This window comes from Diceros bicornis, chromosome 25 (genome assembly GCF_020826845.1).
Source record: "Diceros bicornis minor isolate mBicDic1 chromosome 25, mDicBic1.mat.cur, whole genome shotgun sequence".
NCBI classification, from domain to species: domain Eukaryota; kingdom Metazoa; phylum Chordata; class Mammalia; order Perissodactyla; family Rhinocerotidae; genus Diceros; species Diceros bicornis.
In genome coordinates this window covers 11521257-11643152 of record NC_080764.1, presented here as the reverse complement: position 1 = coordinate 11643152, position 121896 = coordinate 11521257, and the positions used below count along the sequence as shown (strand labels likewise).

Here is a 121896-nt window from a genome sequence, read left to right as displayed (position 1 = left end):
AGTACTGACCGAGGTAGACAAGGGTCTACCCTCATGAAACTTACATTCTGGGTGGGGAAGACAGACACTAAATAGTAAGCAAATACATAAACATGATAATACCCTATGGAGATATTAAGGTAATATAAAAACAAATGTCAGAGGTGGGGGCTCCTTTAGCCACGGGGTCAGGAAAGGCCTCCCTGAGGCAGTGACATCTGAGCTGACCTGACAGATGAGAAAAAGCCAGGCAATGAACAGAAGAGGACACAGCCAGTGCAAAGGACCTGCGGCAGGAAGGAGCTTGGTGTGTTTGTGGAACCATAAGAGGGTCAGCGTCACTGAAGAGGAGTAGGTGACAGGTGAAGAGTGGTAGGAGGTGAGGCTGGAGGGTTGGATAGAAGCCAGATGGCTTAGGGCCCTGTAGGCCAAAGGGCAGATTATAGTTTATATTCTACATGTGAAGGGAAGCCAGAGAGGGTGCTAAGCCAGAGAGAGGGTGGGAGTGTGTGAAACAACCCGGTGTTTGCTTTGAGAACCCTGGTGTGTGAAGAAAGCCTTTAGAGGCAAAGTGGGGAGGCGATCAGGGGGCTGCTGCCGTTGTCCGGGTAAGTTGATGGCGCCTGCACCAGGCGGTAGGACTGGGGGTCGGGGGAAGTGGTCCAGTGCAGCATGGTGTTGGAGGTAGAGCCAGCGTGACTCATGGTGAGGGGAGGAAGGCAGAAGGAGCGACGGCGCGAGGCTCCTAGATTTGGGCTTGAACAACTGAGACAGAGGAGACTGGGCACGGGAGCTGAGTTAGGGTGAACGATCAGGAGCTGGATTTTGGCCGTGGAGTGTGTGCAGTCCCCCCCTCGCACCTACGGGGAGGCGCGGAGCGGATACTCGGATGGAGTCTGGAAGTGAGAGAAGCTGTTCGCTCTGGAAATACAGATTTGGGGCTCATGGGCATATAGATGGCATTTAAAACCACGGGACTGGATGAGATCATCAAGGCAGAGGGTGTAGGACGAAGGAGAAGAGGCCCGGGACTGTCGTCTGTAAAATGAGCCAAACGACATCTCCACCCACGCGGCTCTCGCGAGGTGTCACGTGAACGCACCCAGCGGGCGCTCGAAAAGGGGCTGAGAACCTCCGCGGCGCCGTCTGTGGGCGGGGCCTACCGGGGGCGGGGCTGCGGATCCGGGAGGCCGCTCCGGGCCGGTGGGCGGCCGGAACGGTGACGTCACCGCATGACTGGGTTTTTATGAATGAAAGGAATCCTGTGAGTGAGTAATTCCGGGAAGCTCGCCTTACAACTCGGCGCGGCCCCCCGCGCCGCCCGCCCCACAACAAAACTTGCCGCGCTCCCGGGAGCCCGGCTCCGAGAGACCTGCGGTCGGGACCGGAGGGGAGACGGGCCGGAGCGCGGGCCGGGACAGCAGCCGGACGGCGGCGGGACCCGCGCGTGCCAGGGGCGCGAGGCGAGGCGGGCCGAGAGGCGGGTGAGGGTCGCGGGGCCGGGACGGGGACGGGCGCGGGGCCCCGACGCTCAGGGTCTGCGCGCCCCGGGAGGCCCTGGGGCGGGGCGCGGGGGCCGCTCCGTCGGTGCTCCCGTGTGTCCATCGCCTGGACGGCTGGTGGGGGGTGTTGGGGGCAGAGGTCCGGCGACCGAGACGGGGCCGAGGCAGGCGTGGCGGGGTGCGGGGGTGATGCGGGCGCGGGCCGCGGGGCAGCGGAGCCGGGCAGAAGGGGCAGCGCAGGCGGGCGAGCGGCAGTCCGCCCAGGAGGGCGGGGGGCGGTGTGCACGTACGTGACTCGGTGAGAACAGTCCCTGGCCCGGAGCCCGCGGGCCGTGCGTGCGCGGTTTGTTTACGTCGGAGGGCGGGCGGGCGTGTGTGTGCCCTGGCGGGCGTCCGGGTGTCCTGCCCGGTGCGTGCGTGCGGGGTCTCTTGGAGAGAGAGCGAGAGAGCGAGCGAGAGAGAGAGAGAGAGAGAGAGAGAGAGAGAGAGAGAGTGTGTGTGTGTGTGTGTGTGTGTGTCCACCCGCGCGCTCTCAGGCCTGTGAAGATCCTGGAGTGTGTGTGTCCGCGTGTCTGTGTGTGTCCACCCACGCGCACCCAGGCTGGTGAAGACCCTGGAGTGTGTGTGTGTGTCTATGTGTGCGTGCTTTGGGCATCTCAGAGTGTGTGTGTGTGTCCACCCGCGCACTCCCAGGCCTGTGAAGACCCTGGAGTGTGTGTGTCCGTTTGTGTGTCCACCCACACGCTCCCAGGCTGGTGAAGACCCTGGAGGGTGTGTGTGTGTGTCTGCGTGTCTGTGTGTGTCCGTGTGTTTGTCCGTGTGTGCGTGCTCTGGGCATCTCAGAGAGTGTGTGTGTGTGTGTGTGTGTGTGTGTGTCTGCCCGCGCGCTCCCAGGCCAGTGGAGCCCCTGGGGTCTGCGTACTAGCGGTGCGTACCTCGGAGGCCGTGTTCCCACGAGTAAAGGCGGAATAAGGACCCAAGTGAGGGAAGCAACCCGGTCGGTGGTCACACGGGGTCCGGGAATTCTCGCCTGGGCTGTCCCCTTCTCACCAGCCAGCTGCGGCCAGTCCCCCGCTCTCCCTGGAGTTTCCCAGGGCCGTGGCCATGTGACTGTGGTGTTTGTCCCTGCGCCCAGAGCCGGCGCCTGCAGCACAGGGTGGGGCGAAGCATCAAAGACCCAGCTGGGCTGGGGGGTGAGGTGAGGGGGCCACCCCTCACCCCAGCACCCTGGTGGGTCTGGCAACAAAGTGAGCTGGCGCCCAGGTCCTTGTCCCTAGGTTTGAAGGCCGCCTGGGGGAGGCGGACCCTGGGCACTCTTCTTCATCCTCAGGGTTGCCCATCCCCTCAGTCTCAGGAGGAACAGGAAGGGCCAGAAAACCCACAGCAAAGGTGGGAGGTAGGAAGCGATCCCAGGCTTCCTCTCCTTGGTGGCTGCTCTGGCTGGCCTGGGTTCTGGAGGTTGTACCTGTTGGGTCTGGGAGGGTGAGACCAGGAGGATGGGGTGGAGCTGGTTTCTGCCCTCCTGGTGGTTTCAGTTCACGGGTGTGACTAGTCAGACAGACCTATCGATCGCCAGACCTGAGGAGCTAGTTGAGGGCCTGGCCAGCCAGAGGACCCAGGGTCCTCACCCTGGGCCAGGCGTGGTCCACAGGCAGTGGGCACGTGGCCTTGGTGTATGAAGGGTTAATGGGTGAGGGGTGGGGCCCTGACCTAGCCCCCCTTCACTTCAGTTCTGCGGGAAGCTTCCATTTAGCCCAGTAGCCTGAGGGGTGGGCTGGGGCCAGGGATTCTGTGTCCTGTTCTGCCCTCCCCCTCCTCCCACCCAGGAGGGAGGGAGCTGAGCTTGCTGGGGTGAGGAACTGGAAATCTCTTAACTGTAAACTTCTGAGCCCTGGTGAGCCCTGCTGCCACAGCTGGGAACCTCAGTGTCCCCATGTGCAGCAGGAACTAGGTGACATGGGAGGGCAGGATGGGGGTGAAATGGAGGAGGTATGGCAGCCTCCACACACAGCCTATTTTCCAAGGGAACTGTAGGAGAGAAAGCAGAGCCAACAGCCCCAGGCTGAGGCCAGGGATGTCCAGGAATATGTGGGGTTCGAGTAAGGGAGGTGGCCACAGGAGCATGGGACACAGGCAGACCCAGCCTCAAAGCTGGGCAGGAAACATCCCTGAGTTGGGCCAGGGGTCAGGGGACGAGGGGAAGTGGCTGGTTGACTCAGGCACAGATGGAAAGCTGGCACTGACAATTTTAACCTCCCATTGAATCACCCCTGGGCCTTCACTGTGGCCTGGGACCCAATGTGGGCTCCCTTGGCCCCTGTGCCTCCCTCAGTCCTGATGCTTTTAGCCTGCATTGCCATGGAGCCCATCATGGGCCAGATGCCAGGGATGAGATGGGGAACAAACCAGATCCAGAGCCTGCCCTCTGGGAGCTTACAGTTGCAGAGGGGAGACAAAATTGAAGGAAGAACCACCAAACTCAGTGCAAAACCACAGCTGAGATGGGTGGTATGAGGGGGAGGTCACTGTGGTTTGCAAGTATAGAACAGGGCTCTGACTTAGCCAGGGCAATCAAGGAAGGCTTCCCAGAAGAGGTGACCACTGAGCCAGGTTGTCAGATGGATTGATGATCGTCTGCGAAGCCCTTGAAGGCAGGGGCTGTGATTCATCTTTGGGTCATCGGGGCCCAGCCTTGAGCCTGGCACAAAGTAGGTACTTCTTGGATGTTTACTGATTGAATGAATGAATGAGCACTGGGTCCATGTCCTGGAAGAGCTTCACAATACATGGAGACAAAGGCCTGGGAACCCAGGGAAGCAAGAAGCCTGGGCATGGGCTGTAGGATTTTGAAGCAGTCTCCCAAACTCGAGCAGATCCTACAGGACCCAGGTGACATACTCCCTCACACACACACAAACACAAACCCCGTTTGTCCCTTTGGGAAATATGCAGGGACAGTAAACTCTACAGTTTACTATCTGTTATTATTTGTTGTTAGCATGAGGATCCTGGGAGAGAGAGGGGAGAGAACATGGTGGAGGCCTGAAGGCTCCACAGTGTGGGCTGGAGGGGAGGGTGACATCGCAGGGTTTTGAAATGGGCCAAACATGGTCAGGTTTGTAGGCTTGTGTCAGTATTGATCCCTCTGACAGCTCCTAGGGGAGGGTACATGGTGGGGTCAGAGGTGGAAGCAGGCAAGAGTGGAGGCCAGTGAGGAGGCGGCTGTGGTGATGGTTCAGCTGAAAGAGACGTCCCTGCCTGTGCAGGTAAAGCAGGGGGATGGTCAAGGCTGATGGTCTCAGAGTTTGTGTTATCATGCCTCTGCCTCCAGGAAGCCTTCACTGATTTCCTTTCCCGTCCTCCAGGGCCTCTGCTCTGCTGGTGGTCTTGAAGCACCATTCCAGGCCAGAATCTGACACTCTAAACCCCAAAATTGTCTGTGATAGAAGATACCTTAGGCTTGGTGGAGGTTTAGGAAACAGGCCCAGACAGAGGGAGGACATATCTGAAGTCACACAGCATGGATGAGTGGGTGGCAGGACGGGAGCTGGAACCCCAGGCTCCTGCTTCCCTGTGGTGCTGGGTTCTCCCAGCTTTGCCCCCCTTCCAGAGGGAGGAGGCTGCACCAGTGCCGACTGCCAAGGCCCAGGAAAACACATTTTTTCCCTCTGTCCTCACAGAGGAAGTAAATGGCTGAGCAGCCAGAGAGGAGCCCATGCTGGCGGGTGGGCCGTCTAAGGATGTCTCTGGAGTGGACTGGGAGGGCAGGGAGCGGGATGTAGGAGGGCCTGTGGCTGCTGGCTGGGCGAGGCAGCTGTTCCTCCCCCAAGAGTCAGCTCATTCTCCAGGCCTCCAAAAGAACGTAGGGACCTGCAGACCCTGGAGGCCCACTGGCCTCGGTGGCAAGAAGGGAAGAAGCAGGGCTGGGGGGCTGGGGGCAGTGTGGTGGCCAGCCCTGCAGAAAGAGCCCTGAGCTGGGGGTCCGGACTCCTGGGTTCCCGGCCGCCACTGCCGCCAAACAGCTGCTTGGTTGCCTCGGTTATCGAGCAAGGAGGTTGGACCAGCTGCTGTCTCGGGCCCAAGGTCCACCAGCCTGGCCGAGGCAGCCCGGAGGAGGACCCCGGCCCCTTGGCTTACAGCCCAGCAGCCCCCGGCCTGGGGCTGGAGCCTGGAAACCTGAAATTTTCAGAAAGTTCTCCCTCTTGTGGATTTCCCTCTGTGACTGCCTGACTTTGCTGAGCGAGGACATTCCTGGGCGAACGTGGGTGCCTCCGCTGACGTCCAGGCTGCGGCTGAGGGGCCGAGGCTGGAGGAAGAGGAGAAAGAGGAAGGAGGGACAAGCAGGTCCAAAGCCACCCGAGGGCCTAAAAGTACTTTGAGTCCAACCAGCTGAGGGGGTGGGACCTTCAGCCACTAGATAGGATATGGGATGGCTGACAGTTTCCATCTCTTGCGCCTACTCTGGAGGGCCGTGTTGAGAAGGATTCTGAGGTTGTAAAAAGCTCAGTGGAAAACCGTGCTGTATTGAGAAGGATTCCAAGGCTGTGTCCAACCGCAGTGGGAAAAGTGCTGTGACTGATGAGCCATGTCTGTGTTGAGAGTGGCAGGAGGGATGATGTGAGGCAGGCCGACCATCTGCCACTTCTGATCTTGTCTAAGCCTCTGGTAATTTACACACTAACTCTATGATGATCATCCCCACTTGACAAGTGAGGAAACCGAGTCCCAGAGAGGAAAAAGGACTCGTCCAAGGGGCCAGGCCACGCCTCCAAGGTTCTGTGTCAGCCACAGCACCCAGTGCTCAGCACCCAGCGGCCAGCAGGTCTCGGTTAACCTATGTCGAGAGGGGCTTCCCCTCTCCCGTCAGGTCTCTCTGTGTAGCCCAGACTGCCTGGGCATCACCTAACACCGCAGCTCCCTGAACAGTTGGCAGGGGGCCCTGGACAGCTGTATGTCATTTGCATAGCCCTAGGAGACCCGGCACGAATGCTGGCACAGCAGAGCTATGGAGACTGGAAATTCCAGCCTCCTCTTCACAGGGGTGGGCAAATGGGGCCCAGAGAGGGTGCCCTGTGAGGGCCACATTGGGAGGGGGCACGTGACTCAGTATGGCCTCGGTCCTGGGCTCCACCCCCTGTTAGTTGCGTGACCCTGCCCTACTTTATTGACCTCTCTGAGCATTACCTCGAAGAGTTACCAGGAGGACCAGGGTGATGACCGTGTGAAAGGGATCAGGATTCAGTCCTGGGCCTTTATAGGTGTTTAGAATTCCTTCCAATTTGGGAGGAGGCAGCCACTCCCCTGCTGTGTGACTTCAGGCAAGAGAGAACCCTCTCTGAGCCTCCACCTCCCCTTGGGTAAAATGAGGAGGTGGGGCCAGATGGTCTCTAAGGGCCTTTCCCCTGTGACCCCGGCCAGCTGGGAGATGCTGAGTCAAGGCGAGGTCCCGGTGACTGCTGTAGGCCTGGCCCCTCCTGGACAGCCTCAGCAGTTCTGATAACCTCCCAGGTGCTCACTGACCTCTATAGCTTATACCACTTGGTTCCCCCAAAACCCTGCGAGGCTGGCATTGTTCCGATCCTACACATGGGAAAGTGGAGACCCAGAGAGGTCGAGTGGCTTGCCTAAGGTCACACAGCCTGGAGAAAACAGAGATGGGACCCAGACCCAGGCTTGACTCTTAATCCAGTGCTCCTCTCGTTTTCCATACCCCACCTGGGAGCCAAGCATCGTGAGGACAGAATCCCTCCTGCACCCTTCCCACCCTCCTGGCGTCTGTGTGCCACCTGTGTGCAGGTGGACAGGAGGAAGATCTGGAGACATGGCCAGGGGTTATTCTCTCGACAGTTATTCTCTCAATGGGCTTGGCACTTGGTTCAGACACTGACAAGCTGGGTGACAGACAGGGTCAGAGATTCCACCCACCTACCCCTCATCGGTGCCTGCTCCCTGCCAGGCCCTGTGCTGGCACCTCAGCACCCAGAGCTGCTCCGCCTGGTTCCTGCCGGTGGAGCTCCCTGTCTGGTGGGGAGACAAGGAAACAGCACGTTACAACACAGGGGTTGAAGGGCTGGAGTGGGCGGTGCCAACAAGTTCTGGGGTCAGGGAGGGCTTCCTGGAGGAGGAGCGTCTGCACCCAGGGCAGAAGGATGAGTAGGAGTCTGCCAAATAAAGTGGGGGGAGAAGCGTCACAGGGCGTGGGGTGGCCCAGAAGCAAGAAAGCGTGGGGTGAGAGGAAGTGAAAGAAATTCCATGTGGTTGGTGTGCGGAGTGGAGGTGGGCAGTGGTGGGAAATGAGCCTGGGTGCCACTCGGGTCGGCTTGGACTCTGTCCCCAGGAGAGTAGGGAGCCATGGAAGGTTTGCATCTGAGTGGTGACATGGTCAGAATCACCCAGTGGAGAGATCCTCGGGTTGCTGTGCAGAGGATGAGCAGGCTGGGACCTCCCCAGGGGTGTGTGTTGGGGGCAGGTGGCCATTTTGGAGGCCTGTAGTGAAGGGTAGGATTGGTGGGGGTGCTGTATGAGGGTCCCCAGGTGGTGTCTGTGAAAGATGAGGGTCCTGACTTGGGACTTTCTGGGCCTCAGTTTCCCCCAGCTATACCACAAGAAGCCTGGGTGGCTCTGAAGACCCTCCCAGCCCAAGGGGCGGGGCAGCTGCCACTGTCAGGGGATCTCTTGAAGTGCCAGCTTCCCTGTCCTGTCCCAGTCCTCGCTTCCCTCTGGGGTGTCAGACCCCTGGCTGTGTGGGCTGGGAGGAGCTGGGGCTTCCTGAGAAGCCTGGACTGTCCCCACCTCGGCCTGAGTCACACTGAAAACTCAAATGCCTTTACTTAAGCAACCAGCATGTGCTGGGCACCACTCTAAGCACTGGGGACACAGCAGGGGACAAGACAGGCTCTCTGCTGTGACGAGCTGGCATTCTAATGGGAGACAGACACCGAACAAATACATAAAATATGTGTGGATAATAATAATTATATATAGTGAGAGGTGCTACAGAGGAACATGAGGTCGGGAAGGGAGACAGGGTGTGTGTGCGTGTGTGTGTGTGTGTATGTGTGTACGTGTGTGTGTATCAAGGGTTGGGAATTCTAAATCAAGTAAGAACATGAGACTTGAAGAGAGACCTGAAGGAAGTGAGGATGGAAACATTGCGGCTATCTAGGGGAAGAGAATGCCCGGCAGGGGGAACAGCCAGTGCAAAGGCCCTGGGGAGGAGTGCACTGGGTGTTTGAGGAACAGCAGGGAGGTGCGTGTGGCTGGAGCCCAGTGAGTTGGGGGCTGGGGGGGAGCTAAGCAGGAGGTAGTGGAGAGGCGTGTGCTAGGGCCATATCATGCAGCGCCTTGTGGGCCATTGTGATGACTTTGCCTTTATATATAGTAAGATGCCTTTATATATAGTGCCTTTAATCCGAGTGAGATGGGAGCCATGGGAGGGTCCTAAGAGAAGAGGAACATGATCTGACTTAACACACAGCCACCTTGTGTCACCCATGGCGAAACTGAGGCACAGAGAGGTTAACTGATCTGCCAGAATCCCACAGCTAGTCAGTGGGACAACCTCTGAAAGGTCCCAGTGTGTCTGATGCCAGAGTCCGTGCACTTTCCCTTTCTCCACAGTGTCTCTGAGAGACACCTGGGGCCTGCCAGAAGGTGCCAGAGGGTGAGCGGAGGCTGTGAGGCTGGCCCCACACACAGCTGCGGGAACCAGGGTCTGGACCGGTTTACCCCCGCTGCTGTCTATCAGTTAGGGGGTTGCTAATGAGAATCAATCGGATGCCACGTCTCAGGCCACAGGGCATCTTCCTGCCCTGCTCCACTTGCTCCTCGCCACCACCCCTCCCCACGGGGATCACCAGCCGGGAACTCAGCCCAACGGTGAACAGGCAGAATCAGATCCACTGGGGCAGGGGACTGCTGCTTTCGAGGGGGCTTTGGGAGACAGGCCCCTTCAGCCCACAGCAATGACCACTGGCCCCTAGCGTGTGCCCTCTACGTCTCCCCAGTGTCAAGCACATGTCTGGCAAATAGTAGATGCTCAATACATATTTGTGGAATGAACCTGGGGCTTTCAGGCCCATGGGGGAGGCACTGATGGCTGGTGGGCCCCCATCAATCTAGGTGTGGCTGTCCTGTCTGCCCAGGGCAGTCCCCAGGTACGGGAAGCTTTCCCAAAGGTGTGGATGAGGGAGGCTTGGGCAGGGGAGGGGAGGGACTGGTTACGCTGTATTTTGATGGGGTGCTGGCGGGACTCCGTGAAAACTCATTGACCTAGTACACATACTTTTTGTGCACTTTTCTGTAGATTATACCTTAATGAAAAGTTAAAAAAAAAAGTCAAATACACATGTCTGGGCCCCCATGTGGAAGAATGGCTGAGGAGAGGGGACCTCTTCATTTGGTGCGCATTTATTGAGCACCTTCTGTGTGCCAGGGACTGACTTAGGTATACTGATGGAATGGAAGGACAGACAAGGCCTCGGTCCTCACGGGCTGACATTTCGGTGGAGCAGGGGTGGCAGGGAGAGACAGACCATACACAAGTAACCACCCATAAATAACTGCAGAAGTGGTGACTGTTGTGAGGGTTAGTAAATGGGGTTATGTGATATGGCACAAGGACTTCTTTGAAGAGGTGGCATTGGGCAAAGACCTAAATGATGAAGAGTTGCTATGGGAAGAGAAAAGGGAAGAGACCAGTAAAGAGAACAGCAAGTGCAAAGGCCTTGAGGCTGGAATGAGCCATTCAAGGAGGGCACTGTGGCTGGACCACTGGGACAGAGGAAAGTGATATGAATGAATTCCAAGACAGCAAGGGCCCTGAACGCCAAGCTAGTGAGTTTGGATTTCATTCTAAGTGGAAAAAAAAAGTGACCTTGGCCTCTTCTCTCCCCTAGGTCTCAGTCCAGAGGGCACCTTCTGCAAATATGTCTGTGGATCCCTTATCCAGCAAAGCCCTGAAGGTGAGGTGGCAGCCCCTGTGGTCCCCAGTCCTCCCCCTCCCTCCCTGCCCTGGCCAAGCTCCCCATCCCAAATTCCCCTTCACTTCCTGGAATCCCCAAGGGTGGTTCAGCAGGCACCAGGCGTTCATGAGACCACAGGAAGGGCCCTGGGCTGGGAACCAGGAGGCCAGGGCTCTGATCGTAGGCTGTGTGCCCCTGGGCAGGTCACTCCCCTCCCTGGACCTGCTTCCCCATGGGGACAATGCCCACTGGGCCGCAGGACTTCAGAGGTGCTCTCCTGGGTTTCTCTGGCTGAGTCCAGGCCAAGCGCTGGGTTAGAATTCGGGCTGGGCCCTGGGGTGGCTCCTTTTGTGTTCAGATCCAGATTTGGCTCGATTTTCCCTTTCCGGATTCCTGCCCCTCTTTGGGGTCTTGGAGCAAGTCCAGCCCCCACCTCAGTGCCTATGGCGGTGAAGGGGGAGCACTAGGGGTGGAGGGGGAGCCGTCCCCAGCGCCTGCTGCGCACCAGGCCCAGGGCTCAGGGTCCACACGCAAGAGTGCAACCCTGGGCCTCAGTTTCCCCATGCGCCCCACGTGCCGCCGCAGATCAAGCGCGAGCTGAGCGAGAACACGCCGCACCTGTCGGACGAGGCGCTGATGGGGCTCTCGGTGCGCGAGCTGAACCGGCACCTGCGCGGGCTCTCGGCCGAGGAGGTGACGCGGCTCAAGCAGCGGCGCCGCACGCTCAAGAACCGCGGGTACGCGGCCAGCTGCCGCGTGAAGCGCGTGTGCCAGAAGGAGGAGCTGCAGAAGCAGAAGTCGGAGCTGGAGCGCGAGGTGGACAAGCTGGCGCGCGAGAACGCCGCCATGCGCCTGGAGCTCGACGCGCTGCGCGGCAAGTGCGAGGCGCTGCAAGGCTTCGCGCGCTCGGTGGCCGCCGCCCGCGGGCCCTCCGCGCTCGTGGCGCCCGCCAGCGTCATCACCATCGTCAAGTCGGCCCCGCCCCCGGCTCCGGGCCCCGCCCCCGGGCCCGCCCCCGCCGCCTGCTCCTAGTGCCCGCCGCCCCCCGCCCCGACCACGCCCCATTCCCAAGCCACGCCCCTCCCACCCCGCTGCCTCCCCCAAGTGCCTAAGCGCCGTCTCCGTCCCCAGCTGCCATTTCTCTCCAGCCATCGTTCATCTCCAGCCATTTCTCTCCACCCTGTGGTGGACACACGTTCCCTCCCCAGAGCCAGTCTTCCTCGTGCAGCCCCTGAAACCAGGACCTAATGGCCCTGGGGAGGGGCAACCTTGGTGAGAGAGCAGGTAGGGTGGGGGTGGGGTCTGGGGTCTCCAGAGGCTTAAAGTTCAGCCTTCTTAGATTGGGAGGGTGGGATAAGAGCGGATTAGAGAAGGGCTGTTGGAGAGAAGAGGGCCACCCCTCGTTGTGCAAACTGCTCGGATTGTGCCGACGGCCCCTCCGCATCCTCCCAGGATTCAGGACTGGGTCTGGCCTTGTGTGCGCTTGTGGGGCTGTCTCGCTGGGAAGCTGATGCTCCACCTCTGCTTTGGGCCTTGAGGTGCCTGCCTTCCCCAGCTGGGAGAGTCGTTAGAAACTGCCTAGTGACGCCCAGTTACCAGATGGGGAAACTGGAGGCCTCCAGCGGACTGACAGCGCCCAAAGCCACATATGCTTAGCGGTTGAACTGGAACTAAAAGGCAGGTCTCGCCACTGCTGCCTGGAGATTCTAGCCATGGTTGTCAGGGGGACAGTGGACAGGGACTGAGACAGTGGTGGGAGGGCCTCCCTGGCTGGGAGACAGCTCTCTGTGAGTCAGGAGAAGAGAAGTGGAGGGAGAGAGAAGGTGATGCAGATGGAAGTGAGGGAAGGAGCTGGCCTGGCTCAACCCTGGCCTCTCGCTGCAGCCAGGGAGCTGGCCAACCAACGAGAAAAGGGACCAAGGAGGTGACTACTGTGGCAGGTGGGGAGATGAGAAGACAGATCTTGTGGTCTTGCAGCCTGGGGGTGGGGTCCTTAAGAGGGAAGGGTCCCACCTTTCCCCCTGTGAGTGTCCACTGTGGCATGGGGCTGACCACTGCCATTGATTGCCTTTCTCCTGGGAAGCTCAGCCCCAACCCCTCCCCCCACACTGTATACAGCCGCCCCTCCCCGCTGTTTATTTATTGCACGAATCTAAATTATTCTCCCCAGCCAGAGCCCTAGCACCCACTCCCTGGAAAAGTGGTGTGTGGCCCTGAGCTGGACTTTATATTTTATATCTGCAAATAAATCGCATTTTATCTTATATTTAGGGAAAGCCGGATGGCAACAACCACCAAAAAATGTTAAAAAAAAAAAAATTGCCCGGCCCCCAGAATTTATTTATTTTCTGACTTACAGTAAGCGAGTTATCCGCCTTCTGTATTTTGTAGACTTTCTGAATAAAGTCAAGTTCTCTTTTTCCACAGTGAAGAAATGTGTGACCTGGGCTATGGTTTTTTTTGGTGGGGATGTTCCAAATGAGGGGCCTAAGATGTGGTTCTGCTTTCAATCTGGGTCAGGACCCTCTGCTGATGAAGAATTTGCAGATGGAGAACTATGCGCCCTCACTAGCTCGTGTACGTGGACTTGGGGGTGGAGTGGAGGCCAGAACATCTGTCCTTCCATCTGGTTGCCTGGAGCCAAAAAGCCTCCCTGAGGAAGGCAAAGCCAGGAGGACAATGAAATGCAGGGTTAAACTCCCTGGGCGTCCCTTCAGTGAATAAACAGTCCCACCCAGAGAGGAAAATTCCCAGATTTAAGGGTAATCTCTCTAGCACTTTCACATCGAGCTCTGACTTTATAGCCAAGTAGAAAATATTTTCCCCATGTCCCGGAAGGCACAGGGAGGCGGGGAGAGAAGCGGCTTCCTCAGCCCCAGCCTGAAGGCCTAAAACACGGCCCTGTGTCTCACCCTAGGCCCCAAACTCACTGCAATCTCTACCCGGTCTGTCAGCCCTTCTGGGGCACCCTGAGCAGGAGTGGGGGGGCCTGTGGTCTGCAGGGCAGGAAAATCGGGGTTTGAATCCAGGTGTGTCTTTTCCTAGCTGTGTGACCTTTGATGACTTATTTAGCTTCTTGTGGCCTCAGTTTACCCATCTGTAAGTGAAGGAACTCAAGGGCATAGGTGTGACAAGCATTGGGAACCCCAGGGGCCGCAAGCTTTAACACTCAGAGGAAACGTTTACACAGCAAACATGTCACACGACTGTGAGGAGGATTTCTGTGTGGCTGGGTATGGAGGGATGGGGCTGCGAGACGGATGCATCTGTGGAAGGTGAAGGATCTGAAAGCTGGGGAAGGGCCAGCCCACATGGTTGGCTTGGTCCACAGACCCTTCTCTCCCATCTCAGGCTGAGGCCCACAATTCTGATCCTGAGATGCTGAGCTCAGGCTGCAGAAAGGGCAGCAGGAAGCCTCGGGGGGGTTAGCAGCCGGCCAGGAAGCTCCCCCGCCCACGCCGCATTCCTGAGCGCCACGTCAGCGCAGGCCAGGCCCGGGGAAGGCATGCAGAGGGCACAAAGGTGCCCTGCGCCGCCAGACACCTGGCCTGGGGGCAGGCGCAGTGCCCACCGCCCAGCGGGCCCTGCTCCAGACCTCCGTGCCTCTAGGGGGAGGCACCTTGGGTCCTAGGGTGGAGGGTGGGCTCAGGGAGGCAGGAAGCTAGCCTGGAAAGAGTGAGGATCCCAGCAAATTTCTGCAACCCCTGGGAGACACCTGCAGGAATGGGGCTGCCAGTGTGCGGGCCCATGGCTGACAGACGGTAACGAGGCATCCACCCACTGTGCACAGCAGCCCTGTGGGGTGCGGAGGGCGGGCCCCTGTGACCAAGGCTGCCACTGTGTCCCGCTGGCTGGGGGAGGGGGAGACACTGTCCAATGGGGGCTTAGACCCCAATTTTAGTCTCTGGCAATACGAATCCCCCGTCACCTACACATTACACACCGCAAGTTGGAGAGTTTCTTGACACCCCTGCTGACGACCACGAAACCCACCCTCAGATATAACAGGGCGGGGAAGAGGAAAGAAAACACTTCACCCACAGGCAGAGATTTCAATACAATCTATATTATCTCATATATATATCTTTCTCACTTTATTTGCTCACTTCTGTCACGCATTTAAAATGTCACAGAGACCAAAATAGAGCGGCTTTCTGGTGGAACTCATGGCAGTCATACACGAGATACAAAACTAGGGGACTCTGTCTTTTCATACATCATACAATTAATTTTTCAAGTATTTTTTATGTACAAAGAGCTACTCTATCAGGGGAAAAAATTAAAAAAAAAAAAAAAAAAAAGGTAGGTTACACATCCTAGGAAGGAGGGGTGGATTGGGCAGCACGCGCTCCCAGCCCCCATCTCCCCAGGGGCCGATAGCTCCCTGCCACTGAGCCCCACCCCCCACCCCCCACGCTAGCAGGCCAGTGCCAGGGCGGGCGAAGACTGGGGGCAGGGAGGCAGCAGCACACTTTGGCCTGGAAAGAGAATCAGAGAAACTGATTCATGAAAGCAAATGGCAGGCGTGGGGGCAGAGGTCCTCTGATAGCCCGCATCGACCTGCTGCCTTCTTGGGCAGCTTGGTACCAGCTGGCCAGGGGCCCAAGAGCTGTCCTTGAGTATCCCACATGCAGGCTGCTGTGTCCCCGGGGGGCTGGCTTTGTCAAGGGAAGGCCCAGGAAGACTACTGGGATGGAACCCCCCACCCCGACCTTGGTACAGTCCCGAGAGATGGAGCCTGTTCATTCCAGGAGTGACCAAAAGGAAAGAGATTCCAGGTGAAGTTTCGACACAGCAGGCCAGGGCCCTACCCGCTCCCCTAGGCTGGTGCAGCCCAAACCCGAGTGTTCTCTGGGTTTCAAGCGACGGGACGCTCTGCCTGCATGAACGTGCGTCATGTCCTATCGCAAGGCTCTGCCTAAGACAGTGGCCAGTGGGGCTCCAGCCGTGGGAGGCTCCAGAAACCTGGGTATGGAGGTGGGCGAGGGGAGGGACTGGTGGTCCTGGCCACCCCTGAGCCCTGTCCAAGGGTGCTTGGCCCAGCACTGCAGGGTCCTCTGAGTGCCAGCAGCTTAACAGGGAGCCCCCAGGAGTGTCTGGGACAGACTGAGGGCCTAGGGAGGAGGAGCTTTCATATGTGACTAAGGCACAGAAGAGACGGGCCAGGGGGCCAGATGAGGCAGGACACCAGGCCCTGTGTGGATATGGGGCCAGGGAGAGGAGTCTGGGACCACTCCTCCCATCTCCCAGTGCCCCGCTGCACGCCCTATCCCTCCGTCTTCCCTCCCGCAGGCTTGCATTCCTCGTTCCTCCGGAAGCAGGTCTTAAATGTGGAGACTCAGACCCTTCCCTGAAATGGGAGGGGGTAGCTCCAGGGAGAGAGCAGGACCTGATGGCTCAGCCTGGGATGGAGGGGTGGAAGCCCCTGACCCTCTGAGCAGCCAGGAAGCCAGGGCTCTGCCCAAGACACTGTCAAGAAGAAAGACCCCAGGTGAGAGGGCAGCGTGGGCTGCTGGCTGCCCTTCCCAGGCTGAAGGGGCACGAGGTGGCAGCAGGTGCGGCCACAGAGAGGACACCCAGGGGCCCAGAATCCCCTGCTTGGAGAGGCCGCGTCAACAGAAGCGGGGCCCAGAGGCACCTGAGCACCCTTCCCAGGTAGGACCCGTGGCTCCCGGTGTCTGACCCTGATCCTTGCAGCACGCCAGGCGGGCCTGGGTCAGGAGGGGTCCACAGAGAGCGTCTGCATGCACTCCTCCCTCCTCCTGCCCGCGGTGAGGCTAATCTAGCATCGGACAAGGGTGGACAGGGTGAGAGCAGGCAGGAAAGAGCCCAGATCCGAGTATTGCACGGAGTTTGGGGGTGGGGCTGTGAGTCTCATGGGGGAGGGGCAGTGACCTGGAGCCGGGGGGGCTGAGAAGGCTGCGGGGCCGCTGGTCCACAACACAAGCCTCTGGGCCTGGGCGTGGCTGGTCCCGACATGCCGCCACCACAGGACGAGCGGCAGGGGCGTGGGAGCTGCTCCCAGTGTGCTCTGCCTGTCGCCCCGGCAGCGCAGGCTTGGCCAAGTATAAATATTCCTGAAGGCTCATGGGTGAGCCTGGGCTGTCCCCTGGGCAAACAGCATCTGGCTGTTCCTCTGGAAGCGATATGTGAGTGTTTCTGATCCAATAAATTAAAGGGCAATGCCAAAGCTGTGCCAGCCTGCCTCCTGGCCTGAACCTGAGGCTGGAGGGGGGGCACACCCTGCCCTGGGCCGAGGCACCAATCCTTCCCCACCAGCAGCCGCCCCTAGAACTCGTCATCAGAGCTGAGCAAGAGAGTCTTCTCGTTGTCACGGGTGCCACTGAGGCTGTGGGAGCGCGAAAGGCCGTGGGCACCGCCGCGCCAGGTGGGCCCGGGCTCCAGGGTGGACTGCTGTGTGTACTGCTGGTAGGCAGGTGAGAAGTTGTGGATGGCGTCCTGCACGATGTCGTGCGGGTTCATGGTCTCCTTGAGGCTGCTAGAGATGCTCTTCATGGGGGCACAGCGGCCTGCAGGGCAGGAGGCAGGAGGCAGGGGTGAGGGGGCTGGGGCAGCGGGAGGCCCCTAATCCTGGGACCAGTCCCCCACCCCAAGGCTGTGCCATCCAATCACCCCCTCCTGGGACAGAGAACAGGGTCCTGGACATGAGAAAGGACAAAGAAATGGCTCCTTTGGCTAGGGTGCAGAGCAGAGAGCACCCCTAAAGGGAGCAGACATAAGCAGCCACTGGGGGCCCAGTTCAGCAGGTGGGAAGGGGTGAGGCTGGCAATCTGCAGGCAATGAGCCCAGAACGCCCCAAGGGGGCTAGCCCAGCCCCCCTCACCTGGGGGAGAGCTCCCCTTCACTCTGGGGAGGGGATCAGGGACCCACTGCATCAGGACATGCTGCCAGGGGCCTGGACCCACAGTGGAGCAGATGTCTTCCCCGACTCCCCTCTGAGAGGGCGGAGCTGTCTGCCCTGCTGTGCTTCCTAATTCCCTCTCTAACGATTGATCAATTGTCCCCATGCGCTCCGTAGAGAAATGGCCCAGGCCACAAACTGAAGGGAGGAGCCCATCTGCACCCAGGTCTTCACACGCTTTCCGCCTTCCCGTTCTCTGCCACGGAGCATAACTAATGCTCCTCATTTCCTATTAACTGTGCCCCCAGACTGAGCAGGGCATATTCTAGAACAATGAGAGACCAGGACAGAAGCAGGCAAGCTCTACGGAGGGTGGTCCCCGGCAGGCAGGTGCTCTGGGCTCAGCCACCCAGGGGTGACTGTTGGGGAGGAGATGGGGACACAGAGAAGGACCTAGGGAGAGGCATGCCGGTGACGGTGACCAGGACTCACGTGCAGGACAGACGTGCAGACTAAGAGCAGAACCTACCGTAAGGGCCATATGTTGGCACTGCCCGGGGCAAAAGCAGGGCGGGGGGAGGGGAGAGAAGCCGGAGAAATAGAGAAGACAAGAGACAGCTGAGTGAACGCCACCTTCCCACTGCTGAGGCCGGCGCGCCACACCAGAACCCTGCCCGCTCACCCCCCAGGCCTGCCCAGCACTCAGGCAGCTCCTGCTGCCCCTTTGGGGCCTGGAGGGCATGTCCACCTGGGGATGACTCCTCCTGTGGTGCTCATGCTTTTTTTGGGGGGGTGGGGAGAACACACAGTTGACACCTAGAATGGTGCTTGGAGTTCAACCTCTGCATCTAAGTCAGGACCCCCCACCCCCACTTCTCTTCAGGCTGGGCTGGAGTTGCTAAGCCTGTGCCTCGTGCTTTACAAACCTCACAACACTTCCCAGACGAGGAAATCAGGAGCAGGGGGCGGGGGGTGGGGATACTTGTACAGATCACACAGTAGAGCCGGCTTTGCACCCAAGCCTGACTTGAGGGCTGACAAGGGCTGGGTACCGCGGTTAGTGGGTGTGCAACTGGCCCAGGACCAGCCCGGGGGTGGGGTCCTGCCTTTCCCTGGCTGGGCTGCTAAAGCTGTATTTCTGGCCACACTATTTCTTGCTAGCGGTGGATGTGTGTGGGGGCAGTGGGTGGGAGGACAGCCGGGCATCCACAGCGAGCCTCTGCAGAGCCACCACGTGCAGAAATGCTTCCTTAAGCCATTTGATTTTTTTGTGAGGAAGATCAGCCCTGAGCTAACATCCATGCCAATCCTCCTCTTTTTGCTGAGGAAGACTGGCCCTGGGCTAACATCTGTGCCTATCTTCCTCTACTTTATATGGGACGCCGCCACAGCATGGCCTGACAAGTGGTGCCTCGATGCGCACCTGGGATCCGAACCCGGGCCACCAGCAGCGGAGCGCGCACCCTTAACCGCTACGCCACAGGCCCGGCCCCTCCTTAAGCCATTTTAAACCTGAACTGTGCATAAAGGGTTCTCTGCCATGGTCCCAAGCTCCAGGCACAAGGGTGACCTTCCCAAGGGCACAGGCTCTGTCAGGATCAGGTCCAAGAGACATCATCCTCAACACTGGGTGGGTATTCACCGGATCCTTCCAATGGGGCCCTGGTGGGCAGCAGGTGGGACCCTAGCTGGCAGCGGTGAGCCATGGCCAGCACAGCGCCTGGCACTGAGTAGGTGTGCAATTAAATATGGAAAAAGTGCCTACAGCCCCCAGGCAGCAAGTGTGTTGGGAGAAAACAAGTCGAGGGCACGCCAGTCGAGAGGCCTGGAGTACAATTCAGTCCACACGCCTCCAGCAGCCACACAGGCATGTGAAGCCCTCTTCCCAACCAGTGAAAGAACATGGTAAGTAAGAAGGGAGCGTCAGGGAGCCCTGCGCCAGGCCAGTCTGGTGCCTTTACACTGCTTAGCACACTGCTCCCCAGGGCCTGTGGTGGGCATTGCTGGGGGGCCTGGGGAAGTGAGTTTCTCACCTCCAGCCACACGAGAAGGGAGCTGGCAGCAGCCCAACCGCTGGGTAGATGTGTTAGACCAGGAGCGTCCCCTCCACAGGCCCTTGGCCACCCCACTGGTTAAGTCATTTCAGGCCTCCCCAGCCTCCTCTTCCTGCCCCTTTGAACGTCCCCTCTCTGTCCAGCAGCACCAGAGGCAGCACCCCTGGGCCCCGGGGAGCTCTGCAAGCACACGCTGCTGGGCGCAAGCCCAGGCCCGTTACCGCAGAGCCTCTGAGGCGGGGCTGGGACGGCGGGACTGTGAAGACTCTGCAGGGCATTCTAATGTACAACTGGGGCTGCCACCTCTGTTCTCCAAAGACGGAGATAAGCAGGTGTAAAAAGAAAGCTGTTAAAAGCTATTACCCTCTGAGTCTGTTTCTTAGAAGTAATCAGGTCTAAAAAAGAGGACTTGAGAGACAAGGGGACTATAGGAGAAAATGGATAAGGGTGTTCGACATCAGGAGCTGGTAGGAACCTATCTATTCTAGGGTCTCTGTCCTGATCTTCCGGTGCGGGTCCTGTGGTATTCCATCGTGGGGTCTCCACACCCAGACCTGCCACAAGAAACAGGTGGGCCTAGCTTCCAGGACCGCCCCCTGCCTTGTGACGGGGAAGGGGGAGCCTCACCCTCTGTGGCCCCTTTGCCACATGTAAGACTGGGGCTCCCTGAGCCATCAACACCTGTGGGACACTGGGAGGCAGGAGGGGCCCTGACGCGGGGCTGGGAGCGTTCCCCTGCTGGGGGCCGTCTCCCCGACCCTGGCTCATACCTTGTGCGTCCAGCCTCTTGTCCGCATAGACCTTGTAGGTGAAGGCGTGCCGCAGCGCCAGAGCCGCGAAGAACATCTCCACGCAGATGATGAAGTCCTGGTAGCCGGCAGCCACGGTGCCCTCGCCCACCGACACGCGGGCCGAGTGGATCTTGGGGATGGCCCCGCATTTCTCCAGGATGGCCAGGAGCATGCCTGGAAGGGGAGGCGTGCATGTCTGGCCCCAGAATGGACCCCCTTCCTCCATGCAGCCCCCTCCAATGCCACACCTCCAGGGAGGAAGGAAGCAGGGCCACAGTTGCTCCTGTCAGGCAGGGACGCTGGCACAAAGCTGAGGCTTCCAGAAACCCCGCTCCCCCAGCTCCTTGCTGGCCACCAACACCGAGACGTCACCAATCATACAGGGTCCCCTGGATCGCCCACCCATGAAGTGGCCCCACCAAAGCTCCCCCGTGGCTCCTGTGAAAGGCTCCTGAGGGCCCAGACTTCACACCCACCAAGTGCCCAGCGGACGGAGGCCCCTCTGAGCTCCAGGCCAGGATCACCCAGGGACAGCCTCATGGCCTGGGTCCCAAGGGCACAGGGGACTGTGAGCAGGAGGAAGGGGACACAGCTCAGGGGACAGGGCGGCACAGGCCACCCTCACAGGGCCTGAGAGGAGGCTTACCCTGCCAGAAGGAAAGAAAGATGACGGACTTGACCATGAAGAACTTGAGGACGGGGCTGTAGGGGCTGAGCAGCTCCCGGGTGGCGAAGTAGAAGAGGAAGAGGGCGTAGAGGGCCAGGCTGACGGAGATGTTGTAGATGATGGTCACGTAGAGGTAGCCGCTGGTGACGCTGTGGGGACGGGGGAGAATTCTCTGGCTTGGACAGACCCTTCTGAGGGACAAGGGGCCTCCTTCCCTCCTCTGCCCTGCCGGTATGCCAACCCCCAGGGTTCTCAGCAGTTCATTGAAGAGAGGTGATCAAAGGGGTCCACACATCTCCGAGGGTGCAAGGGTGTGCGCCACAGTCCAGGCCAGCCCTCCTGCCTTTGCTTCACTCACAGATGTGTCTGAGCCGCCTGCCTGCAGCCCTGGTGCCCACGCTTCTGGTGGAGGACACAGGCGGGGAGGCCAGTATGGCCTGGGGTTGGGGGCTCAGCCTGATGCTCAGACAACAGGTGTCAGAGCAACACGAAGCTCGGCTTTGGTCTTTTCACTTGAGCCAAGTTCCATCTCCCATGAGCCTCAGTTTGCTCACCTGCCCTGGCAGGGCCATCATGTGGAGCACAGGGAGTGCAGGGGAAGCATCTGCAAGCACACGGCCTGGACACCTGGTCACTTTTATTAACTCCCAAAATGAAATGTGTGTGGACAATTTACACAGGAGAGGCTTTCTACCCAGGGACTCAAGACGGGCCTCTCAGGGCTCTTGACTCTCTTGCTCCCTGCCTTGGGAGTGGTCACTGTCTCTCCCTGGCCCATCCCCAGGGCACCACCCTGCAGCCTGTACATGAAGATGATGAAAGCTGAGGGCTCACTCCTGTGCTGAATGCCGGACCAAGTGTGAAGACGGCCACTGCCAGGCTCAGGCCTTGCAACTCAGGGGTGCAGAGGCAGGAGGAAGGCCAGGGCCACGTTCGGCCTCCACTCCGAGTAAGGTCAGGGTTTGCAGCCTGTCTGCAGCCCCTCCCTTCCCTAAGGCAGGGCATCAGCCTCTGGGCAGGGCCCCCCACCCCTGCCCCGACAGTCCCTCACAAGCCCCTCAGGGGGACCTGCTGCTTACTCAAAGTCACCATCCCGGTACTTGCCGAAGGCCTGGAGGACCACGGTGCTGACAGCCATGAGCGGCTTCACCACGCAGAACTGCAGGGTGGCCTGTTGCGGAGAAGAAGGCCAGGAGTCAAGGATGAGCACAGAAACCGTGTACCAAACACCTCCTCTGGCCAGCTGGGCCTGTGCTGGATGCCAGGGACAGAGGAGGAGGGCCAATGTCCTGTCCCCGAGGGGACCACTGTCTGGAGGGGAAGGCAGATAATGTGAGACAAGGACAGTGCAACGCAGCTGTGTGAGAAGACAGAAGGAGGGAAGGATGACCGATGGAGGGATGGAGGAGCAGGAGACAGAAGATACCACCAGAGATGGCTTCTCGGAGAAGGGGTCAGAATGTGCCAGAGAGACAAAGGGGACAGGCTTCCGTTCCAGCCAGAGGGAGCAGCTCACACCAAGGCCCAGAGGCAGAGTGGACAAGTGCAGGGCAAGTGCTGGTGAGGGCAGCAGCGGGGAGGTGGCTGGGGGGACGGGCAAGGCCAGGGCCCCGCTTGGGGGACTGGCTACTCGGGGAGCAGGGGTGGGCGAGGGCCTCCTGTCATCTTCCCTGTCCACTCCCCAGTCTGGCTCCTTGCCCCATGCTCTGGGCCTGCGTCCAGGGTTTGTGCTGAGCTGCGGGGTCTTGCTGGGGATGGAGATGACCTACAGGAGCATGAAGTAGGAAGTAGCCCAAAGCACAGGGCCTAGAGTCCCGACATTTGAGTTTGAATTCTGGCCTCCCCAACTACCAGCTGTGGAAGCTCGAATGAGGGGTCACTTAGCCTCTGAGAGGCCGCCTCACTGGTAAATGGACGTGACCAGCCCCACGTCACTGGGTCGCTGTGTGGGGACTGCAGAACAAGACAGCCCAATGTCTTCTTGGAGGTCTCCCACCTCTGTGCTTTCAATCAAGGCCTCTGCTGGCCTGCTCAGCCACTGAAAGCATTCCTAGCCCGGGTTTCATAGCTCCCTTCAGAGGCCCCAGTAAACTCAAGAGATGCCGACGGTGCCCATGGAATCACTAGAATCCCATTCTCTTGAAATCAAGTTAACCTAAGCCATAAGGCTCCTTTTGTGGAGGTGGGAGGATTAAAAGGCTAAGCTAGTGTGGCTCCGAATACGGCAAGGACCTTGGAGCAGAGAAAGGAGGCTGCTGAACCCCACGTTTCTGCCCTGACTGGGGACTGGAGTGAGGTTTACAAGGGTGGCCCAGCAGCCTGAGCTGTGGGGCTGCCACAAGGAGAAGGTCATGTGACAGGGCTAGAGGTGCGACGCTCTCCTCGGCAAACCCCACAAATCTTCCCTGGCCCCACACCCCACCTAGAGGAAGTGGGACCAGCACCGTTTGGGGAAAAGGGAGGACCAGTTTGCACTGAGGGAGCCTTAAGAGCCTCCAACAGGCTGGTTCTGTCCTGGGCCAGCTCACTTGGTGCTCAGAACAGCCTCAAGACGTAAGTACTGTCGTCATCCACGTTACAGATGAGGCAACTGAGGCATGGAGGAGTTGAAGTGGCAGAAGAGGCATGGGAGCCCAAGTCGGAAGGCCCCAGAGCCTTCACCCTACCATAGCCCTGGATCGGGTCTGAACTCGGTCAGTGGTTCCCAAGCCAGGCTGGACCTCAGAACCACCTGTGGAGCTTTACATACCTTCCCAGACCTTCTCCATCAGGCGAGGGTCAGGGTGCTGACTTGAGAAGCTCTACTTCTAACAAGGTCTCCAGGAGGTTCAGACACGGCACTGGCCCTGGATTTCTCAGGCCTGTGTCTGTGCCTCCGGGAGAAGCTGCAGGGCTCTCTCTCACCTGGAAAGGGCTGCAGAGGTTTCTTTTGCTCCCCTTCCTTTCACTGCTTCTCCTGCCACCGCCAGGAACAACAGCAGAACACCCGAGCCCACAGAGCTGGGGAACCATTTATAACAAGGCAAGCACACAAGCCAGTGATCGTGGGATCCAAACTTTGTACACATATAATCATCAAAGGAGGCCGTGAGTCACAGCTGGGCCCTGGGCGCGGAGCTGGTAAACAATGGCTCTGAAAGGCCCCAGCCACCCTGAACCAGGACAGTTTTAACTCTCTTCCTGCAGGCCCAGTGGGGAGATTCTGAATTTAGGAAGACCCAAGGGAAGGAAGATCTGGAAGCAGAACTGGAGACCTGGTCTGCCCAGGCAGGTGCTTTGTGGGTGTGCCTGCACCGTGGGCAGTGGCCCTGCATAGAAGGGAACAGAAAGGCCGCCCTCCAGCGGGCCGTGATGATTGCCTATGGGTTTCACTTCCCCTCGTGACTATCTTGGCGATGCTGGAGAGGCTGACAGAGGCTTTGTGGAGCCCGAGAGGAGACTAAGGCGAGGTCATGCAGGCTGGGTGTGGCACAACTCTTCCTCCCTCAAGAAACGGTGGGCTCCAGGCCCAGCTGTGTTAAATGCTTTACATCCATTACCTCATCTGTTCCTTAAACCATCCCTTGAGACAAGCATCATTACGCCCATTTTACAGAAGAGGAAACTCAGACTCAGAGACGTTACGTAACTTAGCCAAGCTCACATAGTCAGAGGAGAAGCTGGAAATCAAACTCAGATGGTCAGGCACCAGGCCCATGCATTTAACCACACCACCACCCTGCCTCCACCCAGGACACTCTGGACCACAGGGAGGGCAGCCAAGGAAACCGGAAGCTGCTCGACTGCCAACTGGGGAAAGGGGGACGAGACCCGAGACTACACAGGGCTGTTTGCTCATGTGTCTGTAATGCAGAAACCCTTCTGGCCTCTAGCCACAGCTGATGAGAAGTTTTCAAACTGGGGTTCTACAATCCCCATGCACTTCCTCTGATTCTCACATACACCAAGATGTGGTCAAAGTGAGCAAGAGTCTGGGACCAGTTCCTGCCCAGGGCTGCATCAGACACTCCACGGACGCCTGTCGCTGCCCCTCTGAGCACACCGTAACACATGTGCATCCCAACAGCTTGGGGAGTGGCTGCTGGGGTTTGGGGTGCCTCTCAGGAAAGGAGAACTCCACAGGTGGGGCCCAGGGCAGCCTCCAGCAGGGTCACCCCTGCCCTACACCCGCCTTTGGCACTCTGTCAACTAGGGCAGTGCAGCCCCTGCAGCTGCTGCTCCAGGGCACTGTCCCAGGTTCCTGGGCCTTGGCCTGCAACTCTTGACCGGGGCAGCTGCTGGGGGCACACACCTGCTTGCAGAACCGTAGGAATCCAATGGAGTAAGTCTTTCCCCAGAGGCAGCAAGTGCCATACATACAGCTGGACCTGGAGGAGACAAGCGGAGATGGGGTTGGTGAGCAGAGCCAGGACTCAAGAAAGGTGAGGTTGGGGAAGGCTGCCCTCCCTTACATGCAGGCAAGCCGGGGTACAGCAGGGTGGGGTGGAGGTGGCAGAGACCCTGGGCAGCCTATGAGCCCGAGGCCAAGCACATGGAGAGACACAGGAGATCACGTGCAACTGCAGTAGGGTGTGAGGGAGCAGGGCTGCACTGGCCTAGGGATAACAAACCAGCCTGAAAAGCACTGAACGTGAAAACCGCCAGAGGGAGAAACAGGTGAGCGGGAAGGGACAGGAAGGGAGCAGAAGAAAGCGCCAGGGAGGCCCTCCCAAGAGTCCCCAGGAACAGCCTCACGCAGGAAGCGCAGGAGAGGCACGGCAGGTCAAGGTCACGGGCAGAAACAGTCTGTGTGTCCAGGTGATGCCAGGACAGCTAAAAGAACGTCAGCCCCAGGAAACAGGGTGGTACGGGGGCCTCCAGGGAGACTTCATACTCACTCGATGGGCTTCCCTCTGATCTCTGACATGATGGAACTTTCTCCCCCGAGGTATTCATAGCATAGGCTCAGGAAATTATAGATGACCAAGGCTGTAAAAAGAGTGTCCAGAGAAAACCACCCAAATCAACAGGATGGGTAAACAGACGGCGGAATTCTAAACCACAAAGAAAGTGAAAGAACCACAGTCACAGGCAGCAATGGGGGCACCTCAGGAACGTAAGAATGCACAGAGGGGATATTCCGTCTGTAATCAAAATCAGGCAAAGCTAGATCACGTCGTAGGGGATTGTCCGTACGAGGGATGTGTGCATAACCCAGCTGGTCACACTGTAAAGGACAGCCAAGTGATTATGGGGGGGCGGGTCAGGACGGGCACGCTGGCGGAGCTGGCAGTGTGCACCTTCTGGGGTTCAGCAGCAATGGCTTTATAAATTCTTTACTAGTTTTAAGCCCTTTTCTGTTTGTGTGTTATGGATCACAGTTTTACAACAAAACAACAATAAAACATTCTCCAGAGGGATCTCAGGAGAAATTCTAAGCGAGAATGAGAGAGCAGAACCTTCACCCATTCGACAACCTGTCGTGGCATCTCGGCATGCACACAGCACTGTAAATCGTAACAAAACGTGAGAGGGACAGAAAATGTAGCACAAATGTCTTGGGAAGCTGGGCCAGCTCACTGTGAATCAGGACACAGCTTGACATCACCACAAAGACACACAATTTCCAACAGTGACCGGTGGCATAGTAGAAGTATGTTGTAAATGCTATAAATACAGCAATATGTTGTAATCAGTCTCCTGGTCAGAGGATTTCTGCTGGGTCAGCAAAATGAAGCCTGCAGGTGCTAGAGGCTTACGGATGTGCCTGGAGTGAGGAAGGAGAGAGAGTGTGGGGAGGAGTAAGAGAGCGCAGCAGGGGACACCACAAAGGAGAGGGTGCAGGACGAAGAGCAGGGGCCAAGAGCGTGGGAACCAGAGAGGCATCCAGAGAAGGAGTGAGGCCAAAGGGAGGGTCAGCACGGTGTCAGGGGATAGGAGTGTCAAGGAGGCACCAGTGGCCCTGCAGCCAGAGGGCTCCTTCTCATCTGATCCTGCCATCCCCCTGCGGCATCGAGGCTCCCCAGCACAGCCCCTCGGCTTGGCATTCCAGGTCTTTCCATAGGAAACTTGGTCCCTGCCCACCCCTCGTACCTCCTTCCCGGCAGGTTACTCCCTCCATGCTTTTGCACTGGCTGACCCCACCGCCTGGGGAACTCTTCCCTCCACATTCCTGGTACCCACCAAAGCACCAGACACCACCCACCCTGAGAAGTCTCTGGCGCCACCACGGAGGCCAGTGCATTCTCACCCACACTGATGCTGTGCGGTACGTCCCGCCCTGTAGTGTGATCACCGACTGGTCTCACAAGACCGCGGCCTCAGTGCTCGGCACATAGCAGGCACATACCACAAACATGTGACTGCTTTGAGCAGGAGCACATAAAATCCTGGCGATATGGTTATAGGCAAAAGCTGGCCTTCGGCAATTTGGAAAGGAATGTATTTGGGGTGCTCTAAGCCACTCACAGTCGCTCTAACCTATTAAGGACTCAGGTCTCCGGCTGGGGTTGGGGGCTGCAGGTAGCAGCACCCTGCATGAACAGGACCCACAGCACCTACCACATGGTGCTGTGATGGTCCCTCTACAGACACAGAGGGTTTGCAACGTGGGTCTGGCACCGGTTAGCCGTGAGCCTCTCTGTGCCTCAGTTTCCTCCTCTGTTAAATGTGGATAACAGAAGCAACTATCTTGACAGGTGGTTGTGCAGTTCAAGTGAGTATGCAAAGAAGAGTGGCCGGTGCCTGGTGGCACTCTGAGTGTTGGCTGTCACAGACATTACTGTTTACCTGCCTGCCTTCTTCAAGGGCCTGCGTCCCTTCACAGGGCTGAGGAACCCGTGTGCTGCCTGCCTGGCACAGAGGCAGCTCAGGATGTTCTGTGACCACAGGAATCTCCGATGAACCCCAGATTACTCTTCACTGACAAGAACTTTGGGGCATCTGGGGGTAGGGGGGCATCAAGCCAAATCTGACGTCAGCCTGCTTAATAACCTTTGTCCAAAACCACACAGGCTAAGTAGAATAAATGAGTCCATTCCGAGCTGGGTCTAGCTATATTGTGGTCAATGGTATTTTCCAAAGATGGCTACATCCTGTGATGCAGACACTCCTCCACTGAGAGATGGGGTCTCGCTCCCTCACTTTGCATCTGGGTGGACCAGGGTGACTACAGCAGAAGTGATGCTTCATGACATCTGATGTTGGGGTTGGAAAACGCCTCGTTCCTCTGGCTCTTTCTCTCGAGATGCCTGCCCTTGGACCCAGCCACCACACTGCGAGGAAGCCCAAGCAGCGCACGTTGAGCGTCCACATGGAGAGGCTCATGTGGGAGGAACTGAGCCCCCAGCTGACACCAGCATCAACAGTCAGACATCTCAGTGAACAAGACTTCAAATGACTCCTCCCCCCGCCTTCGGGTTCCCCGGCTGAGACCCAGACATCACAGAGCAGGGACACACTGTCCCTACCATGCCCTGTCCAAACTCCTGACCTGCACTATCTGTGGACAAGATAAATGGCTGCTTTACCCGTCTCTTCTGCGGTAGTTATTTACGCAGCCACAGGAAGTGGAATGTATCTAAAACCACTCCTGGAGTTCCCAGGACGTGCCATGACCTCTCATGTCTCCCCACAGTAGGACATTCTGGTCCCTCTGCTAACTCCCAGAGGCAGATGCAGCTGAGATGCCACCTCCTCCTTGGTGGCCTCTTCTATCCTATCACCATGCTCACTTCACACACCACGATCCCTCTGCTGATTCGTCTGATCCTTCCAGTACAAAGGGCAGCATAAAGTAGCAGGAAAGCTATGGACCCCGAAGCCAGATGGCCGGGGTGTGGATTGTGGCTCCACCACTTAGGAGCTGTGTGGCCTCAGGCAAGCTTCTTAAGCGCTCTGTGCCTCGGTTTCTCCTATGTAAGTGGGGATAGCAACAGCTGCTTCTTTGGGGGGCTGCTGTGAGGATGGGGTGTGACGCCTTAGATAAGGCTGAGCTCAGAGTGAGCAGTCCACAGTGTGTTACCTATTGAATTTTCAAGACTGTAAACTCCTTGCAGGTAGGAACTGAGGCCATCTCCAACAGCTACCAGAGGGCCTGGCACTAACATACACCCAGTCAACACAGGAGGAATGAATGGACAGACGTGGGCCATAACTCCCGGTAAGGCTCAGAGAGGTGGAGCAGGCAGGTACAGCCTACACTCAGTCCCACGATCACCAAGGTGATCACACTTTCGGTCGCCAAAGACAAAACCCCCCAGAAAAGCCACAGGGGCCTGAGGTTCATCAGCCTCCTCCTTCCAGAACTGTCCTCCCAAGCTAGGCAGTCGTGTAACCCACTCCTGGGAAGAGCTTGGTGCCTGAGCTCACATCCTTTCTTGTGTTGCAACATACGTCAGCATCTTCTTGAATGATGTGGTCCAGCTGTTTATCCACATCCAGTTCTGCATTCAACTGGTCAGAATCCTCAAATTTCATCCACCTCTCTCAGTTCAAGATTCTTGACCTTTTAACGGAACTCTGGGGCCAGGCAGTCTAAAATGCCAATTTGCTGATGGTTTCCCTTCAAGATTCATTAGTGAGTCAATAACGCATTTTCAGAGAAGGGAGACAAGACAGAATCTCCTCAGGATGACTCAACCAGCCCACAGCAGGACCCACTGACCATCTGGACAAATCAGTTCCCTCCTAGGAAATTACAGATCCTCGCAAACCACCACCCAACCCCCCAGCAATGGTGTTTAAAACGGACAACTCAACACACACCCCAGGAACAAACACAACAACACGTTGTGACACGGAAGAACAAAAACGCTCGGATGGAGATCAGGAGTGGGCTTCTCAGCCAGCAGCCTCGTTGCCTGACCACCTTCTGACCATAGATCCAGTTCTGGTCCCCTGGCGAGGCCTCAGAGACACAAAATGACATTATGACCCTAAATATTCACTACAGCCTGTGTGCCAGGCTCTTTGCGAGGCCCTAGGGACATGTAAGTGACCAAGGGACCCAAGACCAGTCCCCCCAGTCTACAGGGAGGCATCCAGCATGAGGGAAGGGATGGTTCTCTCTCCCCCCCGCCCTGGACAATTAGGTACCTGGAACTTTCTGCTCCATTCTAGATACCAAATCTTAAATGAACTAGAGACAAATGCACACAATCAGGAGAGAAGGACCAGGATGGAGATGAACTAAGGATCATACTGCAGCCTCGAGGCCTGGACAGAAGACATTAGGGGTCACTCTCTTCATATAAGTGACAGCCACCTCATCCAGAGAGTCAGACAGGACCCACTCGTCCCGGGGAAGATCCTAGGACTTCAGTTTCATCTAAGAAACAATTTCTAACAGGCAGTCTTCAGAGATGGACAGTAGTGAGCTCTCTGCCAGTGGAAGCAATCAGAGGCTGGCAGCCTCTTAGAGACATTATAGAGAGGTTCCGAGCAGCTGTGACTTTAGAGTCCCTTCCGACCCTGAGACTCGAGGCTTTCTTTTCTCACTGGCAGCTTCTCTAACCCGGAGTGGCCTGGGCAGGAAGCTGCAGTACAAGAGACTGCTCTCCACCCAACCTCCAGCACAGGCCCGAGGGCCCCCTACTCCGGCGTCTCCGCCAGAACTCCCTGCTTCAGGAGTCCTCACGGGCTCCCCGCTACAGGCGAGGCAGGCATGCCTGTCTGTTCGTCCAATAAGGACTCACTGGACAGTAGGTGTGCCAAGTGCTGTGTGCAGAACCTCAATGACCCCTGGGCACACAATGACCATTCCAAGCTCACCTTGTCTGCACACCTTCAGCACCTCTACCTGGCCCCACGGCCTAGCCTTCTTTCCACACAAACACTTCGGGTATCTGGAAAGACTTGGGGCACTCCATATTCCACATAACTTGTGAATGATCCTGGAAAACTTAATTTTCACCATTTTGGACAGAAATCTTCTCTGCTCAGTAAATAAGGGCCTCAGAACATTCCTTCCCCCTTTTACAGTGAACAGTGATCATCACAGAAAATAGTGGATACAATGTGCTGCAACCAAGGCGGGCAGAGACCCGCTCCTCTGCAAGGACCCCAGACCCCTCGCTGCTCCAAAGGCAGTTCCCTCCTCTTGGGGATTTTCCACCCTCTGCTGAGCCTGTTTGTTGCCACTTCTTGTCACTCGGAATGCTGTTTCTGATCTCTCTCTTCTATTGGTTTCTTCTGAATCTTTCTTTATTCTGATCAATCCAACTCTTGTAATTCCTGGCTCTGTCAGAGCTGTGGCCATCAAGGCCACACTTAGCCGGTGAGTTCTTTGAGTAGCACACCGGCCTTTGGGTCATTGGTGGCCCTGTGTCTGTGGCCCTCAGCTGGGTTCATTTTGGCTGTACTCTCTCTACCTAGGAAGATGTTTCACTTTGGGTCAGATTCCAGGAAGTTAAGTTTGTCCAAAATCTGAAACTGGGTGTATAAAGCATCATTCTTTGATTGTTCCTTTCCATGCGTGTAAATCTCTTCCCCTAACAAGAGTTTATACTTTTCCAGGGGAGAATTTGTCCTGTACTCTTTTACCAAGCCTGGCACAGAGCAATTCCCAGGACTCAGACCTAGGGCTGAGTCTGGCCTCTGGCAATTACTCTCTGGGTAATCTTGGGTAAGTTTCTTAGCCTGCTCAAGTTTTTTTCCTTCACATTTGTAAAATGAGGATGATAATATATACTCCACCAGATAACTGGGAGATGAGATGAGCTAACAGTGATGAAAAATATGTAGCAAAACTGTGAAGTACCACATAAACATTATTAACAAAACAGTGCCTGCATAAAGCAATGGTCGAAGCTGCACCTCCTCTGAAGTCTGGGCCCCCTGTACCCCTCTGACCACAGAGCTCCCCAGGGCTGTCTCAGAGCCATCTTCAGGGTCTCCCTCCCACCCCGACCACAATCAAATACTAAATGCACGTAAGGGGGCTGGTTTCCACCTCCCCTCTGTACCCCTGGTGGCACGTCCCAGTACTGTGTGAATTACGGCCTTACAGAGGGTAGATACACCAGCAGTGGGACCGTGGGCAAGCCACTTACTTCTCTGAGACTCAGCCCTCTCCTTGGAAAATGATACCAAAATACCACCACCAATTTACAGGGTTTATCTCTACTCTCTCCCTCCCCTCCCTCCTGAAATGCCACGAAAATGGGCGGAAAAGTACAAACCTTCAAGGACAAGGAGATGGCATCAGAGGCAGCTGACAAGAGATGTTGACAAAAGCTCTGGAAGATGCAGCATGGTCACTGACCCGGAGAGGGGACGGAGCTGGCGAGAACCCCAGAAACCCTTACAACTGGACCTACCAGGCAGTTCTGATGGCTGTGGGTGAGGATGCAAACAGAAAAGTCTCCATGTGCAGCTATTGGGTTTTTACTTTCAAGATGGGTTGAGACAGCTCTGCCCTCAGAGAACTTGGCCCAGCTGAGGGCAGCAATGAGGAGACTTGTGGAAAGCAGAGATGAAGTCTGAATACGAAGGGCGAGATGTCCAGGTCCCTTCCCTCATCTGCAGCCGTAACTCAGCCCGCTCAGCTTTTATCTCCCAGGCTGGAGATGAGAAAATTATTCTCTGTGGAAACAGGCCCAGAATCAAAAAGTCTTCATTTGGGGCCTTCCCCGCCCCCCCGTCCCCGCATTAAAATGGCAGAGGAAATGCCCCGTGGCCCATCAACCAATGGGGAGGCCCACTAGGCCCCCCCGCACAATGACTATCCCACCTCTTGTGAGATTTCAGAACACTGGGGATAAAGGCAAGATCTTCTAGAAGCAAGAAAAAAAAAAGCAGGTCACATCCTGGCATTAAGGATTGAATCTGGCAGACTTTCCAAAAATGACGCTGGAAGCTAAAACACAGTGAAAAACATGCCTTCATAATTCAGAGGGAGAATGATTTCCAACTTAGAAGTGCATTCCCATTGAACACCAAACAAATACAACAATATAACAAAGATAACTGCAGACAATTTTCAGATTTCAAAAAACACAACTCCCATGCACCCTTTTTCTCAGAAACCTCCTGGAAGATGTGCTCTAACCAAAATGAGAGAGCAAAACACGAACATGAAAAAACTGGCACCCAGGGAACAGGCGATTCAGCACAGGAGAGGCGAACAGGATTCCCGGGATGATGTGAAGGCAAGACCCGGCACACAGCTGAGCAGTACGAGGCCTGAAAGCAACCAGTCCAGAGCAGAGCAAGGAGGGCAGGGCTCCGGGGAAAATGCCACCCAGGGAAACCCAGAGCTAATGGATTATTAACAGATGTGTCTGACTGCACTGAGAGGAGGGTTTCTCTTTTTTATTCAGTTGAAGCATTTGAGAATAAATTAATGATAGACACATAGAAAACAGAGCAAACCAAAAGGCAAGGCAAGTAGTAACCAGAGGAAAAACAAAAAGTTGTACAAGGAAACGTAGTCTTAGGACACTAAGGCTCAGCTTCGAGCGATATTTACAGACACATAATAATGCAAACACTGAATGCAGACTTAGAAAACATTGTGATATAGTCACATTGAAAAGACAAAGGAAAGAAAACTCCGTGGGGGGGTTTGGGGGTGGGATACCTAAATCAAGGCCTTGTACAGTAGGAGGTCACCATGGAACACTACCTAAACCTGAAAATCAAGAAACAACAGTATAAAAGCAAATTTTTAGGTTATTCTAGGAAAAAACAGTTTAAAGCATTGAAAGTGCAGTGACCTTGGGAGTGAGGAGGAGTCAGGGCAGTTTTGTGTTTCAACCATCCACACCTATTATGGATGGTCTCTGACTTACAATGGTTCGTAAGATCTTTTGACTTTACAATGGTGCAAAAGCGATATGCATTCAGTAGAAGCCGTACTCCAAATGTCGAGTTTTGATCCTTTCCCAGGCTAGCAGTATGCAGTACTATACTCTCCTGTGATGCTGGGCAGCGGCAGCGAGCGCAGCTCCCAGTAGGCCCCGTGATCACGAGGGTGAACAACCAATACACTTACAACCATTCTGTTGCCACAACCATTCTGTTGTTCACTTTCAGTACAGTGTTCAATACATTACATGTAAGAGATATTCAACACTTTACTATAAAATAGGCTTTGTCTTAGAAGCTTTTGCCCAACTGTAGGCTAATGTAAGTGTTCTGTGCCCGTGTAAGGTAGGCTACGCTAAGAGTGACGTTCAATAGGTTAGGTGTATTAAACGCATTTTTGACTTATGATATTTTCACCTTACAATGGGTTTATCAGCATGTAACTCCATCGTAAGTCGAGGAAGATCTGTACTTCAATAAAAGTAAAATTTTGGTTAATTTTGTTAAAAAGAAAAGCAAATGTCTGCACAATGCCCAGTGGAGAGCCCGGCTCTGAGCTGGCTTTGGTCTGGGCTGGCTAGCTCTGAAATAAGAGTTCTCCAGCCCAGTCTACTCCTGCCCCCTTCCAGGGTCTTGCAACACTGAGGAGGAAGGGGGGAGGGGTGATGAATGCGGGGGCTCTTGTTTAATTTTAAGGGATACACCCCATCACCAACTCCGCAGTGGCAGGGCTTGTGGGCAGCTGTAGCATTTGCAGATAAAAGAACAATGGCAGAGGGTCCAAGACACAGTGCAGAGGTGCGGGAAAGGGCAAGGCGAGGGCCACGCCCACAAGTCAGACACCATGGCTGGAGAACTCTGGAGAACTCGGGGGCAGCCTGAACTTCACAGCAGCTGCTCGGCTGTTTGTAAACTCCCTCTGAGAGGCAGAGGGGAATAGCGTTGCTAGGAGATGTGCTTGGCAGGGCAGCAGACTTGTTGCGACGACCTTTACACAGGGAGCGAGCAAGGTTGGGACAGGCAGGGCCTGAACAAAGAGGCTTCTGGAGTGGGGGGAGCCCGCCAACCATCTGCTGCCGTCTCCACGGCACAGAGTGAGGTTCGTGCCCAGGCTCCCTGGCTGAGCCCCGCCCCTTCTGCCAGGTGCCCCAGTCTTCAGGGCCTGGCAGAGAAGGGGGCCTACACTGGCCCCCCGAGCACAGAGGAGGGGCCCCCCTTGGCAGGGAACAGCTTTTTGCCGCTGAAGGAACCAGTGGGCAGATGCAGCTCCTGGGCACCCATGCGAGGCTGGCAGCTGGATAGATAAAGGATTCTCAGCCCCACCTTCCCAACCCCAGCCTTTATGGCTCCCCAGGTACCCAGAGGTTTCCCTGGGGACTCTGCTGCTTCCAGGAACATGAGGCACTAGAGCCCCAGTCACACCCTGAGCAGGTCCCCCCACGCCTCAGTATTCTCAGCTGGCAGGGCCGGGTGGGACACCAGCCCAGGAATTCAATGAGGCCCCACGTGGGCGAACACAAGGCATGTAGCAGGTGTTTGATAAAGTCCCTTATTCATTCAAAAAATACGGAGCGAGGGAGCACCTCTCAGGTGCCTGGCTCCGTCGGCCCAGCCCTCCACCCGCTCCTGCTCTCGCAGAGCTGACAGTCTATTCAGGGAGACAGAGCAAACCAGGCCCACGCTGCGTGCACTGAACTGCAAACCGCAGTAAGGCCACCAAGGTGCGGACAGGGTGCTGGGAGTGGGGGCAACAGGGAGAGCCTTTCTGAGGAGACCTGGAGTCAAGATGAAGGAGGAGGAGCTGGCCAAGGAAGAGCTCTGCAGGCACCGGAGAAATTCGGAAAGGACCGGAAAGGAGCGGCTGGGCTGCCGCGAGGGCGAGGTGGCTGGAGGGGCGGGCGGGGCCGTGTGCTCCCGTTAGGCGCCTGCACTTCCTTGCCAAGTCCAAAGGCATTTCCTGTGCCCTAGGAGCCCTCAAGGATACACGGGTTCAAAGTAGGACAGGAAGAGAGACTCTGGCTTCTTAGGGGTCAAGCATGCTGCACCCCAATATCCATGGAGCCCAGGGCCAGGGGCAAAGCCCTCCCGGGTCAGGAAAACAAACAACCGGGCGTGGTCAGAGCTGCCCGGCCTCCGTATAAGAAAAACCATATGTGGTCACTACCCAAAACCGGCAGTGAAGGTACGGGGAGGAAACTGGAAAATGCACAACCATGAGAGGGTGGGCGTCACAATGGGGATCTGGAATCCAAGGACCCCTCCTCCTCATCCTTGCTGGCCTGTTCGAGTGCAGGCCTGGGCATCCTGACCTGTGACCTGTCTTGGGGCCTGTGCCCTCTCCCTCCTTCACCCACCCTCCACATGGAGATTTTTCTAACCTGTTGTTTCCAGTCATGTTATATTTTTATGCATCAACAGTAAAAAAGAAAATCTCAATTTCTCTGTTTGGCCTACAAGGCTGTGTCCGTCCCCCATCCTTGCCTCTCAGGGCACCCCCCTCTCTAGCCGCTGGCCTCTCCTCTGGCAGAGGCTAGTCTCCAGCACAGCTCCCCAGCTCCTTTCCAGGCCAGGGCCGCTGGGCCCCGTGAGAGAGCTTTCCTGTCTCCTTGTGGCAATTACTCAGGTGGTACAGACTCCGGGAGGGCAGGCAGGGTGAGGGCTGGCTTTCCTCTGCAGCCAGCACCCAGCAGAGGGCCTGGCCTGTGCCTGGAGCTCCGTACCGGAACAGGTGATGCCTCTACACCACACATGAGAACGGAGGCCCCTGAAAGGCAGCCAGTCACCTTCTTGGGTGGCACAGTACAGCTGCTCCTGGGACAAAGCCCTCAGAATGAAGACACCTGGGGAGGGAGGCCCAGCCCTGCCGTTGCGTTACCACAGACGCCTGGATAAACCCCTGACCCCCGTGTACCTGGGGTTTCTATCTACAAATGGACCACTGATTTGCTGGCCCCACCCCCCATCAGAGATGCCAGAACTGAGGAATGAGGCCCAGGGAGAGTGGCCCTGCTTCCAGGTATCTTATCTGTAAAGGTGTTTGGGAGCCACATCACAACGGGCACCTGCAGGTGAGACCCGGGCTCCAGGTGTGCTGCCACCTGTCGATTTGGGCCTGGATGGAGACCGTGAAGTGGGTAAACAAGTGAGGGGAGCCCCTCAAGGAGGCTCTGGGGAGAGGGGCTTCTAGCTCCCGGACGCCAGGCAGGAGGGGGTGTGCGGCCCCCCGGCCCCCCGCGCCCTGCACGTGTCCTCACCCTCGTAGCAGTCACGCACGGTGCCAAAGTACACGTAGTACTGGTCGTTGGTGAAGAAGAGGAGGCTGAGCCAGGAGTCGAAGGCATAGATGGGCACGATGAAGAGGATGCGGACGATGTAGCGCTGCTCGTTGGGGCAGCTGTAGCAGCGGAGATGCATGTAGATCTGGGGGCAGAGGGGCTGCGTCAGCCACAGAGCACGAGAGGAGGAGCCCGGCCGAGGGGACAGGAATGAGCTTTGCTGTCTACCTCTGCCACTTAGTAGTTCTGTGACCAAGTTACTGCACCCTGAGCCTCAGTGTCCTCCTCTGTAAAATGTGATGATGAAACTCCCGTCCACACCAAAGGGTGCCTAAAGCTCGCAGGGTGCGTGCAGTGGCGCCGAGGCCAGCCTCACAGACACAGGAACCATGAGACCACACCCAAGACTGTCCACATGAGAGTCAAGGATGAGGTGGGGAAGCCACAGTTGCAACAAGCTCCCCGGGGACCTGCATGCACAGCCAGGTTTCGGAACCCCGGGCATGTGGCACAGAGGAGGCCTTCAATCATTGCGTGTCCCCCATCCCCACCTTCCTAAACACCTGGTCCCAGGGGAGCTGAGTTAAACACAGGCGTCCAGGCGGGCGCCCGCCCAGCCCCCTCCCTTAACTAACTTCTGGCATGGAAGGAGGGACAGACGGGACCCTCACTCCTATAAAGGGTGGAAGTGCTTCCTGGCTGAGCGGCTGCAGTGCTGCCCTCATCCTGTGTCTCATTTTCCCATCTGTTAAACAGAGGCAGCGCAGCCTGCCTCACTGGGAAGCTGGGAGAATCGAGTGCAGTTTTTAGAAAGCGGGGGAAAAAATAAAAGCTACACACGGATGCCAAGAACAGCTCCAGCCACAGTCCTCAGGCCCAGCAGCCCAAGTCTCCCGTCCCAGCTCTCATGACTTCACACTTGGCCCAGCCGAGCCCTGGGCTCGGGAGGAAGAGAGCAAAATATTCCCCATCTGCTACGAGCCAACTGCCTTGGAAGCAATTGGGTTCTGGAAGGGATGGGGAACCCAGGGCAGCGGGCGAGGAGCTGACAGCAGACCTGAACGGGCTCAGCCTCCTCTCTTCGCTGGGCAACCTGCAAACCTCTCCTTCCTCGGGCAGCCAAGGCCTGTCTCAGCCCACACCAGCCTCTTTTGGGATGGCGAGGACAGGGGAGAGGAGACTTGACTTCTCTCCCAGCCCTGCCACCAACCTGTACGTGACCAGGCTGGTTCCCCCTTCGCCCTCCCCCTCTAGGTCTCAATTTTCTCATCTGCAAAGGGGTCACTGGCATCCACATGTTCCTGAACAGTTCCCAGGCCCCCCTGCAGCTCAGGCTGGACGCGTGACCAGCTCTGGCCCATGGAAGCTGAGAAGTGACAAGTGTCATTTCTGGACTGAGATGGTGAAAGGTCCAGGGTGCCTTCCCCACTTGTCCCTTCTCCCAGTTGTCAGATGGATGATGCCTTGAAGCTGCAAGATGCTGGAGCCACAAAATGGAACCTGCCCTGCACCGGGCTGGGACGTCAGCAAGACGTCAACTTCTACCAGACGAAGCCCCTGAGATTTCGGGGTTTATTTATTACTGCAGCATAGCCTGGCCTAGCCTAACTAATACTCTGTTGGCCTAGAAACCTCTCAGGATCTTTCTAGAGGACCAGCAGGGGCCCTCTGGCCTGGGGGCTCCTGACTGGCCAGGGTACCTGGTGGCAGGTGATGAGCAGGGCCGTCCAAACAAAGAAGCCAGAAATGGCCTGAGCGGCAGTTGTCATCAGGAACACCGGCTGCTCCATGGCTGTGGGGCTGCCCTCGGGAATCGCAGAGACGCTGGGTGAGGCTGCCGCAGTCGTGGGCGACGCCGGATCCGGGGCCACTGCGGCCCCCCTCACCGTCATGGTGCCCAGCGGCAGGGGGCTCCCTGAGAGAAACCCTTGGAATAAGCGATGAGCCGGCCTGCAAAGAGGAAATCACAGTGTTAGCCTCCTTCCAGGATGAGTGAGTAGTGGAAAGAATCATCCAGGTCTCTACGTCCACCTTCAAAACATAACCAGACTCTGACCACATGTCACCCTGGCCCCAGACATCACCCTAGCCCCAGTCCCCACCGTGTCTCCCCTGGATTAACGGAACAGGCTCCTGACCAGTCTCTCTGCTTCTGCCTTTGCCCCTGCTGTCCAATCCCCACACAAAAGCCATGTGAGCCTTCCCAAGACGTTAACCAGACCAGGCTCCTCCGCTCAAAATTCTCCAATAGCTGCTGTCCTTAAAATGGCCCACAAGACTGCCCAATGGGCTCTTCGTGGCTCTCTCACCTCATCTCATCTCCTATAATTCTCACCTTGATCCATCACTGCAGCCACAATGGCCTCCTGCTGCTCCCTGAACATGCCAAGCCTGCTCCTGCTGCAGGGCCTTTGCACTGGCTGTCTCTCTGCCCAGACACACAGCAATGCCTTCAGGTCTCTGCCCTGACCACCTGCTCAAACCTGGCAACGCCTCCCCCACCCCAGGCTCTCCTGACCCCTCGACTCTGCTTTATTTTTCTCCAGAGCACTCATTGTCATCTGCCTCCATCTGACAAACTGTACATTCACTCATATATTTGTTAACTGCCTCCTTCGCCAGACTCAAGCTCCCCGAGGGCAGGGGCTCTGTTCTGCTCATCACTGGATCTCTGGCACTTGCTGGGCACACAGAGGGTGCTCAGTGAATACCTGCTGGATCTGGACATCTTCCCAACCCGGCAAGGAGGTCATCTCCTCTAAGGGCTTGCGCCTTCCCTTCACCGTTTCTCCTCAGTTTTCCTAACAGCTCAGGCCCACTCCTCGCCATCCAGCTGTGCTCTTCTGGAGACTTTGTGGCCCTTCCCCACTCTGTGCGCCTACCAACTGCTCGTCTCTTCATTCAGCTCAGGTGCTACTCTTCCTAAAAGCCTGCCCCACGCGTGTCCTCCAATCAGGCACTTCCCTCCATTTCACACTGCTCCTCGTTACATGTAACACGTGGGTCTGTCATTTGCTTGACATTCTCCTCCTAAGACCGTCCACTCTTTGAAGCAAGACCATATTTCCATCTCTGAATGGAAGCACCAAGGCCATTTATAAAATTTACTTTATTATCTGTTGATTCTCACTCCATATTTCCAAAAGAATTTGAGGTACTCCACAGAGAAGCAGAGAAGAGAGCTGAGGGAACTGGCATAAAGGAGGTTCCTGGTGGGGAAGTAACGATGGGAGTGGGCAGGACACAGGATGGCATTCAGGGTCCCGTCCAGGTACCCCAGGTGGGCTCTCACGTCGGCCCCACACTTCCTAGTGGCAACCTCAGTACCTGTGGTAACAAATTAATGATTTCACATTGAAAAGTAACCCAGATGTCACCCAAGGAAGAAGTGTCATTAGGGTTCTCCTCGCAAGTTTACAAACAGGGGCCAGTGCCAGGCTGGAGGCTAGAACCCCTTTCAAAGAGCCAAGCCACTCCCGGGAGGCCTGCCGCTCCTGTACCCATGGGCATCTGAGTCCCGTGGCCCTGACAGGTGTCCCTTCAGTGCTGCCACCTGTTGACAGGCTGGTCAACGCCATCCAGGGGTCACCGAGTCTCCCTGCAGCAGAGGCCCTGGAAGACTAACCTGCAACGTGACCAGAGGGACATATGACCACTGAGGCAACGATGCAAAGTGGGGAGTGTGGACACTGGAAAGAGCCTGGCCGGAACTCGAGTCTCAGCTCCACCGCCAACCAGCCGTGGGCCCTCGCACAGATTTGCTGGGCCCTAGAGGGTCTCTGCTGCCTGACCCAGCCCCTAAACTGACCATCTCAGCCGGAACCCCAAGGTCAGCCCAGATGACCTCGCACCGTCCCTTCCAAGTCTCAGCTGATATTCTTGGCCAGAACACACTGACTGATGGGAGGTTTCCCTGGGTTGCGCCTGGGGCCCGCAGCCTGACCCCACTGTTCTTTGCCCACTGTCTCCCCACGCTTCCTGGCTTTGCCCCTGGCCCCTCTCCAATGTCACCAGCATCCTCTGCCCCCTTCTGCACCATGTCTGCTCTGAGCTGTAAGTTTTAACCCTAGGAGAGCCCTTTACATTTCTATTTTCCTGTAAAAATAAGTGATCTCTAACACATCAACAAAGAGATGAATCTAGATTAAAAACTCAGAAGTGGAGAAGGCATCTATATAAAGAATCTCAAAAATGGAGGAGTCTATATAAAGAGTGGTGGCAAGCTTTGAAAAAGAGACACAGTGATAACTCTAAGAATAGCTCCTGTGCGTATGGTTGCAAAACTGAAAACCAGGGCCAGAAATATTTCTTAAAAACGAAGATTTGGGTTGTAAATCATCGTCTTTGTCTATCATCCCAAATTAAATGAATAAACACGGGGAACTGGGGGGTGGGGTGCTAGAGGAAGTGCAAATACCCCTAAATCTTCCCCTTCCGAGTGAGGGTGAGGTGTGTCAAAGGCGATTCTGTTCTCGACTAAAGCAATATAGAGAGGCCCCTGTGTAGACTCCCCAGTGGCAAGGGGCAACCGCCGAGCTCCAATCCTGCCCACAGGAAGGGGACACCTGCCAGGCTGTCTGTTCAGCGGGTGGAGGCTGAGTGAAGGCTCCAGGCCCGGCTTCTTCCTGGGGCTGAGCTCGCTCACACTCACATGCCCCTCTGTCAGTCCCAGAGGGACACTCCACATTCAGAGCTCCCGCACGTTCCTCATGTAGGTCATTCAGTTCACAAGAAATCCACTCAGACAGAGTGGGTGACTTGCCCCCAAATCAGAGCCAAGACTCAAACCCAAGTCCTATAAACACGCTGTCTCCCCACCGCCTCCCACGTGGGGCCCTGGAGGAGCTGCCCCTCCCGCTCCAGAGGCTCCAAGCAGGACATGAGTCCTACCATAGGCCTGGGACCTCTCTGCAGGAAGGGGAGGGAGGTCCTTCCCAGGGAGGGGAGGCCACGACGCTGGGATGCTTCTGCAGCCTGACCCACGTGCGCCACGTTTCTGCGCCGGCGCCCTATGACTTACAAACCGTTCGCGGTACCCTCGGGCAGCCCTCACGGTTCATAGACCATTTCCCCAATGTCAACTCATGTTTTCCTCACAGCAACTTTGAAGTAAGTAACATCTTCTTCATCTTAGAGGTGAGGAAGATGATGTGGAACTTGGTTTTACAGCCCCCTGGGTAGCACCAAATGATTCATAATATCCCGCCAAAGTACTTGAAGCAATCTCCTGACTCACAGACACATGGGCCCTGGCACCCATGAGAGGAAGGCGATGGCGGCTGGGACTCGCCCCGCCCTGCTCCCAGGACCCAAGGCAGCACACAACGCTGGACCCCGCACACATGCGTGTGTTGAGGGCCAGGGGAATGGACACTGGGGTCCCATCCTTTCACATTCAGGGAAGGCGCCTACCTGGGAAGGATCTCTTGCCTGTTCAGGTCCCACAAACCAGCAGGACGTTGGCCTGGTACAGCCCTGGACCTTGAAGAGGCAGGGATGATGCTGGCTGGTGCAGCCCCTTCGCTCCCCAGGGGAAAGAGGCCCAGGAAAGGGCCTCCATGGCTCCCCCTTTTTCAATACAATCCATGTGCCCCAAGGTAGGCAGGATGCATGAGATGAAGCTCAGACCCCAGATGCTCTGGCAGGTCCCCATTATTTTCTTCACTGACTGAATGTTAAACTCCTGAGGCAGAGGGCCCTGAGGAGAGATGCTGGAATCATCTTTCCAACAAACACATCCTGAAGCCTCTGGACACTGGAAGATGCAGGCTCGGCCTTGCACTCATAGCTTCTCCAAATGCCTGCTCTACGTGACACGGGTAACCTGGGCACCTTACCTAGTGCACTGCACAAGAGGTGAGTGCCCAGCACTAAGGGAGCCCAAAGGCAGCATCCACTGCCTTGGACAAGGCTGTGGAGAGGGTCAGAAAGGCTTCAAAGTGGGGGGACTCTGGGGCAGAGTCTTTTTTTGTTTGTTTGTTTGTTTATTGCAGTAACATTGGTTTATGATATTGTAAAAATTTCAGGTGTACATCATTGTACTTCTATTTCTGCATAGACTACATCATGTTCACCACCAAAATACTAATTACAACCCATCACCACACACATGTACCGAATTATCCCTTTCGCCCTCCTCCCTCCCCCCTTCCCCTCTGGTAACCACCAATCCAATCTCTGGGGCAGAGTCTTGAAGAAGCACAAGCAAGCTCAGCTTTGAAGTCACCGAACAGGCTTCCCACTGCACTGCACCACCTGCTCAGCTGGGCAAGTGACTCCACCTCTCAGAGCCTATTTCTTCATCCATAATGTTTCAGAGTAACCACGTACTTGACGAGGAGTATTCTACTTTACAGAAGGCCCATTAATAAATGAAGACAGAATGATAGAATAAAAAATGACCATTCTGTAACTCCTAACACAAATAACGGACGTAGATATGGATCGTCAGTGGGGGATAAAAGCACGAGGGAAAGGCTGATGCAGACTGGTGAGGGGTGGGTGAGGAGCACCCTCTGAACCCACAGTCAAGATCACTGTCACTAATGGGGCAGCCAGGAGGTGCGAGCCTCCTGAGGGGACGCACAGGAAGCACACAGCACCACCTGGGAGAGACTCTTGCCCCAAAAGTGAACTGGGATCGAAACAAGCCTCTAGAACTAACCACCAGCATCCAGGAAATACAGAGGGTAGCGGAACAGATTAAATGAAACCGTGAGGAAGTGCAGCCAAATCTAGACCTGAGGACAGTCTGTAGGACAAACGACCTGGCTTCCCCAACAGATTAGTGGCTTAAAATCAAAGGTGGTTGAGGGGCTGTTACAGAATAAGAGAAAATGTAAAAGTAAAAGTCCTCATCAATGGAGGAAGAATAATCTTTTCAATAAATAGTGCTGGAACACTGGACATCCAGAGGCAAAAAAAAATGAACCTTAACCAAAACCCTTATACATATACAAAAATTAATTCAAAATGGATCTTGGATTTAAAAGTGAAACGTAAGACTATAAAACTTTTAGAAGACATAGCATAAAATTTCTGAAACGTAGGACTAGGCAAAGTGTTCTTAGACTTGACACCAAAAGCATGACCCATAAAAGGAAAAATTGACAAACTGGACTTCACAGAAAGTAAAAACGTTTGTGCTGTGACTCTGTTAAGAGGATGAAAAGACAAGCCACATAATGGAAGAAAATATTTGCAAGCCACATATCTGACAAATAACTAGCTTCTAGAATATAGCAAGAATCCTCAAAGCTCAACAGTAAAAAAACCAACCATCCAATTAGAAAATGGGCAAAAGACATGAACAGACATTTCACTCAAGAAGGCTACATGGCCGATAAGCACGTGAAAAGATACTCAACATCATTAGCCATTAGGGAAATGCAAACTAAAACCAAGGAGCTATCACTACAGACCTATAAACACAAAATAGTGACAACATCAAAGGCTGGCGAGGAGGCGGAGAAACTGGATCTCTCACACATTGCTGGTGGGAATATAAAAGGGTAGAGCCACTCTGGAGACTGGCAGTTTCTTATAAAACTAACATTCACTTACCCTACAACCCAGTACTCACTTAGACATTTATTCTAGAGAAGTGAAAACTTATGTTCACACAAAAACCTGCACATGAATGTTCATAGCAGCTATATTTGTAATCGCCAAAACCTGGAAACAATCCAAATGTCCTTCGATAGGTGAAAGGTTAAACTCCGGCGCATCCAGACCATGGAATACTACTCAGCAACAAAAAGAACAGACTACTGACAGAGGCAGCAATGCGGATGGAGCTCAAGGACACTGTGTGTAGCGAAAATAGCCAGTCCCAAAAGGTTACATACTGGCTGGTTCCGTTTATACAACATTCTCAAAATGACAAATCTATAAAGATGTGGAACAGATTAGTGGTTGGCAGAGGACAGATACAAAGAGGGCAGCACAGGGAGTTCCCTCCAGGTGGTGAGATACTACGTGTCTTGAGAGTGGTGGTGGCTACATGAGTCTACGGTGATAAAATCGCATAGAACTTCACACACGTAAACACAGTGAGAACTGGGGCCGGCCCCGTGGCTTAGCGGTTAAGTGCGCTCACTCCGCTATTGGCAGCCTGGGTTCGGACCCCGGGTGCACACCGACACACCGCTTCTCTGGCCATGCTGAGGCCGCGTCCCACGTACAGCAACTAGAAGGATGTGCAGCTATGACATACAACTATCTACTGGGGCTTTGGGGGAAAAAAAAAATAAATAAAATTATAAAAAAAAAAAAAGAGTGAGAACTGAATCAGGCCTGTAGTCTGGTTAACAGCACTGTACTAATGTCCACTTCTGGTTTAAGTGATGTAATTTGTCACCAATGGGGGATGAAGGGCACATGGGACTCTACATACTATTTTTGCAACTTCCTGTGAGCCTCTAAGTATTTCAAAACAAAAAAGTTTGTTAAAAGTCCTTATCAAGTAGCGATGCATCCTGAACTATTTAAGGGTGAAAAATAACATGTCTGGGATTTACTCTTTAAAAAGGGGAGAGGGAAAGATGTGACAAGATTGTAAGATGTTGCTAACTGTTGAAGCTGAGTGACTGACAGGTAGAAATGCATTATACTATTTGCTCTACTTCTGTGTGTTTGAAATTTTCCATAATAACAAGCTTTAGACAGTAAAATGGCAGAATTTTCCACAAAATTTGTAATGAGATGGGCAGTGACTCAGGAAACCGTCTGTATCAGACACCGGCTGGTTATCTTGCAGAAAAACAATAAAAAGACTTGTCAAACCTAACAACTGAATTCATCACATTCTCCTTTTACAAAAAAACTGTTCCAAATTTGCCCTTTTCTGTGACCACTGGCTGTCAGATATGCTTCCCAGTGATGTTTCCAAAACATCTTTAAGCATGTTGACTATGTCCCTCGACAGGAAAGGCATGTCATCACAACAATGAGAAAGGAGCTGCTCTTTGAAAGAAGCCCAGGCTAGGGCACAGCGTTCTGAGAAAGGACATTCGGAAATGTTTCTACTGTCGCGGGCTTTCGTTACCAAAAACAATGTTAAGTCTGCAACTTACAAAAACTTGCACATCTGAACTCCTAAAAACCTACGTAACAGAATTTTCTAATCCGTTTAAAAATTTCCAAAGCAAGGGGATTTTGGACTTTTTTGTTAAGAACTTGAAAATAAAATACCTTCCATTTAGTTTACAAAAACATCTGATTGGCATCAGGGAGGATGGAAATGTACTAGCCAAATTTCCACAAATCCGCCACATACTCAGTGGATGGGATGGAAAAACGAGTAACCTGATTTAGAAAGCAAGCCAACGACGCGTTTCCTGTGTGCAGCGACATGTCCCAGGCAGGGCAGCCATTAAAGCCAAGTATCTAAACAAACCAGACGTAGAGCCAGACCTTCCAACCGCTCTCTCACAGAGCATTAAAGCACAATTTCCAAAAACAATCAAGCATACGAAGCCAGAAGGTTTTGTACCACCAACAAAATTTTAAAAATTTAATTATTACATCTTTAGCTCATCTTTTGATTTTTATTTTTGGTGTAGGTTTTAGGACGTACAAAGTATAACAGTGAGGTAATACATGTATATAATAACTACGTCGACATCCATATATTGGGGTGCATGCCCCAAAAGTTTTTTACTGATGGGGATGTGTGAGTAAAGATGGCTGAAGAGCGGTACTGTAAACGGTGGGAAAGCCAGTCACTGACACACTCCTCTCTTCTCCGCAGCCTCTGCCTCTGTCCTTATACCTCCCCGTGTCGTCTGGCTGGCTCCCTCAGTCCCAGGCTGAGAGTCAGACAGAAAGCACAGTCAAGGCTTGGTCCAGCCTCTCTCCCAGTGGCCTCACACCTGTGCCCGCATTCGCACACAGCCCCGCAGGCTGTGAAGAGGCCGGGCCACGGTCTACTTTGTCCTAGGCTCTGAGTCAGGGAAACTGAGCTGGAATCTCGGCACCACCACCCAGCTACGACTGGGCAGGTGACTGGTCTCTGAATCTGTTTCCTGGGTGCACCGTGCTGTAGCCAGGGCCCTTGGGCCAAATGACTTTAGGAATCTAGAGTTTTTCAGATTTTAGAAAGGATTATGGTGCTGTATATGGTGTGTATATGGTGACACCCCCACATAGTCTGGGCAGTACCCCAAAACCAAACACACAGTATTTCCATAGAGAAACGTGAGATATTTTTAAAGACCATAATTAGTCTCTCATCAATTCAGGTCAGATTTTTGCCACGAAATTAGTTTGCTGCAGACTTAGGAAGAACCTCTGGGATTTCGAGCGTTCTGGATTCCAGGAAGGTGGAGAAGGGACATGGGCCTGGACTGTCCTCCAGAGCAGCAGGAATCAAGAATTGAATGTGTCTTATTCTTTCACTTATTTTCAAATGTGACCATGTCCCTCCTCCTGACCTGAAATCCTTCAAGAATATGTCAGCATCTGACGGTGGGACGTAGTCCTGACTCCTCTGCAGAGAGCCCAGGGCCCTTGGCAGCTGGGTCCCAGCCTCCCTCCCTGCCTCCTCCCTGAGTGCCGGCAACAGTGGGTCCCTGCACGTGTAGTCCTCGCCTCTGTGCCAACGCGCCCTCCCCTCTGCCCTGGTCCTTGTGGTGAGTGTAAACTCCTCATTCATGAGTCATCCTAAACATCCTAAACACCCCAGCGCCAGCCCACTCCTGTCCAGCCGCACTATGCTCACTCTGCGGTACTAAGAGGTCGGTTCTGACAGTGTTCCTGTCACCCCACACCTGAGTCATCCATCTCCAGATCTAGCACAAGGCCAGACACAGAGTAGGGATTTGGAAAAGAAGAATCGATCAACCAACTGACCGACTGAATGCCTGGCATTAAACCACGTGCTACACACCATCACCTGGTCCCCTCCCCACCATCAACACTTTCCAGAGCTCAGCTGAAGGGCCTGGACGTTTGGCTGGATAGAGGGATGGGCCAGGTGAGGGCAGAGGATGGAGGCTGAGTCACACTGTCTCACGCACATCTTCCAACGTGGAGAGGCCACACCAAGGAGGCCAAAGGGACTTGTTCTATGTGCTCCATCAGGACATAACCTGGGTCACCTGGTGGGAGCAGCAGGAAGGTGAGAGTCCGCCAAGATAGAGACGTTTTTACCAACTGGAACAACCTAGCAATGCCTCTAGCATAAGGAAGCTCCCAATCAAACAGGGCGAGAAGTCCCCTGGGGCAGGAGGAACCTCTGTACGGTAGTTTACTCTTACCTGTCTTCTCCCCAACTAGTCTGCAACCCTCTGGAGGTCAGAGGTCATGTCTTATGTGCTACTCTGATCCCAGCACCCATCTCCAAGCCTGGACATAGTTAGCACTAGATATGCTCCGGCTGGAGAAGGGAACAACTGAATGAATGTCTGCCCTTTGCAGATTCTTCCAACTCTAAAACTCTACGACACCCGCCACCTTCACCACGTCAACCCCGGAGAATGGAATTTTCTCTTGCCACCTGCCCCCTGCGACATATCTTTATCCCCACCTGCCTTGACAGTCATCACCTTCCACGACCTATTACAGTTTGTACGTGGCACGTCTTCCCTGGTCTTTCGTAGCATTTACCACAATTGTGATTAGATTTGTTCCCTTAACACCTGTGAGTGGGGCTCCGTGAGGGCAGGGACCATGTGCCATGCTGAAAAAGTAGTTGCTGAATGATTGCTTTGGGGACAGAGGAAACAGCATGGACAGAGGCATGGAGACATTATGTTGACAGACACTCGGCCGAGGTGCGCCCAGAGCAGAGTGTGCCAGATGCAGATCAGCCTGCTGTTAAAGACAGGGGTTGGGGGAGTGGGCAGTGTGGCCTGATTGACAGACCACCCACGGCACACTACAGTTGACAAAGCCATCCTGACAGCCACGTGAAGGGATCTCGTTGCAGTCAGAGCATCTAGGTGGGGGTACAAGCCCCTGGGAGGGCCGCAAGGAGCACCGGGATGCAGAGCCCTGCTGGGCCGCCAAGCCACAGGGCTGGACGGAGCTCACTTCCCAGGTCCAGAAAGCCAGGCTTCAGGGGATCAGGGTCAGGCAAAGCCAGCTCACAAGAAAAAGGAGGAGTGCCAAGTTATGAACGTCCTCTCCAGCTCCTAGCAGGGGGCCAGAGAGCTGAATCAGTTGCCAGAAGGGCATTTGAGAGCATAGCATCAGAGTTTGGGGAAGCGGGGGGTCTTGAGTAAAATTCAACCAGGCCCTGGTGAGGCCTGATGAAACATGCCAAGCCCTAGACAACAACTCGAGTGACACAAACTCTCACTTCCCCTAATACAGCCCCCATCCCCATCCTTCTCCAGGGAAGACGCCTTCTGGCTGACTTCCCTTCTGAAGATTTCCAGAAAGCTACAAAACTATGTGTAGTCACTAAACTCGGCCACCTGCCTTGGAATTTAGGTATTTCAGAGAGCATCTCACTGTCTCATCCAGATTTTATTCTCAGAGTCATTTTCGCTTCATGTTCAGGGGACACCTGGCTGTTGTGCCCACCCCCAGATTTCCTATGTGGAAGGTTGAATAATGGCCTCCTAAAGATGTCCACATCCTGAACCCCCAAACCTGTGAATATTTTACCTTAACTGGTAAAACAGACTTTGCAGGTATGATTGAATTAGGGATCCTGAGATAAAGAGATTATCCCAATTATAAGGGTCAGCCAGATATAAGCACAAGGGTCCTCAGAAGGGGGAGGCAGGAGGGTGAGAGAGTGAAGAAGGCAGTATGATGATGGAAGCAGAGAGGAGATCTGAAGGCGCCACGCTCCTGGCTTTGAAGATGGAGGAAAGGGCTGTGAGCCAAAGAATGCAAGTGGCCTCTACAAGCTGCAGAAGGCAAGATTCCCCTAGAGGCTGCAGAAGGAACACAGCCCTGTCACCACCTTGATTTTAGCCCAGTGAAATACCTTTTGGACTTTTGACCTCAAAACTGTAAGATGATAAATTTGCATTTTAAGTCACTAAGTTTCCAGCTATTGTGACAGCAGCAGCAGGAAACTAACACACCCAGTTTGCAGATGAGGAAACAGAGGCTGGGAGGGCTAAGGAGTTTGTCCACAGTCCCCTGGTAAGCAGCTCCGCACAGCACCCTTGCCGTACGGTCAAATCCACAGATTTCTGAGGACCGTTGGAGAGAGGTGGGCTCTGAGTCAGACCACCCAGACTTGGCTTCCAGCCCTGCCCCATACTAGCTGTGTGTCCGTGGGCAAGTCACATCACCTCTCCTTCCTTCAGCTTCCTCAGCTGTGAAATGGGGCTGCAGCCACACCTCCCTCTGAAAGAGCTGCGAGGAATAAACAAGTTAATACAGGAGAGCGCTCAGGACGGGGCCTGGCACTAGATAATGTTATCTACTGTGGCCACGCTCCTACTGCACCCTCATTTCACCCTTCAGGCTGGGAAGTCACATTCCCAGCACACTCTGAGATCCAGGCCAGTCCTGTCTCTGGTTGTTGCTCTTTTTTAAACCTTCTGAGGTCATATTTTCATTCGTTAGTTTCAAATCCAAACCCTTTTGAGCTGCAGCCACAAAGGGCTCGCTCAGGCAGCTGCCACATACCCACAGGCCGAGCTAAACTGGCAACCTGTTTGCACGCACATCTCCAGAATATTACCACAGCCTGGGAGGGATTTTTGTTTCATAGATTAAAAAAATTTTTAATATATATGGAGAAATTTCCATCTTAGCGTAGCTCACTGGGTAGAATTTGACCTGGGCACTGTTAATCTGAACTGGCCACTTTGCTCCCACTTCAGCTGCCTGGGATGACAACAGCCTCCTGCCCCTGGGGCTGTTTGCCTCTGTGAACTTCTGGGCAGCTGCCTTTTGGGGGGAGGCTGACCCACATCAGAGCAGGCCAGCAACCCACAGCCTGGCCCTCCTCCAGAGACGATTAGAGGGAAAGAGTGGCCAGAGGCTGGGCAGTTCTGCCTGGTTAGCCTTTGGAAAAAGGATCACATGCCCTCCTGAGGGGGCAGGGTCCCACCTCTCAGGCCCACTTCCCTTCAATCCACACAGACAAGCCGAGGCCACGCTAGTGGCCACATCTTTCCCCTTCTCCTGGGGCCAAGTTCCCACGAATCTCTCAACCAGGAAAGAAAAATCATCCAATCGCGTATCTATCCTTCACTTGCGGGGGCAGGGGCAGAAATAAAAGGGAACAACAAAGTAATCCAAAATCCCTCAGTGAGGGCTTACTTAATTCAGCCTTGTAATTAAGCCTTTTTTTTTATTAATACATACCAGGCCAAATCTTGACCATCTCAGTTCTCTCCCAAACTAAGAACCAATGGGCGAAGCTCAGCCTCTTTAGCTGGACTTTGCATCCCTCTAAATGTGACCACCTTTCCAGCCAGTGAAACCCCGCCCTCAGCACTAGCAAACAGGTCCCCTTCAGATGCAGCATCCTGAACCTCAACGGTCCTCCTGCCCCACGGGAGCAGGCCGTCTAACCTGCCCAACCCTGGGGACCCCTTCAGCAAGAAGCCCGGCTCCGGCCCAGTTACCTCGGTAAGAAATCCCAGCCTGAACTTCATTCACACAAATACTGAGTGGGGGGAGCCAGCATTCCACGCCAGGTGTACCCCAACATCGAGTGCGCGTGTCCCACAAACAAGAACAAGACATTTCAGAGCAGCCCTGTCATAACAGCAAAAGGCTGGATACAACCCAAATGCCCATCCTCAGTAGAATGGGTAAATAAATCATGATCTATTCAAACAGCAGACTCCTACGCAGCGGTGAACAAGAGCAAGGGCTGCCCTACACACCTGGATGAAACTCACCGGAGTATTTTCTGTGTGATTCCATTTACGGAAGGTCAGAGTGATGAGGCGTGAGTAGTGGTTACCCCAGGAGGAGGCCCCAGGGAGCCTTCTGGGGTCCTGGGAATGTTCTGCAGCTTGATCTGGACAGTGGTTTATATGGATATTTACAGATGTAAAAACCCATTGTGCTGTACATCTGAGATTAGTGTACTTTACTGTAATAAGTTAAACCTCCTTAAAAAGTTTAAAAGTGTAAATATATACCTTTGAGCCCCTTCTATGTGCTAAGTCCAAAGGGTATCTCAGACAAGACTCAAACCCTTTACGAGCTTATAGTCGAGTAGGGAAGAAAATAGGCTCAAATAATACAAGGCTGTTGGTGGCCAGTGGGACAGATAATGAGAGTGGCCAAGGGTATCAGTATTACTCGAGATTTGGAGGAAGTGATAGAATAAACTGATTAAATGCAGTTTTAGAGGCGGCCAGACCTATGTCCAAATCCTACTTCTCTCTGTGTGGCCTGGACACGATGTTTGCCCCGCTTCCTCATCTGTAAGGCGGAATCACAGTGGCTGACCTCCGGGGTTCTCGTGAAGATGCAAGGAAAGAATGCACACGGACACTCAGGCATGAGGCTGCTGTTATTCCTGCTGCGAGGCTGGGCCCACCCTGTGCCAGGCACTGGGGTTCATAGATGTGAAACAGGCCCTGCCCCCTACAGCTTCCAGTATCACCATTCACCCACTCTGCAAACATCTAACAAATCAGGGGCTGTGTGCATTACATGGACTTCGCCCTAAAAGAGCTGGCAGCCAGGCAGCGAATCAGAGACAATGTAAAAAGGCTTAAGTGCCGGAGGAGAGGAACAGATAAAGAAGTGGGGAGGTCAGAGGGCCATGCAGGGCTGGAAAATGAGCTGGGCCTTGAAAGGCAGATAGGATTTGGGCACATGGAGACTGCCAGGAGGGAAAGGCAGGCCAGCAGAGGGGACTGCCTGAGCAAAGGTGTGGAGGTGGGACGTCAAGGAAGCACACAGAGGCAAGAGCAACTAGTCAAGTGTGGCTCAAGTGGCCGGCCCAATGGCGTAGCAGTTAAGTTCGTGCGCTTCGCTTCAGCGACCTGGGGTTCAGAGGTCCGAATCCCGGGTATGGACATAACGCACCACTCATCAAGCCATGCTGTGGCAGCATCCCACATACAAAATAGAGGAAGATGGGCACAGATGTTAGCTCAGGGCCAATCTTTCTCACCACACACACACACAAAAAAAGTGTGACTCAAGAAGAGGCCCCATAAAGAGGGCCTGGGACAGGGCCTTTATCTTTGTGTCAGCGAGGAAGCTCCTGAAGGTCTCAGAGGTCATGAGTTGAGCACATCAGAGCAGGGATTTAAAACAACAAGCGAGCCAACAGCAGTGTTTCAGAGGGGTCGTCAGTGGGGGTGGCAACGTTTCTCCAGGGCTGGGGCTGGGGGTCATATTTACCAAGAAACACCCCAACCCTCACACCCGCTTCCCTTTGTGAGACCCAAGGACGTATTTCTGATTAGATGGTGGTCAGGGGCCTGAGTGAGGCTGGCAGGTCCTTAAGGGGGTGGCCAGAGTCTTGACCTTCCTGCACTGGGCAAGGGGTGGGGATATGTTTCTTATGGTTCTTGTTTATTTCATTTTATTTTAATTTTTTGGAAAAAATCCTATGTCTACATGATTCAGCACTCAAAAGGAACAAAGAGTCTGCAGTGAACGGTCCCCAGCACCAGCCCCCGTCCCAGAGGCACCACAACCACCACCTTCTTGTGACTCCCCAGAGACCTGTGTACATACGTAAGCAAATGCTCTTATTATCTTCCTTTACTTTTAGAGGGCAGCATACCAGGCACACTGCCCTGCACCTGCTTCTTTCACAGCAATCTATCTTGGTGACTGCTCCATATCTACGCATGGAGTCTCCATCTTATTTTTTATGGCTGCACAGTATTTCACGGTTCGGAAGGACCATAATTTGTTCCTGGTCCCCTGCTGATGAACAGTTAGGCTGCTTCTCATCTTTTGTTATTACAAATAAGGCAGCAATGACTAATCTTCAAACACGTCATTCTGCACACACGTTAACACATCTGTAGCATAAATTCCTAGAAGTGCAACTGTGGGGTGAAAGTATACAAGCTCTCTAATTTTGAAAACATTGCTGGAGAGGCAGATACATGTAAATCGCTTGTCTAAGAAACAAGCCTAGGGGCCAGCCCAGTGGCGCAGCAGTTAAGTGCACGCGATCCGCTTCCGCTGCCTGCGGTTCGAGGGTTTGGATCCCGGGTGCACACTGACCCACCGCTTGTCACGCCATGCTGTGGTGGCGTCCCACATAAAGTAGAGGAAGATAGGCATGCATGTTAGCTCAGGGCTGATCTTCCTCACAAAAAAAAAAAAAAAAGAAAGAAAGAAGCCTAATTATTGGGAAAAATACACAGACAATATATAGTTTTAAGGGTGCCCGACAAAAAAACGGTAGAGAAAAGCCTTGTTTTCAGCACACAGAGCACTGGGTCAGGAGATGGTTCTGAACCCAGATCACCTCCAACTCGCCCAGCACCCTGGTCCATGAACTTGCATTTCCTCACCTGTAAGTGAAGGGCCAGACCAGCTCAGCCCCTCAGACCCCCGCAGCGCAGACGGGCTCTGAGGTCCTGGTTCCACGGCAGGTGGAAGGCTGGACAGTGGCTGGAGTCACCATGACACCCAGCCGTAATTGGTCTCCCTGGGCAAAGGTGCCAGGGCCCAGAGGAGGAGCAGGCAGGCCAGAGCGTGCGCTAGAGGCAGGCCTGGCGGGGATGGGGTGGGAGTGGAGAGCTTGAGAGGGTCAAGTGCCTCCAAGCTGACCATCCCAAAGGAGTGATAAGCACCTCTCACCACTCCCCCTGCACAAGCTGTAGGGACACCACAGCCAGGCAAGACACATGCATGCTCCACGACATTCACTGCTGTGTCCATCATGGACCCGTTATATAATGTGTGTGCCTGACAGCAATGGCCACCTAAACCTCACTCTTCCAGCAGGTGGCTGACAGAGGATGGAGGCGGGCCTCTGGATACCTCGTGTCCTCCCTGTGAGTGAGGACAGCCGGGTAAATGCAGCAAGCAGGGCAGGGCTTCCTCCCAGCTCCACAAATCAGGCCCAACTACTGAGAACTGTGAATGAAAGAAATGGTCTTCTGCCCCCCACCGAGTGGGAGATACCTCTTGGCACACGAAGGACAGCACTAGACAGGAAGAACCCTCGCCATCCTTCCCATTTCCCAGCCCGTACTCCGCTCCGACAGGCTGGGAGGGCCAGGAGCTCCTGTCAATCAAGTCATACTTAAATGCACTGAGGTTGTTGCTATTAAAATTTTTCTAACCAATGCACAGTGCATCAACCTTTCTTTGTAAAGCAAATTATGTACTGTTTTGGTAAATCTGGATTCTCGCACATCCTATTTGTTTAAAACTCAAGGATAAACTCATATAGAGTACTTCCTCTTCCTGGAGGTGAGGCTGTGACCGCAATGCCCCGGGAGAGCTCACTTGGCCTCTGATCCTCTGATCCCCCTGTGTGTCATGCCTCTGTGGCTGCTCGAGGTAGTCCCACTACCTGGAAAGCCTCCGCCTTCCCCGTCTCCCAACCTCCACTGTCCATCAGAGCCCCCAGCCCTGCCTCCCTTCCCGCAGGGAGCCTTGGCTCCTCAGCCCACCGCAGACAGAGCAGACTGCTGCCTCCTGCGGCCCCCATAGCCTCGACCTGATCGTCTATTAACGCACTTTCTAAGTCTAAGCATCAGTTCCATCTGCTGGGCTTCCCTGCAGGACTGCAGGCTCTCCGAGGGCACAGTTGTGTGTGGGGAGGGACGGGGGACACGACACTCAGAGACCAGCAGGGGCACAGGATTCGAAATTGAAAACCTGGGTGCTTCCTTCCACTGGATCTTAGGCAAAGTCACCCTTCTGAGCCTCAGTCTATCTATCTACAAAACAGGCACAATAATTCCAAGGTTCCAGGGCCATTGGGAAGATTAAAAGATTTAATATACGTGAGATGTAATTCGCAAACTGCAAAGCCCTACACAAATTCCATTGAGGATCAGTAATATTACTATTAATTAGTATGTTAATATTAATTAATATTAATATCCTCATACACATCCCTCTCCCAACATCTATCATTGTGCCTTGCAGGCACCCAAAATGATTGCCAATGGAATCCCAGATTCTCTGTTCATTCTAGATGGAATAAAAAACATGGGTGCTAGAGATAGAGACCAGGAGCCTCTGCCAGTGGTTACAGTGGCGGCAGCAGCCGTGGGGTTAGTTTTTTTTCCCTCGGCACTTTCCTGTAAATGATGACCCAGAGGGCTTTGGGGAACAGCACCGCCAGCAGAGTGCAGGTCCTCGGCCACCTGCCAGCAGGACAGGGCCTCCCTGGGTGCGGGCTTCCACAGGGGCTGGAGCAGGAGAAAAATAAAGGTACCAAACACCACACATGTCCTCCGTGGTGGGGAGGCCATCTGATCTGAAAATCCCTTTCAGGGTGACAGACGCAGTAACTTTGAGGTCTCACCCCACCCCATTCGTGGGGGTAGGGGGCAGCCATCCTAGGACCACCCATGGCCCGCAGGTACAAGGGCCCACAGATCATGGCTCCTCAGAGAGGAGACTGGAGTCTCCAGGAGGATCACCAAACAGATTACAGGTTGGAAAAGAAGACACACACACACACACCTCTTCTCCACCCATCTTCACGCGATGGTGAAGAACTACTCTCCCTCTAAAACAGAAACCAGACCCCTTCTCTTGCGGGCTCAAAGCGTTCTAACCCGGGACCTCACCTGAGCCTTGTGGCATCAGGGGGTAGGCAGAGGAGGTACAAGTAGCCCCGTCACCAGGTTCTCTGACTGTGCAGCGCCCTGTCTGCCACTCACACCATAATGCCATCCAGCAAAAAGGCTGGGGGCCTCATCTTTCCTGCAGACAACTTGAAATAGAGCACCAAGGGCTCTGTTTTAGAACTTCTCTGACATACATCTATGGCTAACTTTTTAATTTCACGGGTAAACACTTATGACCTGGTAATATGTGAACAATGAGATAACTTGGGATTATGCCTAAAAAGAAAATATGCCCAAACTTCAACAGTGATAATTTCTTGGTTATGAAATTTGGGGTGATTTTTATCCTTATCCTCCAATCTTTTCTGTGTTGCAAGTTTACTATAATCAGTAAGTACTATTTTCAAAAGCAGAGAAGCCTATTGTTTTTCAATGGTTGAAACACTGAGATCAATACTGCAAACTTTCCATTAAATATTCACTTAGTTGTGTGTGACCTTTTAAAACACGGTATTGCTGGAAGTGACGCAGGTTAGGCACAAAAGTTTTCTGGGTGGGATCTTCCCTCTCTGGTTTCCGCCCCAGAGGAGAAGGAAAAGGAGCTGACTGTGGGGCTTCCTGCCTCCCAGCCCAGGCCTGAGACCTCTCCGACCATCATCGAAGGGAGCCTGCCCTTGGGCAGACCCAAGGCTGTTTAACGTGCCCCATCAGCTCCTGATAGAAGCTCAGTTCTAATAAACGATCCTGTTCTGATCGGCCTTAAAATCTGTGACTTCTCAATAATAATTCCAGCTTTCTCCTGAGTGGCAACAGGAACCCATCCTATCATTCATTTGTTTAGTCAAAAACTTTTTCAGCACCTACTCTGTGCAAGACATCGTGCCAGAGTCTGAGCCATCATTAACCCAAGAGTGGAAAAACGACCAACCAGAGGCCACGTGTCATCCTTCTAAGTTCTGTCCAAGCATAGGGTTTCAGGCGCGCACACTAAAACAGGAGCAAACAGGAATGTGAACAAATGCTGCCTGGGTGTGCAGCCTAATTCCGGCACCCGCCTCCCAGTCCTTAGGCAAAGCAGGGTGGGAGAAGGAGTCCCTGCTGGGAATGCTGGCAGCTTAGCTGCACTGCACAAGGTGTCTGCACCACATCTCCCTTGGCAGAGATGGACGCGATGGGGAGGGGACATGAGAAAACCCCAATCTTGGCGACCATCTAATTCTTCTCTCCACAGCCCCCTCCCACTTTACTTCTCCCCTTTCCTGTCCTCTCTGAGGCCGAGAAGATCACATTCGATTAAGATTTATTTAGGGCCTACTAGATGCTGGGCCCCAGCGCCAAACAATTTTACAGACAACGCAGACCTCTGCTTTGCACATGCTGTTCCTCTGCCTGGAACTCACTTTCTCTCCTTACACGTGGTGAAAGCTCATGTCACCTCATCTGAGAAGCACGTGCCCAGGCGGGAATGCCCGAATGTTCCCTCAGAGTACCCAGAACAACTGTAACTGCTCCTGTGTTTGCTGTGTCTCCCCCAGCGGGACTCAGCTCCAAGGGCAGCTCCCCGCACACAGCCCGGCACGCAGACGTGCAACACCTCTTTTCTGAATAAATTACACGGCCTGTAAGGTAATGATAGAAGCCAGTGTCTATCGAGCACGTGCTACGTGCCAAGCGCCATGCCAAGCTCCACGCAGACATGAGGTCATGACCCGTGTGACTGCTATACTATTATTACTCCCACTTTACAGATGAAGGAAATGGCATCATTTCCCCCTATTTTTAAAGAATGGGAATTAGAACCTGGTAAGTAACTTACTCAAGGCCACAAGACGAATAAAGAAGCAAGGATGTGAACCACCAACTCCCAGTTCTCTGCCATCTCCCAATTCTCTCGAGGTCACCAGGACAGCTCAGCATCTTATCTCCCTCTCTCCCTAGTGCCCAAAGGGGCATTACTTTCTCCTGTGCTGCCAGTGACCATTTTTGTCCCCCTCCTGAATTCACAGCCTCCTCTCTGAAGACAGCCAATTCAGCAGACCTCTCCGACTCCTCCCTCACATCCTATACCGTCAGCTCCCACACCCGACGTGGACCCCCTCAGCTGTGCTTCAGCAGAGGTCTTTTGCAAAGACACCCTAGTCTCTCAGCCCCGAGGCACAGTGACAAGAGCAGCGGTGTGGATTCTGGCCACGGACACCCAGCTGAGCAGGTAGGTAGAGCAGGCACTGAGGAGGCTCAGTGAAGCTCACCGTGGGATCTGTAGTTAAACCCAGCCTCCCGGGCTCCAGTTCCTGCTCTGTCCCTACTCCCCCCACCTGCATCTATAGCACAGGGCACATGGAAGATGGACACCCAGTCCACAGCTGGGAAAGGGAGCCGCCTACAGATCTACGGCGCGAGAGGTCAGCGAGGACACGCGAGACCTGGGAGAGCCAGAGGAACTGTAGGTCCAGCTCAGTGGAGCCCATTCACAGCTGGCCACAGAGGCCAGTTTCAGAGCAGACACCATTACAACAGTGGGCTCCAGAGGCCTGTCCTGGGTCACACAGCGTGGTCAAGACCAGAAGCTGCTAGAAGAGAAGAAAGGGAAAGGCAGCAGGGACTAAAAGGGTGCCAGTGACCCAAGGGGGAGCAAAGGAGAGGGAGTCGGGGCTTCTTGGAGTTCTCCTCGGGAATAAAGGAAGAGGGATAAGAGATGATCATGCTGTTCTAACACACGGCGGAGGATGCCACTTCCTTTGTGAAACCTTCAGGGGCTCTCTGTTGACCACACTGGGGTCAAGTTCAAACCCTTAGTGGGGCCTTCAAAGGTCTTCACGTGCAGGCCCTCCACAGCCACGTCTGGAGGCGAGGTAGTTCAGGCCTCCACTCCTCTGCCCACGGGCTCCTCTTCCCCCATGGGCTGAGTGCTCCCGGTCCTTCAAGGCTCAGGACATTTTGTTTCTAGGAAGACTTCTGGCACATCCTAGGGTTAGTGAGGAAAGAGCACGGGCTCTGAGGTCAGACCTTCAAAGCTCAGCTCCACCAACCAGCACGGCTTTATCCTCCTAGGCTGCCTCCTCTGCAAAGGGTGAAGGTAACCGTTTCCGCCTCCCTGGGTGATGGGAGGATGAAACGCAGTAATTCATGAAAGCGCTTTGACCTGTGCCTGGCACACAGTAAGTGCTTAATAAACGAGCTGTTGTTCCTATTGTCCTCCAGGCCCCTTTAGGGCCCTCTGTTTCCACCACAAGTAGAGCACTGTCTCGCATGTATTTGTTATATGCTGGACTCCCTCAGCCAACCACACCTTTTAGAAGCATGACCCACAACTCAGGACTCTCCTCCTCAAGGCCTAGCATGGTGCCAGGCACACAGTAGGTCTTCAGTAAGTGCTTACTGCCCATGAAGGTCCTGTGGCAGACCCCACAGAGCTCTCCCAGGTGCCAGCTGCTGGCCTTCCACAACTCATGCAGCAAATCCCCAGTCTAAAGGCCCCGCAGAGCAAGAAGGGCATTCGCTGTTACTGGGTTTCAAAACAATAAAGGGTTGTACTCTGCCTCTCGGAGGCTGTTTCCACTCCAGGGAATTCACAGGGAGAAATGAGCACAGCAGGGACTGGAAATAGCACTGAGCCCCTCTCGGGGGGAGACCTGGGCCAGCCCGCCAGAAACCAGGAGCAAAACCTCAAAGGAAGAGGGGGAGAAAAGAGGCTCCAGACAGAGGCCCAAGCTGAAGAGAACTCGGCCAGCACGAGTGAACTAGGACAAGGAGATCACTCACACCCATCCTGCCCTGAAGCTCTTCTTCCCACCCACTTGGAGAGATTTAGAAGGGGTTCCTGGTATAACCCACCACCACATGGGAGCAACTTACAACACATCTAGAACCCCAAAGGCTGTACAAAGGCGCCCCAGGTTGCCTGTGGTTCTGGCGGGGGAGGGATTAAGTGCCTTCTCCACCCACATCGGCTCTCAGGGCCTCGTGTCTGGATTGGGGTCACCATCTATGTCCATCTCCTCAGCAGACTGGGAGCCCCTAGACGATGGGCACCGGGTCCCATTCATCTTCAGACCCCTGGGCCCCTAGATTGGTGCCTGGTACATAGTAGATGCTCAATAAGTTACAAGGCAGCAAGAGAGAGGTCCTGGTTCAGGGACAACTCCATCCAGGCCTGCCATGTACCAGGGACAAGCAAATCAGTACTCCCTCTGGGTCTCAGTTTCCTCATTTGCAATTACGGGTGACAACAGTTCCTTACTCACACAGCCGCTGAGAAAATTAACTAGGAAAATATACATGGAAAGCACCAAAGCATCAGATGGATGCTAGTCACCCTTGAAGCTTCAGCTCAGCAGTCCCCTTGTGATGGAGTCTTTTCCGCTGGCCATGTTCCCCCTCTCCCAGCCCTGAACCCACTCTGCACTCCCTTTACTTTATATTTTTCACATCATTGTGATTACTTGTTTTCAAGTTTGACTTCCCCATCGACCTGAGAACTCCTGGACGCTGGGGACATCGTGAGTTTGTGTCCAAGGCCTGACAAAATGGGCACACGGGCCTGGCTGCTGGGGCCCTCCCACCCCCAGTCTCAGTTCCGATACACACAGAACCCTCTAACAAGATGTCCCTATGTGCAGAGCTGAGGGGGCCCACCTAGCGTGCTGAAAAGGAAGGGAGATGGGAAGGGATGCTGCAAACATAACTCATGAAGTCACACCTCTGAGACCTGTGGCTCCTCGGCAGGTGCAGACGAGCTTGTTTGCCTGACTGACTCCACGGCCTCCAGGGCACAGATTGCTGCTTCTTCCCTTACATAAAGCACCTGGCACTCAGATAAATAATACATGGCCTTCACCTCACACACAGGTATCAGGCGTGCAAACACCTGCTTCACCCCACAGTGCCCTGGATGTGTATGTGAATGTGTGTGTCTGTGTAATGTCTGGCCTTGCATAACCCCAGAGGGGATATGGATCCGGAAGACACCCATGCCCATCCCCAAACCCCATTACCTTGCCATAGCCTAGAGTCAACTAGCACTAGACCCAAGCAGCGTGCCCGGGGAGGAAACGGACAACCTACAGGACGGATACACACCCGAAACCAGTCTCCACGGTCCCTTCCCAGGCAAATATCCCTGGAGCCCCAGGTTCCCGTCGGTGCCCCTCCAAACAGCTGACCTGTACGCAAGGCGTGTACACCCTCCAGGCACGAATCCCCGAAGGCCTCGCCAGGCCAACCGCCCTCCCAGATCACAGCCACCGCACAGCACAGGGCACGGATGCCTCCCCCACTCCCTTGGCCCTGCCAGGCGCCAGCACACCCACCGGGCGCACACAATCTCACTTGCAGAGAACCTATCCATCCGCCTCCCCTCTCCCCAGCCACCCCCACAGACAGGTCCCATTACACTGCAGCCGCCGGCCCCGCCACGTTGGCGAGGAGGGGGCCAGGGCACACCCACGGGCGGCCCCGAGACCCTGCAGGGCAGGGAGGGGACGCGAGGAGGGACGGGCACAGCGGACGATGCTCCCTCCCTCCCCGGCCGAGCCGGCCGCCTTCGTCCCCTCCCCGCGCGGGGTCTGGCGGCCGACGCTTCCCGCGGGGCGACCCCGCGCAGGCTTCTCCAAAACGGAGCAGCCCCCCGCCCCGGGAGCCCGCACCCCCTCAGGGCCTCCGGCGCGAGGCCGGCCGGGCGGGGTACCTCAGGAGCCCATGGCGGCGGCGGCGGCGGCGTGTGTGGGCGACGCGCGGCGGCCAGACTCTGCGGGCGGGGCGGGCGGGCTGCGCCGCAACCCGGGTGTCTCGCCGCCGCCGGCGCGTCCCGGGCCCAGCGGAGTGCCGCCGCGCCGCGCCTGCGCACTGAGCGCGCCGCCGGGGAGGGCGGGGCGGCGAGCGCGCGGCTGAGATCACCCGCCCGGCCTTAAAGGGGCCGCGCCCCGAGCCCCAGGTCTCCGCCGGTGATGGGGGCCACCCCGGTTCTCTTGTCGCTCACAAACAAACAGGCCAAGATTCTCCTCCCCTGCCTCCATTCGACTCCCCCAACCCTGCCCACCACAGAGCTTCCTGGGGTGCACGGACAGAGACGTGGGCTCCAAGCTGTGTCCCAGACACTTGCTGGCTATCTGGCGCTTCACTTCTCTTAACCCTAATTTCCTCCATTCGGGCCTGTTCTGAAGATGAAACAATATATAATGGCTATTTGTCGAGTGCAGGATGCATGTGGAATCGTGGAATGAATTTACACCGAAGTGCTGTGTGCAGTTACGCGAGATGAAATTGCAAGGCACAGTAAAGGAGAGGCTCTCTCTTTCCACTCCACTTAGCGGCGCTTCTTTCTTGCCCCACCTCGCTCTGGGCGGCCTAACTAGCAGAATTCTTCAGATATCATTCAAGCCGCCTAGCCCATTGCCGTTTGCCAGGTCCACGCCTTACCCAGGTTAATTGAAAACCATAAAATCCAATCAAGTTCTGGCGTTGATGTGCTCAAGATCCCCAAATTTATTTATATCCCCAGCCCGGACTCCTCCCCTGAACTGCCTACTCAATACCTCATAGTCGAGGTCCAATAGGAGTCTGAAAGTCAATACGCCCACAACTGCACCCACTTCCCCCTCAAACATAGGCAAACCTGTGCCCTCAAGCCTCCTCCCAACAGCGGTTGGCAACTCCATCCTGCCAGCGCCGAGGCCAGAACTCCTGGAGTCATCCTTGAATCACTCCTCCCACATCCTTACCAACTGGATCAGGAAATCCTGTTGGCTCTACCTGCAAAACATATCTAGACTCTGACCTCTTCCACCCCATCTCCACTGCTACCACCCCCGTCCACAGTCTGCCCAGGATTATTGCAATATTCTTGTCATGGATGGAGTCTTTGTGTCCCGCCCAAAATTCATATGCTGAAATCCTTACCCCTAACATGATGGTATTAGAAAGCAGGGTCTTTGGGAGGTGATTAGGTCATGCGAGTGGGGCCTTCTGAATGGGATTAGTGCCCTTATAAGAGACCCCCACAGAGCTCTCTAGCCTTCCTTCTGCTGTGTGAAGATACAAGAAGTGGGCAGTCTGCAACCCAGAGACGGTTCTCACCAGACCGCAACCATGCTGGCAGGCACCCTGATCTCAGCCGGCCAGCCTCCAGAACTATGAGAAACAAATTTCTGTTGTTGATAAGCCACCTAGTCTATGGTAATTTGCTATAGCAGCCCAAGCTGACCAGGATTATTGCAAAATGTTCTCCTAATCTGTTTCCCTTTTTCCAACCTTTCCCCCTGCCCCAGTCTATGTCAGTATAGGAGCCATAGGGATTCATTTAAAACCTAAGTCAGAAAATGGCTCTTCTTTGCTTAAAACCCTCCATTGGCTCCCCATTTCACTCTGAGTAAAAGCCAAAGTCCTTACACTTCCCTACAAAGCCTTGCTTGATCTGACATTCTACCCACCCAGGCACGTCTGACCTTACCTCCTCCTCTTTCCCTCCACACTGATCCCTTGCTGTTTCTAGAACAAGCCAAGCACACTCTGCTTCAAGTCCTTTGCACTGGCTGTCCCTCCTGCTGGGGTTGCTGTTCCCTCACATAGCTGAATGATCCCTCCCCCATCTTGTTCAAGGGTTTGCTCAAATGTTCCCCGCTCAGTGAGGCCTGCCCTGACCACCCTAGTAAAATTGCCAGACCCCTCACATATACTCCTGATTCCTCCCTTCCCAGGCTCTATTTTTCCCCATATCACTTAATTTCTATCATAATATGTAGATTCCACCAGTAGAACATAAGCTCTGTGAGGACAAAGATTTTTGTCCTTTTTGTTTCCCAACTTAATCCCAGTATTTAGTCCACAGGCTGGCATAGAGAACATGCTCAAAAAGTATTTGTAGCATGCACGAAGATCCTCTATAAAGAGTCTCATAGAAAAATTCCTTCCCAGCCCCTAGGTAGGAAGTTGCTCAGGGCTATCCTAACACCGAACAGAACACGGCTTATTATCAATTGCATTGTAATCATTTGTTTATGACTTCCCAGCTCTCCCTGCCTACATGAAAACCCCTCCAGGGCAAAGTCCTTTTCTCAATTATCACTATTTCTTCTGCCTAGCATAGAAAGTTTAGGAACTAGACACAATCTGACATCCACCGTCCCCTCCAGGCCAAACCAAACCCAAATTCAGGTTCTTAGCCCCTGCTCATCAAGGGCACTCTTGGGTCTCAACTTACAGAGGCCTCAAGCTGGTGGGGGCAGAGGCAGGTGGTGGGTATTTTTAGGCTTGGGTTGCCAGAGGGGGGCTCAAGGACAGAAAGTCACCTGGCCTGAGTGACATGGTAAGTCAGCAGGTGGCACTGGGAGTCCTGGTTGGTTGCTCTCTGCCTTTTCTCATCCTCTCCCCAGGCTGTCCAAATTGGAGATGAACACCTACCCGCTCTGTTGCCTCCAGCCTCCAGGCAGCCACCCATCCATCCAGGCTCAAATATGCCACTCACATCCGTGCCCTCTCCTTTCCATGCCTGAGGGCACTGCCCTGGTTCAGGTCCCCCTCCTCTGCACAATTATAACAGTTCCCAGCCCACCAGTCTCCTCTACAGCTGCCCACTGGCTACGAAGGAAGAATGCCTTTCTCCACCTCCAGCAAACAGCTCCTCTTCCTTCAAAGACCAAATCAGATCTCATCTCTTGGCTCCTTCTTGATCCCTACCTCCCCCACTCTCCCCTCCCCCATTCTGTTTTAATTAGTTTCTCCCTAAGAAAAAATTGGAAATAATCTGAAACTCATCGGAAAATAGTTAAGTAAATTATGGTATATGCATACAATGGCATATTGTGTAGATAGTAAAATAACCTCTTTACACATTTCAAATAACATGGGGAAATGATTAGGAATAATATTGAGTGAAAAAGGCAGTAATAAATTTACATGACAGCCTGGTCTGAACTCTGTAAAAAAAAAAGTGCTTAGAAATAAAACTGGAAAGAAATATAACAAAATGTTAACAGTGGGTCCTCCTAAGGCAGGATGATGAATATCGGTTATGTTCTCTCTTTTTTTCCTCGGTATTTTCCAAAATTTGTTTGCAAAGAGCATGCAATATTTTCAAAATAAGAAAAAAGGTTACTTAAAGAAATGATTTATTTTTCCCTCCTGTTTTCTTCTCACATCTCATCTGAACGCATCTGTCTCCCCCTCCAGACTGAGAGTCTCTCAAGGATAGGGACCAGGTTGGATTCTTGGCGCCCAAAATCCTCTCCTAGCATGTGGTAGAGGGGGCAGTTGAAAGAGCCGAGGCCTCAGTGGTGCAAGCTGACTGAGTGGCCCAGAGCCCAGAGCACTCTGGATCCATTTACCTGCCTCCCACTTATCCCCAAGGATGCTGTGGGAGCCCTGGCCAGGTGCCCTGGAGAGGCAGCGTGGTGTGGCCGGCAGCACAGGCCCAGCTCCATTACTTCCTAGCAGTATGACGTTAGGCATGAGGCTTTGCCTCTCTGAGCCTGTTTCCCCATCAATAAGTGGAGTGTAAGAACGACCCATCTGGTAGGGTTGTCCTGATAAGTTTGTATGAAAATGTTGGCACAGTCTGTGCTGTGCACGCCGCTGACGATCACACTGCTGTCTGTAGAGCGTGACTGCTGAAGACCCAACTAACTTCTCACCTGAATGAGACCCTTTCAACAGGGAAACCCAACTCAAACGGAGATCAACAGAGGAAGAGAATTTATGGGCTCAATTAGGAAGTGGAAGACAGAGCTGGATTCCAGGCCTCACACACGGCCATTGGGACACTATCTCTGTGTGTGTGTGTGTGTGTGTGCGCGCGCGCGCGCGTATTGGGAGAATTCTGGAAGTTGTGTCCCAGGATTGCCTCTGATTGGCCCATCTTGGGTCACGTTCCCATCTCAGAGCCAATCAGTGTGGCAGGGAAATGCAGTGCTCCAATTGGCCAGATCTAGATCATGGCCCCGCCCCTGAAGCCCGTGGGTGGAGTCAGCCTGTTTTGAACCAAAAGTACCGGAAGTGGAGGGTCTCTTAGGGAAAGTGGGATGTCCTGACCAGAAGAACCAGGAAAGAGTGCTGGGGAGGAAAAAACCTCAGATGTTCTGCAGCAAAGAGCTTAAGTGGCTCTCCCAGGGTCACCCAGAAAGGAAGATCAGGGACAGGGCTGAAGAGTGATTTCCACCAGAGCAGAGGTGGAGAGAACTAGAACAGAGCCATCAGGATGAGGTGGCTCTTTGGAGGCCTTTAGCCTGTGTAGTGGCCAGACCGCCTGGTTCAAATCTGAACTCCACCACTGACAGGCTGTGAGACTTTGGGAAAATCACTTAGCTTCTCTGAGCCTCAGATTATTCATCTGTAAAATGGGGGTAGTAACCGTACCCTCCTTCCAGGGCTGATGTGAGGATTAAATGAGATATCACAAGTATGGCTGTTAGCACAGGGCCTGGCACGTTATAAGCACTCAGTGAGTGTTGTTTTCGATATCTGTAAATAAAAACAGTAAGAAGGCCTTTTCAGAAACTCCTGTTTGGAACTGAAAACCTAAACAGGCCCAGTCGGGTCAATTTTGATAAGTGAACCTGCCTCAAACCCTGCCATCAACGATCCTCTTTCCAGCAGCCACCTTCTGTCTGGTGTCAGGGCCTAGCTACTGTTCCTGTCACCTGGAACACACTCTTCCTCACTCCCCCCACCCACCTTTCCTTTCCCGTAGTTAAGTCCTACCCCTCTTTCAGGTCCCTGATAAAACATCACTTCCCCCTGGTTATGTCATTAAGTGGAAGAAAGAATATCATACAGAACAATAAGTACTGGATATCTCATTTATGCAAATATATATTATGTGTGTGCCTGTGTGTGTGTATGATTTAACATGCATAGAAAATTTCTGGAAGTCAGGAGAATGGCGCTCACACAAACAGAGGGCAAACAAGGACTAGGTCTTAATCATCATTGCATTCCCAGAACCTGATGCACTGGCGTTAGTGTCCTCTTCTTCATCATATTCCTCACAACCACTATTAACTGAGCATTTACTCTGTGGCAGGCAACGAACTAAGCTCTTTATTATCTCAGCAAGCAGCAGTGACTGCCATTCAGCAGATGAGGAAACTGAGGCACAGAGAGGCATCGTTACTTGGCCAAGGTCACACTTGAGCAGCCCGGCACACAAGAGGCCACCTTGGATATTTGTTAATGACCTCAGGACCCACATTAGCCCCCACAGGGACTAGGAAAATCAGCCAGCAAGAGAAAAAGCTTCCGACTTCACGCAGCCGTTCCTGCTGGGGAGGTGACATTCAGGCTGTCAGCGGCCATCAGCAAGCAGAACAAGGCCACTACTGGGGGACGCCCCCAGGTGTGTGTGTGATTCAGAGATGTGGCGGGTAATGATTTACGGGCTGCTGTGGAAAGAGCCTGAGTTGGAGACATAAGAGAGAAGGAGCTTCCTTTTCCTGTCTCTCAGTCGCACACAGGTACACACATACAACTACACTTCCAACCTAGGTGAGGGGAGTCCTGCTTCACACTAGCCAAAACAAACAAGCAAACGAAAACAGGCCAAAGAAAAGGATTTACTGCCAGTTTCCTTGGAGTCACTAGGAACATGTTTTGGATTCTTGACAAAATCCCAGGTTGCAGCCATTTATTCTGGAGCGCTGCCATCGGGAAAGGCAAGTGCACCTGCAGGTCAAGGGCATGCAGGGAGCTGCGGAAGCCTGGTCCAGGGTTTTCGCAGGGAGGCGTTCATGAGAGCGGGGAGAGGAGGAGGAGAAGAGGAAGCGAGAGGCCTGGCTATCCCAGCCTCAGAGCTGCAGTGACTCTGGAAACCTGGATGGGATGACTTCAAAGGGGCCGCACCTTAATCACAGGTGCTTTGAAGATGCTGGGATGAAAGGCCTGGAAGGCATAATTACTTGAGCTGCGATTCTCTCCTGGGCCTGCAGGACGCTGAGTTACTGTCTGCAGGTATCTGTTTTGGGGGTACCCAGTGAGGCTTCCTTAAAGGGGCAGCGCCCCAGGGGCGCCCCAGCGCCCCTCTGCTCCCCTCACCCCAGCAAGTAGTTGGACTGCTCTCCCATCCATCAGCCTCTCCTGCATGGGCAGCGCAGGCTCAGTGAAGCCAAGCCCCTGATGTGCAGCTTCCTGAACCTCAAGAGGCTATGGGACGTGGCCTCACAGGGGGCAGTTGAGAGGATAGGAAGATGCTATTGGTGCCTCAAAGCTAGGGTGATAGAAGAGGTGGCAGGGAGCAGGCCAGAGAAAATGGAGAGGAAGGTGGCTTGGGGTCACCGTGGCAATATTTATCCTGCACACCAGCCCTTTTCCCCCTCACCATCCCACGTGCAGGCAGGGAAATGGTCCCCAGAGTGGCCAGTGTGGCTTGAGTGAGAGTCATAGATGTCTGGGGATTGGGCAGCTGGAGGTTGGAGCTTGGAATGTGTTTACTCCTCTGAATGATTAGACATGTGCCTGTGGGGCTCGGGAGAGAGGACGTGATGTGGGGCTCAGCATGCTTAGCTATAACTGTTCCCATATCTGTTTCTGAAATAGAGCATGGATGGGGGGAAGAGGGAGAGAGAGAATATGGGAATAGAAGGCTTTCCCCTTGGCTGAAGCTATGCTGGAGCAGCCCCCATGGGAGCTGGCCACGGGGGTCTATCTGATCCACTCCCGTATGGGAGGCCCTGGGTTGGAGGGTGTGCATCAAAATGTAGGTAGGAATGGAAAGGGGATGCCACTGCCTAGGAGGGAGCAGTGTGGTGACATGAGGGACTTGGATTTTTGCAGGTGATGAGAAGCACAGGGGAAGTGACTGAACCAAGTTCAGAGGAAGCCCAGCCCCTCCTTTGGTCCCAGACCAAGTTCTCTGAGGGTCCCCCCTCAACTCCTCCAAACCTTCTGCCATCCAGCCTTAAATCCCCCTCCTCGAGGGTTCTTTGACCTCAAAACACTTGCGCCTCTTCGACCCTCAGAACCACCTCCTCCTGCCCGTCGACCCCACTGAAGTGCCTCCTCTTAGGCCCTCCTTCCTCTGCCTGTCAATATCTTGTGCTGGCTCCCTCCCTTCTCACCTCCTGCTCTGACTCTTCTCCCCCAGAGTCAGAAGGTCACCTGTTGAGAGACTTTAGGAGCGGGGTCCTGTGTGTATGGGGGGTGGTGATATTGCACGGCAAGGGGCATGAGAGAACTTGCTGGAGTATTGACAGTCGCCTACATCTTCATCAGTTCATGATACACAGGTATGGAACATAGAAACAGGCAAAAAGCTATGGATTTGTACATTTAACATGTGCCTGTACATAACGTAAGATGTATGTCTGTACATAAATTACACCTCAATTTAAAAAAAAAAAAAGGCACTAGGGGGAAGTGGTCAGCAGGGACTCGTGTTTTGCCAGCCTCACCCTTTCCAGGCCTCCATTGCTTTGAGCGCGCCAACCATGCCCTCCTTCCTGATGCTCCTGTCCTCCCAGCTCTGCCCCTCCGGTGCTTGCTGCCGCTTCTTGATTTGGTGCCGAGTGCACCTCTCCCCCACGTTAGCTTGCTTTTTTTTTTTTTTTTAATAATTTTATTTTTTTTTTTTCCCCCAAAGCCCCAGTAGATAGTTGTATGTCATAGTTGCACATCCTTCTAGTTGCTGTGTGTGGGATGCAGCCTCAGTATGGCCAGAGAAGCGGTGCGGCGGTGCGTGCCCGGGATCCGAACCCGGGCCGCCAGCAGTAGAGCGCGCGCGCTTAACCACTAAGCCACGGGGCTGGCCCCAACCCCCATGTTAGCTTTCTATCTGGGGTCCTGCTGAGCTCCCAGGCGCCTGGGCTGCTAAGCTCAGAGCCTCCTGACTCCTCCCTCTCTCTCAGTGGGCTAATAGACTGTGTTCTGAAACGGGTTCCTCGCCTTCTGAAGGCTTCCTGGCTGGGTTGGGTCCATAGCTCCCTAACTCTTCTCTGCCTCCTTTCTCCTCACTCCAATCTCCCTGCTCACTGTTGCCAGACTCGCATTCCTCAAGTTCACATCCATTATGCCGTCTCCCCTAATCAGTGGTTCCCCACACAGCAGGTCCTGGATGGAAGTCAGGAGAGTGGGCACTGAAGTTGTCAGGCTGAGGGGGAACAACAGCTTCTGTAGCATGGTTATTCCCATTTTACAGATGAGGAAACCAGGGCTCAAGAAGGATGAGCTGCTTGCAGGTAGGGAGTGGAGGAGCATTCTGGATTCATCCCCTCTTCTGCAGGATCTGGCCTCTGCCTCCTCCAGCCTCAGCTGCTGTGTATCTCCTCCCTCCCGCTCTGTGCTTGGAACTCTCTGAGTATACCAAACTATCATAAATCTGGGACTTTGCGCATGCTGTTTCTAAACTCTGCCGGGAATGACCTGCCCCCACCTCGTCCACCAGCCAACTCCTACTCACATTTCAAGGCTCAGGTCAAGTATCTTTGAAACACATTCCTTGATGGCACCAGACACATTCCCTCCCTCCTTTGTCCCTCATTCACACTGGGCATCTCACACTGGATTCTGGATTGGAATGAGCCGTTTGCTAGTCTGCATCTTTCCCCCCACTAGGCTGTGTGGTTACCACTACTCAGCGCTTACAAGGTGCCTGGCCATAGTGAAGGTTAAGAGCACGTGCTGTGGAGCCAGGCAGTCTTCCCTGTGCCTCAGTGTCCTCATCCATAAAGTGGGCATCATAACACACCATGCTCACAGGATTGTTATGAGCAAAGGGCTGGAACAGGGCCCAGCACAGCGAGCCCTCATGTCACTCAGCCCTCGTGTTCATCTGTGGTTTTATTTAATCCTACAAACTCTGTGACGCACGTATGATCACTCCCACTTTACAGAGAAAACCGAGACCCAGGTAATGCTCAAGGTCAAGAGGGGCCAAGTCGACCCTCTGGACTCCAACCCTGTACTCCTCACCCGTCACCCCTACACTCCACCCCACCTCAGCCCTGCACCTGGTGCCCCTGCACCCACACACGCCCAGTCAATGTTCATTGCAGGAATGAAAGTGATTCACTAAGGGGCATGTTTGCCCCTCCAGTCTGGGCAAAGTTTCCAGGCGATTGTTTGGCATACATAATAAAAATAAACTGCATGGTTGACGAATCCTGGTCACCCCTCTGGCCTCAGCTTACATGTTACTTCCTCATAGGCTGTCAGCCACCACCCCCTCGTATATACATTAGCTCCCTGAACGAGAAACACAGTAAGGATAAACCCGAAACCAGTGAGGATGGAAACCAGTGAGGATCGTGGGCAGGAACACGGTGGAGGGGGTGGGGATGGGAGTGATGTTCTAACTTTTTATATAGCTTGACCTTCATGTAGGTAAAATCTCCAAAAAAAAATTAAACCAAAAAGGGGGAATGCACTAACTCATTATTAAAATTAATAAAATAACCACACAGAATAAAGAATAATTTCAAATTACTTCTGGGCACTGTACTCGGACAGTGCATCTTCAGTGAGATATTCTAAGGACAAAAAAAAAAACTGTAAAAAAATTCTTTACTCCGTGGGCCAGCCCAGTGGCATAGTGGTTAAGTCTGCATGCTCTGCTTCAGTGGCCCCAGGGTCCCAGATTCAGATCCTGGCCGCAGACCTACACACCGCTTATCAAGCCATGCTGTGTCAGCATCTCACATACAAAGTAGAAGATTGGCACGGGTGTTAGCTCAGGGACAATCTTCCTCAAGCAGAGAGGAAGATTGGCAACAGATGTTAGCTCAGGGACAATCTTCCTCACCAAAAAATAAAAGTCTTCATAGGTATACTTTTAGTGGTAATATTAAAATTGGAATTTTGAAACTTACATATATCATAGGATACAGCAAATATTAGTGTTATTAGGAATTAATTTGCACTGCAAAACATATATAAGTAAAGATTTTTAAAATAGATTAGCTCCTTATATTTTCTCTCAGGCCCATAGTTGGTAACTTCCTGCTTACTGTTTGATGTCAGATGTCCTGCCTGAAAGATCCTGATAGGAGGGCATGGCGGGGGGGGGTGACTATCCCATCTTCACCGTCCCCCAGGCAGGTCTCCCTGTGGCAGGGCCCTCTGGCATTTCCTGGCTTTGAGTAACACACCTCCATCCCTGATGGTCGTGATCAAGGACGCTACCTTTGCCTAAACCTCGTGCAGAGGGCACGCAGGAGACCCTTCACCAGGCCTGAGCCAGGCTGTGGGGTCAGAGGGTCTTCAAATGCCAGTACTGGAAGGGACTCTAATTATGGGGGTTTTGAGCTATGCCCAGGACTTCAAAATACCCCAGGGGAACCTCTCAGAGCGCTCAGCCCCTCCCCAGGCTCACCTATTGGTCAGGTGGCTTTGCTCGTTTGTGGGTGGAGACTTGGGCAGTAGTGGCTCTTGGGTCTTGAGGTAATGAGAAGTAGGAAAGTAAACCATGTTGGCTAAATGCAGACTGACAGACAAATTCTTTTATAAGCTGGTGAGACAAAGGCAGGCCAGGCTGAGGGCTGCCCCTTTATCAGGGCTTGACTGAAGGAACCGCCCAGGGTCACCTGTGGCACCATCAGCACCAGAATCCCACTCCAGCGCCCTCACTCGCAGACTCCGCGGTAAATGGTGGGATTCAAGTCCTGGTTCCGCGGCCAGAGCTGTGTTACCTTGGGCAAGTTATGGTCCTGCTGCACTGTTTCCCCACCAGAAGGCAGGAAGATGAACAGGACCTAACTCAGCATTCTTGGGTGGATAAGAGAGTAAATCTGCACTTTAATAAGGCCCCGGGGTGGTTCCTAAGTAGTTTTTGAAGCACTAAATCAGCAGCACAGCCCCCCGGGGCGGGGTGCCAACCACTGCCCAGGTGTCCCCAGCCTACTGCTCCCAGGTCTGCTGGGGAGAAACCCCCAGAGCAAAGAGGGGGTCCAAGGGCTGCCCACATCACTTTATCCTTTTCTACTTTATTACTTCAAATTAACAACCACAATAAAGCTCAAAAAAGTCCAATATTTACACAGGAAAAAAGTACAAAATTCCCCCCAAAGTTCTTCAGTATTTTTTTTTCAGTTTTTTAAATTACAAAGTAATAAAAAGCTTTGCTCTTTAATTAAAAAAAAGAAAAAGAAAAAAGGGGAAACAGGTAAATAAATTAGGAAATACACACATGGAGAACACAAACAAAAATAAAGTAAAAACAAGTGTTAACTAGGCGGGATGGATGAACCCTGCGCCCAGCCCTAAGCCCAGGCTCCTCCTCGGGGAGGCAGGATGCAGGCAGAGGGGACCCCAGGTGAGCGTCAGGACCAGGGATTAATTTATAACCCAGGGGCCAGATGCCGTCTGGAAGTAGTCTCCAGGGATTCTGCCCTAAGACCAGGAAAGGGGGACGGGGCTGCCACAGGCTGATGACAGTCTCAGGGGTCGGTGGTGGCGAGGACCCTCTGCACCCTTCTTGAGGAATGTGGAGGTCACTGCACACCTCCGTGTCCTTGTTAGGGGATGAGAACAGAAATTCGGTCTGGCGGGTGGGGCGGGGCAGCTCCTGTCCTGGGAAGCACAGGTCAGATACATACATACATACATACACGCACGCACGCGCGCACACACACACAAACACACACACACACACAAGGAATCTCGGCCCCCACCACCTCGCCACCCACTCCTTCACGTCTCCATGGAGAGGCAAAGGAGGGAGCCAAAAACTCAGGGGGACACTGGAATAAGCCCAACACAGAAAGCTGGCCACCGTCACCTCACGGGGGCGGGGGCTGTGCCTGTCTCCTGTGGTCCTGAGGCTCAAGAGAGCACCCGGTGGGACCTGGCTCCGACCAAACAAACCATTCCTCTGACCACCCAAATCATTCCCCCAGCTGCTCAGGCCACCGCCAGATGGCAAGTGAGGAAGGTTGCGTCTCCAGCGCAGAGAGGGCCCCTCCCAGGCGGCGCCGGTGCTGCCTGGGGCGGGGCCTTGGCATCTGGCACGTGGAGCACGGTGTCTGGGAGCATTTGGCAGCCTAAAGGTTGTGGGCAATGGGAAATGCAAAGGGACAAGAATCCTCTGTGCTGAGGGCATCCCATCTTCTTACCATTGGCAAAAAAAAAAAAAAAAAAAGAAAACCAAAGAAACAAAATCCATCGTCGATTTTGTGCTGGGTTTTTTCTCTTTGTTCTTTTGAGTGGTTTTTTTTCCCATCTTCGTTGTTGTTATTTTTTAAAAGAAAATACAGTGAAGACACTAGAAACAGGGAGAGAGAAGACAGATCAGATCCTCATTTGCCTCTGGCCACCCATCTGCCAGTGCCCCTGCAGCTCCTGTCTTGTCCTGAGTCTTTGAGCTGGTCCCTCTCTGGGGCACATGGCAGGGGCTCCATTTTCACAGGTAGGACACAGAATCTCTCTCCCTCCTCTGACATCTTGGGGAGCAGTCACTCCACACATCTGCCCTGCCCTGCCATGGATGGGCTGGTTCCTGGGCCCGAGGTCTGACAAAGGTGAGCCCCACTTTATGTACCAGCTCTATCTGTGGAATGAATTTCCACAAAGCAAATCATACACATCAGGATGTCCCGGTGTGAGGCCAAGCCCGCCGAGCCCCTTGAAATGTGAAGTGCTACCTGCCAATGTACAAATTCCCTAGGGAGCTCAGACCTCCCCCTACTCCCCAAGACCCCCCCGCCACACCCCGCTTCCCCAAGCCGGGCAGAGTGCAGAGCTGCTATACTCCACCCAAGGCCTCCTGCAGTCCCATCAGGCTCACACTAGCCAAGGGGCCTCTCCTGGGCTTGTAGAGGCCACCCAGGGCAGCCTTTGACAGCAGATAAACTCCTAAGTTCACGGCCCTTTCTAAGTGCTTTGCATGAATTAAGTGCTTAACAGCCCCAGAGGCTGAGACAGGGCTAAAGTAGGTGGGGAGGGGGTGTTGGGGCGTAGGCCCCCCAGGCTCAGTCTTTGCTAGGAACCCACTTTCCAGAATATGTTAAGGCAAAGGCGGGGATGGAGGACTGGCCCAAGGGCAGAGAAAGGGTTTTCCAGCAGAAATTAACTGTGTAGGCCAGGCCTGCTCAGAGAAGGCCTCGGCCCTCAGTCAGGCAGGCTCTGAGATTTTAAACTCCCTTGAGGACCCCTGGTTTTGGGGATCCCTGGCACCATCTGCCACTCCCCCCACCCCTCCACAACACACACTGGTCTCCTCCTGGGGCCACAGGTGTTTCTAGACATGGCTGGGCTGCGGGTGCAGCAGTCATCAACTCACCTAAGCAAATACTGGTCCGATGGTGGTTCCTCCTCACTTCCCGAGATGGTCAAATGGCACGCTTGTCTTCGGGAGAGGAGGCAGGGGGTGGGCAGGGGGATAAGCTGCTGCCAATGGCAATGTGGCGAGTCCCTCCCCACTGTGGAGCTCCACACCTGCCCCCGCCAGCCCCTCAAGCTAAGGGAAGGGGTGTGTGGTCCAAATGACCCTAGGATGTGGCTGCTTGTAGATAAGACCAAGGCCTAGAGAGGCAAAGCAGCTGCTCCAGGCCACACACGAGTCACCAGACTCCCAGCTCCCAGCTTGTGGCATGCCCTGCTGAGGCTCCCTCCACAGCAGGCAAGGAACCAGAGCAGGTCTCCCGCCCACCTCCACCCAGGGAAGCCTGGGCAACCACGGATTCTCCCTTCCCAAAAACCATGGCCCCTAAGTGGGGCCACCGGACAGGATCCACCCACCCCTCAATCCTGTGCTGACTGGAACCCTTGGGGGGGCTTCCTGATGGCAGGGACCGTGAGCCCCTCCTCTGTGAGCTCCCAGCTGCTCACCCAGGCAGAGCCCCCGGCTGCAGGCCTGGATCCCAGTCTACCACTTGCTGGGGCAAGTTACTGCTGACTTTGCTCAATGGGGTTAATTAGACCACAGAGGATGAACGAGGCCAAGTCCCTGCTCAACAAAAGGGGCTGGCTCCAACGTTATTAGAGAGCATCAGCGGAAAGGAAAGAACAGAACCACAAGGCCTGACGCCGTGCCCGGGGGTCTCTGGCTCAGCCGTGAGGCAGAGAAGGGCTGGAGTGAGGGCGGCTCACCTGTGAGGCTGAAATCCGGGAGACCTCTTGCCGCCCAGTGAGGTCGGAGGACGAAACGTTGGCGGGTGCACCCCGGTGTAGCCTCATGCTCACCTTCCTCTCTCTGTCGACCCGTGAGATTGCTCTGGGAGAAGTATTGCCTGGAGGGTGAGGCAGGGGAAAGCCACTCTCAGAGTCCGGGCCTGGGCAGCCCCGGCCTCCCTTGGGTCCGGCCCACTGCCCGAGGTCCCTGCTCACCAGCTTGCTGGATGCGGGAGGCTGGGGTGGAAGCCACAGGCTCGGCAGCACTGCGGAGCCGGTTGCCGGCGGCCCCCGTGGGCGGGCCGGGGGGCAGGGCCCGGGGCGCAGACCCCCGGAGCTGCCCCATCCTCTCCTCTCGCTCGTGTTCTCGCCGCTCCCGGTCCACGTCCTCGGGGTTCCGGGCTGCACCCTGTGGGGAGGCGAGATGAGACCTGGTCAGCCCTGCAGGGTCAGGGTGCTCCCGAGGAATCCAACACTCCCGAGGGACAAAGCAGGGGAGGGAGATCAGGCGGGCATCTCGGGGAAGAGGCATCTCAGAAACCCTCTGGTCCAACCTCTCCTCGACAAAGCAGGAAGCCCAAGAGGCCTGGAAATGACCCCCAATCACAAGCACAGAGAAACAAAACCACACGCCGCCCAGAGAAAGGAGGAAGCTGGACCTGCGAGGCCGAGACGGGTCGCTCTGCCCTGGTCTCAGGGGGCCGAAGTCGGAGATGGGAGGACTAATGCCCCCAGGATGACCAAGGGCGCTCCTCGGCCCTCCCAACCTGGGCCCCTCTGTATACAGCAGCTCTCGGTTCCTCAAGGTTTCCAAACAGGTTCAGAGGCTCAGGGAAAGAGTTACAAAGCTAGCTGGAGGTGGGCTGGGACTTGAACCAGGTCTCCCCTGGGCCCAGCTGGCGGATCTTTTCAAAACGTTGTTCTTCCCCTGCCCTGGGACCTGGCAATGGCTTATAGCAGGTGCTGTGGGGGCCATAACCAGGAGGCCCAGGGGTCCCACACAGACACTGTCTGCCCTGGGACAAGACGTGAGCTTGAGGAAGCTGCAGAAGGAACAGGCTAGATGCCCCATGGAGGAAAAAGAGGCCCAGCAGGAAGGCTGGGGCAGAAGGGGTGCATACGGCCCCAGAGGCCCTGCCTCCAGCCACGGCCACCCCCCTGTGCAGGAGGAAAGGGGAAAGGCCCAGAGAGGAGAGCACGGCACCCGCCGCGTTACCTAGTTGGTCCTGGGGTCGTCCACAGGGAAGGGCGGGGGGCTGGCATGAGGGGGGCCGCATCTGTGGAGGAGAGAGCTGTGGGCTGAGTCTGGGGCCTGCTCATGGGTCACGGGGTACAGGCTCCTGCAACCCTGTGTCTGTCCCAGAGAACTGGCCAAGAAGGCCCCACAGTCCTTAGGAAATGGAGGTGGCCCTTGCCTTTAAGCACCTTTGGGAGGTAGTGGCTGGGGATCAGAATGATCCCTGAATCCTAGTGAGGAACCAAGGCCCAGAGAGTTCTAATGACCTGCCTGGAGTCACACAGCTCAGAGCAGAGCTGAGGTCTGAACCCAGGCCTCTACCACCCAGTCTTGCCTGTTCTCTGCATCCCCCAAAGACTCAGCAGAACATTTTAGGGATGCACATCCCCAGTCCTCCCACCCACAAGCCTGTCCAGGCAGGCCTGGAACCACCAGGGCTCCAGCTCCCGACCTCCGGTCCCTCTGGGGCTCCCAACCACTCAGTTACAGACTGGCCAAGAGAGCAACTCAGCCAGAAGCACAGCAAAACCTGAGCGTTAAGAGCTGCAGCACCCTCTCATCATACCTCTGCGGGCAGGAGGCACATTCGCCCTGCAAGGCAGGTATGAACTCATTCCCTGGTTGGGGACTACAGCTTGGGGAGGTTAAGTGATTTGCTCAGAGGTGCGCAGCCCGGGGGCCAACGGCCGAGCAGAGGACTGGAGCCCCTGCACTTTGTGACCCCAGCAGGCTCAGGCCGACGCCAGACCCGAGGCAGGAGGAGGTGAGCCACTCTCCACATTTCCATCCAACCCAAGTGACGCCTCAAGAAACGCACTCCAGGGAGGCCTCTTGGCTTTTATTTGCCCACAAGAAAACACAAAAGATCAACATCAAAGTCACACAAGCATCCACCCGTGTCGTGTGGACCTGTCCTTGGCTGTGTCGAGTTTCCTCTTGGCTGGCTGGTTGGACCTTGGGACATAGTGGCTCTGTGTGCTGAGAGCAGTGTCCCAGGCCCCAGGTATCCCAGGATTCCAGGGTCCTGATGCCAAATAATTCGGGGTGGCCACTCCAAGGAGGGAAGCTCTCAGTCAAGAGCAAGATCCTTCCCACAGGAGAGTCTGCAGTCCACGGTGCCCAGCATGGGGTCCAGTCTGCTAGTAGGTGCTGGTGAAGGCTTTCTGCAGGGATGGTGTGGGAGGGGCCTGGCCTTCGGGTAAAAGTGTGGAAGGTCCCCGTTCCATGTCTGCAGATGCTTCTGCCAGGTGGCAGCTGGAGAGGGAGGTGCTCACCATGGTGGTGATGAGGTCAAAGATGCTCACTTATCCAGTCCGATGGCCTTCAAGTCAGAGATGGGTGCAGGATAGGGTTACTGGCACCTCTGCTCAGCTTCTGACTCCAGGGCCTGCCTCAAAGGGGACCCCAAGAAGGGGTCAGAGTGCCAGCAACGAGCACGGAGGGTGCTCCTGGCCAGGCTTAAGATGAGGTCTTGTTGGCTGGACAGTCCCATCCAGAGTAACACTGTCCCACAGAACCTTCTGTGATGATGGAAATGCTCCCGTTTGCCTTGCTGCGTATGGTAGCCACTAGCCGGGCACTTGTGGCCCCTGAGAACTTGAAATGTGGCGAGTGCGACTGAGTAACTACATTTTCAGCTTTGATTAATTTGACTTAATTAAAAATTAAGCCACAGGTAGCCAGTGGCTACCATGTTGGATGACGCAGGCCTAGACAATGCAAAACCCACTAAAGAACTACACTCTGGGGTGACTTTCCTCCCAGATGAGCGAGTGTCCAGAGCCTGAATGCCCTGAGCAATGGCCTGTGACGAGAAGAGATGGCCTGCGGCCTTGGACACACTCCTAGCCAGAAGGTCTGGGTGAGAGGTGTCCCACTGCCCATCTCCACTCCTGGGGCCCCTCAGCCTGTGGAACACCCATTCTCTGCCTGATCTCTGTGCTACCTTAAGGAACAGTACCAGGCCACTATCTGAGACCCGGAAAGAAGGGGGACACAAGACCAAGTGCTGACCCCAGTGTCCAAGAGGACAAGGCCTCGGTCCTGTTCATCTGGCAGAGCACGCAGAGGGCACCCGCCACGTAAGGAGAGGCATACCAGGATGAAACGCAGGACAGGTAGGGCTGTTTAATAAGTTCAGGTTCAATAGAGACCACACATGGGGTCTGGCTGAAGCTGCTTCTGGCGCTGTGCCCACCAGACCCCTCCAAGGCAGTGACCATCATCCCTCCTTCAGGCTCTGTTCATCAGGCAGCTGATGCATCCCCAAGAATCCCAGGCAGCTGATTCATCCCCATGAATTTCGCAGCAGGGCCTTCTCCGCCATGCCCTCTTCCACTGCACCCCCAACATGCCCAAGGATGCCTCTTCAGGCCTGGCCCCAATGGGCTCTGGCACACCTGGTGACATCAGAACTGGGGACCCAGAGTCCAGACCACAGGCCAGTAGTTTGTGGGGGGCAGCTCCTCCACCTCCTCCACGGGCCTATCTGGAGGGCCCTGGGTGCCCAGAGGCACCAGGCACCTGAAAGGGACAGATAGCACAGCAGAGGCTTAGTCTTCTGTGCTCACCCGGCCAAGTGGTAAATCTTGGAAAGGCCAGGCCTTGGAGGATCCTTACCAGTATGTGAGTGGGTACGTGGGCCCGGCACAGGGGCGGGGGCGGGGCAGCGTAATAGCTTCGCTGTCTCGGGGCTGAGCCTGGCTCGAGGAAGCCCCCTTTTCCAGAAGAGATTTGAAACAAGACACACAATTTCACAGGTTCCGGAGTTCCGGGCAAGCTGACGCACGCTTCTCCCCCCGCCCCCCGGCCCCCACGACTCTCACAAGAAGACAGAACAGTCGCCTAGTAAGACCCAGGGGTCCCATGACCAGGAAGAAAGAAATGACAATGAATGGGTCCAGGCTGGCGAAAGGGGCCACAGGGAAGGTGGCTGCCTGGGATGTGCAGAACAACAACAGCAGGATGGTGTAGACAGCGATCAAGACCGCGGCGGGGTCCGCCAGCGCCATCCAGGCCCTGCTGCAGGCGCCCAGGAAGGACTCGAGGCCCAGCCAGGTCCTCCTGGGTCTGACGGGAGGCGGTGCTCTGCCCGGGCCCTGCTGACCGCAGCGGCACATGCCACCAACACTCGTGAGGCCAAAGCGGAGGGAGCGCAGGGGCTCTGGGACCCCAGTGAGGTCGCTTGCACTGTCCAGTTCATAGCTCCCACTTTTCGGGAGCCCCACCGACCACAGAGTCACCCTGGCCTCCTGAGTGAGGGCCTTCCCCGTCCAGTACCCCAAGCCCGCCTCAGCCTCCAGGGGACTCACGAATTTGAGCATGTTCCAGTCGAAGACGTAGTCATAGGAGAAGCCCTGCCGGTGGAAGAGGTTGCGGAACAGCTGGCGCAGGTAGGAGTAGTCGGGCTTGTCGTCGAACCGCAGGGAGCGGCAGAAGTTGAGGTATGTTGAGAACTCAGCTGGTGGGGGTTACAGGAGACAGAAGAGGCCACTGTGAGGCCCACGTTCTCAGGGCCCCCAGCAGCCAGCGCTGTCCTACCCACCCACTGTCCCTACAAACACTTTCAATCTAAGAGGAGGCAGGATGAAGACAGAAGAGAACTATGGTCTTCCCCATGGTGACAAAACCCTAACCTGCCCATGAGCAGAGCCTCTGAAGACTTGAAAAGAACAACCAAAGACCTGTGAACAAAGGGCAAGGGTCCTCTTTCAGTAAGCTGGCACTGCAGGACCCTAGTTTATAGCTCTTCACCTGCTCCTGCCAAGCATTCTGGGGATCATGGAGATGGCAGATCAATAGCTGTCATAAATCCAAAGGAAGGCCAAGAGCCTGACGGAACGCCCAACATGACCTAAGCCACAGGAGGAAAACTTCCATTTTCTCCTCCAAAAAGTAAGGGCGGGAGAGGGCCCTTGTGAGATAACAGAAAATATATATATTGGCCTCTGCCCCAGTCCTGGCACAGAGCTGCTACTTTCTAAGTGACAAGAGCATCTCTTGTTCTAATATTTGGTCTTTGATGCCATCCTTGACACAAACCCCTAACACCCTCGTAAATTTCTAAGTGATAAGAACACTGGGAGCATCTTTTGTCCTAATGAGGCGACCCTGGATGGGCTCCTGGACGGGGGGCTGGTCACCCAAGAGAGACCAAGCCATGATTAGAAACTTGGCATTTTCAACCCTCCTCCACTTCTCTAGTGGGGGGACAGGGGCTAGAATGGAGTTAATGTTGGCTCATGCCTATGTGATGAAGCATCCATAACAATCCCAATAGTATCGGGTTCGGAGAGCTTCTAGGCTGGTGAACATATCCACACGGGGAGGGTGACACACCTCAATTCCACGGGGACAGACGGGACAGACGCTCCTGCACTCGGGACCCTCCCAGACCTCACCCTATTCATCTCTTCATCTGGCTGTGATCTGCATCCTTTATCATACCCTTTAATAAACTGGTCAACCTAAGTGCTTCCCTGAGTGAGCCGCTCTAGCAAATCAATCAAACCAGGGCGGGGTGTCATGGGATCCTGATTTATAGGCAATCAGTCAGAGCACAGGTAGCAACCTGGACTTGCGACTGTTGTCTCTAGTGGGGTGACAATGTCTTGGACTGAGCCGCAACCTGTGGGATCTGAGGCTATCTTTAGGTAAACAGTGTCAGAATTCAGTTAAATTGTAGGACACCCAGCTCGTGTCACAGAGAATTGCTCAGTGCGGGGGGACCCCCACACATTTGGTGACCAGAAGTGTCAGAAGTGAAGTGTTCCGTGTGAGGAATAAAGGAGACTCGGAGGAGGAGGAAGGACTCGAGTTCTTTCTAATACTCGGTGTCTAACAGCCAGGCCTCCCAGCTGTGCCGGAGCAGCAACAGAGAGCCCGTGATGAATGTTCTGGCACCAGGGGCAGCGGTAGCCCAGTACGGGCTCTGTGTGGTCTCATCTTCCCCTCAGAAAGCACCTCAGGGACCCCCAGGCTAACCACCTCCCCCCACTGGACTACTCACAGGGGTAGCCTTTGCAGAGGACCTCGATGGGCGTCGACATCTTCTTCTCGCTGATCCGCTCGTACTTCTGGCGCTTGGTGGCTGCTTTGAGGCCCTGCCAGGGCAGGGAGCCCAGGTTGAAGTACATGAGCACGTAGCCCAGACTCTCCAGGTCATCTCGACGGCTTTGCTCTGCACAGAGTCAAGGACAAGGTGAGGGGCAGGGTCCACTCAGCCTCCTGGACACTGGGGGCCAGGACCCCTCCTCCAGGACCTGCTTCTGACTAAGGGGAACAACCCGCCCTGTGCACCCAGCATGATGCAGCCCTTTATCACACGCCGGCTTGCTGTAACCTGGTCACAAGCAGGCACTGTTCTTACCCACTTCTACAGAGAAGGGGGCTGAGGCTGAGCTTTTTCATCTCAATCTGGACCTAGTCTTTCCAGCACAGGCACTTATTCATTCAACAGCTATGTAGCAGGCACCCGGGTGCCTCCCTGCCTGGCCCACCCTGTGGATAGGGCACAAGTTGTGGCATCGGACAGGGCTGGGGTCACATCTGTCTTTGGCACCTGCTAAGCTGCGCGACCTTAAGCAACCTGTGTTACACCTGTGAGCCTGTGTTTCCCATCCTGTAAAAATGGGAAACCATTCCCACCCAGCCCTACAAGGCTGCTGTGGGGATGAAGTACGGCCTGAGAAGGGGCTCGGCACACTGAAACTCTGCTTGTGAAGGGGAAGACCTGACTTTGTGGCAAGTCGGGGGAATAAATCCGGGCTGCAGAAAGCCAGGGTCCCGGCCAGCAGCCTGGGGGTGCGCTCTGCTCCAAGCCTTGCTCCCTCACCGATGCCCAGGTGGGTGTTGATGGAGGCGTAGCGGGCAGTGCCAGTCAAGTTCTTGTTTTCCCGGTAGGGGATGTGCTGGTGGGTGCGGGCGTCCCGGTACTTCTTGGCCAGGCCGAAGTCAATGATGTACACCAGGTTGCCCTTCTTCCCCAGCCCCATGAGGAAGTTGTCCGGCTTGACGTCCCGGTGTATGAAGTTCTTGGAGTGGATGTACTCAATGCGGCTGATCTGGGGCAGGGGTGGGGACAACAAGTCATTCAGCAAGCACTCCACAGAGGGGCCTTCCCAAGTGCTCTGGGCCAGGCACTGGACTGGGGGCTGAGGGCTGGGGCCATAAGATGTGCCTGCAACTATGTAAGATGATTTCAAGGAGCAGGTCAAGGAAAGCTTCTTGGAAGAAGTGACGTTACAGAGGAACTCTGAAGGAGTTCACCAAGTTTGCTATGAGACAGGGAAAGAGAGCATGGTAGGAAAGCTAATGGCAAGATCTAGAAATAAAGCCCAGAAAGGCAAGATCTAGAAATGAAGTCATGTCTGCCTGGCTCTACACTCTCATAGGACTTGGGGAGCTGGAGTCAGAGAGGCATTTCCAAGGTTGTTCTGGCAACCAGACTTGGGGGGAGGGGAGAGGAGGGAGCACCAAGGAGGTCTAAACTTGGCAGGTGCAATAGAGACGGAGCACACAAGACAGGATTCGTCCCCTGGCTTCCAGAGACACCAAAGTCAGGCAGACACACAGGCCCTTCTCCTCCTTTAAACCATTTGTTAAAAACTTAAACTAACATATATGCATACAATATGTCCTCTGGCAGGTCAGTTCCCAATCTGGGCCCCAGGCTTCTGTAAACCGAAGGCTTCGTTTGGATGGCTGAGTATTTCTGAAACCTTGTTTGGGTCTCACATCCTGTGAGAATCTGAAGACTCTCCTCTGCACACACACACTTAGCCTAAAACTGCGGGATGCTGCAGACTTTCTGCAGGCCAGCCACAGACCCAGACCCCTGGGCAACAAGATCTCCATGTACCATTCCAGGCCTAAAATTCTATGCTTTCAAATTTTTCAAGTTTTCCTCCTTGAGTTTATACAGGGCTTTAGGAACTCAGGATTGCTCCTCAGTGGGCACCTGCTCTGGTCCAGGCACTGCGTGGCATCCCACTCGATCCCACATCAACCAGGAAAGGGGAGACTCTCACTTGAGGCGACTGAGGCTCAGAGAGCTCACCTAAGGTCACCACACTGGGACAGGACCCAGGTCTGTGTGATCAGAGCCTTTAAAATCCCAGAGGGCAGAGTCCCAGGCCCTATTGGGGAAGCCCAACCCAGCAGGTCTGGAGTTGGGCCTGGGAATCTGCATTTAACCCCCTTCCCCCATTCTACAGCTGACAGTCAAAGTCCCCTGGTCCTGGTCCAGGAACCCAGCCTGTCCTATGTCCTTGTCACTGATTCCTGCTCCAGCATCCTCCAGAGGCAGCAGGCAGGGCTGGTACCCTGTGCCCACTGGCACGATGGGGAAGCAGAGGTTGGAAGGGAAGCCACGAGCCTCAGGGCCCACAGTCCCCTGGCTGGCGGGGTGGGTATGTGGGGGACTCACCATCTGGTCGGCCAGGAGCAGCACCGTCTTGAGGCTGAACTTGCGGGAGCAGAAGTTGAAGAGGTCCTCAAGGCTGGGCCCCAGTAGCTCCATGACCATCACGTTGTAGTCGCCCTCGGCCCCACACCACTTGATGGACGGGATGCCCACTGCCGGCCGGGAAGCGGGGCTGTCAGGGACTGTCCCTCCAGACCCTAGAGCAGCCCCAGACCCGCCCCTCCCCAGCACGCACGCACGCACACACAGAGCCCCTCAGGCTCCCCGCCCCTCCCGCCGGGCCCCTCCGGCCCTCACCTCCCCCCTGCATCATCTTGTAGAACTTGCTCTCGATGTGCAGCTGCGGGTGCTTCGTTTTCACACACTCGAGCTTGATGGCGACCTCCTCACCAGAGGCGATGTTGGCACCTGCCAGGGCCAGGGGAAGCAAGGGACCAGGGTCACCCTTGGCCAGGCGGGCAGCCCCAGGCTGGGGCCCACTTGGTGTCTGCCCTGAGCATCTCAGTGCACCTCGGGGGAGGCTGGAAAGGTGGCCGAGGGCCCCGCGTCATATCCAGGGAAAGCGGAGGGGGCTTCGGGACAGGGCAGCACCCACCTAGCCTAGGCAGGAGCGGAGAGCCAGCACTGCGGCCTGTGCAAGGGGGAGGAGTGAGGCCAGTGGACGGTTCAGAGAACCACAGGCCAGACGTGAGGGGACCGGGCAGGGCCACAAAAGGCTCCCAGACCAGTAAGGGGAACTTTGTCCTGGAGAGTGGGAACCACCAAGCAGGAGAGAGCTGATGTCAGTGGGGTATCGGTCTGCAGAAGAGAGAATGGGGCAGGGCAAGGCCCTGTCTCAAGAAGTCAGAAGAAAGACCCAACTCCAAACTGCGCCTTGCCTCAGTTTCCCCAGCTATAATGATGGGAGGGCCGAGTTGGAGGGCTGGGGGCTGGGCTGAGAGGGCATCTCCCTCTCGTGGCCAGACTGTAGCTGCAGTAATTACAACAGCGTGGTCTCAGCACACCAACAGACAAGACAGAAAACTGAGGGGAGGACACGCCACTGGAAGAATCTGGGAGAGGAAAAAGCTGGCACCTCAAATCAGGGGGAAAGATGGGGCTACGCAATAAACGTCCCCGGAACAACTCACTAGCCACCTGAGAAAAGACACCACCACTGACACCACACCAGGAGAATTTCCAACTGGAGTCAAAGTTTGCATGAAAAAAAAAAAATAAAAGATGGGGTGTAAGTTGGCACATCCACTTTGGAAACCAGGTTGGCATTTACCTGGTAAAGCTGAGCACACACAAACCCTTGGCCATCAAGTCCACTCCCAAGGATACGGCCTTCAGAAACACCAGCACCGGGGGGACAGGACAAGAACGTACAGAGCAACAAACGACCCAAACGTCCCACAGAACAGCTACACGGTGACACAGAGGAACAGCACAGGGCAGTGCAGAGGAACGGACAACGGCTACAGGCAGCAGCCAGATGGCTCCCGGCATCTCACCACTGAGCACAGGAGAGCAAGGAGCAGCTCCATGCACAAGAGCCAAAAGGCGGAGACAATCCAAATGTCCATCAACCGATGCGTGGATACACAACGTGTCTATCCACGCAGCGGGATATTAGTCAGCCATGAAAAAGAATGAAGTACTGATACGTGACGCCACATCGATGAACCTTAAAAACACGTGAAGTGAATAAGCCAGACACAAAAGGACAAATATGGTATGATTCCAGTATATGAAATGTCCAGAATAGGTAAATCCATGGAGACAGAAAGTAGACTGGTGGTTGCCAAGGGCTGGAGGAAGGGGGAAATGGGCCATGGCTGCTTAATGGGTATAGGGTTTTCTTCTGGGGTGATGAAAATATTTTAGAAATAGATAGGGATGGTGGTTGCACAGCATTGTGAATGTACTAAATGCTACTGAATTGTGTACTTTAAAAAAGTGGTTAATTTTATGTTAAGTAAATTTCATCTCAATTTTTAAAAAAAAGAGGAAGGAAGAGACAGAGGAACACAAGCACAGTTCCACTCATCTCAATTTCAAAACATGCAACACTAAAATATATGTAGTTTAGGGATGTAAACATGTGCTAAAACTCTAACAAAAGGGAATAATCTAAAATGTCAGACAGTGGTTACCTCTGTGAGGGGAAAGCAGGGGAGGGGACCAGGAGCGGACCAAGGGCCTTCAAGGTGACAGGTGTGTCCTCCAGCTGGCTGGGTGGGAAGGGTGCCTCATACCATGAACATATTTTATATGTATTCTTTTGTATCTACTCAGCATTTAATAAAAAATAAAACAACAAAATATTAGAAGAAAAGAAGGGAGAACTGCCTTTAAACTTTGGGGTCGGCAAGGCTTTTTATCCCTGAGTTAAAATCCAGAAACCATTAAAGAAACAAAATGGCTCCCTCCCCTCCAAAAAAGGAATTCTTCTCCACGGCAAAAACACGAGGAACAAAGTCCTAAGAAATACACACTTGTTCTTTTATCAGCGGCCAAAAGTTAGTATGGCTAATAGATAACAAACTCCTACAAATCAGTAGGAAAAAGACCAAAGACTCATAGGAAAGGAGGTAAAGGATTCGGACAGACACTTTGCAGACAGAGAAATCACTAATATAAAAATGGCTCACTCATATGAAAAGATGCTCAACCTCCTTGTAAGAGAAATGCAAATTAAAATTATCCTGAAAGACCATTTTCCACCTACGGCTGGTCAAAGTCCCACAAGAAGGGAACACGCGTTGTCTGTGGGCAGGGCTGAGGGGCAGTGGGCACGCCCAGCCAGGCGGTCCAGGTGTGAACTGGTGAATCCCTGCGGGAGGGCGATCTGGCACCACCCAGCTCCACTTCGGGAGCTTACCGACACCCCTGCATGGTGCAGAACAAGGCGCGGACCAGGCTGTCTGCTGTGGCTGTTTGCAACAGCAAAAGCTTGAAAACAACCCAAATGTCCATCATTTCGGTGGCTGGTTAAATAAAGAAGGGCCCATCCATAAAATGGAACACAATGGAAAAAGAATGAGGAAGCTCTCTGTGCAGAAGTGGAAAGATCTCAAAGACAGAGGAAGTGAAAAAGTAAAGCACAGAACAGTATGCATTCTATGGTCTCTTTTCAGTTAAAAGAAAAAAAGGTGGGGAAATAATATGTATCTGTGTTTGGTTGTATCTGCATAAGTAAACACTGAAAAGAAACATGAGGAACCAGTAAAGACTGGCGGAGGGGGGATCGAGGTGGATCAGATGGAGACGGGAGGAGGACATTTCACTGGATACCATGTTATGTGTTGTCATTTTTTTCCAACATCTTTGTTGAGGTGTAATTCACATACTATACAATTATCCCTTTAAAGTGTAAAATTCAGTGGTTTTTAGTATATTCAAAAGGTTGTGCCACCAACACCATGATCAATTTTAGAACATTCTCACCATCCCCAACACACCTGTATCCCTTAGTAGTCACTCCTCCTTGCCCCTCAACCCCACAGCTCTGGGCAACCACAAATCTACTTCCTGTCTCTATGGATGTGCCTATTCTGGATATTTCATATAAATGGAATCACAGAATATGTGATCTTTTGTGATGGGCTTCTTTCACTTTGCATGTTTTCGTGTTTCAGTTTTGGGGTTTGCATATTTTCATTTTTGAATCACATAAAATAAAATTAAAATTAAAAAAAATAGATCACCAAAGGCAGTGAGCACTGGGAGAAAGTGCTCTGCAAACTGTAAAGTGCTTCTGACACATCAACACTCATCACCGCAGAGAGTCGCACACCTTTCTGGGGCACAGTGAGGATGTGGCACAGGAGGGGAGCCAGAGCTCCCTGGAGCCTGCCAGCCAGGCCCCACCTCCCCGCCTGCACAAGAGCAGAAGATGCAGTGGTGAGGAGTGGGCTCCAGAGCCCAAATTCTGATTCTGCCACCTCCTAACCGGGGACCTTGGGTAAGTCACTGTACCACTCTGTGCCCCAGGCACCCCATCTGCAAACCGAGGATGACAGTACGTAGCTCATTAGGTTGTTCTGAGGTGTAAACAGGCTCAGAAGAGTGCCAGGCACACAGTAAGTGTCGAAAAATGCTAGGTATGGTAAGTACGGGCCCCTGGGCTTCAGAGATGAGCCGCAGTGTGCCGACCATGTGCAGGCTAGCGGGAGGAGAGGCTGCAAGGGCTCCTGATGTGTGAGCAGGCCTGTGCCAGGCAGACAGTGGTCACAGCATGTGCAAAGGCCCGATGAGAGTGGGTGCAGCGGTTTGGTGCAGCTGGAGCTCGAGACAGCGGAAGACGACAGTGGACTAGGTGAGCAAAGGCGAGATCAGAAGAGCCTCAAATGCCGAGCTAGGATCCTGGCCGTGAGCCTGAGACGCCAGGGACAGATGTCTCATTATGGGGTTTCTCAGCCGCCGCACTACTCACGTTTGGGACCCAACAATTCTTTGTTGGGGGGGCTGCCCTGTTTGTGGGGGCTGCCCTGTGAATTTTAGGGTATTTTGCAGCATCCCTGACCTCTACCCACTAGCTGCCAGTAGTATACCCCCCTTCCCCAAGTTGAAACAACTAAAAATGTCTCCAGACTGTGCCAAATGTCCCCCGGGGGACAAAATCCGGCCCTCCCTCCCCTCGCTGAGACCCACTTGTGTATCAGAAAGACTGGACAGGACTTGAGGGGGAGAGAGACACCCGGAAGGAGGCTGCTGCCACTGTCCAGACAAGAGCTGACGGTGGCTCCAGCTGGCTGGGGGCAGAGACCCAGCGACACTTGGAGGCAGGGCCTGCAGCACTGATGATTCAGCAGGTGTGTGCGGGGAGGGGCGGGCCTGGGGAGAACGCCCTTCCTCGAGTTGAGGCGGCGGAGGGCAGGAGACCTTTAGCCCCTTGAACTCTTACCCTATCCTGCAAATACTACTGTATTTCCCGCAGATACTACTGTTTGTATCTCTGTTTGACATGTAGAAACTGAGACACCAAAGGTCAATGACTAAGTGCCACACAATTTCCCAGGGACACGGACGTAAGTAGTTAGGCAGTCTTCTGACCCACACTGAGTGCAGAATGCTGCCACAGCTGCCTCCCCCAATGGGTCCCACCACCACCAGACCCCTTTGCTGCCTCTGAATTCTATCAGGAAGCTGCCGGTCTTCTCTCTGATCTCCCTTAATTCTCCAACTACTGAGCTGAGACTCAGAGAGGTTAAGTAACTGGCCCGAGGTCACACAGAACTGGCTGGGGCAGAGGCAGGATTTGAAACTTAGGCCCCAAAGCCCCTGCTTTTTTCTCTATTCCAATTCCCTAGCATCTCATTCACTCAATCAACAGACACTGACCCCTGGACCAGGTGAGGCATCCCTGCCCTGGAGGAGCTCAGCTCACCTTCAGTGGGAGCAATAAAGGATACTCTGACTAAGTGACAAGTGTCAGGGCAGGGAGGGTGGAGGGGGGCCCATCAGTTAGATACAGTAGTCCTACAGGGGGACGGCCAGTCTGGAAAACAAACTGGGACAGAGAGAAGAGCTTGGATCTGGCCAGCCCTAGAGGGTCTGAGACCCTGGGAAGTTCTAGGAGGGAGGGGGGTGACCAACCTCACACAGGGGCTCACTCCAACCCCCAAAGAGACACATGCACAATCAGGGACCTGGCTGGACTGGAAGTAGGGGATGAAGCACCCCCACACCACCTGTTGGGGAGCACCGTTCCCTCCCCATTTAGAAGTGAGGACCAGAGACTAAGAGCTCTGGAGAGTTCCCTATGGTGCACGGCCATGGGTTGTTAGAGTGGGTACAGGCTTGGCCACTCCTGGACCACGTGCAGCCAACTTAAGGCCCTAACAAAGTAGGTCTCAACTCTCCTGGCTTGTCCCCTTATGCTGCTGAGGGGAGGCAGGAGGGACCCGAAGAGGAGCCAGGGGCCTTGTGGCCTCAGCCATAACGTGCTGGCCTTCGGTCGATCCTGGAAAGCAGGGCCTGGAGGCCGCGCCCAGCCCACCTGCAGAGGCCATCTGGAGTCAGGCCCTGGCACTGGCACAGGCGACGAGAATGTGGCCAGCACTGTGAACAAAGGGAGCCAGCAAGGCCAGCCGGGGAGGCCCTCCAGTCACCACTGTCCGCCCCCACACCAGCAAGACAGGGGCCCAGGAAGGAGCTGGCAGGACACCATGTCAGGCCAGGGCCCCACAGGCCCGCCTACCCAGCAAAGGCTGGACAGTCAGGGGAGACCTGGCTCCCTACCCCGACTCAGGCCCACGAGGACCCAGATTCTTTGACAGAGTAAATCCTAACTGAGATCGAGGGCTGGAGGTGACACAACGTAAGCACTCCTGCTGGGTCAGCACGAGCACATGTTTTGCACACTCACGACCCCATTTCATAGGTGGGGAAGCCAAGGCTGGCAGAGGTCATCACCTGCTCAAGGGCACACAGCTGGTAAAAGAAACACCAGCACCCAAACCCTGGTAGAATTTACTCCAGAGCCTATACAAAGAGGAGTAGACCTGGACCTCATTTTTAAAATGATCTAGATGACTACTGGATTAGCAGGAAGTCCTGCGCCCAGGGAGGTCCCGCCACACGGACTGGGGACACTGGTTTTCTGAATGACTTTGGGCTGCCCCTCCCCTTCTCTGGGCCTCAGTTTCTCTTCTGCAAAAAGAAGGCCCTGGACTGGCTGCCGTCTAGGAGCAGGTGTGCATCTGTGCCAAAAGCTGCCTCTCCATGCCCTTTGCCCTCAAGCCAGTGGCTCCAGGCTTCAGCCCTGAGCCCAAGAGCCTCCATGATAAAAGGGTTCTTTACACCCACTCTAACTTCACAGACAGTAAGGAGATGGGTATCCCATTTCACACATGAGAATGCTGAGGCTCAGGGAGAGAAAGTGACTTATCCCAGGACACACAGCAAACAAGAAGTAGACTGGAGACCTGCCCCCAAATTGCAACCTTCTTCTATCCTGCCCTAAGTGAGGCCACTTCACAGACCTCTGCACATTACAGCCCTCACTTCCTCACTGGTTCATTCAGGAAGCCTTCACTGAACACCCACAGTGGGCACCCACCTGCAGGGCGCTGGGGTGGACACAACCTGATGCCGGCCTCCCCGGAGGAGCTCGGACTCACAGAAGAAACCGTTAAAACAGCTCCAGCCTCCACTGCTCTGAGCTCTTGTGGTGTTTACAGAGGAGGGCGACCTACTAGGCACTCAGCAACGAACTGCACATCTGGCAGGCACTTTACAGTTTACATGATGCTCTCCCAGGCGCCATTTCATCGGTGCCTCAAGACAGCCCTTGGTCAGCCAGGCATCACCATCACGCCAACCCTCAAGATGGGGACACTGAGGCACAGAGCAGCCACACAAAGCCAGATCTGGAACCCGGTTCTGTCCTCTACACTCTCTCACTCACGTGGAGGGCTGTGGGTATAAAGGCTGCCTTTTCTAGTTTTCAAGAGAAACCTTGGGTGGCCAGCTTGGCCATGTTGCCTGTGTGTTGATGTGTGAAGCGAGGATAGTATGGCACCACCTCTGGGGGCTGCTGTAAGGGGAGACCCCATTGAAACAGGGCCCTGCCCGACACCAAGTGTGCACTCAGAGAAGGTGCGCACCCCGAGAAGGTGCGCACCCCCTCCCTGTTTCCTCTGAGAAGCAGAGTTCATACCCTAGGAGGGCAGGGACCCAGACCACTGGGTAAGAGAAACCCCGAGTTCCGAATCACGAGCACGGCACACTGACTTCTCGGTTTTCTCTGCCCATGACAGAACTGATTTATTTTCCTTTTCCAAAGAGGGAAACAGAGACAGAGATGTTCCAAGGGCGCAGGACAGGAATGAGGATAAACCCCAGGGGCCGGCCACCTTGCCCCAATTCACAACCAACAGATTATCCCCTCCGGACCAACCTGTGCACAGGAAGGCCGGGACTCCTGACCACGCCCTCCAGGCAGCTGAGAAAGGGGCATTTGGAGGCAAGAGCCCCTTTTCCCCTGGGTCAAGGACAGGGGTGAGATGTAAGTAATGTGTTTAAAATGACAACATGAGAGCAAACTCAGACTTGCAACAGGAAGCACATCTGGAGAGAGATCCTAAAAGCTAAGATCCCCCCGCAGAGGTTACTGGGGAGCCTGCATCATGGTGAAGGCCGCCTGGGCTGAATTCCAGGAGGCTGGACCACAGGGAGGGGGTCTAGCTGGGAGCAAGCAGTAGCCCAGCCCTCTTCGGTCCACTAGCATCCTTCTCCCAGGGGGACAAGAGACAGGGGTACAAAGCCAGCCTGGGCTCTCCCACGCCCCGCTAAAGACCCGGATCATCTGCAGCTGGAAACCAGAGCTAAAAATACCCTCCTCTGGACAGCCCGCAGCAAGTGGGAACCCCACCCGGCCCGGACTGGATGTGGAGCTCCTTGGCCTGCCTCACCCCCAACCTGCTGCTTCCATGCCACCTGGGATGGCCCTGGGGACAAAATGACCAAAACGTGCCACCAAAGCCCCAGAACCAAGTTCTGACTTCAGAGCCCCAAATCCCAGCATCTTCTCTTCTCCTCGTCCCCAGGGCTGTCCCAGGGGCTCCAGAACCACTGAGCCGGAACCAGGAACACTCACCCAGGTAGATATCACCGAAGGACCCACTCCCGATCTTCCGTCCCAGGCGGTACTTGTTCCCCACACGTAGCTCCATGGTTCACTCTCGCTGCAAACGGAAGCAGACACACTGAGGTCAGAGAAGCGGGGAGCTGGAAAGGGGGCCTGGGCTGAGGGACCCCACTCCTCCCCCACCAAAGGCCAGGTGAAGCCACAAGGATCTCGGGACACCAACATTCACCCTCCCACTGTCCAGGAAGAGATCTGGCCTCGCTTTGCCTGAGGGCGACCAGGTGTCAGGTGGCCCCCCGACATGTGGGGAAGAGCTAAGGCAGGCTTAGAACAGGTGGCTGCATGGCTAGGCAGAAGGTGCAACTGCAGACCAGGCCTGGGAAGAAGCAGTGAAGCAAGCATCTGGGCGGGCACTAATTTGGGGACCCTCCAATAGCAGCTCAGAGGCAGGCCAGGCACAATGGGCCAAGATCCTGAAAGGAAAATCAAGGACAAAGGGGGTTATGGGGAGGGGGGATGCACGAGCTGATTATCCTGGGGGTGCCACCATGGCAACCACCAGCAAGTTCCAACCTCCTGGGACAGGAGGACAAGATGAAAGGAGGGTCCCTAAGGACCTCCTCAGCCCCTTTAGGACTCAGAAATGACAGGGTCCCCCTGCCCCCATCCTCACCCCAGGCTTCTAGCACCAAGAATTGGAGGCTAGATCTTGCCAGTTTGCAGTGTGCCCTGCAGGAGAAAGGTCTTCTCCTCAACTCAGGGGGAGGGTCCCCCGTAAGATCTCAGAGTGTCTACAAGAGGGCCAGTGTAGAAAACTCCCCAGAGGGGCCTCCCTTTGCAGACAGGGCCCTCAGGCCCAGAGAGGCCACACAACCTAGCACAAGGTAGTGGCAGAGTCTCCTCACCTGGGACCCAGAGAGGGTTCCTGCTGCCCCTCCTGGCGGCCTCCCACCCTCACAAACAGGACTCATTTATTTCATGCCTGGGCCAGGAGGCAAAACAGGAAGATGGAAAAGCAACTGTGTGAGGCACAGAGGCTCTGCCCCTTCCCCATGCCAAGTGCTACTACCCCCAAAAGCCAGACCCACCTGGGAGGGGAGAGACTGATTCCACATTTGATCAGGCTGGAGCTCCCCACCCTGGCAGAGCCAAAAAGCCAACAGCTCCCAGAAGACATCCAGCCCCAGCATCTAGCTCCCAGGGAGCTGCCACTAGCCCTTCACCCATGGCCACAAGGAAGCTGCCTCCACCCCGAGCCAGCCAAACTCCGGGCTCTCAACCAAGGACCTCTGCCCACACGCCTGGCCGGTCGCAGCTGAGGCCCCATGGCTGCCAGCAGAACACACTCCACATTTGCAGGAAACTCACATGCCACACACTGTCCTATGTGTACACTCCAAAAGAAGAAAGAAAAGCAGACACACACTGTGAGCCCCACTGGGGGTGGGGTGGGAGGGCAGGTGTGTACACACACAAACACAACCCCCCCAGTCCGTTTTCCACCAACGCCAATTCAGAGACCACACATGGCAGCCGGGAAAGCCGAAAGTTAGGAAAGGAACATAAATACACCCGCATCCTATATTACATAAATACCCATGCCGGGTTATATAAATACTGTGCCCTCCGCCTGGGTGTCTTACATAAATACACCGCACATGACCCCCAGCCCCTCCCCACTCCCTGGGCTGAGGGCAGAGAAGGGGAGAAGAGCGGGTGCCAACCATCAGCCCAGCAGGAAAGGACGATGCTCTGTGCTAGCCACCTAGATCCCCCCCCCGACCTCTCCCACACTCGGGGGGCCACAGAGAGCCTCCCCTGTCCCTGCACTGTCCCCCGAAAAGCCTCCCGGAGGAGAGGAGAAACGATTGAGTCAGGAATGGCAGAGGCTTTCCAGTTCTTCGCTGCTTCTCCCATGGGGGGCCAGAGAATAAACGAAGTTAAAAAAAAAAAAAAAAAAAAAGGCGGACATGGAGATTCCAGAGTTTCAGCTGGTGAAAAAAATTAGACAAACTACCAAGCAGCACAGCACAGGGCAGCTCCCTGCCCCCCTCCAGCCAGGGCCCTTGTCACTGGACCATTAAAATAAAAATCCGAGGGACATCCTAGACACGAAGGCAAAGGAGCCGCAAACAGGCATTTGCTGGGTGCAACTTGCACCCTCCTGATCCTGTTCCTCTCTCCCCAAATCCTTCTCCCCAGGGAGGCTGCACCAAGAAAAAACATGCAAAAGAACTAAAGGGAAAGTTGGGGAGGGGGCTCCCCCCACTTTGAGTTTGGGTGTGCAGAGGAGCCTGGGAGCCCTCTCGCTCAAGACACCCAGCACAAACATAGTTTTCTGTTCCACAGAGACTTGCAAAACACGGATTTCTCACACGGAGACACCGGAGAATCCGATTTGATAAATCACCCCCACTCCTTTCTTTCTCTCGACAAAGGAAAGCAGAATCGGTGGCTGGGTGACCACACACCCCATCACCTCGGGGCCCCCGGCGTCCCCATCCAATGTGGGAGCAGCCTTGCTGACCCCCAGCTCCCGAGCGGAGAGAGGAGGGGGGGGCGCGGCCGATTGTCCGGGGAAACGAACAGAAGCCCGGGGTTCGGCCGAGAAGCCCGAATCAACAGTATCGGGTGCTCCCGGCACGCCAGTCCCGAACCCCCGCCCTCAGCGTCCCCAAATCACAGCCCGGGGTGGCCGCCGCGGCCGGCTGGGGCCTTGAAGGGTCCAGTTGGGGTGGGGGCGACGGGCCGGACTGGGGGGGCCTCCCCCCGACGAGCCTGCAAAATAATAGTCACCCTCCTCCTCCTCCTCGTCCCCAGCCGCGCCTTTGTCCTCGCCGGGCCGAGCGGGCGGCGCCCGGGCTGCCCCCCCATGCCCAGCGCGGCCGCGCGTGTGTCCGCCCGCCCCTCCCCGCCCTCTCGCGCAAAAACAAAGAGGCGGAGGGAGCCCCGTTTCCCCCCGGGTTTGCGCCCCTCCGCGGGCCCGCGGCCCCCCAATATTTACCCCGCCGGGAAGACGCCGGTGCCGGGCCGCTGCTCGGTGGGCTGCCGCGGGCGGGGGCGGCCCGCCGGGGCGGATGCCGGAGGATTCGCGGAGCCGCCCGGCGCGCCAGCCTCTCCCGGCCCAGCCGCCGCCGCCGCGCTCCGCTCCGCCCGGCCGGGCTCTGGCTCTGGGCTCTCGCCGCCGCCGCCTCCCTCCTCCGGGCCCTCCTGCCCGCCCGCCCCCGCCGCCGGCTCGCGCGCCCCCGCCGGCGCGCGCCCGCCGGCTCCCATTGAGCCCCGGGCCCGCCCGCTGATGTCATCCCCGGCCCGCCGCCGTCGCCGCCCCGGAGGATTTAAAGGGCCCGCGCCCGCGGCTCCCAGGCCCGCTGGGGTCCGCGGCCGGGAAACACGGTTCCCTAGCCTCGCGAGGAGCGCCTCGCAGGAACGCGGTCTTCCGTGTGGGGCCAGGGGAGCACAGTCAGGCACTGACGCCCTGACCCAGTCGAGGGCACAGGTGGAAAAAACCGGGTGGGGGGTGGGGAGGAGGAGGGTGCACAAAAAGCCGGGGTTTTCTAGCCCTAAAAGCTGCTCTCTGCCCTGCCGGGTTCTGTCTCTTCTCAAACCAAAGCAGTGGCCCCCTGCGAGGCCAGTGGATATGCCCGTTACTGCAACCCGAGAATGTTGAGCGAGTTGGAAGCTCCCTGCGCCTTCAGGCTCTGAATGCTGCACAGAATACAGGCCAGGTTGATTCAGGGGCGACCGATATGACAGGACAGCAAGAGATGGTGGGCCGCTGACAGAAGGCCCAAAGAGGTAGCCTGGGCTCAGCTACACTCTCCTGCCACGGAAAAGTCAAAGGCAAAGACCTTTTTCTTCTCCCTCTTCCCTCTTCCAGCAGCTCAAACTGTGATGCGCACAGAGCAGACCCTCAAGCACTAATTCTGTTCTCACTCTTTTAATGAGGGACCCCACAGACTGCCATGGAACCAACACCTGAGTCAGGTTCCGAGTGGTGCGTGTTTAGTCAAGTCACCTCCCAGCTCTGGGCCTGGGTTTCCACACTTGCAAATGGAGAAGAAGGACCCCTCCCTCCCCAGGTCACTGGGAGAATTAATTAAGGTTTGCTACCGGCTTCCAGAGCAGCCCATGAAAGGTTCCAGGGCAGAGTTATTAAAACGATGATATTTACACTTTGCCATGCAAAGCTCCAAATGATGACACACAGTTGACTGTGGACACACAAATGCCAGAGTACACTCATGCAATCCCGAATGCATGGTTCCCAGGAAGAGTCACTTCCAGAATAACTGCATCTTCCCTCGAGCCTGAGGGACTTAGTCACACACTGTCCAAATGGCAGGAGCAGCACAGAGCAGGTTCTTCTCTCACAGCCCAGAGAGGGGAAGTGGTTTGCCCAGGACCACACAGCACAGCAAGATGGCTCTGTTCCCCCAATGGTCTCAGGGAAGCTGAGTCGACCATGAGCCCATTTCCAGGAGCTGGAGAGTGAGCACAAGCCTTCTCCCAGGAGAGATCTGCAGCAGTCAACTGGGGACCTGCCCTTGGTGCCACCTTCGCCGGAGCAGGGGGTTACCAGCCAAGGTGATGGGCTTTGTTTGGCCTGCACAGGTTTTTTTGTTTCCATTGTTTTTTTTCTTTTGTTTTGTTAATTGATTCCCAGTGTTTTAAAATGGGAAGATATCATATTATAGATACATAGTCCCTACTTCTCTTGAAGCACTGAGAGAACTGGCCACTCTGGGCCCAAACTCTCACTGAGCCTTGGCCACACTCAGCTGGCCTGGGCAGCAGCCACCCTCCTTGGTGACAGCCCAAGGGCCCTATCTTGTTGCCTCACTTCAGCTTGTTTCACCCATTTTTATGACTCTCTTCATCCCCTGGAGGTCCCCAAGTGTGACCCTGTCCTAGAGGTTGGCCACCATGCTTCCCAACCAGTGCCCTTCCCTTTGTCGTCTGTTTTCACCCCAACTTCACCAGCCCGGAATCATGAGTCTCTGCTCCCCGTGTCCGGGGAGGCCAGCCCTCCCTGCGGCCACACGTTCTCCTCAAGTGAGACGAGGTGCCCAGGCCTGGGGCCCGAGCAGAGGGACGCTGGCACTACCAAGCAGGGTGGAATGCACACGTGTCCTCCATCCTGTTAAAAAGAAACAGCAGACCCAAAATGGAGTCACTTAGGCTAAGCCCCACCAAGACTTAATGCTTCACCTAAGGGTAGTTGCAGCTTCTCCCAGGAGTGGAATTTGAAACCCATCAGTCTGCAATTTCCTGATCAACACTAGTAGTGAGGTAATCTGCCTGATAAGCCCCCTGCCCTCCATAAGGGAAGATGACCTTGCCTGAAATACACGGCTCTTTTAACTTCTTTGTCCCATCGTCTTTCTGCCTATAAAAAATCTTCCATTTTATATAACTCCTCCGAGCTCCTATCTATTTCCTGGATGGGATGCTGCCCTATTCATGAATCGCTGAATAAAGCCAATTAGGTCTTGAATTCACTCGGTTGAATTTTTGTTCTTTGACAATTCTCAACGTCCCAACCTTCCAACCTGGGCCCTGCTTCCCAGTTACGGGACTTCCCTCTCCAGGAAGGGACTGGTGCCTCTCCAGCACCTACGAAGCACCTGGCCCTGGGAGAGGTGGTTATCTCATTTAATCCCCTCAAACACCAACAGCTTAAATCCTACTCTCTTCTTTCTCTTGGTTTACAGAGAGGGGATCTGAGGTTCCTAATGGCGCTTGCCTAAGGGCACACATTAACCACCACATGTCCCCCATTTCCCTCCCAATTGTGTCACATGCCCCCCTCCCCATTCCAGAATTTGTAACGACCACCACGACCCCCATTGAGGATCCTGGTCAGTTCCCTGGGCCAACCAGTCTTAAGACCCATTCCCGCCCCCAAGGCCTGCTCCCAGTCTCTCTCCTGCTGTCCCACCCACTCTCTTCCCTCGGAAGAATGCTCCCCACATGCTGTCCCTGATTAGCTGTGCTGTGGGCCCAAGTTCTCCTTCCTCCTCCCCTCAAAGACCAGCCCACGGGTCCTTCTAAAGAGCTATGCAGCTCAGCTCTAAGGAGAAAGAGACGTGACACAAAACCCAGGAATGCAAGTGGTTCCAAGGGAAAGAAATCTTAGTTCCAGCAACCTCTGGGTCTGACTTCTCTCTTTAGATTAGGTTCTCAACGAAAACCCAGGAATGCAAGTGGTTCCAAGGGAAAGAAATCTTAGTTCCAGCAGCCTCTGGGCCTGACTTCTCTCTTCAGATTAGGTTCTCAACGATTCCTCCTGGGATTAACTCCCAACTTTAAAGCCCAAGGGCGTGGCCAGCTTCAGTTCCCCTAGCCATTCTCCCTGCGCACCCACTCACCCACCCACCGCCCAGAAGATGCCATCAGGCCCGGAACAGTAGGTGTCAGTGAAGTCCCAGCTCGCATGTCCCACCCTAGATTTTAGCTGCTCTGCACGGGGTCAGGAGGAGCAGTTACCCCAGCACCTTTCCAAGCTGACGTTTTGTACCTGTCCCCTTGGCATCCCGGAGCACGGGGCTGGAGATCTCAAGGACAGCCCTGGAACTGCCAGACCGTGAGGATGATATCTCGATGAAACCAGTAATGGGAGAGAGATATCAGTGCCTCCCAAAGGGATCTGCAACCTGATGTGCAGACCGTGGGCACCATGGATTTACTACACGTCAGGGACAGTCCTTAAAATGGCCCTACACAATCTGTCCCCTGAGGCTGTCCTCCAGCCTCAGGGTCTTAGCCCTGGCTATTCCGGCTGCCTGTTATGCTTTTCCCTCGGATATCTACAAGGCTCATTCCTTCATGTCCCTCAGGTCTTGACTCTCAAGTCACCTTCACAGAGAGGCCTTCCAGGTCTCCCGATTTAAGATTCCAGCCCCCCTAGGGCACTGCCTCCCCTCACTTCTCCACTTTCTGGCACTTATCACTATCTAACATATTCTATGTGGTATTTACATTTGAGGTTTTTTTTTTCGGTTGGCATCCTCCACTAGAATATAAGTTGCACAAAGACAGGGAGTTAACGCTATTTGGGGGACCACTGTGTCACACAAGAATAGTGTCCAGCACATAGGAGATATTCAACAAATATTTGCTAAATGAGTGAATGAAGGGACCATGAAGGGACAGCCTCCACTCTCTCTGACAAAACGTTAAGAGCTACATTTATTGAGCACCTACTGTGTGCCAGGCCCTCCATGAGACATATTACCTGCATTGACTCCATCAGCCTTCAGATCCACCCTCAGTGGAGGTAGTGGCCTGGCAGAGCCCACGCCCTTAACACCTTTGCCCAGGCTAGTGGAGAAGGCAGTTCCTAGACAAGTCCCCATCTCCTCCCTCAGACTTCTGAGCCCCTCTACCAGAGAAGTAATTCTGGGCCCCAGCTGAGAGCCACAAGGGCCCATGGGGCTCATTTATTCCAACTCCATCATTTTACAGGCAGAGACTGAGACCCAGGAAAGCCTTACTCAAGGTCACAGAGGGAGCCCCAGACAGTAGCCCACTGTGGTTAGGAAGCTGCCCTCCAATGCTGACTCTGCTGCTTTTTAACTGTGTGACCCTAGGAAAGTTCCTTAAATTCTCTGAGCCTCATTTGTAAAATGAAGATAATCCAGATGATCATGCACAAAAACAACTTGGCCCAGAAGAAGCCCTGAGTAAGAGGAAGACATTGATACTATTACTGTTCCGAGGAGCAGACAGGGAGAAAATCCAGGCCGTCGGACTTGGACTTCTAGCCCCACAGGCTGCGTCTCCAGTTCTCTCCTCACTTTACCTTCCCCTGCAGGGGCCACCACCAGCCCCTTCGAGGTGGGGGTGGGTGGGAGGTAGGCAAACCTAGGTGGGCCCAGGTGACCTGCTGGCCTTGCCCACCCTCTGTCTTCACCTGTGGTCTTGGCCCTACAATGCCCCTGCAGGAAATTCCTCTGGGGTCTTCTTCTCAGCTGCTACTCGGGTCTCTCCCAAGACCCCCGAGGGTCAGCGGCCCACACGGGCTCTGCTCCAAGAGGTCCCCCTCAGGGGTGCCAGCCCAAAAATGCTGCCCTGGTGCATCGTCCTCCCCCGGCAAGGCCTCGGCTCCTGGCCCCCAGACCCTTCCGTGATGTTCCACCCACCCCTGACTGCTCCCAGGGCAGTGCTCTGCGTCCAGTCAGCCCTTGGCCCCAGCCTCTGCAGACTCCGCTGCTTTTAGGCACTTCTGGTGACTTGACGACACCGCCATGCCTGGTCAGGTAATTCCCCGGCTGTGGTTCCTCCCTCCTCCTCCATCTTCAGCGGAGAGGAGCAGGGTGGGGCAGCAAGAGGCCTGGACCAGGGGTCCGGAGGCCCGGGTCTGAGTCCCAGCTCGACCACTGAATTTCAGCAGGACCTTGGGGAATCCACAGCCCCTCTCTGGGGGGCTGGACAAGGAGACCTTGAAGGCTTTTTCTTCAGTCTCCCCATCTGTAAACTAAGGGCTCGCCTGGGTGGGGAATGGCCTATATGCTCCACATCCAGGGCACTCTGTTGAGAAAGATCCTGAGGTCACACACATCTGGGTTCAGTGGGACAGGGTTCTTCCCCCCCCCCCCCCATTCAAAACATGAGCACTTCCCATCAGTTCTTCCTCCCGGCTATATTCTGAACCAAGCCACCTCCCACCGCGCGCCTGCGTTTTTCACTCAGACACCACGGTGATCTCTGAACTGGTGAGATCATATTCCTCAACTACCAAAAACACACAAATGGCTCCCTCTATCCTTGTGAAACTTACATTCCTTCCCCGGCCTGCTATCATCTGGCCTCTCCCTGCCTCTCAGGCCCCACGTCAAACCTCGGTCCCCCGGTCCTCATTCATTTCATCACACCGCCAGGCCTTTGCACTTGCCGTTCCTTCTGCCCAGAATTATCTCCCTCAGATCTTCAATGGCTGCCTCCTACTCAAGGTTCAAGTCACAACTCAAAAGTCACCTCCTCACAGAGGCCTTCCTTGACCACACCATCTTAAGCAGGCCTCCTTCCCCTCTGTCCCTCTCTACTGGATCACTCTCCCCTATTTTCTTTATGGCACTTACTACAGGCTGAAAACATTAACTTATTTTGAATGCCCTTGAACATAAGCTCCAAGAGAAAGAAACCCTCCTATAGGTGTTCCTGTGGGTGCTCAATTGGAAATGTGTGCCCCATAAATACTTGTGCAGTGAGCAAATTCTGCCACGGGTGTGTGGTGGCGGGGGTGGAGGCAGGGCCTGGCACTTTCCATTGCTGGGCCAAACAGTGCCAGACAGCCTTCCCTCAGGGACAGGCCTTACCCTGTGGCTTCTCCCCACCCTACCCCCCGTCTCCAGTGGGCTCTCGGCCCTTCCCCCTCCACTGGGGCAAACCCTCTGTCAGCATTTCTAATGCTGCTGGGCTTCTTAGGGGAAATCCACTCTCAGAGGAGCTAGGAGCGCCTGTCCCATGTCCCACAGGCACAGAGAGCACTGGCATCACCAAAGGGCCACATCAGCTTCTTCAGCTTGGCCTGTCACCTCGCTGCCCCTCTGGGCTCACCTGACCCCTCTGCTGGGCACAACCTCCCTGTCTGCATGGCTGCCAGCTCTCTCCAGTACTTGCTCCTTCCATCCTCTGGGAATCCAAGGAATCCCATTCCCAGGACACACAACCACTCATTAGCCAGGCCATGGGAATGATGATGATTGCCACGGCTAATAATCCCAATTCCCACAGCAACACTTCTCCACTCAGCACAGCTGGTGCAATTCATCATCTCCTCACCACACCACATGTCTGTCCACAAACATCACCTGATGCCAGCTCCTCCTGGGCACTGAGAGCCACACCGGACCCTGCCCGTCAGGAGCTGACAATCCGCCTGGGGAGGCTGGGTGTACACAAGGAAAAATGTGGACTAACGACACCGGAGAGAACATGCTAGACAGTGGGTGCCACAGGACAGATCCACGTGGCCTGGGGTCAGTGGAGGCACCAAGAGGTGGTGAGCCGCCCCCTCAGCCGCCACCTGGGGCATTGATGCACGACTAGGGTTCTCTTAACTTCATGTGAAGCACTACACAAATAGAGCATCCAGACAAGTCCCCGAGCCCCCTTCTAACCCGACTCCCCCTAAGCCCCTTCTACAGAGAAATTCCAGAGTTGCCCCCAGGGAGGAGGGTGGGAGGAGGCGGGGCTTGAAGGTGGGTAGATTTGGAGGGTGGAGGCGGACGGAAGGCTGAGGAGGAACAGCCCAAGCAAACACGCTATGGTAGGAACCTCAGACATTCTGGGGTGGGTGCCCACTGTGGGGAGACCAGTCAAATAGCCACAGGATCCCCCTCCCTGGGGGGAGAGGGCTGGAGGCACTCAGGGTCTCTAATCCCAAGCAGCTGAATATGGACTTACCCACCAGTTTTGCTCAGAACAGCTTCAAGTTTTGCACAGGAAGGGAAGAAGAGGGAGAGAACTAGCAAACCAGCATTTACTGGACAGACAATGTGCCCGACCCCGCCCTAGGCACTCATCATTGGATCTTGCTTAATTCTACAACAATCCTCTGAGCTGGAGATCACCCCACTCGTTTTACAGGTAGAAACCCAGGGCTGCGAGTTTAAGAGAATCTGACCTAATGTTCACGGAGGTTATGAAGGACTCCAATCTACCCTCCAGACCCACTCCAGACCCTCACCCTCCTTGGGGAGTGCGCCCCTATGTGCCTTTGTCTCCCCCGTGCATGCCAACTGGGACCCGCCCACGTGTCTGAGGCCCCACTGAATGACACCCTTTCCCTTCAGGACAATATGAGTTCGCTAGCCCACTCTGGAAGTATCCAGGGGATTCCGGTGGCCACTATCGTAGCTGTCTCCAAAGTAGACACCAACCCCTCAGGAAGTTCACTAAGTGATCCACTGGGATGTGGGAAGGAAAGAGTGGAATTTGTATTCTTTTTTAGTTTTTAATCTTAGCCTTCCAGATATTCTATTTTAATCTATTTTTTATAATGCGCCCATTAGCACAGCAGAACATATACACCTAAGTTATAACAAATATATATACATTTGAATACAAAATGCATGCTCAAAAGTATTTTTACAGACAGGTATGCAAGCAGAGTTTGCATTAGTGTTTGAGGCCCCGGCAATGAGTTCTCACTTGAGAGGCAGTGGGGGTAGAGACTCTGCTTCAACAAGCTGGGTTCAAATCCTTAATTGGCTACTTCCGGGCTGTGTGGCTGGGCGAGTTTATAGAAACTTCCAAAGCCTCAGTTTCCTCATCTCAGAAATGGGAGTGGCAATAGCCCCCACCTCAGGTGGATTAAAGGAGACGATGTACATAAGCCCGTAGCCCAGAGCCTGACACTGCATGCGAGATACAGTTTTCACTAATTCACTCACAGGGAGCAGAGCCGGGCCTGGCCTGGGCCTTGTGGTGGGCCCTGCCCTGGTTGGGGGGGTCTTCTCTAGGAGACCCAGAACCCAGGATAGGTCATTACAAATCAGTGTGACCAGGGTTAAGACAGAGATCAGAACGTCAACAGAGTGTGGGCATTCTCCCAGAAAGCCCTGATGGCCGTGCAGAAGACGACAACGCAGAGATGTATTTGGGAAAAGAGACATGTGCCAAATCAGACACCATCTTAGGCCAAAGAGGCAGCCCTGGGGGGGTGACAGGATGGAGTTAGACCACCTGGGATTGAATCCTGGCTCCACTGGGGCAAGTTACTTATGCTGTCTGTGCCTCAGTTTCACCATCTGTAAAACGGGGATAGTAATGGACCTATTTTCCAGTATTGCTCTGAAGCTCTTAGAACAAAAGGCTGGCAAATGACGCTCTCAATAAGTATTAGCTATCAGGTTCTTGAACAGACAAGTGGCAGAGGAGTGGACGTTTTAGAAAGTGTCATTTCCCAGGCCCAAGGCAGGGACTTGATTCTGGGTCCTGGGGCTGATTGTCACTCTAAATGACTCAAAATTGTGACTGTGCAATGGACCATCTCCAATTTTCTGTGAATTGGAAGGGGACTTCCCCAATTCTGTTTCAGAACATCAGAGACCACAGGTATCCAATTGCTGTGGGAGCTTGACATCCTTATTTCCATCCTGGAGTGACAGGCCAGGAAGGAATAGATGGCCTCAGAGGGTTGTGGACCTTCACTATGAGATTTTCTTAATACTTAGGAGCTGCTGCCTGGGCACAGAGCCCTTTCTCGTCCAGCGGGAGCAGGCTGTAGGGGCACATTACAGAAAAGCCAAATTAGAAAAACAGAACAAGACCTCCCAGGTCTACAAACAGATGGCTCAGGGGAGTGTGGATCTCCCATCCTGAGGTGTGGCCACAGGTGCCCATCTGGTTGAGCTGACAGTTACCCAGGGCCCCCTCTGAAGATGGCCAGAGGGTCAAGAAGATGAGGGGGTCAGGTTCAGAGAATATGACCAGGAATTGAACAGGCCCCTAAAAGTGGAAGGAGGCCCTGCTCCCTGTCGATGGACAGGCCTGGCAGTGGATACTGAGTAGGCAGGTCAGGAGTTATCCCCATTGTGCAGAGGAGGAAATGGAGGCTCTGTTTTCTCTAAGCACACCTTATCCTGCTACAAGCACAGCCGGTGACTCAACCCTGACCTTCTCCTTCTCCCCACATTGAGTAGTCTCTGGTGTAGAGACCCCTGGGGGAGTTAGGAGCTCCGGGTTCCGCACCGGCTCTGTTACTGCTCCCTGTGTGGATCCTGAACAAATTACCTGTCCTCTAAGCCTCAGTTTCCTCATCTGTACAAGGGGTTGATTACTCAACTCCACCTCTGCCCCCCTTCCTACTTTCCTTCCAATCCTCTCACTCTGAACCCCTACCAGAAGCTCATCCCAAGGAGCTGAACCCATCTGGGGGCCCGGCGGTCATGACCCTGCCTCAGGGACCCTGTTTGTGCCTGACGCACACAGGGTGGATGTGGGCGGATCCTGCTGGTTCATGCCAACTTGCCCCAGACCCAAAGACATCTCCATTCTGGGGGTTTTCCCCAGAGCCCATCCCCCTCTCCCCAGCTCCTTTTCTGCTCTGGTCCCTCAGCGGCTTCAGCTGGTCCAGATTCCTCCTTCAAACTCACAAACATGTGGACCATTTTTCTGCCAGAACCGTGTGTGTGTAGGGGGGGGGACTTGCTACATAAATTAGCTCACCTAATTCTCACAACACCCTGGAGAAGTCGCTTTATGTATCCATTTCCCAGATGCGGAACTGATGCTTAGAGAGAGCAAAGCTCTTTCCCAAGATCCCATTGTTGGAGGCGGGGACCTTGGCCTGACCCAAAGCCCATGTTTTTTCCATTACATCTCATCTCCCCCTCAAACCCTTCCCGAGTGTTCCGAATGGTACCTGACTATGGCCCATCCCTCAAATAATATGTAAATGTAACATTATGCAGCCATTAAAAATAATGATTACATACACACGAATGACTAATAACAACACGAGAAAAATGCTTATGACACAATGTTAAGAGGGTTTCGAAAAGCAAGACAAAAATTGTAAATACAGTATGATAAAATTATACTAAAATGATTGTGCATAGAAAAAAGACTGAAAGGAAATACACCAAAATATCCACAGTGGTTTTGTTTGTGTATTAGTACCATCGGTGATTTCTTTCCCACTTTTCTCCTTTTGCCAAATAGTCTATTTGTCTATTGTCTATTGTCAATGTCTATTTTACAAGGAAGAAAAGACATCATATAAAAAAATAATAAATTTGCGGTTGAAATATTTGGAAACCTGCTGTTTCCTCTTCAGTTTCCTCTCCTTCAAATCCCTCCAAAGCCTATGTTTTCAGAACAACGTGACTATAACCAAGAGACATGGTAGGAGTTTGGGGAGCAACCAGGACCTCCACAGACCCACGCCCAGCTCCTTCTCTTTGACCAGGCTCTCCTCTCCGTCAAGTGAGGACCCCCCCACCCCGGACCCTCCTCCCAGCCCCCAGCCGGAGTTCCTGCTGACGCTCACCTGACAGCGGCGAGTCGGCCTCGGCCTCGGAGATGCGAGATGCGCACACCTGTCCCTCCAGGTGAGGACTCGGCTAGGGCGCCGCGCGCGGGGAGGAGGGAGCCGGCCGGGGGCGGGGCCGTGACGGCACCCATCCAGCCCCGCCCCCTGCTTCCAGGACACGCCCCGGCTTCACAGCCCCCGGGGGTTCGTGGTTCTCATGCTTGTGGGGTGAGGCGCGGGGCACACTTCCCCCGATGCGCACGCCCCACGTGAGCCAGGCCCCTAGCCATCAGCCGTGCCTGCCTAAGGGAGCCTCCAAGGGTGGCCCTCCGGGGTGGGCGGACTAAAAGGGGCGATTATAATTCTTCCAGAACCAGGATCCCTTTGAGAATCCGAGAAAGAGCTGGGACCCCGCCACCACCCCCTACGCTCCTCACCTCCACCCCCGGTTTACATAGAACTATTGGGTCCGCGGATTCCAGGTTCCAATCACTGGAGTAAGGAATGACCTCTGATTCCCCCAGTGTTTTCTTCTCGTCCTTCCCCACTCTCTGTACTTCTCCGGACGCTGCCTCCGACCCCTCCTGCTAAGGAAACCAGGGGGAGGAGGTGAGTGGCTGAGAAGTGTGATTCCAGCCCTTGGGGGTTGGGGAAAGTTGTCCTGGCGTCTGACACCTATAGTCAGGAAACTGTTTCCGTCTTTGTATTATCTGAGCTTGTTTATATTTGGCAAAGTTCTGTGTTGAAAATGCCAGCCTGCTGGTGGTGGCAAAAATAGGTTCCACCTATCCAAGAACTTTAAAAATGTGCTCCCAGCAATTCCATTTCTGGAAATCTCTCTTTAGGAAGTCATCCAGTGTTCATCGTGGAGTTCCTTATAATGGTGAAAACTGAAACTAGTCTGTGTCCAACACGGGGGTGGGGTAGGTGAACAGCATGAACACACAATGGAATATTATGCAACTATTAAAAGTTATGTTTATAAACAGCTTATAATAATATGAGGAAATACATTAAAATATTAAGAGAATAAAAGCAGAACACAAATGTATGGTGACAGCAGGATTGCAGTTGTATTTAAGAGCAAAATACAATTTTATGCATAGGAAAGAGCCTGGAAAGAAAATATTCACTGTGGTTATTTCTGAGTGGGCACTATGAAGCTTGTTTTTTATCCTTCAGTTTTCTTGCATTTTCATCTAATGGGCTTATATCACTTTTATAAAGTCTCTTTACTTCTTAAAAACGTTCCCATTAATTGAGTGCTTACTATAATCTAGGATAAGCCCATTTCATGTAATCCTTCAATAGCGCAGAAGTGAGAAATATTATTTCCCTCCTGTTACAGATGAGGAAACCAAGCTCTGAGAGGTTGATGCCTGAGGTCACGTGGGGAGAAAGGCTCAGAGGCAGGGCTTTCTGTTTCAAGGCCAAGGGGGGCTCTTAAGCAGCCTCCCAATTAGCCACCAGGCTACAAGGGCCACCAGCTTCATTTGGCCTAAAGGCAGCCAGGGGGAGGATTTGCCCATCCTTGGGCTGCGGCTTCAAGAGGGAACCACAGAGTAGTGGGGACAGTGTGGGAGGGAACCACAGAGTCTCAGCATGCCCTCCTCCCCAAGGCGAGCCCCTCCCTCCGCCCACGAGGCTTTGAGGCTGGGGGTGCACTGGTGGGACCCAGGAGGACAGAGCTTCCCAGAGACCAAGGTTGAGAGGTCAGCTAGTTCAACCTCCTTGGTTAATTTTATAACCTTAATATATTTTTCTGATTATAAAAGCAATATATATTTATCATAGAAAATTGGAGACGTCAATAAAATATGAAGAAGAAAGAAAAAGTCAATTTCTTTATTGCTTTACTTTTTATCACAAAAATTTTAAATTATACTAAAAAGTAGAGGGAATATAGTATAATGAACCCATATACCAATCCCTAATTTTCAACAAATATCAACATTTTCCATTCTTGTTTCATCCATCCCCCCACATATGTTTTTTAAAAGGAAATTCTAAAGATCATATCGTTTCATCTATAAATACTTCAGTAATTACCTCTAATAGATAAAGACTTGGTTAAAAAAACCAAACATACACACACACTATCATTATTACACCTAGCAAAAGCAATACAATTTCTTTCATTAGATCATTTAATATATAGTCCATGTTCAAATTTCCCTAATTTGTCTCCAAATTTGTCTTTTTATTTGTTTGTCTTTTTATAGTTGGTTTGTTTGAATTATTTATCTTTTTATAGTTGGTTGGTTTGAATCAGGATCCACACAAGGCCCACATATTACATCTGGTTGATATATCTTTTAAACCTCTCTCTCTCTGTCTTTCATTGAGATATAATCACATACCATAAAATTCAGCATTTTGAAGTATACAATTTGATGGCTTTTAATAGATTCACAAGGTTTTGCAACCATTACCACTAATTCTCTAACATTTTTATCACCCAACAAAGAAACTCCATACCCACTAGTAGTCGCTCCCCATTTCTGCCCTCCTTGCCCCCAGCCCTTGGTAACCACTAATCTACTTTTCTCTTTTGCCTATTCTGGATATTTCATATAAATGGAATCTTAGAATATGTGACCTTTTGTGTCTGGCTTCTCATAGCATAATGCTTTCAAGGTTCAACCATGTGGTAGTATGTATCAGTACTTCATTCCTTTTTATGGCTGAATAATATTCCAGACTGGGTTTCCCAGTCTGGATTTGGTTGACTGCATCCCTGTGGTGTCTTTGAACATGCCCCACTATCCCCCATATTTCCTACCAACTGATAATTATATGTAGACTCTGGAAGCTGGAGGCTTTATTCGATTTGGATTCAATTATTTTATCAAGAATATTTCATATGGGCCGGCCCCATGGCTTAGCGGTTAAGTGCACGTGCTCTGCTACTGGCGGCCTGGGTTCGGATCCCGGGTGCACACCGACGCACCGCTTCTCAGGCCATGCTGAGGCCGCATCCCACATACAGCAACTAGAGGGATGTCCAACTATGACATACAACTATCTACGGGGCCTTTGGGGGGAAAAAAAGGAGGAGGATTGGCAATAGATGTTAGCTCAGAGCCGGTCTTCCTCAGCAAAAAGAGGAGGATTAGCGCGGATGTTAGCTCAGGGCTGATCTTCCTCACAAAAAAAAAAAAAGAATATTTCATAGATGATGTTGTGTCCTTCCTAGTGCATCAGAGCAGGAGCCACAGGGTGTCGGGCTGTCCCACCATTTAGTGATGCTGAGGTTGATCAGTGGCTGTAGGTGTTGTTAGCCTTGTCTTCTGTTATAAAGTTCCCCATCAACATTTTACTTAGTGGTTTTAGCATCCATTGATGGTCAAGGACTAGGTCTTCTATTTCACCTTCAGTTTATAGATAAGGAAACTGAGGACAGGAGCAGAGAAGTGACTTGCCCAAGGTCACAGGGTGAGTAATAACCAGTGGCTACCACATATTGGGCCCTTGCTGTGTCCCTGCACTGCAAAGAACTTTACATGAACAGAGTCACTTAATCCTCTCAACAACACTTTGTGGTTGGCTTCATATTACGATCTTCCTTTTCAAATGAGGAAACTAAGGCCCCAAATGATAAAGGAGCCTGCCTGTGATGAGTCATTTGGTAATTCACGTCAGGAGATTCTGGAGGACAGAAAGATGGGAAAACACAGTTCTTTTTTTTTTTTTTTTTTTTGGTGAGGAAGATCAGCCCTGAGCTAACATCCATGCTAATCCTCCTCTTTTTGCTGAGGAAGACTGGCCCTGAGCTAACATCTGTTGCCAATCCTCCTCCTTTTTTTTTTCCCCCCCAAAGCTCCCGTAGATAGTTGTATGTCATAGTTGGACATCCCTCTAGTTGCTGTATGTGGGATGTAGCCTCAGCATGGCCTGAGAAGCGGTGCGTCGGTGTGCGCCCGGGATCCGAACCCAGGCCGCCAGTAGCAGAGCATGTGCATTTAACCGCTAAGCCACAGGGCCAGCCTGGAAAACACAGTTCTTGCTCTGGTAAATATAGACATAGACAAGGCCATCAGAACCATAAGAGAGAGGGAGATGGGAGTCATGGAAGTCTTCCTAGAGGAAGCATCCCTGGAGCTGGGCCTTCAAGTATGTGTAAGAGTTTGCCACAGGCAATAAAGACAGAGGAACGAGCCCACCATATGAATAAGGCCTCAGGTGTGATTTGGGCTGTCGCCAAAGACTCCATTCCTCACGTGGACATACTCCCCCAAATGTCTGCCCTTGGGAAGGAGGAAGAGAGGGTGTGGCTTGGCCCATCGCATACTTAGAGTATGCAGACATTGTTACAGAGTGAGGAGTGCAAAGAGCTCTGGACTAGGAGTCTGAGGATGAGTGTTCAATGGGCTATGAGGCCTGGATGCTGTACCCAGGTGTGGTCTCTGCCCTCTAGGCCTAAGAAAAACTGATGGAGATAGACCTGGGGGTCATTAGCTCCTACCCCAGAAAGGAGAGAGGCCACCAGCTCTGATCCTCACCTCTAGCTCCAAGATGCTGCCTGGAGGAGTCCCCCTCAGATACCTGGACCATTGAGTGAAAAGATCTTCCAGCAAACTCTAGTTCAAAGCGCCCATTGTAATACATATGTATTTGCTTCTATGTGCATAGAATATTTCTGGAAGGGTCCAGAAGAAAAATATGTGCAAATCATGCTTTCTTTAATATACAAAAAGCACCTAGAAACCAATAAGAAAAATGCCAACAATATAATATAAAAATGACTAAGAATATGAACAGAAAAGGAACCGCAAAGGTCTCTGAAACTCAGGTAAAGATGGCAGCCTCATTCAAAACAAGAAAAACTCAAATTAAAAGTACACTGAGATTCCACTCTCATCCGTTGGGTGAGGAAAGATATAACATTTTGGTAACACACTGATGGCAAGCTTCTCAGGAAACAGGCACCTTGATCCACAGGAGAGTAAGTGAGCACAGCCCCTAAAGAGGGCAATGACAATATCCATCCAAATGACAACTGCACATGTCCTTTGCCCTCGGAATTCCAAATCCAGGTATTTATCTTACAGATATAACTGCACAGGAGGGAAATGGGTTATGAAAAGGGTTATCCATAGCAGTGTGTGTGTTTGTGTGTGTGTGTGTGTGTGTGTGTGTGTGTCAAAACTTACATCTGTCAATAAGGGGCTGATAAAACAGATCATAAATCATTCACCCAATGGGCCATAATGAAGCTGTGGAAATGAATGAGGATGCTCTTTATGAACAAATGGAGAAAGATCTACACGAACTATTGTCCGGTGAAAAAAAGCCAGGTTCAGAGAAGAGCATATAGTTTGTGGCTATTTATGTAAAAGGCAGAAGAGAAAGAACATGCATCCCTCTTTTTCTATTCATATCATCCGAGTATCTCTGGCCGGCGGTACAGAGGCTGGTGAGGGGTTGGTCTCATCCAGAGAGGACATGAGTGGTGGGGGAAGGCATGGGAGGGAGATCTGCACTGTACCCCCTTTGGTAACTTCTGAATTTTGATCCACATGAAAACATTTTCCATTCCAAAAATTACATTAAATTAAAAGGTTAAGGGTCTGTTTTACAGACAGGGAGACTCGTTTACAGAGTTTGCAGAGTTTGTAGGTTCCTCTCCCACCAGGCCCAGGCTGAAGGGGGGCAGGGGAAGGAGGACGTTGTCTGGTGGGACACCCTCTTTGGTTTCCTGATTTAGTCCTCACAGCTGCCTCCCCATTTTTCAGACGTGAACACTGAGGCTCAGAACTGGAGAATGACGGCAAGCACACTTGTGCTCCCCCCCAGCCTTGGGGGGCAGGGCGCAGTCAAGGTCCACTTCATATTCACGGCTCATGGCCCTCCCACTGCCCCTGTCACCACACAATGCCACTCCCAGCTAGCCAGCAGGCACGATGGATTTCTCATTTAACTGGCGCCAGCCATTCTTCATCCTGAACTTTCTGGTTATTTGACCAAAGTGGACTATTGTTTGCCTGAATTACACTTTATTTTTTTAAAAAAAAGGATAAGCCGATTGAACGAACAGTCATAGGACTGGAATGATTCCGGCCAGATTTATCAAAGACTTGACTCAAATGGCCCGTTCGTTGGATTATTTGGGAGTTTACTTTAAATTTAGCAGGCTTTTGGATTCACTGGCTTTTTGAATAGGCCTGGATTTGGAAAGAAATTCAATCAAGTGGTTCTTTAACTAAATTAGCAGGATTATTTTTCTGATTGAATTACGGCAGTTTCATTCAAGACTTAATTTGCCTCCTCTCTGAAGCTCTTCTAGAACTTACCAGAGAGTTCTGGGGGAGATGGAGATTCCTACCACTCCAGGTTCAGTCTGTGCAGCAGCTGCTTCCCCCTAAGTCCAGTCCTGGGGCCACTTCCTCTGGGAACCCTCTGCTCCCCCTCCCCCACTCCACAGTCGTCATGCCTCCCTTGCCTGGCTTCCGGGTTCACACTGGGTGGTAGTGAAGGGTTTCCAGAACTCTCAGCTCTTTGGGAACAGAGACTGTGGATTCACCTGGGTCCCAGTGCCTGGCACAGGTCTTGGCCTAGAGCAGGGGCTCGGCCAGGGTAGGAATGAACTCAATTGAATTGTCCGCAGGCCTTCTGATTTCAAGACCACAGGACACAAGCCTCCCTCCCACTCAGCTGGGACATTCAGCTTAGTTCTTTTGAGAGAAGGGAGGCGGTTTCTAACCGACCCATGGTGGAATTACACCCCTAAGCCCTCCGCCCTCCACTCCCATTCCGGCCAGCATCTAGCACCCACTAATACAGATCTCCAAAGTGCACCACCCTTTACAGTTTAGAAAGAGTTGTCCTCCCTCTCCCTTTAATCCTCAGAATAATCCATTGAGGGGTAGGTTCTCTCCCTCCTTTTACAGCTGACATCCCTGGGGCTCAGAGAGGGACAGGACCTTGCCCAACGTCACACAGCTCGTAGGTAGGGGATGTCAGGACTCCAGGCTCCTGGTGGGGCTGAGGCAGGAGGTGGGCAGGGTGGTAGAGAGATTGTAGGGGGCCTCATCCTGTGCTGGAGGGGTGGATGGATGAGGGTTGGGGAGGATCTAGTCTCACAGGGCACAAGGCTTGAGCTGGGAGATGTAGCAGCAGAAGGTCAGGGAAGATTCCACAAAGTCCTGGGAGGTGAGGAGGCAGCCGGCAGTCGTGGGAGGAGGAAATGGATGTGGGCTCACCCATTCAGTCGTCAGCAGCCCTGAGGGCCTGCTGGGGCTAGCCCTGGGCTGGGCCTCCGATGCAGGACACTCCACCCACTGCTCTCAGGAGGCGCAGGGTCTGGGGCCACGAGATGCAGGCTTTGCCTGGCAGGAAAATGATAATTCTGCTAGCCACTGCTTATTGAGCGCCCGCTGTGTGCCTGGCTCTGTTCTGACTGCTCTCCACTCATGGACTCAGTTAACCCTTGCGCAGACCTGGGAGCCAATGCGATGAGCATCCTCGCTTAACAGCTGGAGAACTCTGGTATTGAGAGGTCGGTGACTTGCTCAAGGTCACGCAGCTGGTAAGAGGCGGGGCTGGCTTTGAACCTGGGCAGGAAGGCTCCAGAGCCTGGCTCTTAACTAACTGCAGCTGCCTCGCAGAACGGGCTCACCGGGCTGGGCGAAGGGACGTGTGGGGCGTGATAGCTCTCAGAGCGCAGACTTTTCTGTTCTTTTTGCTGTTTGCCTAGAGGCAGAGGGATGAGCAAACTGAAGGTGAGTGGACTCGGGGTTAAGTTCCCCGTCGTGCACTCACAGTTGTGCAAACTTGACCTCTCTGAGCCTCAGTTTCCCGTCTGTAAGGTGGGGAAAGAATCCTTATGGAGTTTGTGGAGATAAAGCCCAGTGCCTGGTGTACACTACGTGCTCAGTCAAGTGGGGCCCCTCCCCTCCCTTGACCCCCTGAGGAGGTGAGGGACAAAGAGTCATAGGGGCTTCCCTCCTGCCACCCCCCGGGGGTCTGGAAAGGTCTTCCCATCCGGCCCCCTGTGTGTGCAGAGAGCAGGCTTGTCCTAGGCCAGAGGTGCCCTCCAGAGAAGAAAATTCTTTGAACTTCTTGATGATGGTGGGGATGATGGTGGTGATGAAGAGGATGATGGTGGTGGTGGTGATGATGAAGCTCTGGCCCCTCCCTGACATTCCAGCAGGCCAGGGCGGGCTGAATGCTGAGCATTGCTCTGGGTGCTGTGAGTGAGTGTGAGCACCCAGGAAACTCCACTGTGGGGATGATGGCCTTGGCCCTGTCACCAACTGTGCCCTGCCCTCAGGTCACGGCCCTTGATGACTCCCTCTGCCTCACCTTTTCTATTCTCTGACAGGGGCTGTCCCGTGGGATTGACTGCCCAGATTGAGGCCACATTTCTTAGAAGGTTGTAACCAAAGCCCAGAGAGGGGAGACACTTGCCTGAGGTCACACAGCAAATCTAGACCGGGCAGGAACCCAGGGCTCCTGACTCCTGACTCTCTACCGGCCCCACTGGCTCCCCCTGAGTTAAGAGGGTAGACAGGAAGGCTGCTTTGAACCAGTCTCTCAGCATATTCCACCCGAGCTCCTACTGTGCGCTGGCACCAGGAAGGGCCTGGAGTTTGTGGATGCTCACAGGGCCTTTGGGGAAGGTGCTCCAGCGAGCCATACAGGAGGCCCTCAGAAGAGGAGGCAAGGTCGACCTCGGAGGATGGGAGAGGGCGTTCCTAGAGGAAGGAGGGCAAGGGCAAGGAGTGAGGGAAGGAACGGGCAGGCATGGACTTCTGGGAGCAGAGGCTCCTGTGAGGCCACTCCTTGAGGAGGGCGTGGGTGCCTGCAAGGTGAGTACGGGGTCTCGTGCACGGTGGGGCCCAGCAACCCTTGAGGAGAGATGGGCGAGGTCAGCTGGGCCAGGCACCAGGAGCCTTGAATGCCAGAGCAAAGCCTCTGCATGGTATCTTGTAGACCATGGGGGTCCCAGGAGGTTTGTAGCAGAGGGCAGACTGCGGGTCTTCCCAGAGGGCAGCTGGGGGAGGGGACTGGAGGACCGTAAGACTCTGAGGCTCCCTGAGTTACGGTGACCAAGACGTCTTAGGAGACTGGAGTGTCTTGTCCAGTGGGACCCTGTGTGGGGAAGGTTGGGGTCTCAGGCGGGGGCAGAGGAGTTGGGACACGGATAACTGTGAGAAAGAAGGTGGCAGTGTGTGGGCTGTGCCCTGCCTGCCTGTCCCCATCAACACCACACTTCCTTCCCCTCTTGCATTCTCTGCCCTCACATCAGTGTCCTTGCCTTTTGGGGACACACTCTCTCTCCTCAACTTTGGGGGACTCCATTTCCCCTGCTCTTCCTGCCCACTGCTTGCTCATTTCTTTATTCCTTTTAATGAAAATAATTTTTTAATTGTGGTAAAATATACATAACTTAAAATTTACCATTTTAGCTATTTTTAAGTGTACAGTTCTGTGGCACTAAGTACATTCACACTGTTGAGCAGCCATCACCACTATCCATCTCCAGAACTCTTTTCATCTTCCCAAACTGAAACTCGGTCCCCATTAAACACTGACTCCCATCCTCCCCTCCCCGGAGCCCGCAGCCGCCACCATTCTGCTTTCTGTCGCTGTGAATTTGACTCCTCCAGGTACTGCGTACGAGTGGTACCATATGGCCTGTTTCTTAAAGCTCAGAGGACAGGCCCCCTCCTCTGAGAAGTCTCCCCAGCTCCCAGGCAGAGAATTTGTGCAATAAGCTTCAGGCCTCCACCCACTCCCCCCACCCCAATAGTGGGGGCCCCTAGAGGGCTTTTCACCCAGCTTCCTGCTTCCATAGGGTGGGCTTCACTCAGGCCAGAGGAGGAAATTCTTTGAACTTCTTTGAAGCCTATGATGATGAAGGTGATGATGACGATGACAACGATGATGCAGAGGGCAGGACTCTCTGGCCCTCCTGCTCACCTATTTCTCTGACCAGGGGAGTCCCTGGAGGCCAGGATCGTGTCTGTGACCACCCTCTAATGAGACTGGGCCCTGCCTGGGTCTGAGTAGGGGGTGGGGGGAGGACTGCGGCTCTGTCACCATGATGTCACCTGCCTCTCGTCCTCTGCTCACCTCACCCCATGGCCCAAGATGCTGGCGCTGGTGGCCTTGGTTGTCCCCGGCTGTGTCCTTCCCTCTTCCCCTAAGCTGGGGGGTCCCAGAAGGCTGGCCCGATGCTCCCCTCTCCCCTACCACATGGCCCCGATCCCCTTAAAGGGCCTTCTCGGCCTTGGCCCCTTTTTACAGCTGAGGGAGCTGTTCCCACAGCCTGCCTGATGCCGGGCCCAGGCTCTCCCCGACATGGGCACCGGCTGGATCACACTACCCTGGTTGGCTGGAAGGTCTCTCCAGTGTTTATTTTTGGTGCTGTGAGTGGGGAGGGCAGGGAAACTGAGCACAGGGAGGTGGCCTGGCCTGCCCAGGTCACCCCAGAAACCTGCTACCCTTGCTGCTCTCTGGGCTCTGGGGCCATATAGGGAAGCAGCCTGCGGGGCCCCTGCCCCAGAGAAAGGTCAGACCCTAGGCCCAGTGCCAGGTGTGGGAACCGAGCCGACCTGGGTTCAAATGCCAGTCTGCTTGCTCCTTTGGGGGCCACAGCTCGATCCTCATCTGTAAGTGGGGCACCTGATGATGCTGCCTCTCAGAATGGCTGGAGAACCAAGGAGGCAAGCACCCCAGGTCGGGGCCAGGCTTGGGGAAGGGGCTCAGCGAATATCCCCCTCTGCCCTCCTTTCCTGCCCTGAGGTATGAAGGGGACAGCTCAGTGGTGTAGAAGGCCTGGAGAGAGGGAGGTTCATGTCCTATCCCTGTCTCTGACCTACTCTGAACCTCAGTATCTTCATCTGCCTCTTGTGGCTGCTGTGCTGTGCATGAGAGGGGCCATGCTCAGGGGCTGTGAAGCCCACTCCCAGCTTTGTCCTCCCTGCTGAGGGAGATGGAAGGAGATTGCATTAGGCTGGCCCTGAGGAGATGCTGGAAGGGAGCCGGTGGGAGGCAGATCCTGGGCAGCAGGGCCAGGCGCCACGAGGCAGACCCTCTGGAGGTTGTGAAGGGGGCTGCTCCCTAAGTCCAGAACCTCCCATAGGGCCTCTGGAGCCTCTCCCTTCCCCCACTATGCACGGAGTGGACTGCCAACTCTTGTTCCCTTTAATTTTCCAAGTAAAGGCAAGGGGTGGGGGTGGGGTTGCTGAGTCCTCAAACCTCGAGGGAGGCACTGGGAGAGAGCACTGGTCGAGACAGAGGCTCGGCTCTGCCCTGTCCTGTGTGAGAGCACCGGCAAATCCCCCACCCCTTTGGGGGCTCAGTTTCCCCTTTAGTATGCGGGGATTTCCACAGGCCTGGAGCTGGGCTTGGAGTCAGCAGTGACGTCAGGGGACTCACTTCCCTCTCCCTGGGCATGAGAGGCTTCTGTCAGACCGAGGCAGGACCCCGCCCTGTGAGCAGGGATAGCACGCACAGAAGCTCCTCTCAAGTTGTTGCTAAGGCTCGCTCAGGGATTGCCAGGGTCAAAAAGGCCCTTGCAGACGGCCTACTCCATTTGACAGATGGGCAAACCGAGGCTCCTGGGGCGAGGCGACCTGCTCAGGGTCCCAGCGTGGAGCCAGCGCCAGGCCAGACGCAGACACGGGTCCTCGTCCCCTGGCTGCTTTCCTGCCGGCAGGGTCCCCGGCCCCACCTCCGTCCCAGGCCGAGGCTAGAACTCGGGCGGCGGGCGGCGCGGAGGGCGCTCGCCTGCTGCCCCCATGTGGCCGCCGGGGGCGCTGCAGGCGGGGCGCGGCGGTGCCGCCAGGTCCGGTCACGCGGGGCGGGACGCTCCTCCGTGCCAATCCCGGGACGCGGGGGCCGGGCAGAGAGCAGACGGGCAGACCGCCCGCAACTCGCGGGCCTGCGTCTGCGCCCCCAAGAAGTGCCCTGAACGCCTTCATGCGCAAGCGGAAAACCAGGACACTTCTGGGGGACGGTGTCACTTGAACAGGTGGCCCTGAGTGTTGGTGAGCCTTGGAGGGTCAAGGCCAGGGCTGAATTATTTGCCGGCCTGAAAATAGCGTCTTTGGAACCTGACAGAGGGGGTTCCAGGCGCTCGGTAGCTGTCCCGTACCTCTCTGCGCCTCCGTTGTCTCAGGGGGAAATTGGCTCACACACAGACACGCACGCACATACCCCTCTTTACCGGCTGTCTTGAGGATTAACTGAAGGGATGTTTAAAGCATCCAGCCCAGCCCCTGGTCTCAGGTGGAGTGTGCCGGCCTCCCTCCATCCCTCCCCTCCACCGGAGTCTGGGCTGGAAATGCACCTCCCCAGGGCAGGAGAAGGCTCCTGGACGCCCGTGGACAGAGCAGTAAGCACCACTGATCACACAGTACGAGTTTCCTTCTTCAGTGCTCTGGCCATCCCTTTGATGCGGCCGGGAGAAGCCTTTCATTCTATGGACTTCGTTCAGACATTCAGCCCAGCAACCACTGTGTGCTGAAGACGCTGCCCATGGAGTCTCCTCTTTGATGGTCAGACAAGCCCCCAGCCCAGGCAGGGTCCCCACCAGGCTGGACATTCACCCACCGGGGCAAGTGTGAGGGAATGAGCGTGTCGAGTGGGGGCGGGGCTGGGGGCAGAAAGGACCCCAGCCAGTGCTCTGCTCGGCCAGCATCTTGTGGTGAGTTTGAAAGTGATCATCTGAGACCCCCGCTGCATCCCAGACAGAACCAACCAGGAGGTCAGCACCTCTCAACACCTGACTGAGCTGTGCACCTGTTTCCCAGATGTCATCTGTCCCCAACTGTTATGGATCGAACGTTTGTGTCCCCCAACCCCCAGTGTGGTGGTATTGGGGGGGGAACCCTGGGAGGTGATTAGGTCATACAGGTGGAGCCCCCATGAATGGGATTAGTGCCCTTATAAAGGAGACCCCAGGGAGCTCCCCTGCCCCTTCTGCCGTGTGAGGACACAGCGAGAAGACAGTTGTCTATGGACCAGGAAGCAGGCCCTCACCAGACACCAAATCTGCCGGCGCCTTGATCTTGGACTCCCCAGCCAGAACTGTGAGAAATAAATATTTGTTGTTTAAGCCATTTTTGTCGTAGCAGCCCAAACTGACTAAGACCCTGACCTGGGTCCCCCCTTGGGGAGCTCGTAGCTTTGTGAGGGCAGAAGCCAGCTGAGCACTTTGTTGGGGGAAGCTACAGGTCCAGGAGACAGGGGCCATGAGGCGGGACGGTGCCTGGGAGGAGGAGCATGTGGGGATGCTGAGCTTGATTGGGGCCTTCTGAGCTGGAGGGGTGTGGGGAGGCCAGGGGGAGGGATCCAGGAGGGGCTGTGGGTATAGATGCCCTCGCAGGCAGGATGCCCTCATATCCTTCTTGTGAATGGCACCCCCCCCTTATGTGAGCTCCTGGGGGCAGGGCTGGGGTCTCCCCTGTGCCTGGCATGGGCCTGGCATGCAGCAAGCTCCTAGTGAATTTTTTTTTTAATTTAATTTATTTTTTTTTCCCCAAAGCCCAAGTAGATAGTTGTATGTCATAGTTGCACATCCTTCTAGTTGCTGTATGTGGGACGCAGCCTCAGCACGGCCAGAGAAGCGGTGAGTCGGTGCGCGCCAGGGATCCGAACCCGGGCCCCCAGCAGCGGAGTGTGCGCACTTAACCGCTAAGCCACAGGGCTGGCCCAGCTCCTAGTGAATTTTGAGTGAACAAAGACACAAATGAGTGACCCAGAAGCATCACCCTAAGACTCCAAGACACTGTGGATCTGAAAGGACCAAGGCTGAATCCCCTGGGAATGTGCAGAGTAGCTTCCAGAAGGACACACAGGAACGCCACGGCACTGGTGGTTGCCTCTGTGAATGGAGGTGGAGAATGAGGAGGGAGGGAGACTTACTTTTCTGTTTGAATGTTTATATTATATGTTATAGTGTGTTATAACGCATTACCATGTGCATGTTCAATAAATGAATGTGGAAGTAAAAAATCACCTGGGGAGCTCCTTAAACAAGCGGACTCCTGGGCTGCAGCCCCAGAGGATGGAAGCAGCAGGTCTGGGGTTGGTGGGGAGACCAGGATGAGTTCCCCAGGTGATTCTGTCACAGGTGGCCCTGGACCACACTTTGGGAACACAATCAAT

The 121896-nt window shown here is 54.3% G+C and overlaps 3 protein-coding genes across 8 annotated transcripts; 1 reads left to right on the top strand and 2 right to left on the bottom strand.

The window, feature by feature from the left end:
* Positions 1 to 1279: 1279 nt before the first annotated feature.
* MAFF (MAF bZIP transcription factor F) lies at positions 1280 to 12870 on the top strand. The gene is made up of 3 exons (XM_058568371.1): positions 1280 to 1463; positions 10379 to 10444; positions 11030 to 12870. Exons 2-3 carry the CDS (start codon positions 10409 to 10411, stop codon positions 11474 to 11476), a joined length of 483 nt encoding a protein of 160 aa, XP_058424354.1. The 5' UTR covers positions 1280 to 1463; positions 10379 to 10408; the 3' UTR covers positions 11477 to 12870.
* Positions 12871 to 15039: 2169 nt separating this feature from the next.
* On the bottom strand, positions 15040 to 62314 carry TMEM184B (transmembrane protein 184B). 3 transcript variants are annotated; one of them, XM_058568370.1, is made up of 9 exons: positions 62224 to 62314; positions 38580 to 38829; positions 36859 to 37024; positions 25696 to 25786; positions 25110 to 25185; positions 21898 to 21989; positions 20798 to 20967; positions 20131 to 20325; positions 17548 to 19914 (listed from the first exon to the last, which is right to left on the bottom strand). In XM_058568370.1, exons 2-9 carry the CDS (start codon positions 38769 to 38771, stop codon positions 19640 to 19642), a joined length of 1257 nt encoding a protein of 418 aa, XP_058424353.1. In that variant the 5' UTR covers positions 38772 to 38829; positions 62224 to 62314; the 3' UTR covers positions 17548 to 19639. The 3 variants fall into 3 exon arrangements, with proteins under 3 accessions (XP_058424351.1, XP_058424352.1, XP_058424353.1); XM_058568368.1 differs by lacking the exons at positions 17548 to 19914; positions 62224 to 62314 and adding an exon at positions 15040 to 16974 and having other exon boundaries at positions 38580 to 38826; XM_058568369.1 differs by lacking the exons at positions 17548 to 19914; positions 62224 to 62314 and adding an exon at positions 16994 to 17103 and having other exon boundaries at positions 38580 to 38826.
* An 11772-nt stretch (positions 62315 to 74086) lies between these two features.
* Positions 74087 to 96952, bottom strand: CSNK1E (casein kinase 1 epsilon). 4 transcript variants are annotated; one of them, XM_058568364.1, is made up of 12 exons: positions 96805 to 96951; positions 93810 to 93897; positions 85520 to 85630; positions 85226 to 85374; positions 83633 to 83861; positions 82808 to 82978; positions 81111 to 81259; positions 77779 to 77839; positions 76779 to 76971; positions 76542 to 76681; positions 75733 to 75798; positions 74630 to 74715 (listed from the first exon to the last, which is right to left on the bottom strand). In XM_058568364.1, the coding sequence occupies exons 2-11, from the start codon at positions 93883 to 93885 to the stop codon at positions 75782 to 75784; spliced, it is 1296 nt and encodes a 431-aa protein (XP_058424347.1). In that variant the 5' UTR covers positions 93886 to 93897; positions 96805 to 96951; the 3' UTR covers positions 74630 to 74715; positions 75733 to 75781. The 4 variants fall into 4 exon arrangements, with proteins under 4 accessions (XP_058424349.1, XP_058424347.1, XP_058424348.1 ...); XM_058568365.1 differs by lacking the exon at positions 96805 to 96951 and adding an exon at positions 94889 to 95211; XM_058568366.1 differs by lacking the exon at positions 77779 to 77839 and having other exon boundaries at positions 74087 to 74715; positions 96805 to 96949.
* Between the last annotated feature and the right edge of the window lie 24944 nt (positions 96953 to 121896).

Bases quoted from the DNA above. Each gene is read 5' to 3' on its own strand.
- MAFF (XM_058568371.1), top strand. From the start codon at position 10,409: ATGTCTGTGGATCCCTTATCCAGCAAAGCCCTGAAG. The intron at 10,445-11,029 runs GTGAGGTGGCAG...GTGCCGCCGCAG, and splicing joins TATCCAGCAAAGCCCTGAAG to ATCAAGCGCGAGCTGAGCGA.
- TMEM184B (XM_058568370.1), bottom strand. From the start codon at position 38,771: ATGACGGTGAGGGGGGCCGCAGTGGCCCCGGATCCGGCGTCGCCCACG. The intron at 21,990-25,109 runs GTGTGTGCCCCC...TCTCCGCAACAG, and splicing joins TCCTACGGTTCTGCAAGCAG to GCCACCCTGCAGTTCTGCGT. The intron at 19,915-20,130 runs GTATGAGCCAGG...TTCTTGTGGCAG, and splicing joins CAAGAGGCTGGACGCACAAG to GTCTGGGTGTGGAGACCCCA.
- CSNK1E (XM_058568364.1), bottom strand. From the start codon at position 93,885: ATGGAGCTACGTGTGGGGAACAAGTACCGCCTGGGACGGAAGATCGGG. The intron at 85,375-85,519 runs GTGAGGGCCGGA...CCCGGCCGGCAG, and splicing joins CAAGATGATGCAGGGGGGAG to TGGGCATCCCGTCCATCAAG. The intron at 77,840-81,110 runs GTGAGTCCCCTG...TCTCCTCCACAG, and splicing joins ACTGGAACATGCTCAAATTC to ATGCGGCCCCCCTCATGCCA.